Source organism: Ylistrum balloti, unplaced genomic scaffold (genome assembly GCF_031769215.1).
Source record: "Ylistrum balloti isolate Yb309-2 unplaced genomic scaffold, AGI_CSIRO_Ybal_v1 Utg369998, whole genome shotgun sequence".
NCBI lineage: Eukaryota > Metazoa > Mollusca > Bivalvia > Pectinida > Pectinidae > Ylistrum > Ylistrum balloti.
The window spans coordinates 182,763-326,941 of NW_026782077.1; the positions used below are offsets into that span (position 1 = coordinate 182,763).

The 144,179-nt window shown below is 36.9% G+C and overlaps 2 protein-coding genes across 3 annotated transcripts; one reads left to right on the plus strand and one right to left on the minus strand.

Moving 5' to 3' along the window:
* Positions 1–29,055: 29,055 nt before the first annotated feature.
* LOC132548029 (uncharacterized) lies at positions 29,056–107,632 on the plus strand. 2 transcript variants are annotated; one of them, XM_060211849.1, is made up of 7 exons: positions 29,056–29,559; positions 77,995–78,100; positions 97,978–98,143; positions 98,702–98,847; positions 101,263–101,425; positions 101,861–102,886; positions 104,314–107,632. In XM_060211849.1, the coding sequence occupies exons 2-6, from the start codon at positions 78,079–78,081 to the stop codon at positions 102,075–102,077; spliced, it is 714 nt and encodes a 237-aa protein (XP_060067832.1). In that variant the 5' UTR covers positions 29,056–29,559; positions 77,995–78,078; the 3' UTR covers positions 102,078–102,886; positions 104,314–107,632. The 2 variants fall into 2 exon arrangements, with proteins under 2 accessions (XP_060067832.1, XP_060067833.1); XM_060211850.1 differs by lacking the exon at positions 29,056–29,559 and adding an exon at positions 47,127–47,198.
* A 16,057-nt stretch (positions 107,633–123,689) lies between these two features.
* LOC132548030 (uncharacterized) lies at positions 123,690–131,105 on the minus strand. The gene is made up of 4 exons (XM_060211851.1): positions 130,966–131,105; positions 128,508–128,650; positions 124,257–124,368; positions 123,690–123,921 (listed from the first exon to the last, which is right to left on the minus strand). Exons 1-4 carry the CDS (start codon positions 131,103–131,105, stop codon positions 123,690–123,692), a joined length of 627 nt encoding a protein of 208 aa, XP_060067834.1.
* Positions 131,106–144,179: the final 13,074 nt, after the last annotated feature.

Genomic DNA, 144,179 nt, shown 5'->3' on the forward strand with positions numbered 1-144,179 from the left:
GCTTTAAATTCAGATGATATCATGATAAAATCGTAAAAGTTAATTCTGAATTTAGTTATGGCTCATTTGCCATCTGAAGGGATTAAATTTAGTTTTGAACCCTGCGTTAGATAGCAGTAATTATAAGTGTGTTTACAACCCTAAAGCAAAAGATAAAGTTATTGAAATAACGAATGAAGTGGAGCCTATCAATATATTTATAAGTAACAACATCCAGAAAGTACAATATATACATGGATGTGACCAAGGAACGTAAAACAAGCGATATTAGATGAGATTTTATGTTTCTGAGAACCTTGTAAACAGAAATTAAACATTGACCCTGGTTATTGATCTGACCCTTCCATAGCACGTGTAACAATTATATGTATCGAAGTTAAGAAATACAAAGGTCTTTGGAAGTTTAAAGTCCTTTACTTCCTGATTTAGATGATTTTAAATCAATAGATATATTATATATGTTAAAACTCTATATGTTGTTCCTATATATAACCCTTAATACAATGTAAACTTAGATGATATTTATCAGTGAGGAAATTCGGTTCACAATCATTGATCCTTTTTTGGCTTGTTTGTTTTGTTTGTTTTTGTTTTTGTTTTGTTTTCTGTTTGTTTTATAGAAACTAGAAAAATCAGAGAAATAGTGAAGAATACTAGCGAAGGATAAGCATCAAAGAATTGGAAGATCAGGATGGTATAAATCTAAAAGAAATATATAAAGAATTGAATCTATCAGAAACCACAAGCTTAAAGTAACTATTTCACGGTCAAAAACGAAATGGATGGAAGAGGGTGAAAAGGCTTTCAAATATTTATCAAATGTAGTAAATAGGAACTTTGTTATAAAAATTATATCACTTATAGAAAAGGAAGATGGGATAATGATTGAAAAAAAAATCGAGGAAATTTTAAATGAAGTGGAAGTTTTATGGAAAATTGTATTCAGAAGATGTTAGATTACAAAATATTTATCTTAATGAATATCTTGGTTACGGCAATATACCAAAATCTGAATCTAATAGAATCGAGTAATTTACAGGGTATCATTACTTTTAATGAAATATATCGTTCTTGAGCATAATGAAAAAATAACAAGTGTCCAGACTCGGACGGCTTTAGAGTAGAATTTTAAAAATATTTTTTGAAATAATAAGACATCCGTAGACGGGATACGTGTCCAGAAATGTACAGACCGGATTACATCTGAACATATACCAGTCTAGATGTTGTCACAGCAAAGCCATACCAGTACAGGAAAAAAAACGAAAAATAATGCATTGCTCTGTAAACCTAGATGACTGGTCACTGTTTGATATGTAGCTTATGAATATGACAAGAAAGTCATCATCGATATTATCTGTCCCTGTGGCAACGAAAGGCAGAGTCACGTGTTCTAAACTGATGCCATTCGGTAGCTGACAATTGCATAACCAAAGTTTTGGAAAGAGACAAGAACATCCAACTACAGCACATTCTCGCACATCAGACTCGAACTGACCTCGGCATCACCTTCCGGCGTCCACTAGAAATGAACACTACACGAGCAAACAGTTACACGGACAGCTGACCACGAATGAAACCTGAACATGAATGATTTACCGTCTGTGATCATTAGTAGAAGGTGTATTTCTCCTTCTCCGACCTACGATAAATGACCACCACTGACCGGTAAAATCTCACTAGGATGTAACCAATAGTCTGACCACCCCCATAGTACCACTGTCTCAGAGACATGATACTGTTGTGGCTACAATCATAGGTCTGGTCTGTGTGCTAATCATAACGATTGTAGGTTAATAATCAGTTATGTGGCTTTTGTTGAGGTCGATAACTGGTTTCATGAACAAAGAAATATTAACATAAGAAAGCCTTAATATGATACAAGGTCTACACCACACTACACCATACTATACACCTTTTGATAAGTAAAACATAATTTATGTGTATATAAGTACCTGTAGGATAGTATTATTCCACGGAGGGTCACAAAAAGGGGTATCCCGAGGATGGAATGTCACTATTCTACAGTTGTTATAACGCACAAAACACCATATACATCGTGCGAACATCGTGGGTGTATTGTAGCAGACATGTACATCGTGCGCACACACGCACTTTACAAGATCTAGTGTACAACTGTGCGATAGGATCGTACACATGTGCTGCTGGGTCAAAATGCTTGGCTAACAGTACGGATAGAAAATTAAACGGAAATTTTGTGTAATTATATTTAGTGATGTATAACGATCACAAGTGTATTAAAATTGATCGGTGATTATAAAAGTAATTATTAATTCGACAGTTTTCGAAATAATATTGGTCTCTGTACCAGCAACAGCCCAGCAATGAGAAGAGTCAGTGGGAACGGAAAAAAATCACATCATTGTCATCATCATCATTGCCGTCGTCGTCGTCGTACCAGATATGTATGTCACTCAATGGCGTTGGTCTTTTGACTAATGTTAAGCGAAGAACTGACAAGAAAGGCTGATCACAATTTAACTATTTCGCTTCATATCACGAGTTAATGTGATACTTATAGACACACGGTAGATAAAATTACAAAATCCTTACCAAAATAGGGAACAATAATGATAACTACGACTCTCTGCTCATAACTTAGATTGTTTGTCAACGTTTCGTAGATTTAAGGAAAAAGTACTTTTAAGAAATATTATTGATATAAACCTTTAGATTTTAAAGTCTTTAGATTTCTGGCTTCACACCATTTAAAAAGAATTGAATTTGTTCTGTAGAGACCTACAAATCATATTATTGTACTATCGAGCTGCCCTCATATATTGTCTGCGTTTCTAGCTGTATTCTGTTTGGCTCTCTGTCTGATTGTCTCTAATTTAGTCCATCAATCATCTTGACAGGTATACTCTAAGCATCATAACATTACGTCAATACCAGCTGAATATTTCATGCAGCCTTATATTGTATTATATATACTCATTTTCTCTGCAGTGTGGATCAGTGTATATTTTACAGATTAATACTACATATATGAAATATTATAGATTGTCCTAACTTTGCCACATTTAAGTTGAGTAAGAATTAAACTTCCTATAAAATCAGGCGATCGTCCGTGCATTATGTTTTCAATGTTTATGTATCTAAGCTTACTTGGAACACATAATGTAAATAATGTCAGATTTGTCTGTAATTTACGTTTCTACTTACTAAGTCGTATATGTACTGTACATGTATTTATGTACTGATGGGCTGTAGGGTCTAAAGTCAATAAAATGAATGAATGAATAGATGGATGGATGGATCAATGAACGAACGAACGAACGGACGGACGACCGAACGAACGCCTAAACGGCGAAACGAACGAACGGACTGACGAACGAAAGATTGAATGAATGAATGAACGAATGAATGAATTGAAAAGGTCTCCCGTATAACAAACACAACACCTAAGTCTTACATGAGTATATATATTTTTGTTCACAAAAAGATAGAAGAAATGAGAATAATACAAAATTAATGAAAATAAAATTTCCTTTCTGACGAAATGAGAGAGAAGGGTTATTTCCGGTATACATGAACGTAATATGTATTCAGTAAACAAGAGTGTATTGCCATAGAAAGACCAATATTACACAAAATTATTTGAAGTAATTAGACGGATGGTACATGTGTACAACATTACTTACAATAGAGGAGTTGTACAATGATCGGTGTAATAAGCACGTGCTTCTATACATGACGTAATATGGAGATTTAAGACTTTATTTTAGTATTTAATTTATTGATGGATCCTGGTTCCATGTCGAATTATTACCAAAACACTTAACCGAGAAATAACGACCGATAAAAGATGTTAAGAGTGTTCTTAAAATAATTATTGTTGATGATCGCGCGCGGGCGTAAACAATAGCATACATATAAACAGAGATGGACCCGTGTTCGTGTTATGTCATAAAATTCTGGAATGAGGCAAATTAAGAAAATGATTTTTATTAACATTGTTTTAAATGAATTTCGTTGGTTCTTACGTATGAACTGTTTTGAATTCAAATCGAAACATAGAACAATTTTGTAGCTTTTCAAATATCGATCCTTAGCCTTTGATTATAATATATATGATCACTGGGTACTATTCTCTGTATTACCTCGTCATAACTGACTTCGATATGAAACACCAATTTTAAACAATAGTACCTATAGATTTATGTGCCCACATTTATCTACGAAATTCAAATATATCACAACAATAAAATACAAACATTTCAATATAGTAATCCAAGCTAGGACAAAATATGAATAAAAGAAACATTTACGCGGAGACTCATGAAAAAGTACAAGGAGGATAAAACCAAGTGTTTCAGAAGAGTAAGTGTCTTCCGCTTCATCGACAACACCCGCCATGTAAACCTTGGTCCTTCTAAGTACGTAATGTCACCTTCTCAAATGAGAACAAGGTATAAAACAAGGAAACAGAGGAGTATCAAACACGTTCAAACTAATTTCAAAAACAAATAAACAAGTAAAGTAAACAATAAATAAAAATGACAGACTACACGTCATTGTACCTTATTATCGATTTACCCTTCATCGTTGTTTCCTGTTAGATAAAAGTCACATGACAGCGGGAAACATGACCTCCGATTGGTCAACGACCAAATTACTCTTCTTGGATGATCATCATTGCGTCAACACGAAAAGAATGTCTTTAAACGTTAGGAGGTGCAAGTATCCCAAGGATTAATTTAGAACTCACAGGTAATTTCAGAAATGCAATATTTTATTCAAACAAATTAAAAAAAATAATTTAAATCATATATAAATTTGGTGGGCCAAAATCTTTTCTACTTTCCTCGGATAAAATTTAACGAATTTGATTTTTATGAAATGTTAATGACATCACACACGGAAGAAGGACGTTTCAATTTGTCAAAGAGAATGAAGGACAGAGAACCATATGGTTCCGTTATCAGCGCTGGTGCGTTTAACCTTCAAACAAAATAAGCACTCGGTGATTATGGAAAGCTCCCCACCAATTTGATGCCAGCAATTTGTAATTAAAATCACAGAGTAACACTAACTACCACATTAGAGGAACACATTTTGATTTTTAATTAAATATATTTGACGGATGAAATTAACACGTAACAAAACGTCGTAATCACCTTCACGGACAAGTATTCGCTGAATTGCCATCATCGCCCTAGGGATGAGAGCTGTACTATTATGAGTTACCGTCTTCAATGTTAAATGGAGTCAGCAACTTTGATTACAGTCTTCATCTCGATATTTAGAATCGTTAACCTTGAGTATTTCCCTCAACCCGGGTATTGACGATATCGGACAGTTTCCTCTCTATATCTACATCACGAAAATGGTGATCATAGACCCGTCTTCATTTTAATATCTGTATTTATCATCGAATATCCGTCCTCGCCTGAGACAGATTATTTTCGATCACATGTCTTCATTTCAATTTTAGGTGACAATATCTGCCAGACTTGAAATTGAGTCTTCATTTCAATATTGAGAGTCACCATCCTTAGCCTCGTCTTCATCGCGACAATATCAGTCATCATCTCCGAATTCGTCTCACCGCGACAATATCAGTCATCATCTTCGAGCTTTCGTCTCACCGCGACAATAAGACCCATCGTCTTCATGCACTCGTCTTTACCGCGTCACTTAAAAGAGTAACAATTTTCAAACATCTTTCTTTACCGCGACTCAGAGTCATCAGGATTGGACATTCTTCTTAATTGCGACAATATGGGCGACCATCCTCCAGCATCCGTCTTCATCGCCACAATAAGACAAATATCTTCTATCATCCTATTTCATCCCAATAGTGAAAGCCATCATCTTCAGAAATTCTTCTTAACCAAGACAATAAGAATCACAATCATTCTGCATTCGTATTCATCCCAAAATAAGAGCCACCATCTTTCTGCATTCGTCTTTACTGCGACAATAAGGTTACCATCTTTCTGCATTTGCCTTTACCACGACAATAAGAGTCGCCATCTTTTTGCATTTGTCTTTACCGCGACAATAAGAGTCATCATCTTTCTCCATTCGCCTTTACCCCGAAAATAAGAGTCATCATCTTTCTGCATTCGTCTTTACCCCAACAATCAGAGTCACCATCTTTCTGCATTCTCATTTACCGCGACAATAAGAGTCACCATCTTTCTGCGTTCGCCTTTACCGCGACATTAAGAGTCACCATCTTTCTCCATTCGTCTTTACCCCGACAATAAGAGTCATTATCTTTCTCCATTTGTCTTTACCCCGACAATAAGAGTCAACGTCGTTCTGCATTCGTCTTTACCGCGACAATAAGAGTCACCATTTTTCTGCATTCGCCTTTACCGCGACAATAAGGTTACCATCTTTCTGCATTCGCCTTTACCGCGACAATAAGGTTACCATCTTTCTGCAATCGCCTTTACCGCGACAATAAGAGTCACCATCTTTCTGCATTCGCCTTTACCGCGACAATAAGGTTACCATCTTTCTGCATTCGCCTTTACCGCGAAAATAAGGTTACCATCTTTCTGCAATCGCCTTTACCGCGACAATAAGAGTCACCATCTTTCTGCATTCGCCTTTACCGCGACAATAAGAGTCACCATCTTTCTCCATTCTTCTTTACCGCGACAATAAGAGTCACCATCTTTCTGCATTCGCCTTTACCGCGACAAAAAGAGCCACCATCTTTCTGCACTCGCCTTTACCGCGACAATAAGAGTCACCATCTTTCTGCATTCGTCTTTACTACCGCAATAAGTGTCACCATCTTTCTGCATTCGTCTTCACCGCGACAATAAGAGCCATCATCTTTCTGCATTTGTCTTTACCGCGACAATAAGAGCCACCATCTTTCTGCATTCGCCTTTACCGCGACAATAAGGGTCACCATCTTTCTGCATTCGTCTTCACCGCGAAAATAAGAGCCATCATCTTTCTGCATTTGTCTTTAACGCGACAATAGGAGCCACCATCTTTCTGCATTCGCCTTTACCGCGACAATAAGGGTCATCATCTTTCTGCATTCGTCTTTACAGCGACAATAAGGGTCACCATCATTCTGCGCTCGCCTTTACCGCAACAATAAGAGTCACCATCTTTCTGCATTCGTCTTTACCGCGACAATAAGGTTACCATCTTTCTGCATTTGCCTTTACCGCGACAATAAGAGTCACCATCTTTCTGCATTCGTCTTTACCCCGACAATAAGAGTCATCATCTTTCTGCATTCGTCTTTACCCCAACAATCAGAGTCACCATCTTTCTGCATTCGCCTTTACCGCGACAATAAGAGTCACCATTTTTCTGCGTTTGCTTTTACCGCGACAATAAGAGTCGCCATCTTTTTGCATTCGCCTTTACCGCGACAAAAAGAGCCACCATCTTTCTGTACTCGCCTTTACCGCGACAATAAGAGTCACAATCTTTCTGCATTTGTCTTTACCCCGACAATAATGTTACCATCTTTCTGCATTCGTCTTTACCGCGACAATAAGGTTACCATCTTTCTGCATTCGCCTTTACCGCGACAAAAAGAGCCACCATCTTTCTGCACTCGCCTTTACCGTAACAATAAGAGTCGCCATCTTTCTGCATTCGCCTTTACCGCGGCAATAAGGTTACCATCTTTCTGCACTCCTCTTTACCGCGGCAATAAGAGTCACCATCTTTCTGCATTCGCCTTTACCGCGACAATAAGAGTCACCATCTTTCTGCGTTCGCCTTTACCGCGACAATAAGAGTCACCATCTTTCTGCATTCGCCTTTACCGCGACAATAAGAGTCACCATCTTTCTGCATTTGTCTTTACCGCGACAATAAGAGTCACCATCTTTCTGCATTCGTGTTTACTCCGACAATAAGAGTCAACATCTTTCTGCATTCGTCTTTACCACGACAATAAGTTTACCATCTTTCTGCATTCGTCTTTACCGCGGCAATAAGAATCACCATCTTTCTGCATTTGTCTTTACCGCGACAATAAGGTTACCATCTTTCTGCATTCGTCTTTACCGCGACAATAAGGTTACCATCTTTCTGCATTCGCCTTTACCGCGACAAAAAGAGCCACCATCTTTCTGCACTCGCCTTTACCGCGACAATAAGAGTCACCATCTTTCTGCATTTGTCTTTACCGCGACAATAAGGTTACCATCTTTCTGCATTCGTCTTTACCGCGACAATAAGGTTACCATCTTTCTGCATTCGCCTTTACCGCGACAAAAGGAGCCACCATCTTTCTGCACTCGCCTTTACCGCAACAATAAGAGTCGCCATTTTTCTGCATTCGCCTTTACCGCGGCAATAAGGTTACCATCATTCTGCACTCCTCTTTACCACGACAATAAGTTTACCATCTTTCTGCATTCGTCTTTACCGCGGCAATAAGAATCACCATCTTTCTGCATTTGTCTTTACCGCGAAAATAAGAGTCGCTATCTTTCTGCATTTGTCTTTACCGCGACAATAAGGTTACCATCTTTCTGCATTCGTCTTTACCGCGACAATAAGGTTACCATCTTTCTGCATTCGTCTTTACCGCGACAATAAGGTTACCATCTTTCTGCATTCGCCTTTACCGCGACAAAAGGAGCCACCATCTTTCTGCACTCGCCTTTACCGCAACAATAAGAGTCGCCATCTTTCTGCATTTGTCTTTACCGCGACAATAAGAGTCACCATCATTCGTGTTTCTGCATCTTTCCTCTTTACCGCGACAATAAGTTTACCATCTTTCTGCATTTGTCTTTACCGCGACAATAAGAGTCACCATCTTTCTGCATTTGTCTTTACCGCGACAATAAGAGTCACCATCTTTCTGCATTCGTGTTTACCCCGACAATAAGAGTCAACATCTTTCTGCATTCGTCTTTACCACAACAATAAGGTTACCATCTTTCTGCATTCGTCTTTACCGCGGCAATAAGAATCACCATCTTTCTGCATTTGTCTTTACCGCAACAATAAGAGTCACCACCTTTCTCCATTTGTCTTTACCCCAACAATCAGAGTTACCATCTTTCTGCATTCGCCTTTACCGCGACAGTAAGAGTCACCATTTTTCTGCATTTGTCTTTACCGCAAAAATAAGAGTCGCTATCTTTCTGCATTTGTCTTTACCGCGACAATAAGGTTACCATCTTTCTGCATTCGTCTTTACCGCGACAATAAGTTACCATCTTTCTGCATTCGCCTTTACCGCGACAGTAAGAGTCACCATTTTTCTGCATTTGTCTTTACCGCGAAAATAAGAGTCGCTATCTTTCTGCATTTGTCTTTACCGCGACAATAAGGTTACCATCTTTCTGCATTCGTCTTTACCGCGACAATAAGTTACCATCTTTCTGCATTCGCCTTTACCGCGACAACAAGAGCCACCATCTTTCTGCACTCGCCTTTACCGTGACAATAAGAGTCACCATCTTTCTGCATTTTCTTTACCGCGACAATAAGGTTACCATCTTTCTGCATTCGTCTTTACCGCGACAATAAGGTTACCATCTTTCTGCATTTGCCTTTACCGCGACAAAAAGAGCCACCATCTTTCTGCACTCGCCTTTACCGCGACAATAAGAGTCGCCATCTTTCTGCATTCGCCTTTACCGCGGCAATAAGGTTACCATCTTTCTGCATTCGTCTTTACCGCGACAATAAGGTTACCATCTTTCTGCATTCGCCTTTACCGCGACAAAAAGAGCCACCATCTTTCTGCACTCGCCTTTACCGCAACAATAAGAGTCGCCATCTTTCTGCATTCGCCTTTACCGCGGCAATAAGGTTACCATCTTTCTGCACTCCTCTTTACCGCGGCAATAAGAGTCACCATCTTTCTGCATTCGCCTTTACCGCGACAATAAGAGTCACCATCTTTCTGCGTTCGCCTTTACCGCGACAATAAGAGTCACCATCTTTCTGCATTTGTCTTTACCGCGACAATAAGTTTACCATCTTTCTGCATTTGTCTTTACCACGACAATAAGGTTACCATCTTTCTGCATTCATCTTTACCGCGGCAATAAGAGTCACCATCTTTCTGCATTAGTCTTCAATGCGATAATTAGAATCATCTTCCTCGATCGTCCTTCTTCATCACGACATTTTGAATTTCGGATCATTGCACCGATAATGATTGTTATTTGTCCTGATCATGATAATGAACGTAATTAACTTCGAGAAACACTATTAATTCTTTCTATAAAAACCCTGTTCTTTTTTCGCTACTGTTGGTAACGGGGGAAAAAGAGACTTGATTACAACAATCGTGAAATTGAAGTTAATGAATACGTGTTTTGGCCATTGCCTTTTTTCGTGATAGTATAAACCCTTGACTGAAGTACAAAGCCTTCAGACCAATAATTTCTGAATCTAAAACGAGTCTGGTCCAAGCTACTGCTTTGAAATCGTTACCTTCAGGTTTACGAACCAATTTTCGTTTACATACATAAACTCTGTCTCAAGTGAGTGTTTACGTAAAACAAGGAACTGGACTTAAGACTACAAAGAAAGATTTTTAATCAGTTTAATTAATTTTCTTTATCTTGGAGGAAATATCAATTTGAACTTTTGATTTCAATTCAAATCCTCTCGACAAACTAATATTAGTGATACAACATGCAAACAAATGGTAATTTACTGTATTACAGTCAATCAGATCACAGGGAACTGAGGTAGAGGTTTTGTACTGTAACAATATATAGTTAACTGTAAGATACACTCATAGGTACAACTAAACAATGGGTTTAGTCTAATTACAAACTAATTAATGGAATTCTGTGACTACAAATAAGTTATGTTTACACAGCTTCCTTCATTAACACGAGATATTTTAATAATTATTTGTTTTTACGTAAACAGTCCATAACGATGAGTTTTACAGATCTCTGCGGTGTCAGATTTCTGTTTCATATTAAAAAGCTATGCAACAACATCGCATATCTTTGCTAATATTATGCTTACTGTACATAATATAGCGGTGACACACGATACGTTGTGATACTATATAACCGCAATCGAACGAGATGAAATCAAATCTAGATTAATAACAAGCGAAATTAATTTCCATTTCTTCAGATATCAAACCCTTCCTTCTTGGCTAAGGTCTAATCGTCCGACTTTGTACAAGGTCTTTGTAATAACACATATTTCAAAATCGATACTTAACACTGGAGATGATCGTAGGCATTTCACGTCACGAAAGCCTACCTGACACGAACAGGAAATTGACTTTTATCCAGGTCACACAAACGCTTGTTGCCCCATCTTTTTTTGAAAATAAAAATTACAACGGCGTAACTCAAAGGCAAAAAGGCGCCCCAGTGAATTCTGAAACTAGGGGTGACAGTTTTATTTCACATATCTTATCCTTCTGAACTGGATGGCACGTGACACACGAAACAAGAGACCGATGGAGACTAAGAAATATACACCGACATTACAGTCTTTTTTATGTACAAATAAATATTTAAAATTCAATAAAAAGTCTAGACTCCAGCAGTTTTCAATTATATTGAATGTTTAAATGTAAAGAGTTAAAAGAAAATACAAAATATTGAAGCATTTTTGTCCTTGTCACATACTTAGGAGTCTGGACAGCATCAACATTATGGCTGTCCGTTGTTCAGGGCAACTGAATAGTTTAATTACATTTGAATGATTATAAATTGTGGTAATGTCATTTTTGTCAATGCTTTCAAATTAAGATCATATATATACATCGTAAAAGGTAATCTAATCAATTATATACATTAGCTAAGTCGATAGAGCATTGGACATCTAAATCTCGAATCCTGCTCTGTTTGTGTTTCTCAGGTGAAGAATCGAGATGTGTGGTTCGATCCCTGCTATTAAAGGGTTTGTGTTTCTCATGTGAAGAATCGAGATGTGTGGTTCGATCCCTAATCTTAAAGTGTTTGTTTTTCTCAGGTGAAGAATCGAGATGTGTGGTTCGATCCCTTATCTTAAAGTGTTTGTTTTTCTCAGGTGAAGAATCGAGATGTGTGGTTCGATCCCTAATCTTAAAGTGTTTGTGTTTCTCATGTGAAGAATCGAGATGTGTGGTTCGATCACTAATCTGAAAGTGTTTGTGTTTCTCAGGTGAAGAATCGAGATGTGTGATTCGATCCCTGGTCTTAAAATGTTAATGTTTTTCAGGTAACTAATATCACGGTCGTGTCCCTCGGATAGATATTTTACCCCAAATCGCTTTTGATAGCATCCGCATGCTGTTCAGTGAGGTATCAGTCGTCTACTATAAAGAAACCCCTTGAATTCAAAATATTTATTTATGAACGCTAGACGATTAAGAAAATGGGAGCAAATAATTTGCACTTATCACCACCATCTCCCGACAGTTTATCAGACGAAATGATTGTTGTAACATTTACGTGTAATTGAAATATAATTTTGAATATCGAAATAATTTGGTAAAATTTATAAAAGCGCCAGCAATATTTAAGTATATCTATGTTACTTTATCTACATCATGCAAGTGAAATGACATTCAGAGCAAAGTAGTCGAACGTAGCTACCGCAACAACATGCGTTTTACTTCGTCGTTATTGATAAATTATGTAAAATAATGATTTTCTTAGTCAACTTGTCTTCCTGGAGAAGCGTTTTAATAGAATTCCGATTAAAAATTTAACGATGTCAAATCAATTTAATTGGTAAAAATAGCACCGCAGTGTCGTTTTTCGTGTGACATGCACAGATGCCATAACTTCGTCAGATCTATATTTCTTATGATTTAAAGCATAAATTTCTCATGTTTAATCATACTAACAGACATATGTAGCCGAGGTGTAACAATGATGAGTGACGTTTACACTACGTTTTTAACTAACCGGAAACAGACCTATTGGAACGCTTTAACAGAATCATATTGAAAATGAAAGTATACAGTTGAAGGTCTCACGTAAAAAAAGTTTCATATTTAAAAATGTAAAATGAACAACACTATTATTCTGTTTCTCTATTCCGCGTGGTTAACTTACGATCAATCACTTTGAAGTTGACACTCGGAACTTCTCTGAGTTTAATGGCCGTCGGGCTGATGTAAGGCAGACGAACATTACATAAACACTTAGTGATGTTCCTCTGTGAGGCGTGACGCAGATCGATCTGATTGGTGATCTCCTGGCGCGAGTGCTGGTGACAAGCCTGTTTGGAGACTGCCTCTAATACACTAATCATGTTTTCCTCCGAGCATTAATGCCTTTCCACCGGGAAATTATTTAGCCAAGTTCTACAATTATGCGAGAACGACGGGAGCCTTGCTAATTACACCGGAAGAGAGCTTCTCGCTTCTAACACTACTCAACGTGCAGTATCTAACACCAATGAGAGAGTATCGATCTTTAATGATTAAACTTATACTTGTCTCCAAGTGGAGAGTAAATCAGGAATGTCTTCATTAATCTTAACATGTGTTGTAAGTTCGTGGACTTAATTAATTTTCTCGTCTTAAAAACACGACGCAGAAATTACGTTTAAAACGGGAGATTTGCTGATACCGTAATTGCTCTGATAATGTGATTGAATTGCTGGACGAATATCCATCATTTTTCTCTTTGAACCCCGAACATTAAAATGTATGTATCTAAAGAATAGATCGGTATTCTTTACACTCGTAAAAATGTAAAATTGAAAAAAATGTATGTGAAATCTTTCCAACAAATGACCATTTTCATACGACAAATAATTCTACGCATTTGTGGGGAATGCTTTTACTAATATTTCTAAGAGTGATTGTCAGTGAAAGTGAACGAATGTGACCACTAATTAAAAAAGATACCTTATCGTACCGTACCGGTTTGGAATTTAGCGCACTTATTAAAACAACATACAGCTGTTTCGTCATTCTAGAATTGAGACAGAGGAAGATCGAAAACTGGTCGACATAGACGGTAAAGACAAGATGGCGAGGTGCGCTAAACCCAAAACTCAGTAAGTTTCAGAATTTCACGTATGTGTGTATAAAGTAAAATCTTGCTTGCAGTTTATGGCAAACCTCGGGTACTAGAAGTCCGCCTTAAATCTCTATCACCGTCTATTTCGAAGACTGTCCAATCGATACGCAGTAGAAAAAACACCAATGATAATTAAAGTGTTCTATTTATTTTTTTACTGCCAGCACGGAGTTTCAAGGGATGAAAATTACGGTCGTCATAGTGATTACATCGAGATATATACTACATTTGGGAACGAGGCTTACAAGGATTGTCGGTGAAGTAGGGGTCTGCGTCTAAGTCTTTCTTTTGTTCATATATACACCTATTTCGCTGTAGTTTTATCAAATTTGGTTTTGAATGAAGACTTTCTTTGACATGTCGAATATTGTTTTAAACGAAATAGTTTCTTTCATAATTTATGTGGAATCACGGACTTTGATATATCTATCTTTCTTTCGAACATTAATGCCTTTCCACCGAAAAAGTATTTAGTTATGCGATTTTTTCTCTGCCACGAAGTTATGACACAGAAATCTTAATCAAATAGGATATCCCGCGACTCCGCCGCGGGCTAGACATTTGAAAAGTCACACTAGCAAGGTAGGACATGACCTTTCTTCCTTACTGCCAGTCATTGTCTATATTTCTTTCTAATATTTCACAGATCGTGACATATCAGGCTGTATTGAACATCGCCTATACCCTATTACCATATCGCTGGTCGGACACTATGACTGAACGACAACTTGGACCCTGAGGTCGGCCTACAGCTAGTTCCGGTTTGAAAATTATTGGGATGCAATGAAATCTAAACGTTATCTGTGAGAGATATGGCAGAATGATGAGAGAACATTATATCTTTTATTAATCTATTTAGTATTGTTTAAAATTTTGACATACATATTGAAAAAAAGAAAGAAAGAAAATTTTAAAAATCTACAATTGAATAGAATGTGTCTTACTTTTTTTATTTTTTTTTTTTATTTCGTATACGGTATGTAAACCTTTTGGTCAAGGTAAGCCTGAAGCCGGCCAAGTCTGGGTACAGTTGTTCTTGTACATTGCTGACAGAATTTGAATAGGCCTTCCTGTTATTACTGAAGGTCACGTTTACGATTCTTGGTAGAATCTATGCTTCACTAGAGTGAATCACACTTATGTTCATATTACTGAAAAGTGAAAAGCGCCTTTTTATACGTAAGCTGTTTAAACGTACATTAAATACGGAATTTGACGCATACTGCTCGGTAAACGAGTTTCCTTTTCTCATAACTATCCCCAGACAATTTGGTTTTGTTCTTTATTCAATTTTCTATGTGGCTATCGAATTGAATCAAACTTCTTTCTCAATAACCAAATTAGATGTGGTGACAATTCTGTCGATTCCGAAACGAAAACGGCAAATGTACAAAACATGCTGTATACATGATATACATGTGCAGGGTATCAGCAAATTCACTTGAATTGATCAAATATGGGATCATACATATTACAATCTGAAATTTGAACTTTTGAGAGTATTGAGTTACGTTGCTTTTCGAGACCACAACTCCAAGAGAACCAGAGGGAAAGCTATTTTGGATGCCTCGATTGCTATGTAATATTTTTCCGCTTTGACACTTTAATTAATATGGAATGTTTAGTGCCATTTCTCAATCTATCTTAATGCACGCTTGGTTTCAATAATGTATTATTTATCATTTGAAGATGACTATGGGGTGAAGTTTACAAATGGCAGATGCCTTGTTTGTGGAGAGGTTCTAAAAAGCTGTTGTGAAGGTTCAGAATCCGGAAAACAAAACACATTAGGAAGCTTCAACTGGCACGATGTAGAAAAAAATTGAACAAAATTTTCAGTGGGAAAAAAAATCGAAATGATGTTAAATGTTTCTGCTTTGCCTGGGTAAAATTATTCATACTACACCTGCTCAGATTACAGAGATTGTCGCGTTGCTAATGTAATTTTGAACCGTCACGGGAGTGATATTAAGAATAGACACCCATTATCTGTTAAAACAACTGCTGGCTCAATATCTCACACTCCATTCCATCAGACGAGTTTGACGTTCAGCAATAACCTAAATTTTAGCTCGGTAATCGCCTCTCTGAGCTAACCCTATCTCTTTCTCGCTGTGGAACCTTGCACACGATCCTGCTGCTTCTATGGCCAATGGGATTCTATCGGAATGGACAAGCGTAAAAAATCAATTACGGAGGATTCCACTTGTGAAATCCGTGAGAAATACATAGTTTGTGTATTCATTTTCCGCCTGACTTGCGTTAATTTCGTTTTAGATTCCTGATACAGTCACGAGAGACACACTATTATCGATTTGTCTGGTAGGCAAATGACACAGGCACCAGCAGGCCTACCATGGATGCTAACTGCTTATACTTGTCCGTACTCTCAAGGGATGGGTAGATATATTGTTTGGTTTTGTAGTCAGTGACTTATGGACAAAGGCAAATCTAGAGGAGTAGCGGAAGAAAGACTTCGGAAGTACTTACTCCCAAGTGATGTTGATGGATAAGGCTTCGATGTGAGTCGGAACTACATACAGATAATTTTTTAATCCAGAGGATTGTCAAGACGATAAGGAATCAACGCCAGATGTGATATGGCAGCGATGAGACAAACGGTTATAAAATTATGGAGGATCTAGAAGTGAGAAAGTTTATTCAAATTTGACCTAGCAACCTATACGAAAGGTTAAAATTGAATAAAATTTCAATTTTCTTATCCAATGTTTTAACAATATTACACAATACATACATTACATTTGGGACGGGGAAAGAAGCGTAAAACTAATGTGACCTTCTGCCTAGAACTCTCAAGTACTAACACTTAGAGTACGTTTGGGCAAACCCATTAGAGCATCCTGGCTCCACACATCTATTTACTCAAGGTGTCCAAATCAACCAAGCAAATACAAGCATGTCAACAAAAATCTAATTCAAATTTAAATTCGATGAGTCTAGGAAAAATATGAAGAAAAGAAAAAGATTTACACGGAGACTGGTAAAGTACATGAAGAATACTTAGCCAGAAGTTCATCGACGGCAACCGCCATAGAAATCTTTGTCAATCAAAGTAAGCAATGTCACAATCTTTAAATTAGAAGACGGTTCACAACAACGGAACCAACAGGCAAATTAACGAGCATCAAACACAGCTTCATAACGCACAAAGAAATAGAATAGTTCTCTATAAGGTCACTATGGCGACCGTAAAACTGCTCTATAATTAGATGACTATTTCACGTACACCGTTGACGAATGCTAAACTAGCAAAACATATCAATGTTTGATGTCAGCTTCTTGAAAAAAAAGGAAAATGTCGATTCGTCAAAAGAATATTAATTAAAACTGAAAATCGAAAAATACAAAACGAATAAGGAAAAGTGTTCCGCAAGTGTAAGAGTCTTCTCCTTCATCCATGTAACCCTTGGTCAACCAAAGTAATATATATCACGTTTCCAAATAAGAATAAAGTTAGCATCAACGGAACAATCAGGAGTGCGACATGAAGTGGAATCGCGAGATAAATATTGTTCATGCTAAGAATGCCCAATAAAGAATAACACAGCTTTCAGGGTCTGTGTAATTGTCCGGTGGTATATTTACTATTACAAACACAATGTCATGCTGTATGATATATTGGGATTATTTTGTGCGACTAAGAATGAAAATTAGGAAAATATCCGAAATCTAAAGTCCTTATATAGAGCGTTTTTTCAGTCTTTTTTTCTTGGATTCAGTGATAAAAAAATAGCATGCAAGTAATATGTCGCATGATCTTGACCTTTAAATAATACCGAGAAAATGATCAAATATTCCAATATTTACCAACTCGTCCCATCTTTATTTTGGTTCTATAGGCAAATATTCCAATATTTACCAACTCGCCCCATCTTTATCTCGGTTCTATAGGCAGATATTTCAATATTTACCAACTCGTTCCATCTTTATGTTGGTTCTATAGGCAAATATTTCAATATTTGCTAAATCGTTCCATCTATATTTTGGTTCTATAGGCAAATATTCCAATATCTACCCACTTGTCCTTTCTTTATTTCGGTTTTATAGGCAAATATTTCAATATTTACCAACTCGTCCCATCTTTATTTTGGTTCTATAGGCAAATATTCCAATATCTACCCACTTGTCCTTTCTTTATTTCGGTTTTATAGGCAAATATTTCAATATTTACCAACTCGTCCCATCTTTATTTTGGTTCTATAGGCAAATATTCCAATATCTACCCACTTGTCCTTTCTTTATTTCGGTTTGAAATATTTGCCAACTTGTCCCATCTTTATTTTGGTTCTATAGGCAAATATTTCAATATTTGCCAACTCGTCCCATCTTTATTTTTGTTCTATAGGCAAATTTGGAAGCTTGTTCTCTAGACTAGAGAGAAACACAACGTGTTTCCCATATCACCACAACGCCAAGCTGATAACACTATTATCTTCCTGAAGTTACTTTATATTGATTCAAGATCCCAATAAATAATTGCAAAGCGAGAGAATTTTGGAGTTGATGCTTTTCCAGTGAAAGATGTATTTATCTGAAATCTGATGATAATCCTTTCTGGCGCTTGGATACATTTGTTTTTTACTAATTTATCAGAGTCTTCGGTGCTGGTAAAGCCGTAAATCTGGTCTCTTTTCCGCCCTCGTGTTACACACATCAGTCACAAATATGATACCGGTGCTTAAAATTATCTTGTCAAAAAGTTTCTAGAAAATTTATGACTTAATTTCTAATTTCATAAAATATAAATGGAAGGCATTTACAAGGAAATGCCAATTTGACTGTTTTGTGTGCGACGTAACATGCGTGTACAGTGTATTATTGAACACCTTTTCGTAAATGTCCAATCTAACCTCGATGTGATATTTTGCTTGTTTTCGCGTGATCAGAAATATTAATGTTAGATCCTACAGCGGACAATAAATCTATAATTCTTTTAGCTGCCAGTGACGAATGTTAAAAATGAGAAACATTTTTTTACGTCGGAAAATTTTGCATGTTACTGTTATATTCTGCCCGAGTTTGACAGGGACATCAATACAAGGTGATGGAACTGTAGGAAGTGGCTGGTCTGACGCCTCCAGAAATGTACGGCGATCAAGCCGAAGCTCTGTACCCGAGGTGTGAATCTCGGCTTTTGTCAGGGTCGTATTTCAAATTTAAAGCCACATCAGGACATGTATATAAAGGGGAGCGATAAAGAGAAATGGAAAGGTGTTGATGAGTTTAGAACGATCGTGTCGTGTATCGCACATTGGCTTCGATGTATATACATTTCTTTGCCATCACAAGCAGTGATGTGACACGCACGTGCGCTGATATACTGAGCTTTATTACACATCAACAACATGTAAATGTCATGAAGGACATGTCACTCACAGACAAAAGCTCTCGATAAAGCAGACATCCACGTGTTTCACTGATATAACCAATCATTTTCCAGGTCTCTTATTTCGATAATCTCAGAGCGCCGGGATAGGGCTTAAAAGAAAAAGGGGATATGGGTTATAGAATTTCCTGTAGATAAAATCGCTTCTAGAATGAAATATATGTCATCTGGTGAACTTTCAACTGTCTTGACTAACGACAAAGAGACCACATTCAGATGTTTGCATATATATTTCAGTCGGACTTACACAAATTGTTCACGTTTTCTGTCAATGTAAAATGAAATGCTAATGGGTTTTGATTCAGTAGTTATTGACAAAAGTTGGTAATGAACAAGATCCTGATCACCTGTCAAGGTGAGATATTTCTACATAGATACTTGACAGATTTCTGGAATCGCAGAACATTGGAGTTAGGATCTTGGTATTGGATTGATGAAGGTATTTTTGAAGAGCAAAGCAAAAGACAAACAATACAAGATCGACACGGTAATGTGTTTATCCAACCCAGAAAATTGTTAAAACGAGGACAAATATTCATGAGCAAAAGAAATATGTACAATTAGACCCTTGAACCTAGATCAAGGAGCCGGACATCCTCTAGTTCAAACAGTCTTCTCGGCAGCCATTAGTCTGTCGTCTGCTCGAATACAAGATTCTACTTCGTCATCTACGTAACTCGCCATATTTTTATAGGTCAAACTATTACAAGAATTATAGCAATGTTAAAGAAGTGAGGTTTTAGTTAACAATGTCATTCTATGTGATATTTGACGTGACAACTCCACCGGAATATTTCTAACTGCGCTTAGAGTAGGCTGCTTATTTATGTGATGTTTGACGTGACCACAACAGTTCAGATCGTAAGAGGATATTGTCAACGGGTAATAGAGCTACTGAGGCGCTTTATAGTGTCATCATAGTGAAATGACATGACCCTGACACTCTGTCCGGTCACATTATCATATCATTTAATACTGAGAGACAATTAAGGAGGAACTAGGTGACACAACTCATATTATGTTTTTCTGTGAGTTACAATCCAAATATTTGGCTCCTTCAGTCAATCGCATGCTACTCTGAAAAATACAGCATCGAACCATTGTTCATAACACGATAATACGCGATTAGATAGTCGGGCATTGCAATACATTTTTTTTTTAAATAATTAAGTTTTTTTATTCAGAACATTAATATGCAACGAAAACTTTAAAATAAGGCAGGAACCCACGTTGGTCGATCTTTCTTGTATAAAAAGCTTAATTGAATTGGCGCAGTATGAAGTCCTATTGTCTAAACAGACATGCAGTGGTCTTGCGCTTTCTACAACTACCAGTGTCGGTAGTGTTCGCTTGTAGAAAGTTTGTGTTGTTTATGCAATTAGAGCTACGTCACGCACAACACTGAACTTAAATGCGATACTTGGTGAACAAGCATGATCTCCCAGGTATCATTAAAATAATTCATCAGTAAACGACTCTCGGTTGCTACAATTTTAACACAGTTTAAAGAAAAGAGGATCTCGGGAACCATTGCCGTTACGATGCTTGCTCATTCCACCGTGTTAAGCTTGCTAAACCAAATCACATTCGACACGCCATTTTTTTTTAAACTCAAACAAATTCTGTAACAGAAATATGTCGAGTAACACAAGTAACACTGGAGTAATAAGATTACAACCACATGTAAGACTTTCGTAAGGATTTGTGTTTCCTCTTAATTTGACTTTTAATTTCCGTTTTGGGAACAATCATAGGTAAAAAAAGTACATTGTTTTATTGATGTGGCAGGAACGGAGTGTATGGGAATCGTAATATTGTTATATTCTGCAAATACAAGCAGATTTGCTTAGTGACACTTTGGAGTTTACAGGATATTTAGGGGCATTAAACTGAAGCATTGGATTAATGACATTTACTATAAAAGTATTAACAAAAGTTCACCGTAACACCATCAAGTTTCAATCGGAATTGACAATCTGATTTTAAGTAAAGACGTCTCATTTCATTGTAAACCAGCCAAATGGTTGTAACACATACACATGTCTTAACTACACTCTGTAATAGCGATGCACGACTACCAAACAGGAAAGTATCAACTAGAATGACACAAGTGCTTTACAACATCCGTTAGTTACAAAATACGAAACTATGCAAGCCAATAAATATCAGTAATGAATTACAAAACTATGCCTTGGAGTCAGTAACCGTTCTGAAATACGAAACTATGCCTGTAAGTTACAGGTAGTAACGGAATGAACTATGACCCTACAACTGTATGTAGGTCATGAAATACGAAACTGTGCCTGCTAATTAATATCGGTGATTAACTACGAAACACCACTGTATGCCAGTCGGTTAATAATGACAATGGAGTAAGATATTATACAATCTATTTAATAGCAGTATTGAAATACGAACTATCCTTTAAGTCGATCTATAACGTTAATGAAATTCGAAACTATGCAGCCAGCAAGGAACAAATGAATGTAACGACGGAGCTAAAAAGTCTTCCTTCTGTCCACTCTGCTTCTGAAACATTGTGTGTAACTAAGTGCAAACCTTGAATCTGAACTTTAACCTTTGCGTGGAGACATTTCCTCCTGCGAGGGAGCCATTGAGCTCTATCTTCTTTTGTTCTTAAAATGGTGCTTCATGTTTCCTGCCTGCCTTGGGAAACATGACTGGTCTCTTCAGGTGTCACAAGAGTGTAGTTAGAGAATGTCATTCCAAAATATCACCGACATTTAAGTAAATTGACATTATGAATGACCCTTATGTTAACTCCGTCCAAGTTAGCTCAACTGATCTAAGTGTGTTAGTATCATGTTTCATTTTGTAACCAATAGGCCCACGCTTTGCGTAAAATTGTTTCGTGCAAACTACTTGTAGTTCTTTATTTACGAGGAAGGCTTTGGAGTATTGAGTTAAATAGGTTCGATAGTGCCAAAGCTACAGAGGTAAATTTGATTATTTGATTTCCATTACGTGACAACTAATGCTATAGATGTTAGTCAGTGTGATGTTTCTCGTAAAAGTCGCAGTCTAATTCAAGATGGCGACGTGTTGTCTATACCATATGTCCTCATTGCCACCAATGTTCATGAGCGATTCAGACGTAAGTTTATGATATGGCCTCCTCCCGAAAAATCACACCTTCGTTTTCTGTCCGCGGACTTCCCCATATCATCCAGACTCCACGGCCCTCTCTCCAACCATCGCCATCTCTTAACCAGTATCAACATTTACTGTCACGCGATCCCAACAGGTGTCGCTGCAATCGCTATAAACATGGCGGCTGAAGGTGCTATTTGGCAGACAGGTAATATATGTGCGTGCTGGATTGACTCCCTAAGGTATGCACATTAACAAAAGATGAAGCCCTTAATGAGATAAGGATGCATACAATCGGCTGGATGTCAATATTTTTTTCAGAATGACCAGTTTTAAACTGAGTTTTATTACCGATAAGAATTTAAAAAGAGCCATATTGCTTTGTTTTTGACGTGCATCCTGCCCTGAGGCTAAACCATATATATCTATACAAAATTGTAGTAATGTAATTTGGTTATTCAATATACAGCAATACAGCTCACACCGAATGACGCATTCCAGTGCCAAAGATACGACCACATCGAAGATGTTACGGAATAGCCAAACATTTTAAATATTAACGTATAGGATATTGGGTGAAAATAGAAGTTAACGTATTTATAAACACAATAATTAGATGTTTAAAGTGATGAAGTTGTAATGTATTGCCATCAGTGTCTGACACAAGTTTGTCGCTATGCCAAGGGAATATAAGTGGGACTTTATCAAGGTAATCTATGTGGGAATTTATCACAGAAATATATGTGGGAATGTATTAAGGCAATAAATGTGGGAATGTATTAAGGAAATAAATATGGGAATGTATTAAGGAAATAAATGTGGGGATGTATTAAGGAAATCTATCTGGGAATATATCCAGGAAATATCACGGCAATATATGTGGGATATTACCAATGAAATCTATGTTGGAATTTATCACGGAAATTGACGTGGTCTTGCTTACATTAAAGAACATAAAATATTGCTAGCTTTGGTAGAATTGCGCGAGGGATATTAGCGTGGGAGCAAGCTGGAGTACCCGAGATTAACACTTGTGGACAGGCAGGCGATCCCTATTCCATTTCATGTCCGTTTGGGGAATTGAACCCCGGGCGTCTAGAAAAAAAAGCGAGCTCATTGCTGTCTTATAAATCACAACCTATTGTCCTTCATTGCTTTGTGAACAAGCCGAGTCACTTAAAAGATATGGCATATCCTACCGTTTTTTTGAGTGATTGGAAGTTCTTTTTTAGGACACTGGAACATCTTTCGCGGTTACTGGAACATCTTACTCGGTTACCGGAACACCTTTCTCGGTTACCGGAACATCTACTCGGTTACCGGAACATCTTACTCGGTTACCAGAACATCTTTCCAGATGCTCCTAGATGATGATGCTAAAGACAACCGAATATCTAATTTGAGGATCGAAAAGAGATAAAAAAAAAGGCCTTTTCTTTTGTCGAAATTGAAAGTTTACGGTATGTTGATGAGCTAGAAAAAAGACATTGTGTAATACAGACGTATTGTTGTTTACAGCAATAAGATGTAGCGTGCATGTTCGTCAGTTTCCGAATCAGATCGGTTTAACATTTGTCATTCCGTGGATTTTAGTCAACTGGTCATCTGCAGGTCTCTGGTAAAGTTGTCTAAACACCTGCCATTTTGTTGTTGCCCTGAATGCTTGCCAATTCATCTATTGTCTTGTTGTGTCAGGTTAAAGTATATATATATACCAGTGTTCGTGCTAAAACATCAATAAAACTCTCTGAAACTCGTCAGGAAAGGTCGTTTCCTGTTAGTTCAATTAATTATGCAGGTGAGAAGTTCCAGGCCATTCCGTAATATATATGGAGGTCTCGTTTCCAGATAGCCATAAGACTTCTTTCTGTGGGATTACGAGATCTCGTGGGGCGTGGATGATATTGTATGCATGGCTACCGTCCCATGGCTAATCAGATCGAAACTGTTGGTCTTTCTTATCTCCGTACAACGAATCAATATGGTAACGGGAGTCTGAACACCAGAGAGACCACGAACAGACGAGTTAAACAAAAGAGGTTAATCCCGAGGGGTTGAGGGGTTACGAAGTGTCTGAAAAGTTACAGAATTACAGAGGAAAACGTACTCCCGGATAGCGTGTATTCTGGTATTTTGTTTTCCTTAAAAAGAACTTCTGACATTCACAAAAATGAAATATTGTAATTTATGAAGGGTAGAAATGCCACGAGAAGGTACACAAGTCACTTATTAAATAATGGTACCGCACAATAGGAGTTTGTCGAACAAATTGCTACGCGTTATAAGAGGACAGTGATCTAAATCCGATATCACTTTAAGCGATACCATTTTGCTATAAACAAGTGACATTGATTAAAACCATGATTCACTTAAAACGAAGGACATCAGAATCAGTCGGGTTTTACTGTTAATGAGGGATATTGTTTCAAGTCGGGTTCTTCTTTAAACGAGGGACATTGATTCAAGTCGGGTTATACTATAAACGAGGGACATTGATTCAAGTCGGGTTCTTCTTTAAACGAGGGACATTGATTCAAGTCGGGTTCTTCTTTAAACGAGGGACATTGATTCAAGTCGGGTTCTTCTTTAAACGAGGGACATTGATTCAAGTCGGGTTCTTCTATAAACAAGGGACATTGATTCAAGTCGGGTTCTTCTATAAACAAGGGACATTGATTCAAGTCGGGTTCTTCTATAAACAAGGGACATTGATTCAAGTCGGGTTCTTCTATAAACAAGGGACATTGATTCAAGTCGGGTTCTTCTATAAACAAGGGACATTGATTCAAGTCGGGCTATACTATAAACAAGAGACATTGATTCAAGTCGGGTTATACTATAAACAAGGGACATTGATTCAAGTCGGTTTCTTCTATAAACAAGGGACATTGATTCAAGTCGGGTTCTTCTATAAACAAGGGACATTGATTCAAGTCGGGTTCTTCTATAAACAAGGGACATTGATTCAAGTCGGGTTCTTTAAACGAGGGACATTGATTCGTCAGGTTATACTATAAACAAGAGACATTGATTCAAGTCGGGTTCTTCTATAAACAAGGGACATTGATTCAAGTCGGGTTCTTCTATAAACAAGGGACATTGATTCAAGTCGGGTTCTTCTATAAACAAGGGACATTGATTCAAGTCGGGTTCTTTAAACGAGGGACATTGATTCAAGTCGGGTTATACTATAAACAAGGGACATTGATTCAAGTTGGGTTATACTATAAACGAGGGACATTGATTCAAACCCGTTTTTATCATAAAGATGGGACATTACCTGGAGGTTTTTGTAGAAACAATTGACGTTATATCAAAGTATTTTCTCTAAACTTGAATCGAGGTTTTCCTGAAAATGAAGGACATTATATCAAACTATTTACTATAAATGAGGAACGTTATATCGAGGGTTTTCTATACAGAAGGGACATTGTATCGAATTTTGACTCTTATCGAGGGACATTTAATAGAGGTTTCACAAAAAAACGACGGATATCTTGTTAAGCTTTTACTGTTGGAAACAATCTACAAATATATAATTACAACGAGGCTCTCGCTGTGTAGATAACTTTCTGTGACACGAATAAATGTTTGAAAGTAATTAAAAGGAATACAATAAGAATGAACTAGTGAATCTTATAGGCCATTTTACATGAGCTACATATGACCATTTACGGCCAGGCATGTAGTAATGAAAGGTTAGTTGTTTTTATTAAAAAATAAGCGCATACATGACCGTATTAAAATAATTTGCTCGGCTGATTAATTAGACATTGCCAACGGGAAGTTTTCTTTGTCACTTTGTCTCGCTGATACAGGTTAATGTCCATTTCATCCAGTTATTGCCGTCCACATTGTCCAGTTTGTCCACATTGTCCAGTCTGTCCACATTGTCCAGTTTGTTCACATTGTCCAGTTTGTCCACATTGTCTAGTCTGTCTACATTGTCCAGTCTGTCCACATTGTCCAGTTTGTCCACATTGTCCAGTTTGTCCACATTGTCCAGTCTGTCCACATTGTCCAGTTTGTCCACATTGTCCAGTCTGTCCACATTGTCCAGTTTGTCCACATTGTACAGTCTGTCCACATTGTCCAGTTTGTCCACATTTTCCAGTTTGTCCACATTGTCCGCATTATTGTCCTTTGTATTGACCAGTGGCCAACGTCAACGTCGTAAAGACAACGTCGTAAAGACGAAAGCTGCGTATTTCAGTTCGATAACAAAATTTACGACAGATAATGAAAATGTATGTCTATAACATCGTATTAGTTCAATTCCAAGAAAAAAAATCAGGCCTGAAAATTGAAGATATTCATTATCAAAGAAGTTCACTGTTTATAAATACTATTTCCTCGTTATGACGGGATGAGAAGAAAACAATTTTGTTTCTGCCGATAACACTTGCTGGCTGCTACTGGTGATTCAGAAATCATTATCCAAGGAATGGAGGCAATTATTGAAAATGGCGGTTTGCTAGTCTCGGAAATGGGCAGCACGGATGAGAAGAGCTGGAAATACATTTCATACAGACACTGTGAGATTAATTGTTTCATTCATAAAACAGTATTGAGAAGAGTAGCAGAGTGTGGTATCACCATCTCTACAACAAATAAAAATGGAGGACAATAAGGGATTCAGCGGGTTCATCTACAATGATATTTTCGAGTTAAACGAAACGCAATCTAAACACGAATGAAATTTGAAATGTTAAAAACAAATGAAGAACAAACAATTCCCCCTCTTTTTTTCGTTTTAGATTACTTGTCAAATATGAACAAAATTTTACATTTTACATGAAGATCGTTCAGGTCCTAAGCATCATTGACGTGTCCTTAGAAGGCGAAACATCTGAATAATGTAACATCACTGACGAGTCCTAGGAGGACGAAACAGCTGTATAATGTAACATCACTGACGAGTCCTAGGAGGACAAAACAGCTGTATAATGTAACATCACTGTTGAAGTCCTAGAAGGACGAAACAGCTGTATGATGTAACATCACTGATGAGTCCTAGGAGGAAAAAACAGCTGTATAACGTAACATCACTGACGAGTTTCAGAAGGACGAAACAGCTGTATGATGTAGCATCACTGATGAGTCCTAGGAGGACAAAACATCTGTGTGATGTTACATCACTGAAACAGCTGTATAATGTAACATCACTGACGAGTCCTAGAAGGGACAACTGTATGAACATCACTGTCCTAAAAGGACGAAACAGCTGTATGATGTAACATCACTGATGAGTCCTAGGAGGAAAAAACAGCTGTATAACGTAACATCACTGACGAGTTTCAGAAGGACGAAACAGCTGTATGATGTAGCATCACTGATGAGTCCTAGGAGGACAAAACATCTGTGTGATGTTACATCACTGATGAGTCCTAGGAGGACAAAACATCTGTGTGATGTAACATCACTGATGAGTCCTAGGAGGACGAAACAGCTGTATAATGTAACATCACTGATAATTCTAGGAGGATGAAACAGCTGTATGGCGCTCTTTTGGCTCTACTGTTTCAAACTCTTTCTGATAAAAGATGCTGTTCACTCCTGTTTGTTTTCTGTAAAATCTTCTTATTTTTATACATTGTATGAATAGACTTGGGATGTATAAATGTTGAGATAAATATACTTTCATCCTCATGACACAAAGTAAAAATGTTCGATTAATCAGCATCAATCTGAATCACACATACTTTGCACTGGCAAATAAGACCAGTGCAATGCCAACAAACCAACATCTTCGCCCGTTTCTTTTACGTCTCTCAATGGATTTGAATAATATTCGTCCATAAATTCAGTGTGACGACACTATAAAACAGGTTCGCGTAGTCATGATAATATGAACGGGTTGGCCAGGCTACCGTGGCCTGGTTATGATATTTCAGTGAGAATGTACTATAAAAGATTCGTGTAGTCATTATAATGTGAACGGATTGGCAATACTTTCGTGGCAAGGTGATGATATTTCAGTGTGATGTACTATACAAGTGTGCGTGTAGTCATTACAATGTGAGTGTCATGCTACCGCGATCACGTTATGATATTTCAGTGTGATGGCACTATACAGGTGTCCTTGAATGACTTCTTTATCCGTGGACACCGTCTTCATATTAAGTCCAAACGAAGCGAAATTTAACAGAACAACGGAATTAAAACAGGTTTTCGATGGTTTATATCAAGGCAATCTTAAGACTATAGAAAACTGGAATAAAGAATCATTGAAACCGGAAGATAACGAGAATCACTGTGCCTGTGAGGGAAAATGCGTATGATTGTAAGGTCGAGTATACCGTGTTGTATTTAAGTAAACAGTATATTCCAGAATAACGTCCCGGGCCCCAGGGGAAAAACTCGCTAACACGTGTAATACAAGTTCGGCATACGTGACCCCAACGGACAACATACAATCTAATTATTCAAGTATTGGTTCTACATAGCACGTGCAGTGGTGCTGCCTGGCTCCTGGAATCTCACGCGTACGTCGATAAAAGACCTGATGTTTCGATCAATGCTCTTTGACATACTTGTATGTCATGTATACAGAAATCTAAACATATCATACCAGGTCTGACACTGCTGGTTATATGGACTGTTCCGGACCTACAAACTGGAGAGATACAGCACCATACTATACAACGGCAGGACCAGAAAGCGTGTCGGGAATATAGAGCAGAGAAAAGGGTTATTCATTCTGCCTGATGAGACTCTTATGTTCGAATTACACAAAAGCTGTTTTCAACTGTAACTGACTCGGAGTCTAACTGGTGCCTGTTTTCACTATACCTAAGTCATACACATATGTACAATAGATAGGCATATTCCAGTGCGTACAATAGCTAATTACTGGATTATAAGATTCGTGTGTACCCATGTGACACGCGTTGTGGTTTTTTATGAATGAACGTTCGGGTTTGCTGCACGCGCACTTGTGTTTCGTACGTATCAGTGTGTCTGTGTTGTAGCTACCGTATACACGTACTCATCCATCTGCCATCACAGCCTGGGGTTTACCATTACTGTAACTACTCTGGAGTTTTCTCATGTCACCGTCATAACCAGGTATGTTCCTCGATATTGATATCTCGCCATCTGTTTCCAGGCTTCCCATTGTGTATCTAGTCATCATGCATGTTGACTAGGAAGGAATAAGCCGTTTTAGATAAGAAGCTTTGTCGTTTTACTGTATAAATAGCTTTAATGTCTGTGTTAGTTCAAACACAACAACACCAGTTCGTTTACTTTGACTGATAAGTTGGTTCTTAGGAATACATTAGCGACAGCTGTGTCCTCTGGGCAACAAAACTTTTTTTCTGTCGTTAGATGTCGACATCTGATGGATAACATCTACTACTGACTCGTTCGTGAATATTGTAGATAAAATATATATTTGTTTTCTCTTGTATTGATTCACTGTCTGTATATGTATATATACTAGTATAGTGTACATATAAATGTATATATAAATGTATATATATATATATATATATATATATATATATATAGTATATATATATATAAATGTATATATATATATATATATATATATATATACATATAAATGTATATATAAATGTATATATATATATATATATATATATATAGTATAGTGTACATATAAATGTATATATAAATGTATATATATATATATATATATTAGTATAGTGTACATATAAATGTATATATAAATGTATATATATATATATATATATAGTATAGTGTACATATAAATGTATATATAAATGTATATATATATATATATAGTATAGTGTACATATAAATGTATATATAAATGTATATATATGTATATATATATAAATGTATATATATATATATATAGTATAGTGTACATATAAATGTATATATATATATATATATAAGAATTTGTATCTATATTGGCCAAAACTTTCATCATTTAGATATTACAATATTCAATTTGAAATAAAAAGGTCGTGACATTATTTCGTAAGGAGAGGTTACATGTAGCTAATTGATAACAAATGAGATATACCAACAGTAGGACACCATTAATTAGTAATCACGTGTACGTAGACTGGTTGTCCACAGGGTCGTCTGACGTCACCGTGTGACTCGCCATGCATCTGAATGAGAGTTAAGCACACATTTATCATTTACATATTTTGGCAATTGGTATTGCCATAACAACGTCATTGAAAAGGGGTTGCGATTAAGAAATTTCTTGTTGACAATGGGCAGAATCTGGTTATTTCGCCATGTAACTGTAGAGGGGTTACGAAAATAAATTTGCAACCAGCTGGTGATGTTGATAATAATAATGTAAGTAGCAGTTTTTCAAAAGAGTTCCGAATGATAATTATATTAGCTCTCGATTGTTTTCAATTATTCTCATTAATATCTCCGCTACACATTATCGAGGCTCAGCCAACCTTACACCAATGTATAACGGGAGATATATAACATTACCGCAAAACATTAACACTCACTGTTTCTTCGATCAATAAAGCGCAAACACGCGAGACCATATCTAGCGCCCCCACAAATAACACATCTCCACAATGACCCAAAATCATTTCATAAATTTTATAGATTTTAACACACATACTTGAGAGACTTTCAGAATATCAATACAGACTTTTCTGATAATTTCCGCGACCTACCCCGTCCATCCCCACCCATTCTCGACCAACCTCGTCCCTCCCCACCCATTCTCGACCTACCCCGCGCTTTTCCACCCTACCCGGACCCTACCGACTAACGGTATCAGCTCATCATAATTGATGTAGTTTCTCTATGTCTGGTCATGTAATCTTGTTAACGATTTCCTCGTTCGGCTCAATAGTCAAGTATATATCAATAATTCAGTGTAGCTTGTGGTATAATGTCTCAGGGTTGATAGAGGGTATATGTAAAATGCTTTTTTATTTTTTATCTTTTTACCCTGTAGGCGGGCCTTATCACGTTATATCTTCTGTTGTCGGAGTAAATTGTGTTGTTCCTGAGAAAACTGGTAGTTATTTGAGAAATAAACATTATTTCTGGTCAAGATCAGTGGATCAATTTCCAATGTTTGGGGAAAATTTCTAGTTATCAAAACATTACATTGAAACTGCAAAACACTATATCACTACACACAACCGGCGGTGAAAACATCTACATTGCCTTCATAAGCCTTTACCTGCATGCATTGACAAACTACAACATCAATTTCACTGGAGCGTGACGCGCCGATAAACATGACAACATCACCTATATCTAAACCTCACCCACAATGTAACATTGCCTTCATTGAAACCTCACCCACAATGTAACATTGCCTTCATTGAAACCTTAACCACAATGTAACGTTGCCTTCATTGAAGCCTCACCCACAATGTAACATTGCCTTCATTGAAACCTTAACCACAATGTAACATTGCCTTCATTGAAACCTCACCCACAATGTAACATTGCCTTCATTGAAACCTTAACCACAATGTAACATTGCCTTCACTGAAACCTCACCCACAATGTAACATTGCCTTCATTGAAACCTCACCCACAATGTAACATTGCCTTCATTGAAACCTCACGCACAGTGAAACACTAACATATACATGTTTGTTATATCTTGTCTAAGTTGCATAATTAGATTTGGGTGAAACCATCAGCTGTATGTAGTACACAGTAAATGACCTACGTGTTAGGTACCACGTACATAAAGTATGATGAAATATCATTAACGAGTACATGATGGTCTTTGTATGAGTAACTGGCATATACAATTAAATATGCTGCATTCATGTTTATGAAGGATTTTTTTAAACGCCAGTATACGAAATTGATTGCATCTGTAAGTAAAACAGAATGAAAAAAATAATATGAAAAATGTCAATAAAACGTAAATCTGTTTTCTTATGTATTCTTGTCGTTGAAAAACATTCCTATTCAGTGTTAAAGTGTATTTCTGATTTGGACGCGTTCATGTCTTGAATACCAAACAGTGGCTAGATAAATGGAGGCTGACTGTTAGAAGAATCTTATTCTCGCGAGATTACAAAGTTCGTAGTTGAATGGTTTTGATATCTTTGAATTACATTCTTGGCTAGCGCCCCGTGATCCAGGATCCGTATGTGGTGATCTTGTTGACCCGTTACAATTGGTTAATCGGCGGGAACACGTGCACAAACTTATAGAAATGACGAATCAAAGGAATTCTGTTTTCAAATAATTTTCTGTTTTCTATGTCAAGAAGGCATTCTTTTCTGTGTATAGTGTGTGTTCTGTAGAAAGTAGATCTACTTTTCTGTTAGATGTGTGTTCTGTAGAAAGTAGGTCTACTCTTCTGTAAGATGTGTGTTCTGTAGAAAGCAGATATACTTTTCTGTAATATGTGTGTTCTGTAGAAAGCAGATATACTTTTCTGTAAGATATGTGTTCTGTAGAAAGTAGATCTACTTTTCTGTAAGATATGTGTTCTGTAGAAAGAAGGTCTACTTTTCTGTAAGATGTGTGTTCTGTAGAAAGTAGGTCTACTCTTCTGTAAGATATGTGTTCTGTAGAAAGTAGGTCTACTCTTCTGTAAGATATGTGTTCTGTAGAAAGTAGGTCTACTTTTCTGTTAGATGTGTGTTCTGTAGAAAGTAGATCTATTCTGCTTATCCCAGGGAGTGGGCATATTCTGTCTATACCAGGGAGTGGGCAAATTCTGCTTATACCAGGGAGTGGGCAAATTCTGCTTATACCAGGGAGTAGGCACATTATGCTTATACCAGGGAGTGGGCACATTCTGTCTATACCAGGGAGTGGGCGCATTCTGTCTATACCTGGAAGTGGGCACATTTTGTCTATACCAGGGAGTGGGCACATTCTGTTTATACCAGGGAGTGGGCGCATTCTGTCTATACCTGGAAGTGGGCATATTTTGTCTATACCAGGGAGTGGGCACATTCTGTTAATACCCGGGAGTGGGCCGTTCTGTCTTTACCAGGGAGTGGGCACATTCTGCTTATACCAGGGAATGAGCACATTCTGTCTATACCAGGGAGTGGGCACATTCTGTATATACCAGGGAGTGGGCACATTTTGTCTATACCAGGGAATGGGCACATTCTGCTTATACCAAGGAGTGGGCACATTCTTTTTGTACAAGGGAGAGGGCATATTCTGTTTATACCAGGGAGTGGGCACATTCTGTCTTTACCAGGGAGTGGGCACATTCTGCCTATATCAGGGAATGGGCACATTCTGCTTATACCAAGGAGTGGGCACATTCTTTTTGTACAAGGGAGAGGGCATATTCTGTTTATACCAGGGAGTGGGCACATTCTGTTTATACCAGGGAGAGGGCACATTCCGTCTATACCAGGGAGTGGGCACATTCCGTCTATACCAGGGAGAGGGCACATTCCGTCTATACCAGGGAGAGGGCACATTCCGTCTATACCAGGGAGAGGGCACATTCCGTCTATACCAGAGAGAGGGCACATTCCGTCTAAATCAGGGAGAGGGCACATTCCGTCTATACCAGGGTGTGGGAACATTCCGTCTATACCAGGGAGAGGGCACATTCCGTCTATACCAGGGAGAGGGCGCATTCTGTCTATACCTGGAAGTGGGCACATTTTGTCTATAACAGGGAGTGGGCACATTCCGTCTATACCAGGGAGTGGGCACATTCCGTCTATACCAGGGAGAGGGCACATTCCGTCTATACCAGGGAGAGGGCACATTCCGTCTATACCAGGGAGAGGGCACATTCCGTCTAAACCAGGGAGAGGGCACATTCCGTCTATACCATGGAGTGGGCACATTCCGTCTATACCAGGGAGAGGGCACATTCCGTCTATACCAGGGAGAGGGCGCATTCTGTCTATACCTGGAAGTGGGCACATTTTGTCTATACCAGGGAGTGGGCACATTCTGTTTATACCAGGGAGTGGGCACATTCCGTCTATACCAGGGAGTGGGCACATTCTGTCTATACCAGGGAGAGGGCACCTTCCGTCTATACCAGGGAGAGGGCAGATTCCTGTGTTACAGACATTTTCTTGTTTGTATACAATATGATTCCTTTCCAGAGGAAGAACAAGTATTGTAATGGAACAGAGCATTAGATATTTCAGTTTCATGTATAACTGACATATTCTTATATAAGTTAATATTCGTTACCCGATAATCACTTTATTTGTATCATATTTAAATTTTAATATTACATTTTTGCTCCTACAAAAAGGTTTTAATATTGCTAGCTTGTTTGACTCTTTCACAATTCTGGTTTTCATGTCCGCAGATAAGACCGCTTCTCTCAGATCATAGATACAGTTCTACACAAATATTGTGTATTTGTGTAACACTATATTGTATTATTTTTTCGTAGAAATAATTCGTTTTTATGTCTGTACGTCTCCGTAAACATCAATAGTCTCTTTCTCCTTGGAGTAGTCAAAGGACGCCATTCGGTCAATGTTTAATTTAGACCGAGAAACGATAGTCCTGGGGAACTGTGAGTTAAGGCTTTACATCCTAAATGAACATCAGACATTTGTCTCGTCTGTGTTCTCCTGTACCGTGGAATCCAGGGACTTATCTGGAGGCTTCGGTCCAGATGTGAAAATTGTGATAGAAAAACAAGGTTTTACAAACAAAATAACTGACGTGGATTCCTGAATTCCCGGGAACTCTCCCGCATTTTCGTATCTGTCTTGTCTCGTTTTTAGTCCATGCTGGTACTGTTTCTTCAAGATTTAGACTATCTTTTTACATGGTGAAGCTATATTGTGTTCCAGAAAAAAGAAAGGGTGAAAAATAATCGTTTCTAAAGATTTTCAAATGGCAAAGTATCTCAAAGATCCTGAAATGAACACATCGAAACACTAGAAATGCCCATTTCGACAGAAAATTCTCCATTATTCTGCGAACCATAATCCTGCAAATCTACAATTTCGACCGTTTTTTTCACTATTTTCTGTTGTGTTTATCTGTTCGAAAGGTGACGCTTGTGCTTTAATTGTTCTTAGTGGACGTTCAATTATTTTGTCTGATCAAATTAGCGTCGTATAACCCCCCACAACTGTACGCCTTTGGCGGGAGGTAATAAGTTAACAAAAGTACAAAATGTATTTTACGGAAGTGACGTCAGAGGTTAACGGTCGTGAGTATATAGTGAGAGAGTATAAAGGTAGTTACAAGTTAAGGATGGAATACCAAGCATAGGTAACTACTTCTACTAGTCTGGGGATATGCGGGCAATAAATGAAGTATTGTTAATATAACAAGCGAGGGACATCGAGGTTTTACTGAGTAAAGCGAGGGACATTATATCGAGGTTTTACTGAGTAAAGCGAGGGACATTATATCGAGGTTTTACTGAGTAAAGCGAGGGACATTATATCGAGGATTTACTGTGTAAAGCGAGGGACATTATATCGAGGATTTACTGTGTAAAGCGAGGGACATTATATCGAGGTTTTACTGTGTAAAGCGAGAGACATTATATCGAGATTTTACTGTGTAAAGCGATGGACATTATATCGAGGATTTACTGTGTAAAGCGATGGACATTATATCGAGGTTTTACTGTGTAAAGCGAGAGACATTATATCGAGGTTTTACTGTGTAAAGCGATGGACATTATATCGAGGTTTTACTGTGTAAAGCGAGAGACATTATATCGAGGTTTTACTGTGTAAAGCGATGGACATTATATCGAGGTTTTACTGTGTAAAGCGAGAGACATTATATCGAGGTTTTACTGTGTAAAGCGATGGACATTGTATCAAAGTTTTACTGTTTATAAACGAAGGCCATTAAATAACAGTTTAAAACTTTACATGTAAAACCAGTGCTGTTTAGTTATAAAGAACGTGCTATTTTTCTGATGTGTGAATATATATGCTGTATAACATTGGGTTTTTTGTGTAAATAAGGCCAAACTACATGTATGTCAAAGTCTTGTGGTAAACCAGTATAAGACAGTAAATGGAAACTGAAATGAACATTCTATAAATAGGTGTCTAGATATAATTTGTTTAATGTTATTGAAATAAAGGGTCGGACTATACATATTTGCCTATTTATATTGGTGATATCATCTAATCTAACTTAGTTCAGTCACACCTGTCTATAACGGCCACTCAAGGGAGCGGGAAAAGTGGTCTTTATACACAGGTGGCCTTGGTATAAAGGTTTGTTTAAGGCAGGGTTGACTGTAGATTGGGCATTCCAAAACATCACGTTTCATTTCCAATGATGTAATTTCAGTGCGTGCGGTGGGCGAAACTTGCATGTCTTAATGGTTTGAAACCCAAGGACTTAACAGGTCGGCAATCTGCACAGTATATTTGATTTATTTGGGTCCGTCGATGGTAGCGGAACAGCCACTTCTCAGTGCCGAGTCAGTTCAAGTGTTTCATTATAGGATACACTTGTGACAGTAATTTTGTTAGGAAATTGAAATCCCACGATTTAATTTCGATGGCACATGCATGCACACGAAAACAGATCCTACAAGTTGACTTCAAAAGGTAGATGGTATCAACATTGACATAAACAAAGTATTGTAATGTGTACCTCATTTCCTGCCTCGTCAGGAATAGACATCATCAACACGTAATGTATATGATCCCAGTCGATATTTAATGTGGTGGTTTTTTGTTTTTCACCCAAGTTTGATGTTAAAACAACATTTCTACACAACATATCTAAAATTGAAATTTAAATTGATTAAATTTTCACTTCAAGCAAAAAAAGTATTGTTAATATGTGAAAACGGTATTTTTGCCTGTTATGAATATAAAATATATCATCACAAATAGTCTCCCATATACCGTTTTTATCAGTATATTACATTGAATCTGAAACATTTGCTTTTGTTATCGAATATATGTATATCTATATATATATATATGTTCTGATATTTGTTTGCCTTTTAGTGTGAGACTGTAGGATATTAGTCGTAGATGATTTAAAATTTTCCAGACTTGGCGAGCAACAAGAGATAAATCCCAAACAATGTACATTTGTAAACTCTCATACGAAACTACAATAAAACGAGGGTATTGTTTATCACATAGAAAGATAACATTTTGACAAGTTTGTAGTGAAAATGTGGTGGGAAAAATCGACATAAGTCGACCATTTTAAATTCATGACATGACGCCATTGTTCACTTGAAACTAGGCTGATTAAATGATTAAAACCTCTATTTTCGTTTTCGTTGTTGCCATCGGATCGGAATTATTCGCGTCTTTCCGTCGAAATATCGGAGAAATTGAAGACTACTGACGCACAGGACCAGACTGATATTCTCTAGAGGTTTCGAAACAGTTAGAACTGATACAAAGATCTAGCCGTTCACTATTTTCTCAATATTCAAACGATCTGGAAAAAACACATAAAACCGGTCAACTCAAATTCTTACCAGAATAAATGACACCCGAAATGATAATGTTTCGTGTGACATGATACAACATTTCTACCTTCAAAGAGAAGAGTTTCGACAAATTTTGTGGATTTTGTTATATTGAGGAAACTGTCTGTGATAGAATTATTATCCAACATTTTGCCGTTGTCACTATCCGTGTTTGGGATATTGTTACGCTCTATCATAATTGTAGATCAGTTGAGGTATAACCCCTTCCTTTCAATATCATGGACACTGGTCATCGTAACATTGTCCGTCTCCTCACGTGCTGTAATAGACACATTCGTGTCTCTCGTGTGTGGCTATGTATCACATGAATTAAGACTGTTTGCTATTACGTTTCAACTTTCATCATAGACTCTGTCAATGATAGATAGGCGATCTGTTTTGATTTAGGTGTAAGATAAAACATGTTTGGATACAAAACAATTTATATCTGGACTGAAAGTCGACATCCATTTACTAGGCAAACTGTATACATTTTGTGTAATTGACTTTTCGTAAAGCCCGTGCGAGATGTCGTAAACGTTGTAGTTTCTCGAAGACGAGCCAAGGCTAAAATGATATTTTAACTGTATCGGATACTTGGCTCTACTTTACGTTTAGAATGTATTTGAACATGTCATATTTGATGGATGTTTAACGTTAATCTAGAAAACGAGTCCCGCTCTTGCAGTTTTTACTAACACTAGACTCACGGACACGCGATTGCTTGTGAGTGTCTATTGACCGGATCAGAATTCAGTATACAGTATAATGCCTTTTTAATGTATAATATTTTCCATGGATATTTTTTAAAGTTTTTTAGTATCCTGTGCGACAGTGAAATCTTTTTTGTACACTGTCTGGACTGAAATTTATAACAGATTTTTTAGTCACAACCAGTATACATTGTACTGTACAGACTTTTTGGCTGTTAATCTGTTTCGTTTTATCAAGTATTTTAATATACGTAAAAAGCACGTCGTTAATGATTGCTTTTAATCCTGAAAGACGATTTCTGTGCGAAAACTAAGATAATTGAACATATTCCTTTAAAGCATAGTATAAAAACTTGTATCGCCGTATATGGTAAAGGTAAGATTATTACTCAGATTTGTTGATAATATATATATATATATATATATATATATATATATATATATATATATGTATAGTGTAGTCTGGTTTGATACGAATTCATTTACAAATCCTAAAGTGAACCTTCATTACATAACTAACTCCATATTTCGGTAAAGTCAGATATCTACAGGAGAGGACGTATACAAATTTTGCCTGTTGTCCAATCCCTTTGGTAGTAAAATATTTTGAAATTTGAAAGGATTTTGAGGTCTTCCTATCACCCAAACTTAAGCCATATGTCCATGATGTAATCATATTACTATTCTCATGTATGGGAGGTATATTACTTGAAAAAGCTTTCTGTTTGATTAAGCAATCGCTTGATATGTACGTATTGTTGGCATGAAATACAAGTGATTAAATTAAACATTATTTCACAACAATAGTAAAACAAGTTCTTCCAACTTATATTAATCACTCATCCTGGCCCCGATGAGGGGTCGACCTGTGGAAGGAGACCGCAGTTCATATAATTATCCTTCCAATATTGTTTAAAATATTGCAGAATGATTTATTGTTGTAAACATTGCTTGTTGAACTGTGAAATTGCCATTCAAGGGTAAAATGAAATGCAAACTGGATATTGGCTAATTCATTGAAGCGTCATGTTGAATTTTCCTTATTCCAGTCAATATTTCTAATGCCAATTTCAGTGCTTATATCTATCGTTTTCAATCGGATTTTCTGGGAGGGTTGTCTCATTGTGTCTCCATTACACCATTACATGTACTTGTTATATTCCTATGTCATTGGCAGTTCATGAGTTGATAATACTGACTTTGTTAAGGATATATTGTGGCATTCATGCACTGATGAATACATAATAATCCATTGAACACTCTCTCATGTTCTAGAGCGGTATAACTAGACAAAATAGCCATTAGATTCAAATGAAAGTTGACTGGCCACCGTTGAGTATGAAATGATAACGACTCGTGGCATGTTTCTAGATAAAGATAAAACCCAGACAATACAAAGAAGTAGACTTTCTCTGAGGGAAGTCAAATTGCCAATTTCTTTGAGTTCTTTAATCGGAGATCTTGCCTGGCGTTTTACAGAAGACTTCGAGATCACGCAATGGAAGCGCCAGGGAGTACCACAGGACAAGACACAAATTAAAGTAGATAAATATTTACTGTAAGTTCACATGGACGCGCAATCCTTGTGTACTCTCCCGCATTAGACTCCCTACCCGAAGTCGTCACGGCATCATGGTCTGGTGCCGGCATTCAAAACTATTCGTCAACCAAGGACTCCTTCATGAATTATTCATGAAGATATCCTCCAAATTAATAGTTATTCTAGAAAGCTGTTTTATTGTCAGCAGTGTGGGGAGCTGTTTAAATAGAGCTAAAGATAGCCAATCGATAAATGGAGTGTGTGTATGGAGGTTTCCACTCCAGGTTTGGATTTTATGCAAACATCAAGTTAATGATGTCACTCACCTTTGTGGTAAAGGAATTCCGGATAGTTCAGGGAATTACCAGTCATACATGGCACCGTGATTTACACGAAGGACTGTATATCTTCTGTGTACATTTGTTTCCTTGTGCAAACATTCTAGCAAACGGTTTGTGTAGCTTATGATCAATTTTGCTTAAGATTTTATGTTTGAGTTACAAATGATGCTTTTTTATTAGTTGAAATGAGATTTTTGACGGAAACGACCGACACCCTCTAGATACGGCAATAAGTCTGTATGGCCAATCCTGAAAGAAAATACCAACTTGTCAACATAATTTAACCGGGGCAAGATATGAACAAACGAAAGATTTACACAGAGACTCCTGAAAAAGTACAACGAAAATAAGACCACATGTTCTGGAAGAGCAAGCGTCTTTTACTTCATCGACGACACCCGCCATGTAAACCTTTGTCATTCCACGTAATCAATGTTGCGTTCTCAAATGAGAACAATGTATACAACAACAGAACCAATAGGCAAATTAACAACCATCAAACACGTCCAGCTTAATATCAAGCAAAGAAAAAGAATATTTTCTCCATGAGATCACTATGGCGACCATAACATTTATTTAACACTACTGAATGTAAAGTTCCGCAATGTCCCAATACTTCTCTGTATCATTCAGGCTAAATGGAGAATGTATGTTTAGTGGACTCGTCAAAAGTCCATTAGTAAGAATATCAGCTAGAATTAACACAGCTCTTATTTAAACATGTTTAACAGTGAAATGTATTTGTTTTTTCTAGGAATACACAAACTACTTTTATAACGCGATAATAGTCTCAGTAATTCACGCAAGTCATTTCTTACTCAACCGTCTGTAATATAAGTTGTATTATACACAGGACAAGTCGGGAGAGTGGAATGAGATGAGCGATACAGTGGTTTAGGACTTGAACGACTGTCAAATGCAGTAATCTTATACCGCATGTTGATGTTAAATTCACTGACAAATTCTATAGAATTCCTCAGTTTGAAAATCTGTATCAGAGGCATTTGGTATCATGTACGCAGATCGTTATATAGAGGCTGGCAAATTTGTATGGGTTTTATGTGCGCACATGCATGTAAACAGTGTATCAAACTGCTTCTTTAAACATGAGTTTGCCATCTTCAACATTATTATAGATGGTCTACACATGGATTTCATATTTCAAGACTAAAATTTTCGAGGGAAAAAATGGCATCTATGAACATCAGTAGTAAACGCTTTGAGAAATGTTTCCGCAATCAGCCAGGCAGTGGTTCATTATTTCAAAGGGACGTGCACGCTCATACTAAGCTTTCTTTCATCTCTCTGGTTTACAGTTTCTTTAGATATTATTTCTATAGTATTAATGGATATGTAGGGAGTCGGAAATGATGGCTTGGAACTTCGTTAATTACACTCGGGAGAGAGTGAAATGTACTTGTTAGAACAAGCTATATCATTACCTCTGCGGCACAAAATCCACGCGCGCCAGTTTTTGGCAATTTGAACATCGCTAATTGAAGACAAAATTTGACAAAAAAAAAGCATTAATTGAGTATTAAAGAGACATAAAAGGAAACTTGCTTTCTGATGAAGACGTTAATTAATTCTAACGCAGAAATGTCTTGATAACCAAGTTTTTATGTCCAATATGGTAACTATGGTTACGATAGAATTGCATGAAATCATACTACTGCCCGGTTATAACTCTACATGCTGTGGCTGTGTTTGTTCCAGGGCTTAATATACGTTAGCTGTTAACTTTGATACGTAAACTAATCATTACATGACGTCATCATTTAAGAAAATGATAAAAATTCCATGAAAATCCTAGTGCATGCATAAACAATGGTGATGTTGATAATCTTTTCAGTGCAGTCGTTTTAGAATTAAAAAAAAATAGACATTTCTTCCTTTTTGCAAGCACGATTCCATCATGTTGTAGTGAGCGGGACATTCGAGAAGAATCATCCATCTCTGATGTCCAGATTATTTTGTTTTCTTGTTTCAAAATCGATTTGTGAGATTGCCATTCTTGGATCAATCTGTGTCACAGAATTCTAAACCAAGACAAATGAGGTACGACCGTCAGATGTATGAATGAGATTTCGGTTTACACAATGCCATGCTTAATATAATGACAGAAACTAGGACCAAGACGAACATGAATCAATCTGTCAGTATCATACGTCAGCAAGACGCTTGCCTCTCGTACAATTATAGAGAAGAAATTGGATTTCAAATATTTATTGCCGGAGTTAACAAAGTATGTTTGAGACCTGCTAGAGACACCATTGATTAACACCCATCGTTTCCTCCAATAGCGCCAATGTGTTCACATATAGTAGCTCCACTTCGGGAGCTTCCTCCTATCAATTCTTGACACGGCCCCTTCTGTACCTCTCGTTTTTCATCAACTCGGCTCCCATTTCCGCCCTACAGCAAATTACGTCATGAACAAACTTGACTCCAACACTTGAAGTGTTGAGGATTGGCGTTATAATCTCATGTGAATATGGATTTAATGGCATCTGACGAGCAGGTGTTCGATAATCGATACGATGCGGAAACCGGGCTATCCTGAAGTGTCAAACGTGATCTCGAATAACGGATAACTCGCCATAACGTCTGTTTACTCAGCTAGGAACAAAACTTAATTAAGACCGGGCAGAAAAAGAACCTTGCTGAAAATAGAATAATTGACCAGGAGAAAACAGCACAGGGGAACAAGTCTAAAATGAGCTATGAATTATTTAGAATGTTATTTATTGGGATAATTGTTTTGGTTAGTATATTGGGCGATATTGATTAATCATGCAAGATATGTTCACTTTGAACCACATCAAAACAGACGGATTAATTCATTCGGGTATCTTTATACATTGGAATATTAGTCTAGCATTTCAGGCGTCCCGAACAAAAGTTGATATTGCAGATTACAATCTCTTCGAACATTTGACTGCCTAAACTTTTGTTCCGCTTCCTCATCATCAGACTCTATACTAAATAGGGATTCGACTTACTTAATCCAGCCTTAATTCTATAGTTTCCACACTTCAAAACAAGGATGGGAAATTCGGTAAATTTAAACTTGTAGAAAGACACTGAGGTGAAATAAAAATCTTGAAATTTCTCCTCGATGTCTTTAACGCTTTCTACAAAAGCCCTTGAGACAAGAAACAGTATGACCTTGAAGCGACGTATTTCTTTAAGCGTGTTGTACATTTGTGTATTTAAAGGTCATGGGCGGAAGGTATCAGTATCTAGTCTGTTATATCTATTACAATGTTAATCCATTCACTTCAAAAACATATCTCTACGGTCCGGTATTATCTAGTCCATATCCAAGTGGCCCTGTATAATTGTGCTCTCCATATTAGCTGTATCTGTAGAGTATGTAGCCCTATTTTTCTTGTTGTGATGGATTGTTAGAAATGAAAGTTTATCTATAAGAATATATCGCTTTGTGACAGGACGATAGACGTGTTATGATGTTTTTGCTCTCTTGTGTCAGGAAATCTAAGTTTAAATAAATGAAATTCCAACTTGCATTTTCCTGTTGTGAGATGAATCAAGCTTTATTCCGAACACAATTGTCCCTATTATCGGTCTTGTTTTAATGCAAGAACTGGAACCTATCAAGATGGAGAAGATACATATTATAAACACATAGACTCTCTTCCTTCAATTCTGAAAGACATGCGAGTTTAGATTGAGAAAGTTTACCCCAGCAGGAGACCGGCATGTGTTCTTAAACAGGACGATCTCTGTGTTATTCTGCAACTGTTGGCAGAAAAAATACCGATCTCTGATTTATATGTCCAAATGTTTGTACCAGAAATGAATGACCCGTTGTTTGTGTAAAAAGGGAGGTAAAAAGATACATAGGAAAAAAAACAAATATGCTTTTCTGTCACGTGCCTGCTGTGGTTTACGTAATCATTGAAATGGTCAGCGAAATGACATGTATCTTATTCTCTAAATTGATTTAAAACTTGGTCGTCATGCGTACAGGAAGTTTTGTGGTATCTTTTTGAAACTTGAATTTATTTTTCACATAGTATCGATGCATTTTTTCCTAGTCCGGGAATTTATTCTCCGTACGTTGTTTTATAAATAAGGATATTTATAACAAATATTGCCTGAAACCAGAGCGAGTAAATGTGTGTAGTATTCCAAGGTATGTAAGAGACCATGGGCGATGGAGGTGGATGTGTTGTGCGCAAGCTTTTGGCCTCGATTACCAATGGTTAGTGACAATTTAAAACAAATTAAACCAAATTGAGAACACTTTAAGTGTTAGTGAACAGCTGTAGATGTGTTGAGAAAATATTGTTATGTTTTTGTGTGGTAATTTCGCTTTCTACACTCCTGTTCTTTAAGTGACACAAATTTAATTCTTCACTTACAACTGGTAAACTCTAACTTAAATTTGAGTAACCGGGGCCTGCGTATTACTTTAAAATATAATATACGGATATACGGCGGACAGAATCATAAAAAAGGATCAAGTTTCTGGTTGACAACATCTTTGTCGAGTTTGGTTGGTAAGATGTTCCAACAGACTATTGGCATATACCTATGGAAACAACTGCGCCTCTCTGTTGGCTGACTGAATTTATTGAAGAGCTTATCAAATTAGGTCACAAAGACCTTGCCAAGTCGTTTAATTTCACGTTCAGATATATTGATGATGTCTTGTCTGTAAATAACAAGAAATGTATTGACTACGTCTATCGTATATAGCCACCGAAACTGGAAATCAGCGATACGACATACTTTTCTACAACCAACTGCTTTTCTCGATCTTTTCCTACAGCAAAACTAACATGGACAATTTTCCATCAAGCTGTATGATAAACGTGATGATTTCAGTTTCACTATTATGAATTTGCCATTTCTGGATAGCAATATCCCTGGGTTCTCCAAGCTATGGTATTTATATGTCACAGGTGATTCGATATTCAATGTCCTGTTCCCAATATCACGATTTTCGTGCAAGAAGTAGTCAGACTGACAAACTCGTAACACAAAAGATGTAGGTTGATGAAAATTATGGGGAAGATTTTATGGTCGCCATGGTGATCTCATTGAGAATTATTCTATTTCTTTGTATGATATGAAGCTGGGCGTTTTTGATGCTCGTTAGTTTGCCTGTTGGTTCGGTTGTTGTATACTTGCACTTATTTGATCCCGTGACATTTGATTGACCAAGGCTTACAAGACGGGTGTGGTCGATGAAGCAGAAGATGCTTACTCTTCCGGAACATCTGGTCTTATTCTCTTTGTACTTTTTTCATGAGTCTCCGTTTCTTTTGTTCATATTTTTCCCGAGTTATATGAATTTGAGTTTGAATTATGATTATGTTGCCATGTTGGCATTTTCTTGATGTTTATTACATATTTAGTCTTTAGGTACATGTGTGAACGCTACCAATGTTAGAACAGTTTCAGAAAGCTTTTCATAAATAGTAACACGGAATGCTTGTTATATTACGGGATATACTTGAAAATTGTCAAAATTGACAGTCATTACAATTCGACTTCTGTTGATGTCGGATGCATGTGTTACAAGAATTAATGTGGTGTTCATATGATACACATGACCAGTCTTCAATGGAGCTAAATTAAAGACAGTGTTTTAAAAGGTAAACAAATGTCGTTTAAATGTAATTATTGTTAGATTATCTATCCATGTGTTGCTCTCGTGTATATACAGTGACACATTCAGAAAGAAACCGTTTGATACGCACGAAGCTGACTGGGTCGGGACATCTGGTCAGGGGTGATTAGTTAGGTAAACACCGTACGATCAGGTGGCAGACTAATTGTTTTCGACACAACACTGCGGGTTACTCTGTACTAAAAGTATAGTCTGCACGTACATTACACGTGCTGAGAAACATAAACAGTTCTACAGGGTATCGGGGACTGTTACACGGCCAGAACATACGCTGCACGGTAGACGTACACAAGAGACATATATGTGTACCAGATGCTGATATGCTTCGTTAGGTTCTGCCCAGCCGTGTTATTGTACAATTATGTTTTGTGAGTTTACTCCGTTTTGTTTTATTCAATTTACAAACATTTATACACAAGAGATAGCTATTTTTGCTCCTGCGGTAACGAAGTTACCACTGAATAGAGAATCTCCAGTTGTTGAGACGTGTTCCTTGGTTACTGTCGCTTGAGCTGCCCGTGCCGTCTTATTCCTTAGATCAATTTATTACTATACGTCCATGCACAGCTGGCGGTTTTTACCGGTCAGATCAATAGTTATGATGGCAGACTATTGACTTCTAGAAAACTAAGCCCTTTATCGCTGCTCACTTACATCATATAACGTTAGATTCTAGTCAATATTTCTGAAATCTGTCATAATTACCCCTTTCGTAAGCGGAAAGATTAACATCAGTTCGCGTTCTTCAATGCCGATTTGCCTCGCCAGATTAAGTGACAGTTGTATAAATTGGTCTGGTTGAGCTTGGTGGCAATGAGTTAGGGTAGTGTTTCCAGGTTACAAACCGCGGTCTGTCGTTACCGGAATCTTGCAGCTGCGGGATTTTTTTTGGGGAAAATACAGGTATTTGTTAGTGTGATTACTGGACATATGTCTAGCCCCGGGCATTTTGGAAGATAGAGACATAAGACATTGTTTAGTGTGAACCCTGGACATCTATCAGCTTTTGGACTTTTTGGAGGATCAAGTTATTGGTCCGTGTGATTAGAGCCCTTTGGAAACGATTCCAAGTCAGGTATGGCAACTGTTTGTTGTTTTTTATCATAGGTCTGTGAAAATTTTTCTTATTCATGCCATCTGCTCAACACCCGGAAGTAGAGGAAAAGTATTCTTTTGACCAATGGACATCAATACTGATTAGCAATTGGATTGAGCATCAAAGTTACACATATTCCTCGTTGGGTTCTCCAGTTTTACAAGCTGTCATTGAGTCGATACTAAATATTAAGGAAAAGTTAAAGCCGGATAACTATCAGTGAATATTTCCCGTGAGTATTTGATATATATCTCAGTAGACTTTGCATTTTGAATTGATAAAATGATGGCAACATCTGTCAAAGCTTTATCAGCAAATACCGTTTATCCAAAAAAATGTTATTTAGTACAACATAACTGCAGAAATTGTTTGATCAACATCATAAGGCATATCTATTACAGAATATTTAATAGCAAATGTTAACGCAAAGAGAAAACAAGCATACCAGCTGTTTTTATATTTACAACACGAACACCAACTGTATGTACAGTTACAACACGGACATCAACTGAATGTACAGTAACAACACCAACTGTATGTACAGTTACAACACCAACTGCATGTACAGTTACAACACGGACACCAACTGTATGTACAGTTACAACACGGACACCAACTGTATGTACAGTCACAACACCAACTGTGTGTACAGTTACAACATCAACTGTATGTACAGTTACAACACGGACACCAACTGTATGTACAGTTACAACACGGACACCAACTGTGTGTACAGTTACAACACGGACACCAACTGTGTGTACAATTACAACACGGACACCAACTGTGTGTACAATTACAACACCAACTGTGTGTACAGTTACAACACGGACACCAACTGTATGTACAGTTACAACACGGACACCAACTGTATGTACAGTTAAAACACGGACACCAACTGTATGTACAGTTACAACACGGACACCAACTGTGTGTACAATTACAACACGGACACCAACTGTATGTACAGTTAAAACACGGACACCAACTGTGTGTACAGTTACAACACGGACACCAACTGTGTGTACAATTACAACACGGACACCAACTGTGTGTACAGTTACAACACGAACACCAACTGTATGTACAGTTACAACACGGACATCAACTGAATGTACAGTAACAACACCAACTGTATGTGCAGTTACAACACGGACACCAACTGTATGTACAGTTACAACACGGACACCAACTGTGTGTACAGTTACAACGCGAACACCAACTGTGTGTACAGTTACAACACGGACACCAACTGTGTGTACAGTTACAACACGGACATCAACTGTATGTACAGTTACAACACGGACACCAACTGTATGTACAGTTACAACACGGACACCAACTGTGTGTACAGTTACAACGCGAACACCAACTGTGTGTACAGTTACAACATGGACACCAACGGTATGTACAGCTACAACACGGACACCAACTGTATGTACAGTCACAACACCAACTGTATGTACAGTTACAACACGGACACCAACTGTATGTACAGTTACAACACGGACACCAACTGTGTGTACAGTTACAACACGGACACCAACTGTGTGTACAGTTACAACACGGACACCAACTGTGTGTACAGTTACAACGCGAACACCAACTGTGTGTACAGTTACAACATGGACACCAACGGTATGTACAGTTACAACACGGACACCAACTGTATGTACAGTTACAACACGGACACCAACTGAATGTACAGTTACAACACGGACACCAACTGTATGTACAGTTACAACACGGACACCAACTGTGTGTACAGTTACAACACGGACACCAACTGAATGTACAGTTACAACACACACTGTATGTACAGTTACAACACGGACACCAACTGTGTGTACAATTACAACACGGACACCAACTGTATGTACAGTTACAACACGGACACCAACTGTATGTACAGTTACAACACGGACACCAACTGTATGTACAGTTACAACACGGACACCAACTGTATGTACAGTTACAACACGGACACCAACTGTGTGTACAATTACAACACGGACACCAACTGTATGCACAGTTACAACACGGACACCAACTGTATGTACAGTTACAACACGGACACCAACTGTATGTACAGTTACAACACGGACACCAACTGTGTGTACAATTACAACACGGACACCAACTGTATGTACAGTTACAACACGGACACCAACTGTATGTACAGTTACAACACGGACACCAACTGTATGTACAGTTACAACACGGACACCAACTGTATGTACAGTTACAACACAGACACCAACTGAGTGTACAGTTACAACACGGACACCAACTGTATGTACAGTTACAACACGGACACCAACTGTATGTACAGTTACAACACGGACACCAACTGTATGTACAGTTACAACACGGACACCAACTGTATGTACAGTCACAACACCAACTGTATGCACAGTTACAACACGGACACCAACTGTATGTACAGTTACAACACGGACACCAACTGTATGTACAGTTACAACACGGACACCAACTGTGTGTAAAGTTACAACACGGACACCAACTGTATGTACAGTTACAACACGGACACCAACTGTATGTACAGTCACAACACCAACTGTATGTACAGTTACAACACGGACACCAACTGTGTGTACAGTTACAACACGGACACCAACTGTATGTACAGTTACAACACGGACACCAACTGTATGTACAGTTACAACACGGACACCAACTGTATGTACAGTTACAACACGGACATCAACTGAATGTACAGTAACAACACCAACTGTATGTACAGTTACAACACGGACACCAACTGTATGTACAGTTACAACACGGACACCAACTGTATGTACAGTCACAACACCAACTGTATGTACAGTTACAACACCAACTGTATGTACAGTTACAACACGGACACCAACTGTATGTACAGTTACAACACGGACACCAACTGTATGTACAGTTACAACACGGACACACGGACACCAACTGTATGTACAGTTACAACACGGACACCAACTGAATGTACAGTTACAACACCAACTGTATGTACAGTTACAACACCAACTGTATGTACAGTTACAACACGGACACCAACTGTATGTACAGTTACAACACGGACACCAACTGTATGTACAGTTACAACACGGACATCAACTGTATGTACAGTTACAACACCAACTGTATGTACAGTTACAACACCAACTGTATGTACAGTTACAACACGGACACCAACTGTATGTACAGTTACAACACGGACACCAACTGTGTGTACAATTACAACACGGACACCAACTGTATGTACAGTTACAACACGGACACCAACTGTATGTACAGTTACAACACGGACACCAACTGTATGTACAGTTACAACACGGACACCAACGGACACCAACTGTATGTACAGTTACAACACGGACACCAACTGTATGTACAGTTACAACACGGACATCAACTGAATGTACAGTAACAACACCAACTGTATGTACAGTTACAACACCAACTGTATGTACAGTCACAACGCCAACTGTATGTACAGTTACAACACCAACTGTATGTACAGTTACAACACGGACACCAACTGTATGTACAGTTACAACACGGACACCAACTGTATGTACAGTTACAACACGGACACCAACTGTATGTACAGTTACAACACGGACACCAACTGTGTGTACAATTACAACACGGACACCAACTGTATGCACAGTTACAACACGGACACCAACTGTATGTACAGTTACAACACGGACACCAACTGTGTGTACAGTTACAACACGGACACCAACTGTATGTACAGTTACAACACGGACACCAACTGTATGTACAGTTACAACACGGACACCAACTGTGTGTAAAGTTACAACACGGACACCAACGGTATGTACAGTTACAACACGGACACCAACTGTATGTACAGTTACAACACACACTGTATGTACAGTTACAACACGGACACCAACTGTATGTACAATTACAACACGGACACCAACTGTATGTACAGTTACAACACGGACACCAACTGTATGTACAGTTACAACACGGACACCAACTGTCAACTGTACAGTTACAACACAACACCAACTGTGTGTACCAACTGTGTGTACAATTACAACACGGACACCAACTGTATGCACAGTTACAACACGGACACCAACTGTATGTACAGTTACAACACCAACTGTATGTACAGTTAAAACACGGACACCAACTGTATGTACAGTTACAACACGGACACCAACTGTATGTACAGTTACAACACGGACACCAACTGTATGTACAGTTACAACACGGACACCAACTGTATGTACAGTTACAACACGGACACCAACAGTATGTACAGTTACAACACGGACACCAACTGTGTGTACAGTTACAACACGGACACCAACTGTATGTACAGTTACAACACGGACACCAACTGTATGTACAGTTACAACACGGACACCAACTGTGTGTACAGTTACAACACACACTGTATGTACAGTTACAACACGAACACCAACTGTGTGTACAGTTACAACGCGAACACCAACTGTGTGTACAGTTACAACACGGACACCAACTGTGTGTACAGTTACAACACGGACACCAACTGTGTGTACAGTTACAACGCGAACACCAACTGTGTGTACAGTTACAACACGGACACCAACTGTGTGTACAGTTACAACACGGACACCAACTGTGTGTACAGTTACACACCAACTGTGTGTACAGTTACAACTGACACCAACTGTATGTACAGTTACAACACTGTGTGGACACCAACTGTATGTACAGTTACAACACCAACTGTATGTACAGTTACAACACGGACAGCATCTCAATGTACAGTTACAACACCAACTGTATGTACAGTTACAACACCAACTGTATGTACAGTTACAACACGGACACCAACTGAATGTAGAGTTACAACACCAACTGCATGTACAGTTACAACACACACTGTATGTACAGTTACAACACGGACACCAACTGTATGTACAGTTACAACACAACTGTATGTACAGTTACAACACACACCAACTGTATGTACAGTTACAACACCAACTGTATGTACAGTTACACACACACTGTATGTACAGTTACAACTCGTTCACAAACTGTATGTTCAGTTACCACTCGTTCACCTACTGTATGTACAGTTACAACACGGACACCAACTGTATGTACAGTAACAACACCGACTGGATGTACAGTTACATCACGGACACCAACTCAGTCTACAGTTACACGACGGACACCAACTGTGTGTACAATTACAACACGGACACCAACTGTGTGTACAATTACAACACGGACACCAACTGTATGTACAGTTACAACACGGACACCAACTGTATGTACAGTTACAACACGGACACCAACTGTATGTACAGTTACAACACGGACACCAACTGTGTGTACAGTTACAACACGGACACCAACTGTATGTACAGTTACAACACGGACACCAACTGTATGTACAGTTACAACACGGACACCAACTGTATGTACAGTTACAACACGGACACCAACTGTATGTACAGTTACAACACGGACACCAACTGTATGTACAGTTACAACACGGACACCAACTGTATGTACAGTTACAACACGGACACCAACTGTATGTACAGTTACAACACCAACTGTGTGTACAGTTACAACACGGACATCAACTGTATGTACAGTTACAACACGGACACTAACTGTATGTACAGTTACAACACGGACACCAACGGTATGTACAGTTACAACACGGACACCAATTGTATGTACAGTCACAACACCAAATGTGTGTACAGTTACAACACGGACACCAACTGTGTGTACAGTTACAACACGGACACCAACTGTATGTACAGTTACAACACGGACACCAACTGTATGTACAGTTACAACACGGACACCAACTGTATGTACAGTCACAACACCAACTGTGTGTACAGTTACAACACCAACTGCATGTACAGTTACAACACGGACACCAACTGTATGTACAGTTACAACACGGACACCAACTGTATGTACAGTTACAACACCAACTGTATGTACAGTTACAACACCAACTGTATGTACAGTTACAACACGGACACCAACTGAATGTACAGTTACAACACGGACACCAACTGTATGTACAGTTACAACACGGACACCAACTGTGTGTACAGTTACAACACGGACACCAACTGTATGTACAGTTACAACACCAACTGTATGTACAGTTACAACACGGACACCAACTGTATGTACAGTTACACACACTGTATGTACAGACACCAACTGTATGTACAGTTACAACACACAACTGTATGTACAGTTACAACACGGACACCAACTGTATGTACAGTTACAACACGGACACCAACTGTATGTACTACAACACGGACACCAACTGTATGTACAGTTACAACAACACCAACTGTATGTACAGTTACAACACGGACACCAACTGTATGTACAGTTACACCCCGGACACCAACTCAGTTACAACACCAACTGTGTGTACAGTTACAACACGGACACCAACTGTATGTACAGTTACAACCCGAACACCAACTGTGTGTACAGTTACAACACGGACACCAACTGTGTGTACAGTTACAACACGGACATCAACTGTATGTACTGTTACAACACCAACTGTGTGTACAGTTACAACACCAACTGTATGTACAGTTACAACACCAACTGTATGTACAGTTACAACACGGACACCAACTGTATGTACAGTCACAACACCAACTGTGTGTACAGTTACAACACGGACACCAACTGTATGTACAGTTACAACACGGACACCAACTGTATGTACAGTTACAACACGGACACCAACTGTGTGTATTGTTACACCACGGACACCAACTGTATGTACAGTTACAACACGGACACCAACTGTATGTGTACAACACGGACACCAACTGTGTGTACAGTTACAACACGGACACCAACTGTATGTACAGTTACAACACGGACACCAACTGTATGCACAGTTACAACACGGACACCAACTGTATGTACAGTTACAACACCAACTGTGTGTACAGTTACAACACCAACTGTATGTACAGTTACAACACGGACACCAACTGTATGTACAGTTACAACACCAACTGTATGTACAGTTACAACACGGACACCAACTGTATGTATAGTTACAACACGGACACCAACTGTATGTACAGTTACAACACGGACACCAACTGTATGTACAGTTACAACACGGACACCAACTGTATGCACAGTTACAACACGGACACCAACTGTATGTAAAGTTACAACAACACCAACTGTGTGTACAGTTACAACACGGACACCAACTGTATGTACAGTTACAACACGTGTACAATTACACCAACTGTACTGTGTGTACAGTTACAACACGGACACCAACTGTGTGTACAGTTACAACGCAACACCAACTGTGTGTACAGTTACAACACAACTGCATGTACAGTTACACCAACTGTATGTACAGTTACAACACGGACACCAACTGTATGTACAGATACAACACGAACACCAACTGTGTGTACAATTACAACACGGACACCAACTGTATGCACAGTTACAACACGGACACCAACTGTATGTACAGTTACAACACGGACACCAACTGTGTGTAAAGTTACAACACACACTGTATGTACAGTTACAACACGGACACCAACTGTGTGTACAATTACAACACGGACACCAACTGTATGCACAGTTACAACACGGACACCAACTGTATGTACAGTTACAACACGGACACCAACTGTGTGTAAGTTACAACAGGACACCAACTGTATGTACAGTTACAACAACACCAACTGTATGTACAGTTACAACACGGACAGCAACTGAATGTACAGTAACAACACCAACAGTGATGTACAGTTACAACAACAACTGTATGTACAGATAAAACACGGACACCAACTGTATGTACAGTTAAAACACGGACACCAACTGTATGTACAGTTACAACACGGACACCAACTGTATGTACAGTTACAACACGGACACCAACTGTATGTACAGTTACAACACGGACACCAACTGTATGTACAGTTACAACACGGACACCAACTGTATGTACAGTTACAACACGTACACCAACTGTGTGTACAGTTACAACGCGAACACCAACTGTGTGTACAGTTACAACACGGACACCAACTGTATGTACAGTTAAAACACGGACACCAACTGTATGTACAGTTAAAACACGGACACCAACAGTATGTACAGTTACAACACGGACACCAACTGTGTGTAAAGTTACAACACACACTGTATGTATAGTTACAACACACATTGTATGTACAGTTACAACACGAACACCAACTGTGTGTACAGTTACAACATGGACACCAACGGTATGTACAGCTACAACACGGACACCAACTGTATGTACAGTCACAACACCAACTGTGTGTACAGTTACAACGCGAACACCAACTGTGTGTACAGTTACAACATGGACACCAACGGTATGTACAGCTACAACACGGACACCAACTGTATGTACAGTCACAACACCAACTGTATGTACAGTTACAACACGGACACCAACTGTATGTACAGTTACAACACGGACACCAACTGTATGTACAGTTACAACACGGACACCAACTGTGTGTACAGTTACAACACGGACACCAACTGTATGTACAGTTACAACACGGACACCAACTGTATGTACAGTTACAACACGGACACCAACTGTATGTACAGTTACAACACGGACACCAACTGTATGTACAGTTACAACACGGACACCAACTGTATGTACAGTCACAACACCAACTGTATGTACAGTTACAACACGGACACCAACTGTATGTACAGTTACAACACGGACACCAACTGTATGTACAGTTACAACACGGACACCAACTGTATGTACAGTTACAACACGGACACCAACTGTATGTACAGTTACAACACGGACACCAACTGTGTGTACAGTTACAACACCAACTGTATGTACAGTTACAACACGGACACCAACTGTATGTACAGTTACAACACACACTGTATGTACAGTTACAACACGGACACCAACTGTATGTACAGTTACAACACGGACACCAACTGTATGTACAGTTACAACACGGACACCAACTGTATGTACAGTTACAACACGGACACCAACTGTATGTACAGTTACAACACGGACACCAACTGTATGTACAGTTACAACACCAACTGTATGTACAGTTACAACACGGACACCAACTGTATGTACAGTTACAACACGGACACCAACTGTATGCACAGTTACAACACGGACACCAACTGTATGTACAGTTACAACACGGACACCAACTGTATGTACAGTTACAACACGGACACCAACTGTATGTACAGTTACAACACGGACACCAACTGTATGTACAGTTACAACACGGACACCAACTGTATGTACAGTTACAACACGGACACCAACTGTATGTACAGTTACAACACGGACACCAACTGTATGCACAGTTACAACACGGGCACCAACTGTATGCACAGTTACAACACGGACACCAACTGTATGCACAGTTACAACACGGACACCAACTGTATGTACAGTTACAACACGGACACCAACTGTATGTACAGTTACAACACGGACACCAACTCTAGGTACAGTCACAACACCAACTGTATGTACAGTTACAACACGGACACCAACTGTATGTACAGTTGCAACACGGGCACCAACTGTATGTACAACACGGACACCAACTGTATGTACAGTTACAACACGGACACCAACTGTATGTACAGTTACAACACGGACACCAACTGTATGTACAGTTACAACACGGACACCAACTGTATGTACAGTCACAACACCAACTGTATGTACAGTTACAACACGGACACCAACTGTATGCACAGTTACAACACGGACACCAACTGTATGTACAGTTACAACACGGACACCAACTGTATGTACAGTTACAACACGGACACCAACTGTATGCGTACAACACGGACACCAACTGTACAGTTACAACACGGACACCAACTGTATGTACAGTTACAACACGGACACCAACTGTATGTACAGTTAGAACACGGACACCAACTGTATGTACAGTTACAACACGGACACCAACTGTATGTACAGTTACAACACGGACACCAACTGTATGTACAATTACAACACGGACACCAACTGTGTATACAATTACAACACGGACACCAACTGTATGCACAGTTACAGCACGGACACCAACTGTATGTACAGTTACAACACGGACACCAACTGTATGTACAGTTAAAACAACTGTGTGTACAGTTACAACACGGACACCAACTGTGTGTACAGTTACAACGCGAACACCAACTGTGTGTACAGTTACAACACGGACACCAACTGTGTGTACAGTTACAACACGGACATCAACTGTATGTACTGTTACAACACCAACTGTGTGTACAGTTACAACACCAACTGTATGTACAGTTACAACACGGACACCAACTGTATGTACAGTTACAACACGGACACCAACTGTATGTACAGTTACAACACGGACACCAACTGTATGTACAGTTACAACACCAACTGTATGTACAGTTACAACACGGACACCAACTGTATGTACAGTTACAACACCAACTGTATGTACAGTTACAACACGGACACCAACTGTATGTACAGTTACAACACCAACTGTATGTACAGTTACAACACGGACACCAACTGTATGTGTACAGTTACAACACCAACTGTATGTACAGTTACAACACGGACACCAACTGTATGTACAGTTACAACACGGACACCAACTGTATGTACAGTTACAACACGGACACCAACTGTATGTACAGTTACAACACGGACACCAACTGTATGTACAGTCACAACACCAACTGTGTGTACAGTTACAACACCAACTTATGTACAGTTACAACACCAACTGTATGTACAGTTACAACAGTGACACCAAATGAATGTACAGTTACAACACACACTGTATGTACAGTTACAACACGGACACCAACTGTGTGTACAGTTACAACACGGACACCAACTGTGTGTACAGTTACAACACGGACACCAACTGTATGTACAGTTACAACACGGACACCAACTGTATGTACAGTTACAACACAGTATGTACAGTTACAACACGGACACCAACTGTATGTACAGTTACAACACGCACACAAACTGTGTGTACAGATACAAAACAAACTCCATCGTACAGTTACAACACGGACACCAAATGTATGTACAGTTACAACACGGACACCAACTGTGTGTACAGTTACAACACGGACACCAACTGTGTGTACAGTTACAACACGGACACCAACTGTGTGTACAGTTACAACACGGACACCAACTGTATGTGTATGAACAGTTACAACACGGACACCAACTGTATGTACAGTTACAACACGGACACCAACTGTATGTACAGTTACAACACACACTGTATGTACAGTTACAACACGGACACCAACTGTATGTACAGTTACAACACGGACACCAACTGTATGTACAGTTACAACACGGACACCAACTGTATGTACAGTTACAACACGGACACCAACTGTATGTACAGTTACAACACGGACACCAACTGTGTGTAAAGTTACAACACGGACACCAACGGTATGTACAGTTACAACACGGACACCAACTGTATGTACAGTCACAACACCAACTGTATGTACAGTTACAACACGGACACCAACTGTGTGTACAGTTACAACACGGACACCAACTGTGTGTACAGTTACAACACCAACTGCATGTACAGTTACAACACGGACACCAAATGTATGTACAGTCACAACACCAACTGTATGTACAGTTACAACATCAACTGTATGTACAGTTACAACACGGACACCAACTGAATGTACAGTTACAACACCAACTGCATGTACAGTTACAACACACACTGTATGTACAGTTACAACACGGACACCAACTGTATGTACAGTTATGTACAGTTACAACACGGACATCAACTGTATGTACAGTTACAACACGGACACCAACTGTATGTACAGTTACAACACGGACACCAACTGTATGTACAGTTACAACACGGACACCAACTGTATGTACAGTTACAACACGGACACCAACTGTATGTACAGTTACAACACGGACACCAACTGTATGTACAGTTACAACACGGACACCAACTGTATGTACAGTTACAACAACTGTATGTACAGTTACAACACCAACTGTATGTACAGTTACAACACGGACACCAACTGTATGTACAGTTACAACACGGACACCAACTGTATGTACAGTTACAACAACACCAACTGTACAGTTACAACACACAACTGTACAGTTACAACTGTATGTACAGTTACAACACGGACACCAACTGTATGTACAGTTACAACACGGACACCAACTGTATGTACAGTTACAACACGGACACCAACTGTATGTACAGTTACAACACACACTGTATGTACAGTTACACACACACCAACTGTGTGTACAGTTACAACACGGACACCAACTGTGTGTACAGTTACAACACGGACATCAACTGTATGTACTGTTACAACACCAACTGTGTGTACAGTTATAACGCGAACACCAACTGTGTGTACAGTTACAACACGGACACCAACTGTGTGTACAGTTACAACACGGACATCAACTGTATGTACTGTTACAACACCAACTGTGTGTACAGTTACAACACCAACTGTATGTACAGTTACAACACCAACTGCATGTACAGTTACAACACACACTGTATGTACAGTTACAACACGGACACCAACTGTATGTACAGTTACAACACGGACACCAACTGTGTGTACAGTTACAACACGGACACCAACTGTATGTACAGTTACAACACGGACACCAACTGTATGTACAGTTACAACACCAACTGTATGTACAGTTACAAACTGTATGTACAGTTACAACACTGGACACCAACTGTATGTACAGTTACAACACACACAGTTACAACACGGACACCAACTGTATGTACAGTTACAACAACACTGTATGTACAGACACCAACTGTGTGTACAGTTACAACACGGACACCAACTGTATGTACAGTTACAACACGGACACCAACTGTATGTACAGTTACAACACTGTGTGGACACCAACTGTATGTACAGTTACAACACGGACACCAACTGTGTGTACAACACGGACACCAACTGTATGTACAGTTACAACACGGACACCAACTGTATGTACAGTTACAACACTGTATGTACAGTTACAACACACACCAACTGTATGTACAGTTACAACACGGACACCAACTGTATGTACAGTTACAACACACACAACTGTATGTACAGTTACAACACGGACACCAACTGTATGTACAGTTACAACAACACCAACTGTATGTACAGTTACAACACGGACACCAACTGTATGTACAGTTGCAACACGGACAACAACTGTATGTACAGTTACAACACGGACACCAACTGTATGTACAGTTACAACACGGACACCAACTGTATGTACAGTTACAACACGGACACCAACTGTATGTACAGTTACAACACGGACACCAACTGTATGTACAGTTACAACACGGACACCAACTGTATGTACAGTTACAACACGGACACCAACTGTATGTACAGTTACAACACGGACACCAACTGTATGTACAGTTACAACACGGACACCAACTGTATGTACAGTTACAACACGGACACCAACTGTATGTACAGTTACAACACGGACACCAACTGTATGTACAGTTACAACACGGACACCAACTGTATGTACAGTTACAACACGGACACCAACTGTATGTACAGTTACAACACGGACACCAACTGTATGTACAGTTACAACACGGACACCAACTGTATGTACAGTTACAACACGGACACCAACAGTATGTACAGTTACAACACGGACACCAACTGTATGTACAGTTACAACACGGACACCAACTGTATGTACAGTTAAAACACGGACACCAACTGTATGTACAGTTACAACACGGACACCAACTGTATGTACAGTTACAACACGGACACCAACTGTATGTACAGTTACAACACCAACTGTATGTACAGTTACAACACGGACACCAACTGTATGTACAGTTACAACACGGACACCAACTGTATGTAAAGTTACAACACGGACACCAACTGTATGTACAGTTACAACACGGACACCAACTGTAGGTACAGTCACAACACCAACTGTATGTACAGTTACAACACGGGCACCAACTGTATGTACAGTTACAACACGGACACCAACTGTATGTACAGTTACAACACGGACACCAACTGTATGTAAAGTTACAACACGGACACCAACTGTATGTACAGTTACAACACGGACACCAACTGTAGGTACAGTCACAACACCAACTGTATGTACAGTTACAACACCAACTGTATGTACAGTTACAACACGGACACCAACTGTATGTACAGTTACAACACGGACACCAACTGTATGTAAAGTTACAACACGGACACCAACTGTATGTACAGTTACAACACGGACACCAACTGTATGTACAGTTACAACACGGACACCAACTGTATGTACAGTCACAACACGGACACCAACTGTATGTACAGTTACAACACGGACACCAACTGTATGTACAGTTACAACATCAACTGTATGTACAGTTACAACACGGACACCAACTGTATGTACAGTTACAACACGGACACCAACTGTATGTACAGTTACAACACGGACACCAACTGCATGTACAGTTACAACACCACCAACGTATGTACAGTTACAACACGGACACCAACTGTATGTACAGTTACAACACGGACACCAACTGTATGTACAGTTACAACACGGACACCAACTGTATGTACAGTTACAACACGGACACCAACTGTATGTACAGTTACAACACGGACACCAACTGTATGTACAGTTACAACACGGACACCAACTGTATGTACAGTTACAACACGGACACCAACTGTATGTACAGTTACAACACCAACTGTAGTACGGTACAGTCACAACACCAACTGTATGTACAGTTACAACACGGACACCAACTGTATGTACAGTTAGAACACGGACACCAACTGTATGTACAGTTACAACACGGACACCAACTGTATGTACAGTTACAACACGGACACCAACTGTATGTGTACACTGTGTACAAACACTGTATGTACAGTTACAACAAGGACACAACTGTATGTACAGTTACAACACGGACACCAACTGTATGTACAGTTACAACACGGACACCAACTGTATGTACAGTTACAACACGGACACCAACTGTATGTACAGTTAAAACACGGACACCAACGGACACCAACTGTATGTACAGTTACAACACGGACACCAACTGTATGTACAGTTACAACACGGACACCAACTGTATGTACAGTTACAACACACACTGTATGTACAGTTACAACACGGACACCAACTGTATGTACAGTTACAACACGGACACCAACTGTATGTACAGTTACAACACGGACACCAACTGTGTGTACAATTACAACACGGACACCAACTGTATGTACAGTTACAACACGGACACCAACTGTATGTACAGTTACAACACGGACACCAACTGTATGTACAGTTACAACACGGACACCAACAGTATGTACAGTTACAACACGGACACCAACTGTATGTACAGTTACAACACGGACACCAACTGTATGTACAGTTAAAACACGGACACCAACTGTATGTACAGTTAAAACACGGACACCAACTGTATGTACAGTTACAACACGGACACCAACTGTATGTACAGTTACAACACGGACACCAACTGTATGCACAGTTACAACACGGACACCAACTGTATGTACAGTTACAACACGGACACCAACTGTATGTACAGTTACAACACCAACTGTATGTACAGTTAAAACACGGACACCAACTGTATGTACAGTTAAAACACGGACACCAACTGTATGTACAGTTAAAACACGGACACCAACTGTATGCACAGTTACAACACGGACACCAACTGTATGTACAGTTACAACACGGACACCAACTGTATGTACAGTTACAACACGGACACCAACTGTATGTACAGTTACAACACGGACACCAACTGTATGTACAGTTAAAACACGGACACCAACTGTATGTACAGTTACAACACGGACATCAACTGTATGTACAGTTACAACACGGACACCAACTGTATGTACAGTTACAACACGGACACCAACTGTATGCACAGTTACAACACGGACACCAACTGTATGTACAGTTACAACACGGACACCAACTGTATGTACACTTACAACACCAACTGTAAAAAAAATGTCAAAATATGTCAAAAGCTGAATTCTTTGATACTCACAAGGAACAATAAAGAAAAAACATGATTTTAAGCGTACTGAGACAAGAAACTTCGTCATGAACAAGAAAACACTTAGACGGGCTACCAGCACGTACTTTGTAAAGAATTATTCAGTTGCGTCGTTTGAAATTGAAAATAAGACATTTCCAAGAGAAAAGGTAGTCCTAATTCATGTTAGTTATGTGTAGAGAGTGGCTAGCCCAGAGAACGCTCAGACTTCGGTGTAGACCCCTTTGATGAACATGTTCATGATCGGGATATTCTCAAATGTCCTGAAATCACGTTGCTTCCACAAAGAAGATTACCAGAAAATGGTGTTTTATTTTCTCAGGGCTTGTGTTATTTTAACAGAAGATTTACTAGTTATCTCGGCGTATCGTTAGCGGTATTAGATTAAGTTAATTATCGATGTTGCAGGCGTGTTTGAAAAACATATTATCGTCACAACGAGGCGAAGACGCTAGAAAACTATCATCTTTTTTTTTAAACTTCTTACTAATTATATAACGTTGATTGAAATCCCCCATAGCTTGTACGGGTGATTTAGTATGTTTGTAAATCAACAGCTCATTAACGATATAGGAAATTTAATAAACGTCAAAATCGCAAACTGCGTTCCGACCACAGCATCAATGAACTACATACCAACCCTGTAATGAGAGAACACGAATTGTGACCTAGTTCAGATTTCATATCTGGTGGTGAAAAGATGTTCGTGGTCTCTTGGTATAACTTCTCTACATCCGGGTTTCAAAAAATGCAGATTGATGAAAATGGTTGTCATAGTGATCTCATTGAGAAGAATTCTATTTCTTTGTACGGTAAGAGGTCTGAAGTGTTTGATGCTCTTTAGTTTGCCTGTTGGTTCCGTTGTTGTATACCTTGCTCCCGTTTGAGAACAAAACATTACTTACTTGGATTGACAAATATTTACATGGTGGACGTCGTCGATGACGACGACGCTTATTATTCCGGAACACCTTGTTAAGCACAGAACCAATAGAAGAAGATTCTTAAGGCAGAATTTGAAAATGTCATGCAATATATAATTCTACATTGATCTTCGGCTCTGGAAGGTCATTTGTGTGAGTGATACCAATTTCACCGCAGAATCTTTTCTTATTTAAGGGGAAAATGGTTACTGTTCAAAAGCATTTATGAATAAGGCTGTAATAATAACAACTTTTTTTCACCAGTGTTAAGTTATATCTCCTTGAAGATATACATAAAACACTTATGAAATGTCTGTTAGAATTACCTAGTAGAATAGACAGTATTGGTGTGAGTTTGCATTCTGTACAGTACTCCAGGACGGTAGATATAGACAGTTCTCGGTACGAATGTAGCTATCTCGACCGTGAAATTGGAGTTTGTCTTGATTAACAAGTCTGGACACACATCAAATAGAATTCTTTTCTGATTCAGTAGATCTCGGTATCTTATCTGAAACACGAACAAGAATCAGTTTGCTATCATAGATGTTACATGACGTACAATTAAACGGTCGAGCTTGTAGTTATTGTAACATCACGTCTGTGTCAGATTTAATCAACAGCTAGAGAGCAACATGGCGAGATGGTACAAGTGCTACACAGTATCTGTAAACACAATCTTATCTTAGCTGATTGTAAATATCTGTCCCATAAAAAAGCTTAATGCTGTATAAACGAAAAGCTGCTCGTTCTTGTGCTGTTCTTCTTTCCTTCCACTTTCCCCTTTTTTACACGGAAATGATTGAAACATAGTTTTAAAAAATCGTTGCAGTCGGTGAAATTTAATATTCATCTAGTAAAATTGCACGTAGAAATAATTCACAACGAACGGTTGTCTGTCATTAATTCCATCTCCTTGGTTGTTTTGTTTTTGGTCTTTAGTTTGTTTTTAATTATCATTCTAGGTTCAGTCTATTGCAATTCATAGCACTGTAGCCATCAAAACGTCACACATAATTTTCTAACTAGCTGTGACATGAAAACTTCCTTTCAATATTAAGGTACTTAATTTCCAATGATGTAATTTCCGGTCAACGGATTCGTTAAGTCGCCCATTCAAAATTGTTTACTTTTTCGCTGCTGTCCTAAAATGTGGACAGGAGTGGGCGCATGTTATATTTCAAATTTTGTTATATCCTTTTTTCCAAAAGCTTATTTGGATTTTATTAAATGATAAGGTTGAAGGTTGATTTTTATTGTGTAAAGCAGAAGACGCTTACTCTTCCGGAACACCTGGTTGTATTCTCCTTGTTTTTGTTTCATGAATCTCCGTGTAAATCTTTGGCCGTACTTTTATTGAATTTTAGTTTGGATTATGATAATATATTGCTGTTTTTTTAATCCATATCAAGAGAGAAAAAAATATATATTTTTCAAAAATGAACTGAATAAATTTGAAATATGTTTTTGTGGTTGCATTAGTCCCCTTTGGTCGACAATAAAGGACACGTAGTATCGTCTGTCAGGCAAGGTGAGGTCAGTAACCCGACAATATCGACATAGTGTTTGCAGTCTTACCGTTACCCTGATGCTGCATGAACATGGCCAGTGTTGATAAGTATCAGACAGTGAAATCGTTTTATCGACAGTTATAGACCCGAACAGAGCTACTTGTATGTACATGTGTAATAAATGACACCTTAACTCCTGTTTATTGTACAGGACGGTAGATACAACTTCATCTATCATTTGTATGGTACTAGAGATGATCTCATCAAATTTAGCAGACAAAGACTAATCGATTTTGTCATATGATGGATAGAGTTAAAGAAGTTGAAATATATAATGCTATTGTGTGCTGGGTTTTTTTTTCGTCGCTATAAACGATTAGCGACATAGAGCTAAGATTATAAAATTATTGTCACATTCCCCTGTAACATGTAACGCTCGGTCATGTGGAGGTAGTAAAAAATAACTCTCCTGCTAATATAGAGAATTTTGTCTTTCTGTCCGGAGCCATTATGCAAGACACTGGCAATTTATTTTATTTATCCTGCCACACTGATTAAAACTCAAAATATCGAAACTTCAACAGTTCTGTTGTCCAATCTTCGTTTACCTGACGTTGACGTTACGCTGAATTTTGCCTGACGACGTACGTCAAAATAACTGCTCCGCGCAAAAATATAGTTCCAAATTTCAATGGGTCATACAGCGATTTAAAGAATTTCATCAATAACATTGTTCATTACAGAATATGAAATCGCTTATTTAACAGTTATTCTTATTGCTAAAAAAAATTTTAGGAAGTTGGAACAATCACGATTTTTATTGCGAGTGCCGTATATGAAGCAGAAAACGCTTACCCTCCCAGAACACATGGTATTATTCTCCTTGTTTCTTTTTCAAATATCTGTGTAAATATATTTTTATTCATATGATGTTTTCGTGTGATTTGACTTTTAATTAAGATTTTTGTATGTCTGCATTTTCACGTTTCTTTTGAAGAAGACAAATTCATTCGATGCTTCCTATTTAGGGGGAGGTGAAGAGTCCAAATTAAAAACCTATTGCATCTCAGTTCATATGATCATCGGAGACGGCTAAGAATGGGTCATCTGCAGATTGTACAAACGACACGCGAGTAAACAGCACCTGTAAATATAACTTTAGAATTAGATACTGCACATTCTCCTCGAAGTGATCGAAAGGAAAGAAATGTATAAAATCTATATACAAATGTCACGAGTCCAAAATTTCAAAAAAACATTTCGTAGTTTTCATATATCAGATTATTCCAGCAAAATGTCAAATGAATGTGTCGGTTGACTCATGCATGTATTCGAATAAAGTAAACATGACATGCTTGTTACGGCAAATCTTTGACGGCATATCCACAAGTAGTGTCCAAGAAAATTGTTTTTGTGTCCACTTCTAACAGGTCATTGAAGACGTGAAAATGGACGCTGTTACACTATTTGGTGGAGTCCTGGAATTTTCCTTCATTTTGTGTCTTCTCTTTGAATTTGTGCTTTGTTTTCTGTCATCTGACATTATACTGACTCATTAAGTCCTCTTCTGACAACTGTCTTACTGATGGGTTCAAAATATGCATGCTGATGAAAATAATTGGGGAATGTTAACAACGGTTGTCATAATGATCTCATTGAGAAATATCATATGCGATATGAAGCTGAATGTGGTTTATTTTCGTTAGTTTGCCTTTTGATTCCGTTGTTGTATATCTTGTTCTCCTTTGAGATTAAACAGAAGACGCTTACTCTTCCGGAACATCAGATCTTATTCTTCTTGTCTCCATGTAGATATTTCTTTTGTTCATATCTTGCCCTAGTTTTACTGAATTTGAATTTGGATTATGATTACGTTGATAAATTTGTATTTTCTTGTTTTATTTTTTATTTTTTAAGTGAAGGGAGCGGAGACCTTTACCAGATCAGGAAGTAACTACATAGGGTACCTTCAAATGTGCTGTTTCTTATGGTAAACGATTTAGTAAATTTTCGTGTCAGATTCTGAAAACGAAAAATTGAAAATGTGTTGTTTCAGTTTGTTATAAAATGACCAGAATAAGTCAAAGACATACATCCGAGATGTCTATCATATGTTAATGTGGAGATAGCGTTCTACAGATCTTGGTAAATTTAGAATTAATGATAATTTACAATGTATCAAAGACTTAACGGGATTCGCCTTGTACCGTCGACTAAGATCTGCACTGTTCTTTCTTTGTGTGTGTGTGTGTTTTTTTTTAAATTGAGACAGAATACTACATGATTTTGACATTTGTTCATTTTTAACGTGCCAACAGCTATTAGTTGCACAGCAAAGAGAAAAAAAAAGACAACGACCAACACGTGAATAAACCCGTGCAGGAGCTAACAGCAAACTACATGATCGGTATGTCTAGAATTCGAAAATACATATCTATTTTGAAATCAAGGCGAAAATGAGACATGGTTTTACCTAACGATGTCAATAACATCTAAATTGTGGAGTATTATTGAATATTCGCTCACCATTCCCGAGAACAAAATATGTAGATGCACAAGACATACGAATGAAAAGCCGTATGTAATACAAATGTAGAATTTTAAAATACATCTCACAGCTGTTTCGTTATTCAAGGACTTGTAAGTGATAGAGAGGGGATTAATGTGTTAAAATCTGGCAGACGAATAATGATGTAACAAATGTGGCACGAGCTCGGAAGGAGGTGTGCGAGCACAAATTGAATGATTTAATAAATTTAGAATTCTCATTATTGAATTATTTCAAAATAACGCTAATTGGATGTGTTTAATGAGAATTATGGAACTATATTGATAAAAGTGTGGCATCTCAATATTGTGATCATTTTATATTGAGTATAAAATCGACAATGAAAGCAGAATTCTTATAATACCAGTCCGGGTACATTTTTCACCCAAATTAATTATGTCTCTCAACATGGGTGTGGCCTGCCCATGTAATAAGTACAATATCTGACAGCGCGTATTAAGCTCACAGGCTCTCTTACCTAGATGGTTGTTTAAACCAGACAAATGCAGTTAATGCTCAAACATGCTTTTAATTTAATAAGCGTTTAATAAAGCTATTTCTTTACAGAGATAAAGTTTTTGGGTAGGTATTATGTAACAACGGTGCCATTGTAAATGGAAAACAGATGTTTTGTTAAAAAAAGTCAAACATCAATGGAATAAAGTTTTGCTTGAAGATTGTTACTTGAGTGACTTGTGGCATTATAAAAACTGGTCAAATGAAAAGTTGGCCGTCTTCAAAAAAGAAGATAAAATGTATGCATATTTCAATAATAGTAATTGTTTCCATTTATAAATCTTCATAACTTGTGCCCCGTTCCTTGTTCAAAGGTGGACAGTAAATATGTTAAAATTGATCGCTGTCTGCAAATTTTGCCAAATTTCATATGACTATTTGCTGTCTACATCATGTCTAATTATATAATTCCTCCAAACTATTAAACATTCATTTACAACCTAACGTTGTATGGTCTAGTTCAAGCTCTCCTATTCTCTATGGCGGCTTGTGACTTGTGACGTCACAGCCCCCCCCCCCCCCCCCCCCCCCCCCCCCCCCCCCCTTCAGCACGAGTCACCCTTAGGCTGATTAGTAGTAGGACAGGTGAAAATCGTACACATTACACGTCAATATCTCGGTTTTTTTTTTAAATTTTGGATCATATAGAAATAATTCCGTATTCATTTTTATTTTCACTCAGGATACAGCTTAAATGTAGCTGCGGCACCGTCTTAAAAAATCACACGAAAATGTTTAAGAGGGACTCCGGATGACAATTAAAAACGGAAGTACTTCAATTTAACTGACGTCATTAGTTTAATTGGTGTTTTAATGTACGTGTAGATGTTTAAATTTATAACAGATTCTTTTTAACCAAAGAGTAACGCTGTTGAGTGGAAGATTGAAATTATGGTGGCTGTGAAACAATACATAATTGAGGAAAGGCGAGAAACCTTCAACATAATTAAGAAAATTATTTGATGTCCTCTACAAAGGAATGACAACCAATATAACATACTATGATTTACATGCTAAGCGTGGAAACGTAATTTTTTTTCTTCCGTCTGAAACATTCAGGATTGCACAATTTTACAACAATCGATAAAAAATGAGAATCGTTAATTGCCTGATTTTGTTTCTAAACTTGTCAGGATATATTTGGCTCGGTATTTTATTTATAGTGTGTTATAGATAAGGGGTAGAGAACAGATAATTTCCTAGTTTGAGGGTAGAATGTACATCTCTATCTCGAATGTGTCCGACAGTCTGGCTCTGGGAAAGCCGAACCAAAGTGAATCTCTATCCTACCCCCCAGCTAGGGAAAAATCATATCCAACGACAGATGTCACAAACAGTGGTCTATATACATTATCTATATATATATGTATGACTTGGTTCGGACATATTTGGTCGTTAACACAAAACTTGCCCCGAAAATTCTATCATGAAACACCGACATATTCTAGTCTTACGCCGCTAACATCAGCAGTCAAATCCAATGAAACAGAGTTCTGATCTGACTGATGTTTGGTCTAATGCGATATAAATCTAGTGAGTTCAATTACTACTTATTGTCTGTTATTTTGCCAGGGGATCAATAAGTTGTCAACAGTAAATTGTAAGTGTATTTTGTTGTTTGTGTAGTCAATGACGCCTAAGATGTTAAATATAACGACACAATTTTAGCATTGTTTAAAGTGTTAAAGGCCGACTCGCTTGTAGCCTCATCCAAGGTGCACTCACCTGAAAGCTCACCTGCAAACTCACCCTAACTTGTGCACTCCCTATAATTTACAGTGATTGCTCATTTGTGACGTCCAAATTGCCTGAATCAATAAGATTTGTCAATTATGTTATTATTCCAATTATAGTCACAAAAGTGCTATTGAAGAGAAACGAGAGCGGATTTTGCCTGGTAAATCGATGGCCGAAGCGAGTTCGTACCTAACATGTAATATTGATTTTGGGGCGAGAGTGTTGACACGGCGTACGTTACCTCACCGCGGCGGGGTGCTTGATAAAGCCATTTTATCTCTCTTTCACAAAGATACACACAGAACAAATATTGGCTCCATCGATAAAAACTTGACACAAGAATTGGAAAACAGACGTATTATAGTGTATTGGATCGGGTCACTTTAAGAGAATCAATTGTACTAGAACAGAAACAAGGATCGCTAGTAGATTGGCTATTCCCCTCAACTAGCCTAAGCATGAAGCTCTACCAAGCAGACCATCGATCAGTAAGAAACATCAAAGGCCCTGCTTTCTAGGTGCAGTGTTAGGAGCACATTGGACCATTAGATTGTAGCTTACTTAGGGCCATGTAAATTGATTTGGCCTCCGTCACCACGTGCACGTCGGTCAGTATTGGTCGGAAATTATACTTACTGTTGTAGGTAAGTTTGATTTTAAACTATATCTGTGATTATATATGTTCACCCGAGATGGGCCTTCTAAGCCTTCGGTTGTGGAACAATCTAGTATGTGTCAGTTGTATTTTGTGTCTTCTTACTGCAATTAAGTCTTAAGTCTGTATGTTCGTTGTCTCTCATTTCAAGCCTCTCTATCTCTAACACTAAGTAATGTATGTGGGTGTTTATACCAACCCTAACACTAACTAGTGTATGTAGATGTTTATAACAACCCTAACACTAACTAATGTATGTAGATGTCTGTAGGTGTTTATACCAACCCTAACACTAACTAATGTATGTAGGTGTTTATAACAACCCTAACACTAACTAATGTATGTAGGTGTTTATAACAACCCTAACACTAACTAATGTATGTATAACAACCCTAACACTAACTAATGTATGTAGATGTTTATAACAACCCTAACACTAACTAATGTATGTAGGTGTTTATACCAACCCTAACACTAACTAATGTATGTAGATGTTTATACAACCCTGACACTAACTAATGTATGTAGATGTTTATACAACCCTGACACTAACTAATGTATGTAGATGTTTATACAACCCTAACACTAACTAATGTATGTAGGTGTTTATAACAACCCTAACACTAACTAATGTATGTAGGTGTTTATACCAACCCTAACACTAACTAATGTATGTAGATGTTTATACAACCCTGACACTGACTAATGTATGTAGATGTTTATACAACCCTAACACTAACTAATGTATGTAGGTGTTTATAACAACCCTAACACTAACTAACGTATGTAGATGTTTATACAACCCTAACACTAACTAACGTATGTAGATGTTTATAACAACCCTGACACTAACTAGTGTATGTAGATGTTTATAACAACCCTAACACTAACTAATGTATGTAGGTGTTTATACCAACCCTAACACTAACTAATGTATGTAGGTGTTTATAACAACCCTAACACTAACTAATGTATGTAGATGTTTATAACAACCCTAACACTAACTAATGTATGTAGGTGTTTATACCAACCCTAACACTAACTAATGTATGTAGATGTTTATAACAACCCTAACACTAACTAATGTATGTAGATGTTTATAACAACCCTAACACTAACTAGTGTATGTAGATGTTTGTAGGTGTTTATACCAACCCTAACACTAACTAATGTATGTAGGTGTTTATAACAACCCTAACACTAACTAATGTATGTAGATGTTTATAACAACCCTAACACTAACTAATATATGTAGATGTTTATAACAACCCTAACACTAACTAATGTATGTAGATGTTTATAACAACCCTAACACTAACTAATGTATGTAGATGTTTATAACAACCCTAACACTAACTAATGTATGTAGGTGTTTATAACAACCCTAACACTAACTAATGTATGTAGATGTTTATAACAACCCTAACACTAACTAATGTATGTAGATGTTTATAACAACCCTAACACTAACTAGTGTATGTACATTTTAGGTCGATAGACTGAAAGTTTATAAAGGATTTGAATTTTAGCGTTATGTAAACGGAACGAAAGCCATTCTACCGTGTCCAAATTTTGATATTTCAAAATGACAGCACTATAAAAGTGGTTGTTATGAGTTTTTAGTGAATACCGCACTCGTATGACTTTGGATGTCACGATGTCCTAATATTCTTAAAAAATTCTCTGATCATGATATTGACCGGAACTAGCTGGTAATAATACAGCGTGTTGAGAATAGGACCAGTGTAGATGTTGTACACAGTTACTCTATTGTAAGGCACTCTTTTATCAATGATTGATAAAGTTGATATAATACACAGCTCTCTTTGAATGCGGAATTTAAAAGAAATAAAACATGTAACGAATTTTCTAGCATTCCCTGTAGAAAGAAACGACTTTCAGTAAGAAAGATTGCATTGTCTAATAGTAGTTTGTTACTATCATTGGCATCTGTATATATTATACGTGGGGTTTTTTTTTAAAAGAGAGGTATTTTACTGTGAACGATTTCAGACAGCCTCTGCTCTATACGTGTATGGATGTTTCATTGCCATAGAAACAGGAAATTAAATGCAATATATGTGTTTTTGTCTTTGTAACTCGAAACGTGTTTGGCGGTAGATAACATTGTTCAGAAACACACCTGGCAGTTGTTTATGAACATTGAAACACTAGCATAGGTATCCAACACAGGTAAGATGTACACAGTTCTTCATGTTGGCGTTGTTATGGAAACCTGACTAACTGAATCACTAATTATACTAGTTTCCGGGCCTTTGTCATATGGCTCAGTTATACCCTGTACACAGTTCCGGTAACGGTCGATTGCCACTTTTCTTTCTCCGGGTTTAGTTTATGTCTTCGATTCCGTTAGGACGAAAAGGAAACACCTAGTGAATGGGATAATCCTATTGGAAGGTACCCAGTAGTTTGCAGGATCAGGCGTTATTCCGTGAACGTCGGATTGACTTTCGTCATCTTTAATGCTGTTACAAAGAAAGGACTTAACACCAATAGAGTTTTAAGTGCAATAAGGAATAGAAGTGGGATGGAATTAAGACTGTCTTTATTTCGTGGTGTTCCGTATTCCACTTAACATAATCTTTCAATTACAACCGATTCACGTCGGGCCTGTACAATAACGCCCGTAGTTCACTGCCGGTCTTTTCTTCACATACTATAGCAGTTTACAACTGATGAATAATACATAGAAAAGACACAGTAAATAAAAAAAGTAACCCGATCACAAAATCAATCCTTTTATATATTTCCCCGTCTTAATGTAGAGAGAAACTTTATGAAATTTCGTATAATATACATTTTTGTATAGGTTGTTACAAATTTTATTTGTCAAGAATCATTAACAATGTGAAGCGGAAGATTCAACTAATGGTATTCATTGTATTGACTTCAAGAAAAAAAATCCAATGTAGAATTTCGTTAAGAACAACCCTTTGATTTTTTCTCCTTTTCTGTGTATATCATCGTTTCCCCTTCTATTCTGTTTCTTTCCTTCTTGTGCTTCTGTGCTCATTCTTTTCTTCGCTCTGGTCCGAATTTTGTTGAAGTAACTGTACATTTCACCCCTCCCCCTTCCCATCTACTCCCCTCTATCCCTTTTTGAAACTGCCTTACTGCATCATTTCGTCAAAAGTGTACTTTCTCTCCAGATCATACAAACCTATTCAAAATTACATCTCTCATACTCTACTATAAACCCCCCATTTCTGTACAGCGATATGAAGTAAAACGAATGGTCTGATTTAAAAGTGAATACACACTCAAATAGCTTTTCGTAAATATCAATATCAGACACCTGTTTTGTTTTAATCTAAGACGTACTTGATTTGTCCAGCAACTTTTATTGATATACAATGTATATTCAAATGTTAGATATCCCGGTAATGTCCACCAGCTCCCTGATCGGAACAAGACGTATTCCCATGGTGAGGAGGAAACCTCCTCTGTTGTTTCTGGTTTACGTCGTTCGCGTCCTTCCAACCAGGTTAAAAATTATCTGGTCCTTCTTTGAAAACATAAAGTTAAAACTTGTGTTTAAACGGGTTTTTGGGATATTTGAAGGTCCTGGACAGTGTTCTTAAACGTCTACCCACAATGCATAACCGGATGTGACTCATCACTATGCTTTACTTATCCTTTAAGAGAGTATAACCATCATTTGATGATGTTGTTCCACTGACAGCCTATTTCCTTTATAAAATAATTTGCTACAAGAGGCTGCCAAATATGAATTAATATGAATTAAGTTTGTGACCTTGCCTGGGTTGAAAATAAACAGAGAGTCACCCTACTGGTTTCTCTTTGGTTGTTGGAACCCTAACATTAAAACTAGTTAGCCCTAGATTATAAAAGACCTACATTCCCTTACGACCAAATGGAATGTTGACTTCTAATAAACATGTATGGGTAATTTTTCTCAGTGACATAGGCGTTTACCTATTAATAAGTGGTATTAATTCATATCACTTAGATTTCGCGAGTAATTTATATCGCGAACTTGCCTCCTCAGTTTTTTTCGTGAAAACATGATTTCGCGAACGCTGATCTAGAAATGACTTAAATACCTGAATGATGAGCTATAAGAGGCATGGATTCTTCAAGGCGAATATATTTGTTACCTACTCATCATGGTTGCCATCCAAAGTTATTTTCGTACAAACAATAGAGATTGATTTGAATTCCTGATTGACTCTCCTCGCGAAAATAAATCCCACACGAAATGTAAGTAATTTACAGTATATTCTATCACATATTCACACTCACAGGATTAAACTCGTCTCGTAAAATCACAAATGAAATAAACACATTTAAGATCGTGTATATTTCCAAAGTATTTAGTAGGATGAATTGGATTATCACTCCAGAGAAATAATCTGTATTCTGAGAAGTCAGTGAAATAAGATAAGGGACTTAAAGCATTTTTGAAAACTGTTTTATGATATTTATTCAATGTCAATGCGATTAAACTGAACTGGACATATTCCGTGAAATTATGTCTCAAACATTCTTACAACATGGCCGAATGAGTATGCATGTCAGTGAAGAATCTAGAGGAGTTCAATTAGAAAGACGCACGAAGAATCAAAAGGATTTCAAAATATGATTGGATGTTACGTGGTTGCGGGGACTTAGATGTAGATGTAATTTTAAGTTCCTGTTGATTGAGATGACTTTCTCGTTATGTGGAGATCAGGTGCTGTGATGTAGAGGGATATATGAATGTGGAACTCACTACACTTATCTCTGTCAGTGATAACCCTACCAGATGAAATTATATAAGATCGCACACATGTTGAAGAACGTTTAAAATGGGTTATCTCATTGAATGATTCTACAGAAGTTCCGTTAAGTTGGAAACAGCATGTGTACTGACTAAACTAAACTACTGACATGCGGGTGTGACTTAAAACTACATAAATATACGAGATACATTTTACACCTAAAGGTGGAAGTTGTCAAGTTGTTAGTCAGTATTCACCCGAAGGGTTTTCGTTACCAGAATAAAAGAAACACAGTTAAACGGGTTGTCATAGATACAGGTATATAGATGGTTGTTGTTTGTGTGACGGGTTGTCATAGAGACAGCTATATAGATGGTTGTTGTTTGTGTGACGGGTTGTCATAGAGACAGGTATAGAGATGGTTGTTGTTTGTGTGACGGGTTGTCATAGAGACAGGTATATAGATGGTTGTTGTTTGTGTGACGGGTTGTCATAGAGACAGGTATATAGATGGTTGTTGTTTGTGTGACGGGTTGTCATAGAGACAGGTATATAAATGGTTGTTGTTTGTGTAACGGGTTGTCATAGAGACAGGTATATAAATGGTTGTTTGTGTGACGGGCTGTCATAGATACAGGTATATAGATGGTTGTTGTTTGTGTGACGTGTTGTCATAGAGACAGCTATATAGATGGTTGTTTTTTGTATGACGGGTTGTCATAGAGACAGGTATATAGATGGTTGTTGTTTGTGTGACGGGTTGTCATAGATACAGGTATATAAATGGTTGTTGTTTGTGTGACGGGTTGTCATAGAGACAGGTATATAGATGGTTGTTGTTTGTGTGACGGGTTGTCATAGAGACAGGTATATAGATGGTTGTTGTTTGTGTGACGGGTTGTCATAGAGACAGGTAAAAACAGTTTTATTTCAACTAGTACTGTTGCATATCTTCTCCTCTTTTCTTCAATCGTTGAAGGACTTTAAATCTCTGTTATAAATATTGCTATTCATTACCATTGCTGTTCCTAATGAACAACTCACGATTAATTGTGTCTAGTTAGTAGTAATTGATCAGAATGAGTATAGGAATCTGTTGTTTTGATCAACTACAAATGGTTATGACCTCACTACCTAGACTAAGAACCGAGCCATCAGTAAACCATAATTACAGGCTTCTTATAATCAATGTGTCTGGGAGTTTTTTCATGTTTTCCCCCAAATTCCTTTACCAGATCTGAAGAGACAATCGATTTCATAAAAAGGACCTCTAAATATGATGTTTATATACTCTGTGTGATGATAAAAACATATCTAACCGAGCATTGTCAGATTGTAAATTCTTCCAGATATCCGACATTTTTTCGATAAGTTTGGACCGCTTATACAAGACATAAATTTTGAAGTCCTTTAGAACCAAGAGTAGCATTTAGATATTAATTCCGTGAATTTGTTAAAGAATTCAATTGTCATGTAATTTTCTATTTCAATAGCAACACTAAACACGAACTGACTGCAGTAACATGTGTACAATAAATAAGACATCACGCAGGAACATGTCCACATTTTATCGTTACAGCCAACGAAACATCATCTACCCATCGCGAATAGTTATGTTCCTCTGCTGTCGCGAGATTGTCATACCACAAAGCATTGCTCGTTTGCCTGGCCATATATCATCCAGACTATATGATCATATGCACGTGTACATCTTTATATATTCCAATTAATTATGTTAGTGAGAAAGTGATAAATACAGCGAGACTGGCATTGCACGTGTCAAGTAATGACCTGGAAGCCGAACAACATAGAGTTGTGTACATACTACCCACTAACACCAGTTTCATTCCTTGACAGACCTGGATGGGTGCGGTAGGGAGACGGAACCGTTTTGGATACGAATTGTGATACGATGACCACGAAGCACGCACGCAACTCGCCATGGTGTATTTACCAAATCTAAGTGAGTACATTTATTTGATATGCTTTTGATAGAGTTACATATCTCTATTTATTCAAATCTTTCTTAATGTTCCTCGCCATTTTCCTAGCTAATTATCTAATTGCATTTTCTGACTTCCCTCCTTGGTAGTGTTGTTGGTTTCCTGCGGGTACACCTTTTGCCGTAGTTAGGAAGCCAGAAGAAACCCTTGCTGGCTATGATTTAATTTGCTAATGTAACGTAGTGAGCCCAGTCATCACCTTATTATGGCTACAGTGGCTGGTGATCTACCATCCTATCTAGCTCGTTATATACAGCGTTATTTTGATTTGGCCTGGGAATATGACGGACGTTTCCTCTCTATCATAACTATTGTTAAATTGATCAGAGCTAAAAAAGTCATTCGGAGAACGGCAGCTCTTGGAGACAATAACGACACAGTAAGTGTTTGTGTTAGATATTATCTTTAAAATAGTATCGTCACTGCTGACTGCATTACAATATTTTCAGAAATAAGAATGAACGGGTTTCGTGGCAAGTTTGTATATGTATCAGTGTTGATATATCTTAACGTAAGTTTTGTCGGGATGAAGATATTTACACATTTAAACATTTACTGAGATGCGAGGGTAAACATTTATATTGAGATGTGAGTGTGTGTACACATTTATACTGAGATGTGAGGGTGTGTACACATTTATACTGAGATGTGAGGGTGTGTACACATTTATACTGAGATGTGAGGGTACATAGTTATATTGAGATGTGAGGGTACACAGTTATTATGAGAGTAGGTACACAGTTATATGAGAGTAGGTACACAGTTATACTGAGATGTGAGGATACACAGTTATACTGAGATGTGAGGGTACACAGTTATACTGAGATGTGAGGGTAGATACACAGTTATACTGAGATGTGAGGGTACACAGTTATACTGAGATGTGAGGTTACACAGTTATACTGAGATGTGAGGGTAGATACACAGTTATACTAAGATGTGAGGGTAGGTACACAGTTATACTGAGATGTGAGGGTAGGTACACAGTTATACTGAGATGTGAGGGTAGGTACACAGTTATACTGAGATGTGAGGGTAGGTACACAGTTATACTGAGATGTGAGGGTAGGTACACAGTTATACTGAGATGTGAGGGTACACAGTTATACTGAGATGTGAGGGTACACAGTTATACTGAGATGTGAGGGTACACAGTTATACTGATTTGTGAGGGTAGATACACAGTTACACTGAGATGTGAGGGTACACAGTTATACTGAGATGTATGGGTTGGTACACAGTAATACTGAGATGTGAGGGTAGGTACACAGTTATACTGAGATGTGAGGGTACACAGTTATACTGAGATGTGAGGGTAGATACACAGTTACACTGAGATGTGAGGGTACACAATTATACTGAGATGTGATGGTAGGTACACAGTAATACTGAGATGTGAGGGTAGGTACACAGTTATACTGAGATGTGAGGGTAGATACACAGTAATACTGAGATGTGAGGGTAGGTACACAGTTATACTGAGATGTGAGGATACACAGTTATACTGAGATGTGAGGGTACACAGTCATACTGAGATGTGAGGGTAGGTACACAGTTATACTGAGATGTGAGGGTAGATACACAGTTATATTTAGATGTGAGGGTACACAGTTATACTGAGATGTGAGGGTAGGTACACAGTTATACTGAGATGTGAGGGTAGGTACACAGTACAGATTTGTCTTACAAAGGATGATATTTCCCAGGTATATACATGTCTTACAAAGGATGATATTTCCCAGGTATAGACATGTCTTACAAAGGATGATATTTAGCGGGAACAGACATGTCTTACAAAGGATGATATTTCCCAGGTATAGACATGTCTTACAAAGGATGATATTAGCGGGAACAGACTTGTCCTCAGGATAGATAATATTTTCTATTACCTTTAAAGGGAGAATTTTTCCAAATATTTTCAAAGTGAGTTTGTATAATCTTAGCAGTAAACATGTTTTACGGCACACACTGAAACATCGTTGTTTACACAACTTCAAAAAATATAGGGAATTAAAATGCAATGATTACGACTTCAGATTAAAGAGAGGTGTTACGGTTGTATAGTATCGATGAAAGTTTTAAAATAATCTTTTTTTAAGACCACGAAAGAATGCACTCACTAACAGGGTTGTATTATTTCTTATAGTATAGACTTAGCCCGAACATCCCTAGAAAAAATAGATAAGTTATAACTCTAGAGGGGTATCGGAAATTATATCAAAGATGTTTATATGAATTATCTGACTGCACAAATCCGACATATTAGATAAGATGTTAAATTGGTACTTGGATAAAGATTAAACGAACAAAAAATATTGAATTGAATTTTAATACACTTTGATGACTGTCTTTTCCAACAGATGTACGTTTGCCCTGTTAAATCTATTACTTTCAATTCACTGGAAATAATTCACTGTCTCCGGTTTATTGACAATTTATACAAAAAGTGATCGTTCAAATCCTTACACAAGAGTGCTCATGTACGTTGATTTTTAAGCCGGAAATTGAAGTTGAATTAGTGATTTGAGAATTGTCAGTGCACTCTGGAACTCAGATTTCACCAACTAATGTAGGGAATAAACGAGAACGCTTTCGTGATGTTTTCATTTTTGTCACCTACAGCTTTAACGTGGATAAAAAATCGATAATGTTTCATTTTGATTTTACGCAACACTTCAAAAAATAAAACCAACAATCCAACCATTTTAACAAGAAGTATTACGACGACACCGGAAAATGAAGTAATTACTTGACTAGAATTTGAAACTTGAAAACTGTCTTTTCCACCCCCTGTGTATTTCTCCTTCCGTGCCTCACCGTCTCTGTCCGTTGTTGTACCATGATGTGTTATCAGTTTGTATATACGTGTAACAGTGCCAATTTTTGAATTAATATAAGTACAAAGACCTTGTTTTTGAAACCTTCATTATGATAATGTACATTGTATATAGATATTATTTCATTGTGATATACTCATCTTATGTACTCCTCTGATAAGTGAAAAACTCCAGCAATATTATAATTTTTTTTTCGTTATAATTTTTTGAAAAGCTATATTTTAGAAACTGGTTTTAAAACCCAAAACGCAATATTTTGCAACATTTTTTTCCGATACAGACGTCAGAATGTGTGTAACAGGAAATAATTCATTTTCACTTATCAATCTTAATGTTTTCCTGAATAACAGATATTTTTTGCTATTTTCGCAGCGAACTTTAACTTTAAAAAAAATCGTCATATATAGCAGATTTTTTTTTAGCTTATTAAGTACAACTACTGAAAACGCAGTACAAACATACATTAAAGATTAATTACGTTGGAATTTCATTTAATATTGAATTATCTTCCCCTTGTTTGTAATTTATTGGAAATGGTAATATATTTGTTCCGATTACTGTCTATATCGATTTCCCTAGATCAGGAAAGGTCAAAGGTCACCTGATTTCTTTTATTCGTATCTATGCCGATACCAAAAGTCCAAAAACTGACAGTTGATGGACGGGAACTACTGTGATTTGAGCCTGTGTACTGATAAAATATTGAATTGGCGTTGATTTTATGAAATAATTGAAAAAAAATCATGGAAGATAAAGGTAGGTTGCAATTGTGAGCTTCAGAATTAGATAACTGTGTTCCTTGTGTAACCAGACACATCGGAGGGCAGGCAATCCATGCTAACGATGTCAGTATTACGTTTATAACTGCGTACATACAGATGTGATTCAGGCACAAGTGATTGTGTTAACTCTGTTCACGATAAATGCCAGAGAAAACTTTTATTCAATTTTAGATATGGTTCTCTGCCTTTGAAATCGAAAACCGTTGGCGCGCCCGACCAGCGATTCTTGTGACCAAATTTTGTCTACATTGTGCAATGTTGATATAGAAAATGAGTAAGTCATTTTAATGGATCGCAGAAAACGAGCAACCGGTTTTAAAAGGTTGTAGAAAACAGTAACTAGTTTTGATGGATCGAACAAAACGAGTAACATGCTTTAACGGATTGTAGAAAAAAGGAGTAACCCCATGTAACGGATTGTAGAAAAGGAGTAACCCCATGTAACGGATTGTAGAAGAGGAGTAACCCCATGTAACGGATTGTAGAAAAGGAGTAACCCCATGTAACGGATTGTAGAAAAGGAGTAACCCCATGTAACGGATTGTAGAAAAAGAGTAACCCCATGTAACGGATTGTAGAAAAGGAGTAACCCCATGTAACGGATTGTAGAAAAAGAGTAACCCCATGTAACGGATTGTAGAAAAGGAGTAACCCCATGTGATGGAATGTAGGAAAAGAGTAACCCCATGTAACGGATTGTAGAAAAGGAGTAACCCCATGTGATGGAATGTAGGAAAAGAGTAACCAGTTTTAATGAGTTGGGTATAATATGAACAAGTGTTATGTTGGAGCCAGATATCTTACACGGAGAAGTTTTCTTACATAGTGTCTTTGTGATATGAATCGTACCTATTCAAAGTATCATTAAATTCATCATGGACGAAATGATTGTAGATCAATATTCAGTCCGTGTTCAATGCAGTGTCATTTCTCAATGTTAGCTACGTACTTCAATATGTTACGTGTCTCGGAAGCCAGATTTGGCAGGGCATATCATGCGATGTTTTTGATTTTTTGAATATTACAAATGTATGCTATGTGTTTGATCAAATGTTATTTGAACTGGACTTTTGAATCTCTGGGCGCTTGACAGGGATTACGGTTCACTCGGAATTGCTTTTAATTTTTTTATAAAAGGGAGGCTTATATACTAAAAAGGAGAACATATTGTCGTAGATAGGAATCGACAATGTTTTATCCTAATACATTATATGTATACAGTAAATAACAACATGATCTGGTTGCTAATGTCAATGGCCCAAAAACAGTAATATCACCCAAGATTTTCAATATTTGTCTATCTCTTGTGAGAGTGTTTAGGTCACATGACCGGGTGTAGGGTCATACGCCTTTGAGAGTGTCGCATTTCGCGTTGCTGAGAAAATCGCCATCTTCTCCAACCTATACACATCATATTTCACACGTAATAACCAATTTTACTAACTATTGATAGGTAAAACTCTTTAAATAGATAATTCCATGTCATTGACATCGCTGATTTATCGACTAAACAAATTTGTTCTGTAGATAAAACCGTATAAAACACAGCTACGTGATTAGCATTTTTGATACAATTTTAGACTTGTATACAGTAGAGCCAAACAATGAATTTATATGCTTTTTCGGCCTACTAGGACTCGTCAGTGATGCTAAAAGCCCAAGTTGGTGAAAACTAGGAGGCGACTGAGGAAAATTAGACAATGTGGAAAGGATGGGAGGGAGAGGGCATTTCATCAGTTGTCCTAACTCATGCCGGAACCCGTGTTCTTTTACATGGTAGTGAATTTTATGTTTCAACAAAAATATGTTGTAAGAAGCCCATAATGTGTGATATCGATATGTCACGATTTAAGAAATGAATATTTTAGTATACAATGTTAAGGGATATTCTAAGGTTCGGTTTCATATATAATTCTTTTGAAAAAAAAATACAAAAGGATCGACTTGTGTTCTTATAGAAATTGTACGCCGTGATTAAACATATAAAGGAACAAGTGATATCTAATTTGTGGAAATTATATATAAATCTTGTTAGATTGGTTTAAAAAAAATCGCTCGACCATGAATGGGTGCGACATGATTGCGTTCTATTAGCCAAACAGCTTGAAATATTTTTGTGTATTTTCAAATCGGCAGCAATTAACACAAACGAATCCGAAGAATTAAGACCTCACAAGAAATTATAAACATCATACAGATTTTGTATGTCACCTATACTTTACATAAAATCTATGATCCGGTTTGTCACTGAGTTCCAGATTCCACAGTATGCTACATTTAGAAAGCCTAATTTTAGATTTGCCAGGGGTATTTCCACCAATCTCACGTGTCCAAATTGACCCGAGGAAAGTTATTTTGATGTTGACAATGACTTTAAAATTCATTACAAAGAGTTCTAACAAGTTACAGAACAGCCAGAAATTTTCCAACTTGTGCAGAATATCACCTTTAAGATCCACTAACACACAATGTCATTACATACTCTGCCGATAGTGTTTTATGGTGGTTTGTCATTAATAGCAAAATGTCGTTCACCATCATTACACTGTTTGGTAAAATCGTCGACATTTTGATGGATACGTTATGTAAGAAGCAAACGTTTTGGTGACATTAAGTATTAAATTAATCGAGAAATATTATTTCAGTTGACGAGAGAGAAACTTCAGTCTTGCAAATATTACATTTTAAAAATAAAAGTGTAATTATATCACCGATGATTATCTTAAATTAACGCTAGTACGCATCGCATTGTTAGACACTAATTGTAGTGGCTTTGTGTCCAAATTGATGTCAATGAAAAGTTCATTCCACATTGTCGGCAGAACTTAAATTAGAATAATACTTACAAAATTGAAGGAACGTAGTTTGAATTTATTATGAAATAATTGAGTTATTTTACATTTCTGGGTATTTCAATATACCCGAGGTTGACTTTTTAACGATGGGGGAAGTCTGCCTTAATCAGGGAGCAATAACGATTTGAGTATACGTAGGCGGCAATGATAGACTAATGTACCTAGCCTTGTCGCTCTGATATATTTGTATATGTAATACCCGTGTCCTATATATATATGTATATATTTATATAGAAAAGTCGATACCTGTAGACACACAGGGACTTGCCACGGAAACCCAACTTAATGGACCGTGTATTATACATATGTAGCTGTCATTTAGTGCCAAGCACATGTCGTTTAGTGCCATGTCCCTGTGATTTAGTGCCTAGTCCCTGTGATTTAGTAACAAGTCCCTGTGATTTAGTAACAAGTCCCTGTGATTTAGTGCCAAGTCCCTGTGATTTAGTACCAAGTCCCTGTGATTTAGTGCCAAGTCCCTGTGATTTAGAACCAAGTCCCTGTGATTTAGTGCCATGTCCCTGTGATTTAGTAACAAGTCCCTGTGATTTAGTAACAAGTCCCTGTGATTTAGTAACAAGTCCCTGTGATTTAGTGCCATGTCCCTGTGATTTAGAACCAAGTCCCTGTGATTTAGTAACAAGTCCCTGTGATTTCGAGGCAATCGACTTCATACGGTTGATTATACTCAGGATATGGGAAAAAACGAAAACGTTGTAATAAACCTTCAACATTTTTAAAGCAAAGCATTCGTCATTTTTTGATATATTTTGCAGATGGATGTAACAGTTCTTTTATCTGTACAGAGCTTCCGAAAGGACAATGCCATGTTTTCTTCTGGTTTATCATCAACAATTTAAATACAGACGACATACACTACACTTCTTCCAGCATTTCTGTTCACATATTGATCCGTGTTGTAAAAGCCCGGTTACAGCTAGCTGCATATTGCTTCTAAATGGACAGAAGCAGAATCACTTCTTCACCAACAGTAGTTCTCGGGTATAGTTCTTGTGTACTTCATCAAGAGTACATTTCTATAAGTACGGTTGTACCTGTAAACCAAAGTGCAGTTGTAAATATTCATTGATAATGGACGTTTGCGGATGTGGACATGTGTTTTATCCACGTCCAAAAAAAATATTGACCACTATTTCCACCTCTCCAGTCGTTATCTGTGCAAACACATACATACCGTGATCACGCGAAATGTCTTTATAATGGTAAACATAAAGGTATAGAGTTTTTATCGCTGAACGTTGTGGGATATCGATAAAAAGTCAAATAGGATTGAAAAAAGGAAAATACCTGTGTATAATAACGTGTAAAACAGAATACTGGGACGCGCTTCTATAAATTTTCATTTTAATGGATTTATTTTAAATGATTTTGAATGTACGTCATGGTTATACAGTTAGAGATGCACGAGAACAAAACATTGATCGAGATCATTTTGAGGTCGACATGTTCGTCGAAATTCTTCTCACAATTAGTTTGTGTGTATGTTATGACGATACTATAGAAGTTGCAGAAAAGATCAAATCTATCAACTTTTCTGAAAAAAAGTAAGATAAGGTTGAGTCAACAATACTCGTTGATCTGGTGTGATCTGTAACATGCTTCGGAACTCCTCAGATTATATTCATGGTCTTTGTTAACTGCATCTTGTACACAAGTCCCTGTTTCTCCATGGTTTGAGAGGAAACATAGTATCATACAATTTGTATTCACTCGAACCCACGACCAAGAGGTGAAGGGCGAGTGATAAAGACAGTCAGACTGCCACTTCGCCACCGTCATCCTATTTCTGTCCTATGAATGTACTTAACTATTAATAAGTTAAACTCTGAGCTCTATATACCGACTTTCCGGTTCTCAGTTCCCACCATTTTCCTCCTAAGATAAATGTTGAGACACTTTTGTGCGCTGTTTTGTCGATCTAGTGTTTTATTTACGATTGCGACGAAAGACGGAAAAATAACTTCGTTCCAAATGTAATATTTGTGCAATTAATCACACTGACGTCTTTGAATAAGATATTGTTTAAATGATTTGCGTACATTTGTATGAGGTTTGGGGTATTAGTAGAAGTTATTTAAGGTATTGTTTTTGATGTACCTTGAGATACCGACTGAAAAGTACAATTTGACTAGGAATATTCATCGGATACTGTTTCAGCCTAGTCGGTAGAAAGTTGGTCTATCTCAGATAAATATCCGAGGTCTGTGTCATCGCAGATAAATATCTGGGGTCTGTGACATCTCAGGTGAATATCCGAAGTTTGTAACATCTCAGATAAATATCCGGGGTGTGTGTCATCTCAGATAAATATCCGAGGTCTGTGTCATCGCAGATAAATATCCGGGGTCTGTGTCATCGCAGATAAATATCCGGGGTCTGTGACATCTCAGGTGAATATCCGAGGTTTGTGTCCGAGAAACGTACTGGTTTGTGCCAACGTGGTTAAGTCTTTTAGGCAAGACTCTTTATCCTAGTTGTTTTTGATTACATGCGACGTGTCTCGCGTATGTTGTTCAGGGATGTATTTACCAGCTACTACAAGAAGACCCAAAATATTCCAGACTGTCCTGAGGCGATAAACCCAATAGAATTATTCATTTATAATCTGTTACTCTCACAAATATAGAATTTGCTTGCGGATTCCCGTCAGTGACGTATCGACCCATAGCCATACTGGGCTCTCTCGGGGCTCGAGCAGGTCTGACGATTCCCCTCCACCGACCTGCTGAAGTTTATGACGAGGAAAAGAAACTAACTGATTCTTTACAGCACCCGAGCGATTGGGAATGACTTTTATACTTTGTAAAATAGTCGATGGTTGGAGTAGTCGTTAAAACGTAGTGTTTAACGTGAGTTATTTCAAAGCCTGGAGGACTATTTTCTTTACTGTAAAACAAAGTCACGCGCAAGTGTTTCTGGATACATTGTTCAAAAACTGTTCCGAACGAATTCAAATTTCACTTGTGAGTGTATCGATATTGTAAATAATATTTGAGGTATTAAGAGTTTCACGTGGGGCAACACGTGTATTTTGAAAATGCTTTATCTTTTTGTGAGTGTTCCTTTATGAAGTATTTCCATTATGAAAAGGAACGATTTTTTTTCGGGTTTAGGTCAATTATAACCTAGCATTGTCCTTTGGTCACGTGACACCATTGTTTCTATTTACGAGTATAGTAGTGTTGGCCGACATTTTAGTAACAATGACCTTTGACCTTTTGTGATTTCAGACAAGGTTTTGTGACGGTGTAAGATATGGGTTATGTATCCTTGACATTTTGAACCTGATTTTTTATTGTTGCCGATTGACGTTCACTAAACAAGTGACAGTGTTATTGAATACTCGTCTTTTTAAGCTGTATAAACCACGTGACGTTATTTCTGTCAGGTCGCCTTTCACCCTCGCGGTCTGAACGTTTGTATCGTACTTCGTTTAAAAGATGAAAAATTGAAATGTCGTGTTCCGTTTTAACGACCACATGTCGGGTTTCAATATTGATTGGTGTCATGTTGAAAGTCGTTTTAGGAGATTTTAGAGGACATTGGGAACAAGAAAAAACCCCTAACACCAAACTCGCTTTAGTTCGGTATTATACGTGGATTGTTTTACACTAACATTTTGAAATCGAGAAAAGACAATGGCATATCAAAAGCGCATTTTTCTCTGAGATGAAATATTCATAGCTGTTCAAACACTTTTTTTAGATTTCAAACTCTATCGATAGATCATTTGCCTACGCAAGCCCAGGTAAAGAGCCTTGATCGTAGCGGTTTGTGTTTCTATGGAAGCTTAGCTGTTGTCATCGTGTCCTTGTGACAGTCACTTTACCCTAATTACTCTAGATGTGACGGATCTTCCGGATACTGTTTAGTGAGGTAGTCAACAACAACTACAAGGACACTGTCTCAAAGTGACCATGCTGTTAACGAGAAGATAAAATACAGAAAACAGACAAACTATTAATAGAAACGACACATTTCAGTGCTCCTGACATTTTCTTGTCATAGCATGCAAATCTCGTCTCCACACCGCTATTGTCAGTTTTTGCTCATTAAAACACGTATATAGAAGATTTGTCTTGTAGCTGACGTCCTTACGGGTCTATTTTCGACTTTTATTAGACCATCAGTGATGCTTGACATAAATGAAATGAAAAGTGACTGTAGGATCTCTTGTTTCTTATTCAGGTGTTTGTCGGAAGTCTACCATACCAAACAAAGCGCTGCCAGTCTCATTAAAATATAGGCAATGATTTATTAACGCAGGGCATGTGATTATCGATCTCTGAGTCACACTCCCGATAAATCATGAGCTATCGTTAAAGTCTGTTTTTTTAAATAAAATGTCATGACAGAGAATACGATTTTAATATGAAACACGTACATATCTTATTAGATATGATACATATCTGTTTGTATAAAATATTTATAAAGGCAGGCATAGAAATCGATTTGCAGTGAACCAACAATAGTTTGTGTATATAAACAATTAGCATAGCAATAAACTGTAACGGCAATTTAAATGTGATTTATCTGTTTCAATTACCATGCATTCATTTATCATAATGTTTTTGTTTTTGTTGGTATTTCTTGGTCGAAGAACTGGAGCGTTCTTTCGTTATTCATGAAAAAATCAATGTTCCAAGCTATTTTTCATTGGAAAACAATGTTGTAGCTAAGAAAAATATTTTTACAACTCCAATAAACAAAAGCAAAATAGCAATGGTTACTATAACATGTATCTATGATCCAGATGTTTATTACCACTATAATAATCTGGATATTGTTTACTTTCGTGTAAACTATGTCTTTGTACTAAATGTAGTATGTAGGTAAATCCGGATATGAGAGGTTTCTGTGGTATCCGGATATATGAGGCTTCTCTGGTATCCGGATATGAGAGGTTTCTCTGGTATCCGGATATGAGAGGTTCCTTTCGTATCCGGATATGAGAGGTTTCTCTGGTATCCGGATATGAGAGGTTTCTTTGATATCCGGATATGAGAGGTTTCTCTGGTATCCGGATATGAGTGGTTTCTCAGGTAACCAGATATGAGAGATATCTCTGGTAACCGGATAAGAGGGGTTTCTCTGGTATCCGTATATGAGGGGTTTCTCTTGTATCCGTATATGAGAGGTTTCTTTCGTATCCGGATGTAAGAGGTTTCTCTGGTATCCGTATATGAGAGGTTTCTTTGATATCCGGATATGGGAGGTTTCTCTGGTATCCGGATTTGAGAGGTTTCTCAGGTAACCAGATAAGAGAGGTTTCTCTGGTAACCGGATAAGAGGGGTTTCTCTGGTATCCGGATATGAGAGGTTCCTTCCGTATCCGGATATGAGAGGTTTATCTGGTATCCGGATATGAGAGTATTCTCAGGTTACCAGATATGAAAGGTTTCTCTGGTAACCGGATAAAGAGGTTTCTCTGGTATTCGGATATGAGAGGTTTCTCTGGTATCCGGATATGAGAGGTTTCTTTCCTATCCGGATATGAGAGGTTTCTCTGGTATCCGTATATAAGAGGTTTCTCAGGTAACCGGATATGAGAGGCTTCTCTGGTATCGGATATGAGAGGTTTCTGTGGTAACCGGATAAGAGGGGTTTCTCTGGTATCCGGATATGAGAGGTTTCTGTGGTATCCGGATATGAGAGGTTTCTCTGGTATCCGTATATGAAGGGTTTCTTTCGTATCCGGATATGAGGTCTCCTATGTGTTAAATATAGGGGCCTTCACTAGTATCAGATAAATGTCTCCTATGTTTAAAATATCGGGGTTTTCTGTAGTTTCCTTATCAATATTCGGAAAAAAGTGTTTCTATTATTTCTCCGGAGTAAATGTGTTAACTGCTTTCTAGATTATGAATGTTTAACTTCTCCGATATCCGGGTTAGAATGATTTTGTCAGACTTGCGGAAGGTAGACTTTTCATATTTCTATTGCTTTCGAAATTTTTGCTCGCTTATCGTAAAAGTCAGAGCCTCCTTAGATGTTTAACAGATAGGCATGTCAATTGTGCTTCCGGGTATATACAGTTTACTATATCTCTGTTGCCGTGGAACATCCAAGGCCATTTTGATATTCTTATATTAGCTGGTGAATACATCACTGATCATCATGCGGGTTACGTGTCGCATGACACACAGGACAGTTTGATTAAACAAGGTCAACGATCTAAACTTTATAAAAGAAAACACAAAACCTGCTCAGATTAGGAATCGAACCTAACACCTCGGGTCTTCACACGAAGATGTATTACCGACTCTTCACCACTCATGATATTTTAACAAAAGTAATAAAATCAAAAATTAATGAAATGAATTAATTGTGAATATCTTTATACTTAGACAAATGTGAATATTAAGTAAATGGGGATGATTTTCATGATAAATTCTCGAGACCTGACTGTACCAGCAGAGAGATACAAAATGTTTACATGCTTTTTGGCTATTTCTTTGTTAAGTATGGTAAGGAACAGGAAAGATCTACATGTTTTAAGTTTGAATCATAATAACGTTACAGATTTTTGTGCGAGTAACGGACACTTGTCTGTAAATCAGATTTTAATAAGAACCGTTTACATAACGAACATCAGTGAAGGTTAAACTGATTCCTCTGGATGTCTGGAAATAACGTTAAATCTCTTATCATTTTTTTACCCTCAAACATCTGTAGAAATTCGTACCCATTGCATAACAACAACTGTAAAATAATCAGATTTTAACGCACGTGTTCCGCAGTCACACATTTTTGCTGATTTTAAAACTTCTTTTCAAAAAATAGATTTACAGAGCAGATCTAGCTGTGTTCATTTCAAATGTTATCGTGGCATGTTAAATAAAATGTTGGTTTTAACGGTAACAAATGTGCTTCCTTAGAGTAAAACCTCCAGATCATGTAACGAAACATGCCGGTGAGGTCCCTCCATATCAGTGGCGGCGGACATTTTTTAATCTCTTCTTTCTTTCTGCCTCATGTTTGCAGTTGTATGTTCAGTATCATGCAAACATTCTAAATAGGTGGAATAAAGTTATATATCCGAAAAACTTTTAAAAAACCGTAACTCATAAGAATTCAACATTAAACGCTCTCTTGTAAAATTTTTTTTTTTTTTTTTTTTTTTGCTTTTAAAGTATAAAGATATAAAGTGAGTTTTGTTAACATAAGTCTGAATATGAATCAAGACCGTTTGTCATCGAGGTAAACGGGGGACTTTAAGTAAATCGCAGGTTCGAGATATCAAAATATCCTGACGCTCACCGGACCCAAAATACGTCATCTGCATGATATTTGTGTTCCCAGCGCCGGACTAGAAAGTTTATAATAATTTAGAAGGGGAATCGGTTTCCGTTGTATATTTAACAAGGTGCCTGTTTAAAAGGCAATCATGTTCTTGTAACACTCTCCCGGAAGTTGCCGACCGACACAAACATGTTGTGTGAAGTTGTCCGTTCGAGTTGTAGGTAAACTATCTCTCGGTGAAACTTTAAACAGTCTAATGTCTCTCATAATTGGCTGCCCGTGTCGAAAAGAGTAATAATATTTTTTTACGTTTTAAGTGCACGTCAAATTCTTTACATCGGTAACTATTCACTCGTGCCAAGAGCCTAACTAGATACAACTCCGTCTCTTTAAAGACACGGGTCTGCCGGAGGGGGTAAGTACAAATTATAGAAGTTCCTACTGTGAATTCATTTCATAGTTATTTCACAACGCACGAAACAGCTCCTGAATATTGTTTCAGACCTCAAGCCATTGCACACGCAGTCAGTGAAATGCATTCCCTTAATTTACATGATCCATGTGTTACCCGTCTGTTTCAATTCTCATGATGCATTTCTGTCTTAATCTCTTCTAATTATTTCAAAAATAGAATTCCGGCACATCTCGGTACCTGATGCTAGAAAGGGTGTATTTGTTTCGTCAGAGTTGTAAAAATGGTAAGGAGAGAGCCTAGTTTGCTTCCTAACTTGTCGGTTAAAGCACATATGATATGTTTATCGGTCCATATAGTTTTACTGTCGATGTTGGTATTTTAAATGGTTTTACTTTCTCTTTTCTTTTTTTTCTGGAAAATAAAAACAAAATCGTCAAAAATTACCTTGAACATAAAATTCAAGAAGAAAAAGGTACTCCATTTCAATTCCGCAATGACTACGTCGTCTTTGGCCCTAACTGGTGTATAATGACACGCCCCTGTTGGACCCTGACTGGTGTATAATGACACGCCCCTGTTGAACCCTGACTGGTGTATAATGACACGCCTCTGTTGAACCCTGACTGGTATATAATGACACGCCCCTGTTGGACCCTGACTGGTGTATAATGACACGCCCCTGTTGAACCCTGACTGGTGTATAATGACACGCCCCTGTTGAACCCTGACTGGTGTATAATGACACGCCCCTGTTGAACCCTGACTGGTGTATAATGACACGCCCCTGTTGAACCCTGACTGGTGTATAATGACACGCCCCTGTTGGACCCTGACTTTCGTATAATAACACGACCCAGTTGAACCCTGACTGGTGTATAATGACACGCCCCTGTTGAACCCTGACTGGTGTATAATGACACGCCCATGTTGAACCCTGACTGGTGTATAATGACACGCCCCTGTTGAACCCTGACTGGTGTATAATGACACGCCCCTGTTGGACCCTGCCTTGAGTATAATGACACGCCCCTGTTGAACCTTGACTGGTGTATAATGACACGCCCCTGTTGGACCCTGCCTTGAGTATAATGACACGCCCCTGTTGAACCCTGACTGGTGTATAATGACAAGCCCCTGTTGAACCCTGACTGGTGTATAATGACACGCCCCTGTTGAACCCTGACTGGTGTATAATGACACGCCCCTGTTGGACCCTGCCTTGAGTATAATGACACGCCCCTGTTGAACCCTGACTGTTGGACCCTGCCTTGAGTATAATGACACGCCCCTGTTGAACCCTGACTGGTGTATAATGACACGCCCCTGTTGAACCCTGATTGGTGTATAATGACACGCCCCTGTTGAACACTGACTGGTTTATAATGACACGTCCCTGTTGAACCCTGACGCCCCTGTTGAACACTGACTGGTGTATAATAACACGCCCCTGTTGAACCCTGACGCCCCTGTTGAACACTGACTGGTGTATAATAACACGTCCCTGTTGGACCCTGAATGGTGTATAATGACACGCCCCTGTTGAACCCTGACTGGTGTTTAATGACACGCCCCTGTTGAACCCTGACTGGTGTATAATGACACGCCCATGTTGAACCCTGACTGGTGTGTACGCCCCTTTATGTCTGTTCATAAGTCTATTTATTTGTTTATTTTATGTTGTCTTTGTCGCTTTCTTTGTTTATTTGTTAGGAGTCAGGATGCAGGCTATCAACAGTGCGTTTCTTAAGACAGCTTCTCATAAACCACCCACTGGTGTTTTTATCCTACAATAATACAGCTTTGGTTCCCAATATGATACTGTAATATTTTGTATTTAATTCCACGCAGAACAATGTAATATAGAGTCGAGCCAAACCCAAAACATGTTAATGTCGGATATTAATATAGGGTCTACACTAAAAACGAAGACTGTTGGTTTGAGGAACTTTTATACCATAAAGATCACAGTCAACATGTTACATCCTGTTTGTAGTTATTAGTTAATACATCATCATTCTCTCTATAACAGCTTTTCGCTTGATACATGTGGCAATTTTTTATAATTTGTAATTTTTATTCCGGAAGGTGAACATTTAGCAGACTGTCGTTATATACAGTTTTTCGATACAGATACACAATGTACAGATATAGACCGGTGTTCAGTGTGGAAAGTTTTGATAAATACGATGGGTTGTAGGTACACTTCAATGTTTACTAAGGTCCGCTACAAAGTGCATTACAAAGTACACTACAAAGTGCACTACAAAGTCAACTACAAAGTGCATTACAAAGTGCACTACAAAATCCACTGCAAAGTCCGCTACAAAGTACATTACAAAGTACACTACAAAGTACATTACAAAGTACACTACAAAGTGCACTTCAAAGTTCGCTACAAAGTACATTACAAAGTACACTACAAAGTGCATTACAAAGTGCACTACAAAATCCACTACAAAGTCCGCTACAAAGTACATTACAAAGTACACTACAAAGTACATTACAAAGTACACTACAAAGTGCACTTCAAAGTTCGCTACAAAGTACATTACAAAGTACACTACAAAGTGCATTACAAAGTGCACTACAAAATCCACTACAAAGTCCGCTACAAAGTACATTACAAAGTACACTACAAAGTACATTACAAAGTACATTACAAAGTACACTACAAAGTGCAATTCAAAGTCCGCTACAAAGTACACTACAAAGAACATTACAAAGTGCACAAGCTTTAAAATTAAAAATGAAACGATACAGTCCAAACTCCCGATCTGTCCCTTCAACGAGTGTTAATTATAGGAGACTGGATATGGTGTCTGATCTCTTCTCATTTTTTTATCATCATTCTCCTCTCTGTTGACCTTTTGGATGAGTATCCATCCAAATGAAGAGTATTCAGTTCCTGTTCCCAGACCGGGACAAACCAATCTATGAAGTAGAAACCGACCGCTTGCTTTACGTTCGATAGATTAGCTATAAGGACTGGTAAGCCCGTTGTCAGTATAATGTGACCGAATGGGATATCACGCTGACTTGACCAGGTAACGACTGTTCAGTATGATAACGCTGTAAAACGCAATTTAATGTCTACATCTTATAGAATGAGACGTCACTCAAAATAACTGCCCAATTCAACCCATGAAAGGGACGGAAAATGAAATGCCTGCTACAGTGGACAATCTACAATTTATTTTTTTTTTATTCAGGATTTTATCAATAGTCACATACATCAATCACATCACATGCATAACTACACGTCATACATTGTACTTGTATCTAAAATTAATGCATATGATATAAAATATTACAGTGCATATGAAAATAAAAAAGTACATACTTGTTACACTGTGTTAACAATACGTTGGAATACGATAATTCACTAATTTATTAACTGATTAATAAAGATCCATTTGTTTTGAATAATTTCTTGTTTTCTAAGGCTGTATCTATGTAACCCAATGTCCTCTATTTTTTCATATTGAGAAATATATTTCTTGCATTCAGAAATAGTTACAGTTTTATTTTTTAATTTACACAAAAATATAAAGTATTTCATAAGAAGCATTAAAAAATTGATTTCATATCTGTGTTCTATTTCTACTACACCAAGAACAAAGACTTCTGGATTTCTAGGTAAAGACAATTGGTGTTTGTTTTCTAATAATTCTATTAACCAAAACCAAAGTGTTTTAACATTACATTCCCAAAATAGGTGTATAATCGTTTCTCTTTCATTTGTACAGAATGTGCATCTTTCGGTTTCTGCAAGTTTACATTTCACTAACTTTGTATTTGTATACAATATCCTATGTAATATTTTATACTGGAAAGTTAGAAGTTTTGTATCATCAGTTATCTCCCTTGATATTAAATAAATTAACTCCCAAGTGTCTTCACTAATGTCAGTATTAAAGTTTTCTTGCCATTTTCTTTGACTATTTGTAGGTTTCTCAGAAACAGATTTAATTAAAAACACAATCTACAATTTATTTTCATGAGTCCTTTTCAACTTAATTGCTGAAATGATGAGTCACACAGTATAGACTTTAGATATTTCTAGAAAGTCTATACAAGGCAAACAAATGACCTCACTGCATGTCATAAGAGGCAACTAATTGTGGGACATCTGTTGCAGATTAAGGGTGGTGTTTTCTGGGGACATTGAGGAGCACAGTAATATCAAAACTTCAGATCTTTAATTTTATGCTTTACTTTTCACCCTTGGTGTCCCTCTGTACACCTGTCCCCATTTGGCCCTTGTTGTTGCGAGGACGTCAAACTCGTAAACCCAAAACAAAACAAACAAAAAATAATCAAATTTTGTTGTTGTGACAATTGATTTTGAATCCTGATGCAGTTTTGAACAAATGAGTTATGACGATCCCAAGCAAGTCTTTCACCTCTTGTATATCAGAAATGCTATTTGATATATTTTCAAATTCCGTGCAGTCTTATTCTGATTCTATATGAAGATAACCGAGGTAGGTACTGTAACTGCCTTGCAGAGCTTCCATGCAATTTAAACTCTGGTCTATAAATGAAGAACATGAAAGTTTGAGTGTGTGTAAGTGATATCTATAGAACTCTGTTATTATCACGACTTAATATATCCCTGTGCTTCCGTATAAAATACATATCTACGGTCTCTCTGTGTTTCTGTATAAATGACGTCACTACGGTCTCTCTGTGTTTCCGTATGAAAGACGTCACTACGGTCTCTCTGAGCTTCCGTATGAAAAACGTCGCTGTGATCTCTTTGTTCTTCCGTTTAACCGACATGACTATGGTCTCTCTGTGCTTCCGTAAATGCTAAACTGATGTAGGTATCTCCTCACTGGCACGATTGGAGCCGCTGAAAAGTAAAACCCTTTGATAAATTTAACTTTTAACAACCATCATAAACAAAGTTACAGTTGTCAGCGCCAATCAGCTACACCGTGGTATTCTCATGATAGAGTTTAAAAGTTTGAACCCTAGATATACACATGAAACATGTATTTTGAGTGGAGTTTGGTTCCTTGATTCAAACATTTATACAGGAAAAAAACCTGTTTATGAAAGTGTCGCTTTGTGTTTACTGTATATAGAAGAACTCACCTGCAACTTTCGATAAAAAAAAATCTACACACTGTGTATATTGTATCAGGCATTGATTTCCGATGCAATAAAATGCGGATAGACATTTATTTGTCTACCTTTCATTCATCCCGTGCTCTAAATTAAAAAGCAGATGCAGACTGATTTATCCGGCCTTCTGTTTAAACTAATAATCCCAGAGAGACCCCAACTACAAATAGCCTTTAACCGGAAATGAGTTTGAATAGTTAATCAATTTCCCAGCTGACCAGGATTTGTTCTTATATGTATCAACATTTGTATAATGACCATTGTGTAGCGTTGCTAGCGTGAAATATATTACCAGCTCATGGACTACCAATGGCTGATATTGCAAGTAATATACACAGATTGGGGTTGAAAATTAAAATGGCCAATTAAACTGCATTACGCTGTGTCTTGTATTTACCGGCTGGATAAAGTCAATTAATTGAATACACTATTGTACTGTTAGTTTTCACATGCCTAAGAATACCAACTAAGCGCTGTTCAATACTTATATATAAACGTTAATGAAATGGTATGAGATTGAAGAGAACTTGAAAAACACCTGTTTTGATATTTCAGACACAATGGTGACTGCAATCCTTTGGGTGGTGAACTTGACCCTCGGCTACTGTCCAGATGACCTACTTAGCGAGGTGTTTACCTGCCTACATAATCTCACATACGGAAACGGAGACAGCATGCTCATCACAGGCGCAGACGCAGACCGCATGCAACGTCACTGCCGGTATGTCAACAAATAATCCTTGTCACAATTTCAGGATTCGTAAATGATCTTCTATGACTTACTAATGCGTCATCATAACTCCTCTAACGTAATACCTAACTATTATCTGTATTACGCCATTTCCGGTGAATTTTTTTTCGAAGGAACTTTCTCCCATCAATGGATACAGTGTTTCTAGAACACATTATTACTACTTCGTTTGTCAGAGTGCCATATAAAATCGAAGCGTGTTTCGAATAGAATTCAGTCCTGCTGTAAATAGGAAGTCATGCTGTTTCTTCATCTCTGAGACATATATACCGCCTATCTACAGGTGTATGATGGAAGTCTCACAATTTATCCATATGTAACTCATTTCAAATATCTCAAAATCTTCTCTGCGATATCCCAGGATTGGACATTCGAAATTTCGGTACTTGAATTTTAGTTGTTGACATCTTAAGAGAGCGAACTTAGATCAGAGAACAGAAAATGGCGAATGTAGCCTTATTCGATAGGTGTTCATTTGCTTGTATTGATTCTTTGTACAACTGATCGCAAGTAAAACTTCCTCTTCAGACACGGCGACCTAGACGATTCAGTTGATTGCCTTAATAAAATATACAGTCAATGTACCAGCCCTAGAGACTTTGAAAGGTTACGCAAATTTGCCGACCCGGACGCTTGGAGGTCGGGATTCCAACGATTTTGCAGCAATACAGATTGTAAGTTTACATTAAAAAGAATTCAAAATTATACACTTCACATCAATTTCTAAACAATTCTTTCAACTATGTCAATCGCCCTTATAAGCCCAGAGGAATCTCACAAGGAGGTCTGAATGCAGGACGAAACTGGAGTACCCGTAGAAAACCTTCGTGATCCGTCAGGTGACCTGCTGTGTCTTGGGCATCCGTCCGTGGAATCGAACCTGTCTTTGTTTGTGGTATCGACTGCTCCAGTCAACCACCCGAATCAAGATACCCGGGGTAGACACAGTTGTTTTCCTTGCCTAAAGAAAATAATCCGTCCCTCCCTCCATTTGTGAAGGCGTTAGGATGCGATGTTTTGCCAACATCGAGTTAAATGTACTACATAGTACATTATATCTATACTTTGTACTTGCCGCGGTCTATATAACCATGAAATTTATCTCATCAAATTTCACATTTATCCAGATATTTTGACATGAACTGCTGCAATACAAGTTTGGGGGACAACTGCGATTGCGATAGTTGTGCAACTGCGTCATGTACTAGACAGCGACACTTTTAAACATTAAAATGACATTTTTATAAACAAATGTGTCGGTACAGTTTCTGTAAAAATATTTTCCAGTCGCGTGGTGTCTACTCAAGTGTCAGTGTTAATGTGACGTTTGGAAGGTGGTCACATTAGGTAGTCATGACAACAAACAAATCATGTATTTAGTCACATGCATCGTGGAGATTTCTACCTTGATGTGGTATTGCACGAAGATAAGATAGCCACACTTCTCCGATTGCTTACGAAGTCAAAGAAGGCAATCTGACAGCATGTATCATTGTTACCTCGTTATAATCTCGTTCTAATCTCGTTTGTCTGTTGACATTCCTGCTCACACTCTGCACATTCTGTAGGACGCCAGGACCCACGCAGTGTAACGATAGACAACACAAAACCCACGCCCTGTAATATGTTAACACCACGTTGTGTCACACAAATCACACACCTCCCAACACGTCAGGCAAATGATCTCCAAGTTATCTAGCGCTCGTTACAACCAAATGTATCCCGGGAAGACGCACGTGTTCCCGTTGCGACTACTGAATTTCTCGGCAGTGAATTTATGGCGAAAAATATTGCCACTTATCCAAAACAATCGTACGTAGATCCTATAAAGCACGCGCAGTTATTTCATACACGTGCATAACGCGTCTTACGTCCCAATCACCACGTAGTCCTATTATTCCAGCGTCACAAGGGGCTTAGTGCTGTCAGTTATAATAAGAATCTACATGCAGATTTCTGTGCGTTAATCACGTTATCATGTAATAAAACTTTATCAGACGGCAGATTCGAGCTCATCGTAAACATCAAGCACTATCACACGTTCCTGATATCAACAAAGTACCAGCCACATTGCTTAAATCTGCTTTTGTAGCTATGTAATTAGTTTTGTTCATGCATGTGTAATTAGCAGAATCATTAAAGAAACCTTTCCTTGGTATTACTACTTATATTTTCATAAGATATAGAGGATCAAGCACCATTTTCTATCCATATGAGATTTATGAACCAAGTCTAAGATTTTGTAATTCTATCAGGCCTTTGGCGAGGTAAGTTAAATAAATGGCGACGACCTTTATAAAATAGGAAACAGAAACGAATGTCCAAATAATTCATATAGTTTTGAAAAAAAATACGGAAAACAATATTTATTAGACACTTACAAAATTGGCGATATCCCTACTCTATATTCCGTTCTCTGGTGACGTCACAATGGGTATGACGTCATGACGTTATGACATCACAATGGGCATGACGCCATGACGTTATGACGTCACAATTAAAACTCTTAAAACCTTAAGCCGATCATAGCCTCGGCCCGTAAGGTCATATTACACATTTTTTGTTGTTATTTATTTATTTATTGTAACAACAAAAACTAAATAATCAGTTTTGTTATACTGATAAATTGGTATGTATTTAATCATCAGTTATATATGATATAAAATGCTATGTCTTCGTTCATTCTATACCAACATACTGTGTTGATGTATCCTGTAATAACCATACGGACCTCATCAGTCACAAAACGCTGTTATGGTCTCCACAACACAAACCTCACATTGGAAGATATCAATTTACCAATTAATAATATATCATTGTCATACCATCATTATTTCGGAAATATTCGATACTTTGGTTTTACTCTAAAAGCACTCGATACGAAACCAGGCAGTTTGTTCTGATTTGCTCGAGGCCCATTATATCCCTTACCGAATTCCAGTTGTATGTAACGAGGTTCAGTAAACCTAGATGCAATGGCTTTTGGCGCATTGCTGGGTAATTTTTCTTTTTTTCCTTGTTACATTTGTTCCATTTTGTTTTCATATGGTTAAAAATACAGTTTCATGTAGGTTTTTACTGTGTTACAGTCTATGTGGAGCGTCGGACATGCGTTACAAAATTAGACAAAGAACTTGAAAAATGTATAAAACGACACGAAGAATTCACTATACAATCGTCCGAAAAAATGACCACATACTCCAATGATGAAGTTGAAGAGCGTGAAAATCATAGAATAGAACAGATTTGTCGGTAAGTCGATCTGGTTTGTCAAGTATCCTGTTACCATCCAGCACGTACCGTCACATCCTAATATAATTTTATTTCTTCATATTCAAAAGAAAAGATAATAGTTGAACTGTCATTCTGTATAATTATTATTTTTCGCGGCAAACAGATAAAAGTTGACATGGATTATAGTAGTGGAGTTCGTGGGCGAGGTTTATCCACGAAATCAGGAGTGTTTACGAAAATGTATCTTTTTGAGAAAAAAAAACCCACGAAATTTATGAGCCCCATGATTTTACAGAATCCATGTTTTTGCGATTACACTGAGATCAAACAGTTCCATTGTCTTGTAAAACGGCCTGCAATATATGCTACAATTGTATACAATTTCCTATTTTAAAAAAAACAACAAAAAACAAGACTTCGTTTATCTAACTGTGACTTTTATTTCAATTGTAGGTTTTTCCATGGTGCGAATCAATGCTTGAATTCGGATATTGGGTCCAGATGTGGCCCGGAGATTAGTGCCATCCTGTCGGACTTCGCGGGGGGTATTATGCCACCCGTATGTAGGGGGTTTACATTCGATACATCATCAGCATCGCATACAGAGTTATCTTCCCTTGGAATTTTATTTATTTTTCTGATTTTGATATTTCATAAATTCATGGTATAATTTAGGCGCTTTTGATATTTATACGAGTCTTCATGGTATCATTATTTTTCTATAACACGACCGCCATTGCTCTGCACCAGGAACTTTGAACCTATTGCTCAAAGTCAACTGGGACCATTTAATGGACCTACTACACAGTTTCACCATCATCGCTTCATGTGAGCTTTTGGGTGTAAAACAATACAGCTCTTGTGTTCATATTATGTGAAATGTGATTTTTTCTTATCGTGACACTGAAATCAATTTTCTTTACTCAATTCAAATAGTGTTGTGTTGTGGAAAAGTTGAAGAAAAAATCTCGTTTGGAATTTTCTTTAGTGTGGAAGGATATGAATGGATCCCTCGCTTTTAAATGGATAAGAATATTGTTCATAATCTTATAAATGACACGAGACAAACGGAGTACTGTTGAACCGTCGAGTTAAGCGGGAACTACCACTGTGTGAGAATGTGATGACTGAATCTAAATATCTCTGTATCCATGTGTGTTGAACGAAATTTGTATCGATCTAGATCGGCTGTGTTCGTGTGTAGGTCAAATAATCGTTATAAAAACGATTACTACAAAAACACGGCACGACATATCCGTTTAAAGACATCAAAAGAAATACAAAACTTCTGCAGTAAAATGCAAATTCTGAAGATTCACATATCACGTGACTATTATTTTACCACGGAAACAGTCAAATTTCTACATCGTCGTTGTCTGGAAATTGGAAACAAAATGTTTGAAATGGAGTTTCAAATCCGGACTAAATAGATAGAGCTGGACCGCGAAAGAACTGGTTGTATGCTGGTCGAGCTCAATGGTATGTCTTGATCTGGTAGATAATACTATTTACTCAGTATAAGGTTTTGCTGTTAGTAGAGATAGAAGATTATCAGTTATGGATTTTAAATGATTAAATCTTACATTACTTAGGAATTTTTTTCTCTGCAATCTTGGGCCGGACATTTCGACAAATCGACATTTAAAAACAACCCCCAAGAGTGTGGCATTTTAGAAAATATTTGTTTTATATAAAATAATCAACATAGCCAGCCATGTTTTCAAAACATCCATAAATATTATGATGGAAAAGGGCCCAGCGTTAGGTTCCAACTGACAACAGATTTTCAGCTGTGTACGGATCAGCTGTAGAAAACATTACTACCCCTGGGGTGACATGTACTATTGTAAACATTTCTCAGGTACACATACGTACGTATGTGATTAAATGTTACAGCTGATTAAAAATGTTGTGTTGTTAAGTAAATACCGGCAAAATCAATCAACTGAATGTGTTTACGGAACATTCCTACACGATGCTGTTTAACGGTTTATGATTTAAGACAGGATGCCCCAGTCATCATAATTATTACCCGCCATTTATCTTAACTTTCTTATTCATACGCCAGAATAAACAATTTTCAAAATTTCGCCAAGCTTAATGAGTATACGTATTTTAATTGATAGCTTTAAACTTTTAATACTATATAACATCTAACTGATTACCAAAGTATGTATGTTTTACACGATTTTGAACTTTGTAAAAAAAAATGTAAATGTTTCACGTGATGAAAAATACACAATCAGTTGAACCAAGCTTACAGTACCTGATGCAAGCTTCGTTCCTCCCACACTGAATTCTCATTAACGCTAAACTATTATCGCCAGTTTTCTCTGTAGGCTCACGTGCACTATAGTCCTACATAGAAACAGACAAGATATTTGTTGGTTTCACTTTTTAAACTATTTTTTCTATCTTTGTAATGATGTACGTCCCTGTGTACTCTTAAACAGTGTTCTGGTGTGGCCGACTGACATTAATCAGCCATTTTTTCGTGTAAGGATTTCTGTCAAGGCCACTCTAAAGATCTTACATTTTTCAATTAACGGTCATCGGATCATGTCACGTAACTGCATTCATTGATCCATACGATTGACCAAGGCAAAATTTGCTCGTTAGATCTCGTGTTTGTAAACATCCCGATACATGTAGGACTTTCAGATGGTATGGAATGATTCTTTTAAATCGTCGACATTACATACATGTAGATGTTTTTTAAAACAAGTTTTAAATTCCATCTCCCGTTACACTACCGATGCATTTTTCTCTATTCAAACATAACTACATATAGTATTATGATGTTGTATAATTGTAAGCACTAGAGAGTTTGATCAACATTGATTTCATTTGTAGTTTTGTACCAAATTTTGATGAAATATTTCTTATTTTGTTTTGTTTTTTTCCAGGATGAAAAATACAGCACTGCTCTCGGCTGCTGTTCGGTATTGTAGAATCCCTGTGTTGGAGTTGACGAAAGCCTTCCCTGTGGGCAATGTAACCTAGATGGGACACGCGAAACTCCCCTGTACGAGCTGTGATGTCAATATACTTGTCTATCAGAGAATTTCTGGAGCGTACACGGTCTCGAAATCAAAGCCTGCCGATCTTCCCCTTCGAGAGTGACCACCTCCTGCTATTTATAAACTTAAGTTAATCACTCTTGCTCGGCCAAAGTGAGACATCCATTCATTATCACAATGGGTAGATACTGACAAAAAGTCGATTTGGAAATATATTCCCAATGATATTTATGAAAACAGAAATATAAAAACTGAGTTACCCCGTTTTTTCCAAACATCAATTTTCCGAGGGTTATTTTTCACCGAAAAATTCCTCTTAATTAATATTTAATTCAAGGACAGCTTTTCATATGCTATTTCCTGAACACTTCATGTTTTTTAATATCTTAAATTAAAGTGATTAAAAATTCATTTATTTTTATCATTAGGAATGGTTTCAATGATTCTGTAAGGATTTTTAGTGTATAGATATATAATACCAGGCTGTTCCGCTGATAATTGTACTGGACGCGTGAGCTTAGCAATGTTACAGACAAGAGAATATCTACATATGATTAAAAGTCATCTTATTTTAATTTGACCTTAAAGATCAAAGTTCAGACTTGTATCTAGTGAACTCACGAGATGTAAAATTGATATTTTTGTTTTTGTTTTTATGTATTTCTTTTCCTTCAGTTTTTTTCGTACTGGGTTGCATTATAAAGAAGACTCGGCACATGATAGCATGTGCACAGCGCCAGTTGTACGACTGGTGGGCCGTGAAATGTGTTAAATCTAGTCTTGTATTGTCACATGTTAAACACGTGTTTCCCAGTCAGGGCACGTGTTTCCTAGTCAGGACACGTGTTGAAACATTCTCTATCTACAGGTTGTTGTTTTCGGATTTTAATTGCTGTTTTATATGAGGGAATGGCTTGGTGAAATAAGGTGATGTTTTACCATATAACTGGCCTGTTATTTTATGTGGCCATATCATAAATGTCGTAAAACCTGTGTAATAACACTGTTGTGACGTCATACATAAGTCATGTCAAAATGACGTCACATGACTGTCTCATTAGTAAACCATTGTATTGTCCGAGTCGAAAATAAGCCTGTTGTATAGGAAAATTGATTTGAGAGTTTTCGCTTATTTTGCAGAAATACTGGTTATATGATAAATAGAATCTCACATTCGTGTCGACGTATTATGGAATTTATTCAAATTTTCACATAATTTTATATGTCACGAGTCTAATTATTGAAGACGTTGGATGGTTTTCATCACCACTTGTTTGTGTAAGATCCTCTATCAGCACCAATATCGAATAAAAAACGACCCGTGATACACAGCAAATAAATCGAGGACCTTTAAACCGGAAATATTATAAAATTTTCTAGGAAATCTAAGACATGTTTACTGAACAATTTAGATATTATAATCAAATTAAATCACTATAACGATTGTAGTCTTTCAACCACAAATAAATAAATAAATAAATAAATAAATAAATAAGCACGTGTAACTCGCATAGAATTCATATTGACAATGAATACAAATTGACAGCCGGTCCATGACTATTTATTTACATGTATGTGATTATAAAGTGCGAATATTTTGGAAATAATGACGAAACAATGAATAATTTTGGAAATTTCAAATTGTTGCACATTTCCCCTGTAAATAATGTTGTATAATCATTTTTAAACTGATGGCAGGTTCCGTAAGTGAGACCCGTGGATTGTGTAGATTTGATAAACTTTTGACCACTGTTGGACATCCACCCATCCAAAAGGATATTCACTATAAAGGTACTACTGTACAATCGAGCATACAATGACACATGTTTATAAAACATTCTCTCTCGTTTTCTCTTTGGTTAACATTCCAGATATATACACCTATGACTGTCGAACTCTAGATGATATCTAACACAAAATCATTGAGGTTGTCTGACGTAACTTTTCTTATGCTACATGAGTCGTTATTCGTCTGATCTAACTTTAAGTACCCGTGAAGTATATAGAGATATTATTTAAGTCTCTGAGCTTACATACAAGACGATGCACTAATACTCTACTAACTACTGACAGATAAGACTGTTCCAAGTGACAGGAAATAGGTAAAATCAGGAGCAATCAAAGATCTGATCGTCGGGCAAATTCAAACGAAATGAAGTGAATGTAATTACCTGTAAAATAAAGAAACAGACATTGGATCAGAAGAGTAAGTCAAACTACGAAAGTAATGACACATCTGATTACTTAACTGTGTACAACACGAATGATAGCACGTTTGTTGGTAAATATGTTCTCAGGAGCACACAGCACTATTTTACTAATTTCACGGCCTACTTTCTTAGTTATCTATCCTAAAATCTTTTTTACAATAAACACGTATAGTATTTGGTGTTCCCTGGAAAATAAAAAAAACCAATATGTAATATTTCATCAGTCAATTCCAGTTAAAATTCAATAATACTGTTTTCAGAGATTTATAAGTTGAAATAAATCTTATTTTGCAGTAGTCACATTTTATAATTTACCAAAATATAAATAATTTGGATTTTTTTTCTCGTCACAGAGGAAAAAATGATATTAACCGTTATATAAGACGGTAGTTAGACTGACGCACGTTATGTAGGACGGTAATTACACTGACGTACGTTATATAGGACGGTAATTACATTGACGTACGTTATATAAGACGGTAATTACATTGACGCACGTTATATAGGACGGTAATTACACTGACGCACGTTATATAGGACGGTAATTACACTGACGCACGTTATATAGGACGGTAATTACATTGACGCACGTTATATAAGACGGTAATTACATTGACGCACGTTATATAAGACGGTAATTACATTGACGCACGTTATATAGGACGGTAATTAAATTGACGTACGTTATATAGGACGGTAATTACATTGACGTACGTTATATAGGACGGTAATTACATTGACGTACGTTATATAAGACGGTAATTACATTGATAAACGTTATATAGGACGGTAATTACATTGACGTACGTTATATAAGACGGTAATTACATTGATAAACGTTATATAAGACGGTAATTACATTGATAAACGTTATATAGGACGGTAATTACATTGACGTACGTTATATAAGACGGTAATTACATTGATAAACGTTATGTAGGACGGTAATTACACTGACGTACGTTATATAAGACGGTAATTACATTGATAAACGTTATATATATAAGACGGTAATTACATTGATAAACGTTATATAGGACGGTAATTACATTGACGTAAGACGGTAATTACATTGATAAACGTTATATAAGACGGTAATTACATTGATAAACGTTATATAGGACGGTAATTACATTGACGTACGTTATATAAGACGGTAATTACATTGACGTACGTTATATAAGACGGTAATTACAATGACGTACGTTATATAAGACGGTAATTACACTGACATACGTTATATAAGACGGTAATTACACTGACGTACGTTATATAAGACGGTAATTACATTGATAAACGTTATATAAGACGGTAATTACATTGACGTACGTTATGTAAGACTGTAATTACATTGACGTACGTTATATAAGAAGGTAATTACATTGACGTACGTTATATAAGACGGTAATTACATGGACGCACGTTATATAAGACGGTAATTACACTGACGCACTTTAGATAAGACGGTAATTACATTGACGCACGTTATATAAAACTTTAATCACACTGACGTTAGTTAACATTAAACTTCTGGTTGATGAACAACTCCTTTGTTGATCTTCTGCCAAGGAAATTTGGTAAATAGTTGTGTTTCTGAAATGTTAATTTGTTTTAAAAACGTTCCCAACGTTGGTTTCGGAATGTATCAAGTGTATTTATGATAAAGTAGAGCCATTTCCTAACCCTCCCCCCACCCTACTTAACCGTGTAATTTAAATCTACCCAAGAATAGAATTACATGCTGACGACGATACAGATGCTGTCATTTTGACTCTAATATGAGTCCTTTCTTTACGTCTTTGTCTGTTACTGTGTATTTTTATTAGTCAACATAAACAATGTTTCACATGGAATTTTTGTTCTGAAAATATGTTTCACAACAGAATATGTTAGAAAAAGAATGAATGCAGAAAAGATGGAAATGGAGAGAAAGAAAAAGGGAAGATGATGTGTGAAATTTGTGATATTTTTGAATGAAAGGAAGTTTAAATTACATTCAAAATAAAGTAAAATATTTGCATTTTCGTGTTCTGTATTTCTTTTGACGTATAGAAAATAAACGCGTTGCAAATACTTCGTGTTATAGCTGCGGATGATTTTCGATTTACCTGGGAAATTCAAGATCTATTGTAGAAGATAATATTTGTTTGTCTAGGTTATGCATGACAGACATCTGTTGTCTAGGTTACGTATGACAGGTTACTGTAATATAGGTTACGTATGACAGACATCTGTTGTCTAGGTTATGTATGAAAAACATCTGTTGTCTAGGTTACGTATGACAGACATATGTTGCCTAGGTAACGTATGACAGACATCTGTTGTCTAGGTTACGTATGACAGGTTACTGTTATATAGGTTATGTATGACATATATCTCTTGTCTAGGTTACGTATGACAGATGTCTGTTGTCTAGGTTACGTATGCCAGATAGCTGTTGTCTAGGTTATGTATGACAGATATCTCTTGTCTGGGTTACGTATGACATATATCTCTTGTCTAGGTCACGTATGACAGATGTCTGTTGTCTAGGTTACGTATGGCAGACATCTGTTGTCTAGGTTACGTATGAAAAGTATCTGTTGTCTAGGTTACGTATGACAGATATCTGTTTTCTAGGTTACGTATGACATATATCTGTTGTCCAGGTTACGTATGACAGACATCTGTTGTCTAGGTTACATAAGACATATATCTGTTGTCTAGGTTACGTATGGCAGACATCTGTTGTCTAGGTTACTTATGAAAAGTATCTGTTGTCTAGGTTACGTATGACAGACATCTGTTGTCTAGGTTACATAAGACATATATCTGTTGTCTAGGTTACGTATGGCAGACATCTGTTGTCTAGGTTACTTATGAAAAGTATCTGTTGTCTAGGTTACGTATGACAGACATATGTTGTCTAGGTTATGTATGAAAGACATCTGTTGTCTAGGTTACGTATGACAGACATCTGTTGTCTAGGTTACGTATGACAGATATCTGTTGCCTAGGTTACGTATAACAGACATCTGTTGTCTAGGTTACGTATAACAGACATCTGTTGTCTAGGTTACGTATGACAGACATCTGTTGTCTAGGTTATGTATGAAAAACATCTGTTGTCTAGGTTACGTATGACAGACATGTGTTGTCTAGGTTACGTATGAAAAGTATCTGTTGTCTAGGTTACGTATGACAGACATATGTTGCCTAGGTAACGTATGACAGACATCTGTTGTCTAGGTTACGTATGACAGACATCTGTTGTCTAGGTTACGTATAACAGATATCTGTTGTCTAGGTTACGTATGAAAAGTATCTGTTGTCTAGGTTACGTATGACAGGTATCTGTTGTCTAGGTTATGTATGACAGACATCTGTTGTCTAGGTTACGTATGACAGATATCTGTTTTCTAGGTTACGTATGACATATATCTGTTGTCTAGGTTACATAAGACATATATCTGTTGTCTAGGTTACGTATGACAGACATCTGTTGTCTAGGTTACGTATGACATATATCTGTTGTCTAGGTTACATAAGACATATATCTGTTGTCTAGGTTACGTATGACAGACATCTGTTGTCTAGGTTACGTATGAAAAGTATCTGTTGTCTAGGTTACGTATGACAGACATCTGTTGTCTAGGTTACGTATGACAGATATATGTTGCCTAGGTTACGTATAACAGATATCTGTTGTCTAGGTTACGTATGACAGACATCTGTTGTCTAGGTTATGTATGAAAGACATCTGTTGTCTAGGTTACGTATGACAGACATCTGTTGTCTAGGTTACGTATGACAGATATCTGTTGCCTAGGTTACGTATGACAGACATCTGTTGTCTAGGTTACGTATAACAGATATCTGTTGTCTAGGTTACGTATGACAGACATCTGTTGTCTAGGTTACGTATGACAGGTATCTGTTGCCTAGGTTACGTATGACAGTCATCTGTTGTCTAGGTTACGTATGACAGGCATCTGTTGTCTAGGTTACGTATGACAGACATATGTTGTCTAGGTTACGTATGACAGACATCTGTTGTCTAGGTATACAGTATCTGTTGACAGATATCTGTTGTCTAGGTTACGTATGACAGACATCTGTTGTCTAGGTTACGTATAACAGATATCTGTTGTCTAGGTTAGGTTACGTATATCTGACAGACATCTGTTGTCTAGGTTACGTATTACAGATATCTGTTGTCTAGGTTACGTATGACAGACATCTGTTGTCTAGGTTATGTATGACAGGTTACTGTTATCTCGGTTATGTATGACATATATCTCTTGTCTAGGTTACGTATGACAGGTATCTGTTGTCTAGGTTATGCATGACAGACATCTGTTGTCTAGGTTACGTATGAAAGACATCTGTTGTCTAGGTAACGTATGACAGACATCTGTTGTCTAGGTTACGTATGACAGACATCTGTTGTCTAGGTTACGTATGACAGACATGTTGTCTAGGTTACGTATAACAGACATCTGTTGTCTAGGTTACGTATAACAGATATCTGTTGTCTAGGTTACGTATGACAGACATCTGTTGTCTAGGTTACTTATGAAAAGTATCTGTTGTCTAGGTTACGTATAACAGACATCTGTTGTCTAGGTTACGTATGACAGACATCTGTTGTCTAGGTTACGTATGACAGACATCTGTTGTCTAGGTTACGTATAACAGATATCTGTTGTCTAGGTTACGTATGACAGACATCTGTTGTCTAGGTTATGTATGACAGACATCTGTTGTCTAGGTATGACAGACATCTGTTGTCTAGGTTACGTATGACAGACATCTGTTGTCTAGGTTACGTATGACAGATATCTGTTGCCTAGGTTACGTATGACAGACATCTGTTGTCTAGGTTACGTATAACAGACATCTGTTGTCTAGGTTACGTATGAAAAGTATCTGTTGTCTAGGTTACGTATGACAGACATCTGTTGTCTAGGTTACGTATGACAGACATCTGTTGTCTAGGTTACGTATGACAGACATCTGTTGTCTAGGTTACGTATGACAGACATCTGTTGTCTAGGTTACGTATAACAGATATCTGTTGTCTAGGTTACGTATGACAGACATCTGTTGTCTAGGTTATGTATGAAAGACATCTGTTGTCTAGGTTACGTATGACAGACATCTGTTGTCTAGGTTACGTATGACAGATATATGTTGCCTAGGTTACGTATAACAGACATCTGTTGTCTAGATTACGTATAACAGATATCTGTTGTCTAGGTTACGTATGACAGACATCTGATGTCTAGGTTACGTATGACAGATATATGTTGCCTAGTTTACGTATAACTGACATGTGTTGTCTAGGTTACGTATGACAGACATCTGTTGTCTAGGTTACGTATGACAGATATTTGTTGTCTAGGTTACGTATGGCAGACATACTATGTCCGGAGGAAAGAGTAGGAAAGGGTTGAATTCATAGCCACACTAGTGCCGACTGTCCTGTTGTAGCAGAATCCCTCGACAGATGATTTGCGTACCTGCTTCATTAGCCCCACTGACTGTGGTTCTATTAAGTAGGTAGTAGATGAGAATCACTCTTTTACTGTCCCATCAAGAGGCCGTTAGGGCCTGTATCGCTTACCTGGCTGTGCTCGGCTGAAATTACATTATCAAAACTAAAGGAAAAAGAATTATTCAAACACATAATATACTATATCTATTTTCCTACTGCACGCCAACCTCTTGTCCCTATAGGCTCAGTCAAACCATTCATACTTCAAACCTTATTGAGATAGAATCCTGCCATTCCTACAGGGGAAAAATGATTTTAAAGAATTTGTTCTCGTTCCTATAATGAATCCTGACCCTTCCACCCCGTATTCTCCTTTATCTAAGAAAGCTACAGACCAAATTTGGGCAAATTAATTAATATAAGAGGGAAAACTCTATCACATTCAAGCTATAAAAAGAAACAACAAAATATAGAAGAAAGTGAACTTAAAGAAGCTATTGAAGAATTAGAAAATCAAGATGTAATTAATGAATTACAAATAGGTTGGAAAAAGAAGGAGTTGGAAGAGATTCGAATAAGAAAAATAAATGGAAGCATAGTTAGACTTGAGAATAGAAACTTTACTTAAAAATAATTCCAAAGTTACAACTTAAAGATGGTACATTCGTTACAAAACAAGAAGAGATATTAGTTGAAATCAGAAATTTCTATGAAAAGTTTTATGACTTCAACATTAATTTAAAAGATATAACTCTTGAAACTTTTCTTGATTTTGAAAATGTTCCCAAACTCAACTACGATGATTCTAGAAAACTAGAAGGGCTTATATCCATTGAGGAGGCAGGTAAAACTTTAAAAAAAAAGTCCGGGTTCAGAGGGCTATACAGTTGAATTTTTTAAACACTTCTGGAAACAACATGGTAATTTTATTGTTCGGTCGTTAAAGTTTGGATACACAAAAGGGGAACTGTCAATTACACAGCGTCATGGCATTATTACTTGTACTCCCCAAAAAGATAAATCACGTCACTTAATAAAGAACTGGAGGACTATAACTTTGTTAAATATTGTTTACAAAATAGCATCTGGGGTAATAGCTAATAGGATTAAATATGTGCTTGACAAAATAAAAAGTAAGGATCAGATTGGGTTTCTAGCAGGTAGGTGTATAAGTGAAAATATAAGACATTTATTCGATGTTATGAGTTATACAAAAGAAAATAATATTCCAGGTATGATATTAATGGTAGACTTTGAAAAAGCGTTTGATTCAGTCTCATGGAAATTTATAGAAAAGGTATTGATTATCTTTGGCTTTGGTAATGATATTTTAGATTGGGTGAAGCTTTTTCAAATGTAGGTGCATCTGTAAGTCAAGGGGGCAATCTGTCTTCGTTTCTTGTCGACAAAGGGATACAATAGCACCATATATTTTTATTCTATGTGCAGAAGTTCTTGCAATTAGATTCAGAAATAACAAAATTATAAAAGGAATAGAGGTTGATGGTGAAATGATTTTACTATCCCAATATGTAGATGACACTTATTTGACATGAGATGGTACTGAACAGTCTTTAAGAGAATCAATAGATGAGCTTCATACTTTTGAAAATATCTCAGGCTTAAAGATGAATATTGATAAAACAGAAATCATATGGATTGGGAGTAAAAAATGTAGCCAAGTCAAATTCCTACCAGATATAAATTTACAGTGGGGAAAAGAACAATTTTCTTTATTAGGAACTGAGTTTAGTATAAATCTCCATGAAATAGTAAAGCTTAATTTTGATGAAAAATAGTTAAACTAAAAAGTCTTATTAATACATGAAGCAGAAGAAAATTAACACCTATTGGGAAAGTTCATTTGATAAAGTCATTAATGATCTCACAGTTTAACCACTTCTTTATATCGCTACCAAATCCAAACCACAAAACATTGAAGACAATTAATACAATTCTGTATGAATTTTTGCGGAACAGTAAGATTGATAAAGTGAAAAGAGAGATTATAACCCAAGATTATGATTTTGGTGGCATACAAATGCTCATTATCAGCAATTTGATTGATTCTCTAAAATGAAGTTGGGTGAGTAGACTATATCTGTCTAGAAGTAGGTGGAAAACTCTTTTGAAGAAATCATTAAATCTGAGAAGACTAATGTGTTTTGGTGGTAGTTATATAAAAGTAAGCCAAGAAAATTGTACAGATATGTTTTGGAAAGATATCTTTCAGGCATGGTCCAGACTAGAGAGCTACAAATATGTTTAGGAAAGATATCTTTCAGGCATGGTCCAGACTAGAGAGCTGTGAAAATATGAAAAAAATAAAGGGGAAGACACTTTTGTTAGTACCAGTTTTGCACAATAATGATATAACTATTGGTGGTAAAGCAGTTTTTTATCCACACTGGCATGAAAAGGGCATTTATGTTATTGGTGACTTTGTCAAAGATGCAAGTACAAAATCTCTATATACTTATAATTAATTTATTCATGAATATAATATCAATGTTAACTTTTTGCAGTATAATGGGTTAGTTTCAGCAATTAGAAGATGTTTATCAAACCATGAGTTACATGGTTTGATAAACATCAACTAGCCAGGCCTGTTTTACCAGTGAATATTTCTTTATTTATAAAAGAAATTAAAGGGTCAAAACAATTTTATGACTTGTTAAACGGTAAAACCACTCTTGAAGCAAAGGGCAAAGAAAAGTGGGATGGTCTGTTCAACATAAGTAAAGATGAATGGATCTGTATTTATTCACTTCCTTATCTTGTCACTAAAAGCTCAAAACTACAGTGGTTGCAATTTAGAATCTTGCACAACATATTAACTACAAACTCTTTTTTATTTAAAGCAAGATTAGTAAATAATCCTTTTTGTTCCTTCTGTAATTCTGATCGAGAAACTATTGTGCATCTGTTTTGGGAATGTGATGAAGTTCAAAACTTATTTCAAAATCTAGACAGGGTTTTGGAGGCTTTATTTATACCCTTTACAGTAAATAAGCAAACAATACTTTTTGGCAAGATAAGTAATAACAATAATGCTGTATACAAAGCAGACAATCAAGTCATTTTGGTGATAAAACAATATATATACAGCACTAGGTGTCTGCACACGTCCCTAAATATAAGTGCACTTTTTTATTCAATATTTGACCGCTATAAGGTCCAGAAATATATCATTCATAGTAAGGACTGTTAAAGAATTTTTTTTAATGGTTGCAAAAAATAGGAAAAATTAATTAAAATTTTAGATTGATTTTTTTACGCATGTAGGAATTTCAGAAATCGCCAGTCTCTGACAAAGTTCCATGTATAGTTTTTTGGTCTCTTATTATCACACACTATATACAACTTAACAGTAACTACCATCCTTTCCCTTCCTCTATTTTCTTACCTATCCTCTCAAATCCCTTTTCTATCTGTCTTTCTATTTATCTGTCTGTGTGTGTGTCTGTGTGTGTGTCTGTGTGTCTGTCTGTTGTATCTTATTCATTTCCTTTTTAATGGATCAGTACAGTGAAATATATTTGCGTGAGGTATAAAAGTGTAAGAGTGGGAGTGAGGTGTAAGTGTGTACAAGTGAGATGTAAGAGTGTATGAATGAGGTGTAAAAGAGTATGAGTTAAATGTAAGGGGGTATGAGTGAAATGTAAGGGTGTATGAGTTAAATGTAAGGGGGTATGAGTGAAATGTAAGGGTGTATGAGTTAAATGTAAGGGGGTATGAGTGAAATGTAAGGGTGTATGAGTTAAATGTAAGGGGGTATGAGTGAAATGTAAGGGTGTATGAGTGAAATGTAAGGGTGTATGAGTGAAATGTAAGGGTGTATGAGTGAGCATAAAAGGTAAATTGTATTATATGTGTACAATTTATACCGAAAGTTCCTGTGGATGTGTCATGTTGTGAAAGTATATGGTGTCTAAGTGTTAGAATAAAAAATTGATGATGATGATGATGTTGTTGTCATCATCCTCATGACTTAAGTGTGTGTGTGTGTGGGTGTGTGTGTGTGTGTTTGTCTCCTGTGTTATGTACATGTACTGAAAAATCTTGGAAAAATAAAAAAATACAAAAATAAATAAACAAATAAGTCAAAAAGTCAAAAAAAAAAAAAAAAAAAAAGCAGTATCAATCTTACAGGAGGAGCAGAATTTTAAGAACTTGCAAAAAATCCTGTTTCGGAGCCCGTCCCTCAGGTCCCTGGAGACAAGAACCAACAGTTGATGCCAAATTTGTTCTGCTTCCTCACAGATGCTTCAGACCAAATTTGGTCAAAATCCGTTCAGTTGTTCATCACTGGTAACAATTTAGAGAAAATGTTGACGGACGGACGATGCGAGTGGTATGGCTTAAGCTGACCAGTCCTTCAGACCAGGTGAGCTAAAATATCGTCATAACCTTCTTATTAGACATGGCAGCTTTGGATTGCTTTCTCTTCGGAGTTATGGCGTGTTTCTAATCCAAGTCAGATAGGTCATTTTACATATACGGATTACACACAATATTTAGATAAAATACATCACCTTAAAATGCACATCCCGCCACTCTGGAAAGAGGTATGAGAGATTATTTAAAAAAGTCATATATCTGTTATATAACACTAATATTAAATCCAGGTCATATTGGTAAAATACACACCTAGTATCGTAGTATTTCTTGATTCCTTTTTTAACTACTTCAACAAAATATTCTTTATTACAAGATATAAAAACAGATTTTGGGTAAAAACAATGAACGGTGGCAAAGGCTTTCTATCAAGCAGATTCGATCATGGGAGCTTTGCAATCGAGAGCGGGAAAAATCGAATTACGTCTTATACACGCTAAATAGTATACATTATACAAATCTGATATCTTATTAGGGAAACAAAGTATGTATTCGTTGTATTTTTTTCTTAAAGATAATCCATATTACAGTAAAAACGACGCTTTCAGCATGTGTTTACATTTTCCATGACTTATGTATAATTGTTACAAAACTCATCCTAGATCTAAGTATTTCTTACTGTCTGGTCACGTATTATTAAATGAAATATAAACAATTGATTTTATCATTAGACTGCGTTTTGGTTTAATAGAAAATTAACAGGTAATAAGTAAATCTGCAGTTCTTATAATCCAATCACTCGCAAATTAAAAACTAACCTTTCTAGTAATTGTTAATCACATTTTTTTTTTATAATATGTAGCATTTGATTTAGCGTAGACCGGAAATATCAGGTAAAATCCAATTTGCATATTTAGATATGAAGAGTTTTTCTTTCATTAAATCATTTATATGAGTGTTGTGTCATAAGCATACCTGGTACTATCTCACTTCAAATTTAATGCAACGAATAAAACCAACATATCGAAAGGTATTCAAGTTAAAAATGACCAACTACGTAGCAATATTTCCATAACAAAATAAGAGGAAAAAAAACCCTGAAATATGGTGAGATTTTGAAGCTAATGGGTTCTGGTGTAGCGGATCTGTTTTACGTAAGTTCAATATACGTTACTTATCTCGTGATACACAACGATATCATCTAAAATTAATCAAACGTAATTAGTTAAACGAGTGTGGAAACCGAATTTGATTATCACAATTTACAAAATGGAATACCCGACATCATTTCTCCATCTGATTTCGTTGGTATTCTGAACTTTTGTATTTTGAAATGAATGAATTTGACACACCGTGTTTAAGATTTATTATTATTATACATATGGAATATGAAAGAATGTCTTCAACACGTCTTATTAAAAAGGCCAAGTTTGATTTTCCTTTCAAGCCTGGGTGGTCACATGAAACAGCTCCGGAGCTCTATGTATCCCTATGTACCTAATCGTTGTTAAGAATGCTCACGCGTTATGTCGTTTTGGTCTGTTGAGTTTCGATAGTCTTGCGATTTCTGGCATAAGTATGTTAATCGTGTCTTTATCCTATGGTATTTATTAATTTATATCCATCGTTTTCTGTGCAGTCTCTAATCCGTTTATTGAACTTTCACTTAGTCTAAATTGCATACTGTCGATATGTAGTAAGATCTAGGGACACAAAGTATGAATGTCAGGGTTATGTCATTCACATTGGTTTATATAGACATATTTGATAAAACGTCTAGAAATACATTAGCTTTTCAGAATCATTAAAATCCATAATTTTGGATGTAATTCAGAAATTTTAACAAACAAGTATTTCCTTCGGTCATTATATAGCTCACACTTCAAGAAACCGTGTTCTCACCGAATAAACCTCTACTGATAGCCCTTCATACCGACCAGTCCACGGGAGGCAACTCCACAACGAAATTTAGCCACAGCACTTCGATGGTGTAATCTGACAAGCATACTTTTCTATCCCATAGTTCACTTTAAATTCTCTTCAAGTGCACAATTTACTCTCTTCCGAGTTATAGTAAGGTAAGCTTCTAGTTAACTGTGATTACCATTCATATATATACTTTCTAAAACTAATCTCTGCAACGGTGTTAATGAGAAATTTAGAAGAAACACTTGATGACTTATTTATAAATGTTCTCATCCAAATCATTCATATACTTACTTACATAGAAAATCATCCATCTTGCACATGTTTTGGACATAGTTTGTCATGAAGTATACCGTATATAGGTCTGTTGTTTCCTCTACAGTGTAACCAATCAAGCGGTTTTACATCTCAATGCGTCAACATTTCCCAACTTGTATTGGTATAGATGGCGGCCATCTTTCAGACACTGCCATGATGTAACCCAGAATTTGTAAGGTGCAGACAGCTACTTACTCTTTCACCTTGTCGGATGCTTGACTCTCCGGACTAGAGACTTGACCGTGCTCTATATTCAGTTTTTCTCCCTTTTACAACCAGTTTAGGGGAATGTCTCTCCAACAGTGTTCTGAGTAAATAATAGGCGCCATCAATATGACTCTACGAAACAAGAAGGTGTAGGTGTGGTGAATTTTATCGTCACGTAGGAAAAATACATAAGACAGAAAACTTGTTTGGATGTAATTAAACGTACGGACTTAACGGCAAGATCGGTAATTTATAACGTACAGAGATGTTTGAATAGCGGATCACGTGACTGGACAAAGACAGAAAATATTCCGACAACTGATTTGAATAACTTGACATGTCGATATTTTCTTGCTTTTGAACCTTTCTATTATTGCGATGGTGTTTTGTAATAAAACTGTAAAGAATTATGTTGGGATTATCTAAATTCTGAACACGACATACAAGTATAGGTTGACCAATCTTTGACTGTGAAGGGTGACGGTATTTAACATAAAACATCCCCTGTCCTGTCACTCCATGATACGATGACTGACCACCAATACAGCAAAGGTAGTGAATCAAGTGTTAATATGTAAAAAGGCAAATAATCTTAAAAGAGCGCAGCATTTGCTAAATTTACGACGTGAATCAGGGACTCGTTTTCTGTTTGACAATACCACCGAAGTATACAGCTGTCGACTGCTTTATATGCCATCGATCAGCATAAAGCAACCTTCCTTTTCGCTTTTTGAGAGGTTATGTGCCAATATTGTAGCCAAATCATCACCAGTTTTCACTGACATCACAATATATCAACAAGTATCTCAACAACACTACGGTAGCTAAAAAGTGAAAGTACAAAATGTAAACACGACGGTTGGTGACTGTTTACTCAGTTAATCTTCCGCAAAATAAACCTTAACGTTCATAACCATAAAAAAATAATGTAGTCCTTGAACGAAAATCAGTTTTCAAAAAAATAACACAAATAACAAAACAGACCAAAATATATTGAATTGCTTTATCATTTGTCACAAATACGTTTTTCAAGATTGGTATGGCAGAAGCCGTGTACAGAGGTTTTATTTGGGTACCGCAATGCACTATGGGAAAGATTGACATGGGTATTCTGCACTTTTGTTAAACATGTACAATACTTCAAACATTTCAGCCCTTTAGATATCACCAAATAAGGTAATGTCGGGGAAATATGAAAAGGATAAAGTTATTTTCCAATAGGCTGATAAAATAATGAAATTTCCTGCAGTTTAACACTGGTACAAGGACATTTGATCTTACACAATATATTTATTGAAAACAAACTATAAATCATAAACAATGATTATGTAACTGACAAAAAGAGGATATCATACGAGATATATGTTATAAACATTTACAAAGCGAGTCTAAGAATTTTCAATTTTACCGAGGCGAGATATTGTAAAATGTGTGACAACTTTCATAAATCTTATATTAATTGAAATAATTGTGAAATTGCGATTAACAGCTAACTTGAATATCTTTGTCAACATTTAAGAAAACGATTTATTAGACTCCTATAAAGTCTTAATGAATACACGTATTATTTACACTCCCTAGTTCTCCTCGATGACGTCAACATCCATATGACGACATGATGAACCATCAAGATATGGTATCGAGATGTACAGGGGAATCAATTTGAGCATTCATGCATTCTGGCTATAGAGTGATAGAACAGTTTGTGAAATGGGTGTTATTAAACTGATAACAGGATGACATTTTCATTATGTATGTAAAATACCTAAATTTGGAAATATGATACTTATATAACGATGCAATGACGTTGGCTTTTCTACGTGCAGCGTCATTCGGCTAACCTCGGCTAATTCCGGCATCTTTCACCAATACACGGAATCAGCCGAAATGTAACGACGAGATATTGAAAGATTTTTTTAATTCAAAAAAACTTTTCTTGATTTTCCCCGAAAATTTTCTTTTTTATCGCTACCAATGGATGATGACAGTCTAGGTCGAAATCTCCAACATTTTGTAGCCGACACATCAAAATGGAGAAAATATTATTGTTATTCTTGTACTACATAACAGGCACGCGTGGTCTAAAGAATATCTCTTACATCTAAGTATTTCTTATACAACAAAATTCATCTTACCATAGGATAGTGCGAGTTACCTCCCCTCGGCACATTCGTATAGGAATGCTAGTTAATTTCTACGTTCATTTCTTTGAGCTAAAATTGCGACAAACTATGAAAAAGAAAGAAACTGTCGTATAGACAGTTATGGCAGAGGTTACTAGGACAAAGCAGAGACTTATATGTAGGTCTCTGGCCAAAGGTACAGTGAAACTAGGCAAAACGTAGCCTACAAACTCACACCAAAATCAACATAGACAATTGTCAGCTAGTAAAAGAAGGCGTTGTAACAATATTTTATCAAAGTCTTCCATTTATCACTCTATTCATCTGTTACCTAGATTGCATTCATATTGACAATAAATGTAATTTGACAAACATTCAGTTGTTAAATGATCATCAACGTAAATTTTACATCCGATTTAACGGTGGGTGATTTTATAACGTCATAACAATATATTGGGGATCTCTGAACGGATTTCGACCTACTCAAATTCCCAACTTATGGATGTATTAAGGTCTGGTCGCCTAAAAGTTTTAAAATTTACAATTATTTTGGAAAGGGTGTTTTCTGTACAGAGTATTCATAAAGAGAAATATTAATTTTTGTTTTGTTTCTCGTTAACAACTTGCATCCTGTGATATTTTTTAGGAAAAATTAATCTGAAAATGATCTTGCTATATGATTTTAATGGCTCAAAACTCAATAACAATCTAAACATATCAATTTTGAAAGAAAACAATGCTTTAATCTTACATTTGACAATGTTCTAAAAATTGAATAATCTCTTTATTAAAAATATACGTTGATAGAAAGATATATGTATGTAGGAATTATTTTCATAATTAAAAAAGAGATGATCGATGTGCTTGGTTTTTCGGAACATTACAAAAATATCCACGTCTCAAATATCAAGAGACAAAACAGAATTATGTTATGTTTTTCCTTTTTTGTTTGTTTTGTTTTAACCATATCTGTGATTTGTGACGATAATTCATGCATTAAAAAGCAAATCTACACAAGGCCTGTAGACCTATGATCAAGAAAAGTTCCTTAGCAACAGAAAAAACGTTGAAATTGTCTACTCTAAAAACCCAATCACAACATTAACTACACCGTCACTAAATAAGGTTCACGAGCACAGACCTACAACACGTTGTATGTAGCGCTAAAATTGTCTGTTATAGGTCAAACTGTAAATAGCAAATTATATACAAACTCAAAAGTATAAGATAATACGTTGGTATTCATTTTATATTGAATCATGTCCTACTTCCGGTCAAATTTGAATTTCTTACAAATTTCAGGAGGGATGCACTGTTTAGTCTTATGCCCTACTTCCGGTCAAACTTGATTTTCATACAGACTTAAAGCCCCAATATACGTAACATTCACCAAAAATTTAGTGTAGAATCACACATAGTTATTGAGATATTCTCTAAGATGTAATAAAATTAAGTTATTCAAACAATAGTTACCATGATTTTGTGCATAAAGTATTGATATATGAACAGTTGAAACTCGCTATTTGTAAACACACCTCCATTTTAAACACGCCGCCATCGAAATTACGATTGTTGTCGAACCACGTCGGAAAGTTCATGACCTGATCTCGCGAGAGTTGAGGTTTCTACTTATAGAGGAAGCATATGCAGATATGTCTACGGTAAGTTTTTGTTTACAAACATTTTTTGCAAAGTCTTGTCGAAGACTTGAGGTATTCCTGTGATAAACATTCAGTTTTTGGGATATTATTAGAAGGAATAATTAGTTTAGAAACGATACGACGCACAATTATAACGTAAGAATTCAGAACTGGCCTGATGTATGATTGAAAAAAAAGGAAGCGACTGGTGAACGTCTGTACTGTGTCTGCCATGTTTACACACGCGGAATATGCGCATGCGCAATGTCATCGCTACGAGCGGTAATGTATGAATTATTGTGGGTTCCACATTGTTTATTTTCCGTTTTTTCAATTTTTATTTAAATTGAAAACAGTCAGTTTTATTTTCTTTAATTAAAGGAAAGTATTTGTTTTGTTGCATATATTACGGGGAAAATAAGATAAAGTTTGTTTTTTTATAGTGATTTTTACGTATATTGGGGCTTTAAGGAGGAATGCACTCTTTAGTCTTATGTCCTACTTCCGGTCAAACTTGATTCTCAGACAGACTTAAGGAGGGATGCACCGTTTACTCTATGACGTCTATATATTAGTGTCATCGTGTCACTTTGACAATGGTGTATACACAATGTTTTGAGATAACAAAAGACATGCTGGACTTTGTCCAATTAAAGATGTGAATTAACTATATGTTAACAATTTTTTGACGCATTTACGTTATTACATACATGTGTATGTTCCAAAGATGGTCTGCTTATACAGCTACTTCTGATGGTATTTTGACTCCGATATTACGTAAGATCAACTCTGTTTGTTTTTGGGATTGATAAACATCGAATTCGCGTAATTACAATATAATCTTGTAGTATGAATCTCACAAATTATTAGTAGGAAAATAGAATTCAATACATAAATACTGGCTTATATATATTTTCGTAATTCAACCTGGTTGAGTAATGTCAGACAACTAGTCTACATCACGCCTTCTGAACATTATACTGATCCTGTCCCGCCGTAGTTTCATACTTTAATGTCCATTTTGTCATCTCTTTGTTAATGAGTGTACAAATAAGAATGACAGGATGACGCCGACCACCAGATGACTGTAACATGCACTGCTGACATGCGCGGTGGACTCGGTGTCTCTGTGAAGGTAGCCTTGACATATAGGGGGCGTAATTCCTTGAAGAAAGATGCCGATGACTTCACCTGTCTGTCGTCCGCACGCTCTTGTCACTGGGCCAGTTCTGCACTCGTGCCAAGTCTTGAAATGTCTACAACAGAATTTACTTTTACATATGCATCGTACATTATATTTGTATTTTTTGAGTTTAACAAGAACGGTTTCAATAGGTAAGTCTAGTGAAAAATAAAAGTGATAGAGAGGGGCCGTCTATAATACCAAACCTGATCTTAAACTATAATTTTGAAGACGACTTCATGGTCTTATTATTCTGTCTTCACTCCATGAAGCTTTTTTCCACAATCCCTGATGAATTGCACGAGAAATTGTTCCGAGAAGATACCTATATTCTTTACTACAGGTGTAACATTCACTATACAAACTTTAGGTATAAGTCAGAGGGATGTCGAAAGGTGCAACACTTACCTACAAAATCTATGCATAGGTCCGAGGGGTACCCATGGTCTCTTGGAGTCCTCAATGCAAGAGTGAACACTCTGTTCCTGACTGGAAATGCATCCGCTGTTGGAACTATATACTGTGAAAAGAACACACAAATTGTGTCATACACAGGGAAAAGACCTACCTTCTTTGACTGCATTATAAAATAGCGATGTACCATTAACAAAAAATAACTGAAACGAGCTTCTGTCGAAATAATTAACCTATTTATTGAACCCGTTTGACCTACAATCGTATAAATTTTAAACTAACTTACTACAATGTATGTAGGTAAAAGCTTTTTCTAAAAATAAAAAAACCCCATTAATTTGTAACAATTTCGTAACAATGATGGCAAAACATGATATATATGTTGTGGGATATATGTATATGTTGGAGTGTGCGTGTAGGAAATAAAAATAATTGAAAAAACACCTTTGTTACCCAGCCTCTCAACTCTCTACGATTAGGGAGGCCCAATAAAGGGTAACATTTTGCTTCATGTATAGTTTACCATGTCAAATTTGCTGTTGATCTACGAGATAAGATATGCTCCTTAAAATGACGTCGAGAGACCTTCATGTCTATAATTTACAAAGATTTTATATAATGTTGATTGTAAGCCCATTTGCATCGTAAAAACCTTTAAGCATAAGGTAATTACTCCCGTGACCATCGCTTTCACTTCTGTGACCTTTGTTAAGCTTCACTTATGTGACCTTTGCCAAGCTTCACTTATGTGACCTTTGCCCAGCTTCACTTATGTGGCCTTTGCCCAGCTTCACTTATGTGACCTTTGCCCAGCTTCACTTATGTGACCTTTGCCCAGTTTCATTTGTGTGACCTTTGCCCAGTTTCATTTGTGTGATCTTTTCATAACAAAACTTCAGTGACCTTTGTCAAGGTACAATTCTGTGACCCTTTCTAAAATCTATATTTTACACTTTCAACGATTTTCTTCGCAACTGAAGGATATTTTCATGTAGATGGTTTTGTATTGCTCAATGTCACAGACTATAATTGTTTACACGTGGTCTCCTATACACTAGAAGTGAGAGTAGGCTAGCTAACGCTAGTGTTTGCATTTGTTTAAGACTATGTATTTGTGTAAGGCTACTTAAAATACTGTATATCTAATGCTAGTATTGTGTTATCACACTGAAATGACGCCCCACCTGTTCACATTGTACTGACAACGTATGAACTAGTCGTTACATCACAACTATGCTGAGCTTTAAACAAAGATCAATAACTACCATTCTGAAAGATCCTACGACGTGTATATGTCTGTCAGAAGATAGAACTAAAATTTTTCTTCACGTGTGTGATTGCTCGACTTCAGAGATACTTCAGGAATAAACAGTTGTTAAGAAAGAAGAGGGGGATAGCGTTAACATGAGATAGAACACTGCCTGCCTACACCTCTTTTGAGAAATACCGCAGTTGATGGCTGATTAATCGCAACCCAGACATATGAAATTCAGAAAAAAAACATTTTTAGAAGTTTTACTTTATGTTGATAATGTAAACAAGAGATGATTTGTCTCACACGTATCTTTGAGAGAAGGACACATTTTAAACAAAATTTCTTTGTATATTACGATCCATTATAACTATGTAGAATACTTAATGTTGCCTTCCCTTTAAACCGGAAATTTGCCGAGGGTTGTTTAAAGGAAGACAGAAACGTATCTTCCTTCTCATATTTGTTTTTAAAATTTAACTTTTAGCTCTTTTTTTTAACCATTTTGATTTTATCTCAAACAGCCATGAATAGATAAAAATATTAAGACTACAAGATTGCGACATGTTTGAACTCAGTTACAGGTTTTAAGTACGAATTTAAGTTGACTAATGATAAAATGTAATATTGAGAACGCGTCACTAGATGGTAAAATGGTTTACGACGAAGCCTTGTGAAAGAGGAAAAAAAAACGAAATGGAGAAAGGGAAGAACACTTTTGCTTATCATTTAAAATGTCTGTAGTTTGTAAATTCTAATAGGTTTGTTTTGCGTTCATTGTAGCACAATTTATGGACCAGACTGTTACATAATAATTTGCTTGCAGGAAAAAAGGTACTATTTTCATAATCTATAATTTTTAGTGATAAATAGTAGAATTGTCATAAATATTAACTATCATTTCTATTAGAAAGATACAGAAAGTGGTAAATTTAACTAATATTTCCACCAGTGATACAGAAAGTGGTAAATTTAACTAATATTTCCACCAGTTATACAGGAAGTGGTAAATTTAACTAATATTTCCACCAGTGATACAGAAAGTGGTAAATTTAACTAATATTTCCACCAGTGATACAGAAAGTGGTAAATTTAACTAATATTTCCACCAGTGATACAGAAAGTGGTAAATTTAACTAATATTTCCACCAGTGATACAGAAAGTGGTAAATTTAACTAATATTTCCACCAGTGATACAGAAAGTGGTAAATTTAACTAATATTTCCACCAGTGATACAGAAAGTGGTAAATTTAACTAATATTTCCACCAGTGATACAGAAAGTGGTAAATTTAACTAATATTTCCACCAGTGATACAGAAAGTGGTATATTTAACTAATATTTCCACCAGTTATACAGGAAGTGGTAAATTTAACTAATATTTCCACCAGTTATACAGGAAGTGGTAAATTTAACTAATATTTCCACCAGTGATACAGAAAGTGGTAAATTTAACTAATATTTCCACCAGTGATACAGAAAGTGGTAAATTTAACTAATATTTCCACCAGTGATACAGAAAGTGGTAAATTTAACTAATATTTCCACCAGTGATACAGAAAGTGGTAAATTTAACTAATATTTCCACCAGTTATACAGGAAGTGGTAAATTTAACTAATATTTCCACCAGTTATACAGGAAGTGGTAAATTTAACTAATATTTCCACCAGTGATACAGAAAGTGGTAAATTTAACTAATATTTCCACCAGTTATACAGGAAGTGGTAAATTTAACTAATATTTCCACCAGTGATACAGAAAGTGGTATATTTAACTAATATTTCCACCAGTTATACAGGAAGTGGTAAATTTAACTAATATTTCCACCAGTTATACAGGAAGTGGTAAATTTAACTAATATTTCCACCAGTGATACAGAAAGTGGTAAATTTAACTAATATTTCCACCAGTGATACAGAAAGTGGTAAATTTAACTAATATTTCCACCAGTGATACAGAAAGTGGTAAATTTAACTAATATTTCCACCAGTGATACAGAAAGTGGTAAATTTAACTAATATTTCCACCAGTGATACAGAAAGTGGTAAATTTAACTAATATTTCCACCAGTTATACAGGAAGTTGTAAATGTTAAGTGATGTTTCTAATAGGAATACCGGAAGTTGTAAATGTTAAGTGATGTTTTTAATAGGAACACCGGAAGTCGTATATATCAACTACTAATTGTATTCAGGTTACAAGTCGTACATATTAACTATCATTTCTATTAGGGATACAGGACGTTGTAAATATTAAGTGTTATATTTATAAGGATCACTACAATAAACCTGATTCCACTGTATTATTTTGGCTACCAATACGTAACATGTATCAACGATACCTAACGTTACCACGGTCAACATTACGTTGAATAGAACCACGACATGCTATTTGAATCACGCTGCCTTTTGTTTCGGTTGGAAACAATGCAATAATTCATCTTGATTCTATTAAAAGCCTAAGCTCACATTGCAGCAATTTAATTTTAAAAGCATTCGTGTATTCTGTTCTTCTGAGTATTAATGCATCGTCGTCATTCAAATTTGGAACTCTTTTTGCGAGAAATAAGAGAAATCATCGATCATTGTCAGTGGGATGTTTTGCAAAAATGGCTGACGCAAGAAAACGTTCTGATAACGCCGGCGTTGGCGTATTTTCGTTTTAGAGTTTGGACGAATGTTTGGATTCATATTAACGATAGATAATGTCAAATGGTATCATGGTATGTAGAAGTATGGAAATGAATCATACGTTACACCCCTAGGGTATAGCATATAGACTATTTAAGGCATGATGGACATCTGTTTTTTTATTTTATTTATTTTAGTCTTCGTACGTAGTAGCATAGCGATGCTTTGTTAAAAGTCGTAAAATGAACACAAAAAGTGAAAATATTTCTGCATTTTGATTTGTTAAGAAACAATATCCACTATTAAGTCCGTCTTTATCACATTAAAAACGTAGGAAAAATATTGTAATGATATACTTTACCATCAAAATTTTCACAGAAGCGTATAAATGTGGAATTAAGCCTCTGACGGTCAGCGAACCTGACAAGGATTTGTCTGTCCTCTGCCTTTGTACAGTTATCAAATAGAACAGTAATGCAGTCCAACATGGCTGTCGAACCTCCACTAAAAATGAAAGAAATGGAAAAATTTGAGTTAAATGATATGATGAAATATGCCAGAACTTTTTTTTCAAATACAAGAGAAACGCTATTGGACACTGTGGACATCTCATAAACAATTTGATTCTCGGAACTTTTCATAAGTTATTTGATACACGGAACAACGTTTTGGTAAAGGTGAAGATGATTCAAATATGGAAGACCTTTCGTGGTAGAGAAAATATTTCTAACAGAACTGTATTGAACGCCACCATCAACGATAAAGATATATTGATACATGTAGTAACGATGACAATTGTATATAAGCTATTTTTAGAGACGTGTCTTCCGATATCTACATAAAACATTTGTACTTCACACAACCGGTTTAAGAGTTGTGTGGAAAAGTAATTCTTTTCGTGAATCTTGGTCCAAATTGTACAAATTTTCTGAACTTGTTTAAATAACATTTGTTCACTGAAAAGGATAAAATGAATTTTCCTAAAATTTGAGACATTGGAACCTGTTCAATGAGTCCGTTTTCTTGTGCTAAGAAATATTTGTGAAAATGACGTCTGGATGAGTTTTTTTTTTTTTTTTTTATTAATATAATTATTATTAAATATATAAAAAATAGTTCCGACAAGTGACGCAGGCCAATAGGAATTCATTGCATTCATCACTATATGTAATATCGAGGATGTTGTTATTTTTCTGCTATTTCAAAGCATGGAATAGAACCAGGAAAATATCTACCTTGGTCTCATGATTACAGAGGTGATACAGAAATCTTTTAAGAGGTCACGAATTCACCAAGATATACTTCTTTCTTTGATAAAACTATTTGGTAAAATCACAAAAAATCTAAATCATCAAAAAACAGACGTTACAGTCATACAGGAAACCATTCGCTGCGTGATAGACTTTATCTGGGGATGTGTGTGTCTGTAGGTGCATGCGTGGGTGGTAGGGGGCGTAGATAAAAGTCAGGTACAAATGATGACAAAACATTATCGTAATTTAAAATGAATATATAATAGTGACTTGACGGTAAGCAAGATCAAATAATGTGGCAGAAGATTTAACACAAGTGTTGTCTTGATATTTAGAAAACGATAACTGATTTTAAAAAAAGTTGAACTGAATAATGAGAAATTGTACACGAAAATTTATCAAAGGGAGATAACTCGTGATAAAAAATCTAACGAGTGTCTGTGATCATGAGACCCTCGTAGTAAAGAACAGATTTCCGTGACAAACATGGTTCAACAGAACAGTACAGCTGTTCAACTACTCAGATTTTGCGATTACATAATTTCGCGAACGCTGATCCAGGAATTACTTTAAATTCGCGAATGGTGAAAAAAAACTGATATCGGTTACCAACTCATTAAGGAGAGTGCTCAGGCTTATTTCTGTACAATTAATTGCGAGGAATTTAAATCCGCGATTGACTCTTCTCGCGTATTGCCGCGAAAATATATCCCACGCGAAACATAAGTGATTTACAGTATACTTTTTAAGGTGACAGTTGTTAACTGAAAATAGAATATTAAAACTTGACAGAAAATTTCCTAAAAGAATAAAAAAACATTTAAACTTGTGTATACACAGACCACAAGACGGAGGATAAAATCAAAATAGCACATCAGTTCTAGAGGAAACATTTTCTCAGTAACATCTGATAGCTGTTTTGAAAGCAATAAAAACGAACAACACATCCATCCTCGAGGACATTTTATAACGGTAATTTATGTTTTAACGTGTGGAAGCATTGTTATCGGGTTTTCTTTTTTCTCGAAATACTGATTATAGCAAAGATGAATTAATTCCTTTCATTTGTAAATATGGAAACGAAAACACCCTCAAAAAGAATGCACACCAATTTTGAATTAGACTCAATGGCGCTTCCGGCACCATGACTTCTAAGCTGCATTGTTACTTATGAATGTAAATCTTTGTTCTGGAAAGTTTTTTTACAATTATTTCTACCGTGCGTATTCAAGAAATGAGTTACCTGATAACACATGTTTTTATATGCATGTTGGAACAATGCATGGAACAGTTACTGAGTAAATCAAATATAGAGCATTAGTCTATTAGTCTTGAAATTATAACCAAGATGATTGGAGCATGAACAGAGCCCAAGGGTGGATGCATTAAAACGAAGTCCTCTTCTTAATTGGCCGGATATAGGAAATCAACCACCGCGTGCCTCAATGGACACGGTTAATTGTTTTGTCATGTCAATTCGAGGAGAAGTGTCGATGGGTATATAACTAGGTCACGGACATTCAGAGAACGGGGATCATCCTCATTAAGTATTCATATTCTACGTACCGACAGTACTTTTCCATCTCTCGGACATCCATTTCTGATAATAGGGCTGAGCTGGAGTTCTCATGCTCTCCGGTCAGGCTGGTCAGACAGGCGATAACCCTTCCGATTTTGTCCTCCGGACAGCTACTGACCAGGCCCATAAGGAACGTTCCCACTAGTCCTGACAATGACAACTGAATGGTAAAATTTACTCAGTGTAACGGTTACGGTGCTATGATCAATAAACATAATGTCCAGACATAAATCTCGTAATTGTTATCCCAACCACAGACACCAAAACAAACGTACTGTAGAATTAATTACAGTTTTCTGTACAACAATATCAGTGCTGACAGTAATTTTCACTGATACCTCAACTGACTACATATACAGATTGCAGGGTTTTTTTTTTACAGGGGGAGTGGGAATGGGGGTGGGGGGTTCAACGTATCGGAGCTGTATTAAACGAACGAGTGACATTGAGTCGTCGGTATGTATTTTTAGATAAGAATTAGACAGATTTTTTTTGGTAAGAAGTTATGGTTCTCCGGTTCGGTACAGGCTTGCAGACTTATCCAATAACACGCGGTAGTCTACATTTATTTATATCGTGATAATATAGAAGTTAATTATTCTTTAACAATTTCGATACGTAATTTTATTATCGACCTTGATGATTCAATGCGAGGAACAGTCGTGGCTCCTTACGTTGTCTTTGAAACTAATGCAATACAAAGAAAAATACAAAGAAAAATGTTCATTGGGTATCATTGAGCGTCACTATATCGAGGTTTCACTGCTGTATAAACGAGCGTCACTATATCGAGGTTTCACTGCTGTATAAACGAGCGTCACTATATCGAGGCTTCACTGCTGTATAAACGAGCGTCACTATATCGAGGTTTCACTGCTGTATATACGAGCGTCACTATATCGAGGTTTCACTGCTGTATAAACGAGCGTCACTATATCGAGGTTTCACTGCTGTATAAACGAGCGTCACTATATCGAGGTTTCACTGCTGTATAAACGAGCGTCACTATATCGAGGCTTCACTGCTGTATAAACGAGCGTCACTATATCAGGTTTCACTGCTGTATATACGAGCGTCACTATATCGAGGTTTTACTGCTGTATAAACGAGCGTCACTATATCGAGGTTTCACTGCTGTGTAAACGAGCGTCACTATATGAGTTCTGTGCGATGTGTGAACGATAACGAGCTGGTCGGATTGTATCGTGCGCACAGCATATGTGCACGATGGATGATAGAAACGAATTCTGTGCAATAATCGTGGTTGATATATATATAAGAATTGTTTATCAATAAGCTCAAGTCATGTGGAACGAAATAGCTCTTAGAAACAGTGCCGATTTCATACACAATCCTTGATATCTACAAATTTAAAAGACAACGATAATGAAATAAAACCTGTTGATTGATAAGGAAAGGTTATATCAATATCGTTATTTCACGGTGTTCTACATTTCTCGTGCTGGTTAGTTGTAGACAATTAAGTATTCTGTCTGCTATGTGAGTATAAGTGTTACCCCGTGTATTAGAGAGATGACGACTGTTAACAGCAATCCCCTAAAACACCCCAAACAAATTCGAAATTCATCAGAGTTTGGTTAATTGTATATATATATATATCTGGATCCTTTTTGACACTTTTTATTTTATTTTGAATAAGAAAGTACTTGTTTTATTTCCTTATATACTGTATATCGGCTAGGTGTATCACTTTTAGCAAACCGGACTATTGTTTTTCTATTTAAAGTAAAAATAATTGAAAAAAAAACAAACCTTTAAGTAGATACGCGTATTTTGCAAGGAGTGGAATAATTCTATTTGTATCTACAGGTAAGAATACCTGGATGTTATGTATATCTAAATTTTATTTCACCTGGATCCCTGTGCTAATTAAAACAAAGTGATTAGCTTGGCATTCACAGTGATATGAACCACGTTTTCATAAATAGTTACTCCCGTCTCTGATATATGTTGTTCTATAGTTTTCAATTAGTATCGCTTTGTAACCAATAGGAGAAATTAACCGCGCTTGGAATTGAAATGAAATAGAACAGCGTTCAACTAAAAACGCGAAAGTTAATAGAACGCTGTCAAATTATAAGAACACTACTTGATTCCATACACACCTTTATCCAAAAAACAATATTGCTAGGAATGATATCATTACAACACACTGAATATTACAGACGGATTTTCTTAATCTTTGGTTTGTTAAATGAAGTTGAAGAATTTCATTGCTGTAGGATATTGGCCTCTGTATATATTTATGATCGTTATTTCGCTGAGGAATGACGAACCTTCATTTATAAGCTGTCAGCGCTTCCACTGGTAATGTTTCGGAAGGATATTGGATCTTGGTTTTGTAAACTACTAGTTCTTATATATGTATTGAAAATGTTGTAGAGGAATGTCAGACCTTGATTTTTTAAAATATCAATGCTTATATTGGAAACGAGAGATATCAGATTTTGGTTTGTAACCCGTCAATGTTTGTAATGGTATTCGCGGAGGGATATTGGACTTTGCTTTTTGAACTGTCAGTGCTTAATTGTTTGAAGTGGAAATGTCGCGGAGGGTTATTGGACCTTGGTTTGTAACCCGTCAATATTTGTATTGGTAATGTCGCGGAAGGATATTGGACCTTGGTTTGTAACCCGTCAGTGTTTGTAATGGTTATGTCGTGGAAGGATATTGGACCTTGGTTTGTAACCCGTCAGTGTTTATAATGGTAATGTCGCGGAGGGATATTGACCTTGGTTTGTAACCCGTCAGTGTTTGTAATGGTAATGTCGCGGAGGGATATTGACCTTGGTTTGTAACCCGTCAGTGTTTGTAATGGTTATGTCGCGGAAGGATATTGGACCTTGGTTTGTAACCCGTCAGTGTTTGCAATGGTAATGTCGCGGAGGGATAATTTGTATTGGTTTGTAATGCGTCAATGCTTCAATCCACATAAAAATCGAGGGAGACTTGCCATCGTTCCTTCTTGCTTTCCATAAATTCCGTGCGATACAGCAATATGTACATGAACAAAGGGCATATTGTAATTTGATCTTTATTACTACGAATTAATTTCAACCTGAAAATGTTAAAGTACCAACAGAGGTTTTGTTTGTAGTGATACTGATTGTGTCACAGGAACCAACCTCCTACACACCTACATCATCCGTGTTAATGTTTTTACCAAGAAATAATCTGCCATTTTATGTTATACTTTACGTTTGCATATTTCAGAGAGAAAACAGTTCCTAAGCTTTGTGTCGACGAAAGAGACGAACTATTCCGAAACCGATGTAAACTTTAAAGAAAGAATGGGTTTCAGTGCTTACATATGTCAAAGTGCCATTGTTTACCGATCAGCTAGTCATATATTTTGTCCCATTGGCCCGTAACTGCCATAAAAAAACCTTAAAAAAGAGAGTTTCACATTGAACCTCTTTTTCATCAATCCATTAATCTGAAAATTGCCAAATACAAATCTGTATGACTATCATTCCTTTACATTTTTAAATTTTTAATTCCAATCTCACGTGCGGATAGAAAAAATCTTTCGTTATGTAAAACATTGGATCATATAAATGTTAATAAATAATTTCGAGTTTAACAGATCTGACGAAAGAATTATTTAAATTTGCCATATTGACTCCGCCACCCGGCACGTCTTTCGGAACAAGTTGACTTACGTATGATGTTTTAACATTATGCATTTTTCGTCCTTTTAATAAGGAAAAGCGAAAAATCATCCGCTTACGTGATTTTTCCTTCAACGAAAACCAATGGGTATACATGTCCTTCACGCTGCATGATACGTGTGGTAATTTCAATTTCTGTGATGTGAATGTTTCATTTCTGAATAGCAGTTGATTCGATATTCAAGGGGTTGTTCCCAATATAATGATTTCAGTGCAAGGTCGACGACTGACATATATCCACAACTCAGGTTTCCAGATAGCTCTCAATGCCAAAACGTGATCAACTCTAAGTTGTTGTATTTAGAGGGAACCTCAAGATAAGACCTTCGAAGCAATCAAAAAAGAATTGAGTTCAACATAGCTTTGTATCTTTGTATGACTTTAGAGTTGAAATTGAGGTTTCATCTGATGTACCAGTCTTTGGATTAGAAGCAGATCTCGTACAGACCACCGAAAACGCAAGAAATGAATTCTGGAAGCAAGCTGAGTATGCGTCGCTCCAAACATAGGCCCGATTTCTCATCACTATGAGCCGCTCCAAACTAAGGCCCGATTTCTCATCACTATGAGCCGTTCCAAACTGAGGCCCGACTTCTCATCGCGCTGTAAGCCACTCCAAACTAAGGCACGATTTCTCATCACTATGAGCCGCTCCAAACTGAGGCCCGATTTCTCATCACTATGAGCCGCTCCAAACTGAGGCCCGACTTCTCATCGCGCTGTGAGCCACTCCAAACTAAGGCACAATTTCTCATCACTATGAGCCGCTCCAAACTGAGGCCCGATTTCTCATCACTATGAGCCGCTCCAAACTGAGGCCCGATTTCTCATCACTATGAGCCGCTCCAAACTGAGGCCCGATTTCTCATCACTATGAGCCGCTCCAAACTGAGGCCCGACTTCTCATCGCGCTGTGAGCCACTCCAAACTAAGGCACGATTTATCATCACTATGAGCCGCTCCACACTGAGACCCGATTTCTCATCACTATGAGCCGCTCTAAACTGAGGCCCGATTTCTCATCACTATGAGCCGCTCCAAACTGAGGCCCGATTTCTCATCACTATGAGCCGCTCCAAACTGAGGCCCGATTTCTCATCACTATGAGCCGCTCCAAACTGAGGCCCGATTTCTCATCACTATGAGCCGCTCCAAACTGAGGCCCGATTTCTCATCACTATGAGCCGCTCCAAACTGAGGCCCGACTTCTCATCACGCTGTGAGCCACTCCAAACTAAGGCACGATTTCTCATCACTATGAGCCGCTCCAAACTGAGGCCCGATTTCTCATCACTATGAGCCGCTCCAAACTGAGGCCCGACTTCTCATCACTATGAGCCGCTCCAAACTGAGGCCCGACTTCTCATCGCGCTGTGAGCCACTCCAAACTGAGGCACGATTTTTCATCACTATGAGCCGCTCCAAACTGAGGCCCGATTTATCATCACTATGAGCCGCTCTAAACTGAGGCCCGATTTCTCATCACTATGAGCCGCTCCAAACTGAGGCCCGATTTCTCATCACTATGAGCCGCTTCAAACTGAGGACCGATTTCTCATCACTTTGAGCCGCTCCAAACTGAGGACCGATTTCTCATCACTTTGAGCCGCTCCAAACTGAGAACCGATTTCTTATCACTTTGAGCCGCTCCAAACTGAGGACCGACTTCTCATCGCGCTGTGAGCCACTCCAAAGTAACCAAAATAAATGTTTACGTGTAGATGGGGAGGTTCACTAAGCCCCATAATTCTGTAAATCTTGTGAATTCCATCTATCTAATTACTTTAGAAGAATAAGTTCCTGTGTATATTCTGAACCGTGTCAATATTCGAATGAAGTAAAACGTGACATGAAGGTTGCGCAAACCTCGAAGACTTAAAGTTCACATGCAGTGTTCACTACCACACCAGCAATCTCGAACATTAAGCAAAGGACACGCAAATTAATAGCTCCATTTAATATCAATAATTCAGATACGATAGCGCAGAACCAAACAATGAATTAATTGATAATAAGAAATGAAATCTACCGAGACCGGATAGCTAAATCCGACAGCCATGATTTTATGCAATAAAAATAATGACGTAATATATTGAAAGTGTCACAGTTGTCTTTTCATCAACACGAGATATATCAAATATCATATTTATAGCTTTAAAAGGGAGTGCTTCATACCAAACCCAAACACGCAATATTTTTATGATTACGGGAAATAAAAACATGGGGATGTGTGGGCTGATAGTGGTAATCACCGCCATTAGCTCAAACGATACCTGCCTGTTGTGGAGAGACGAAGCGATATGTAGCGACAGTTGGCTCCTCGCTGCGAATCTTACGTCATCGTCGATCAATCAAGGCTGTTGATAATGTAATCGATTATCGATATCTTGTTACTGTCAAGAAATTAACCCTGACTGTTGATCCTGATGAACATTATTGGCAATTCTGTCATCACCAAAAGTATACCGGGTATTCGGAGACAACTTCAAAAGCAATTACAGATTAACTTTCACCAATCAAAGTAATCTGAAGCTTTCTTTATTTTTGAAAAATGATCTATTTATCTGTTTTCCCTGTACAAGTAATATCTTTATTACCGAGCAGATAGCCTTTTCAACGCCATAGCTAATGTTGTGTAGCAGTACGTGTTTACTTCTGTAGATCATTTGAATATACTGACACGAACATTGTGTATTTAACAAATTGTCGCCGTGGTATTGGCAGCCATCTTTCTGGTCGTTATTGGCAATCTGAGCGAGGCGACTCTATGTCTAGAGCATGGCAGAGCATGAATTGGAAATTGGTTATATAATGATAGAGATAGGTGAATGTTCTCAGATGAGAGATACCGGCAATAGCTGAATGTCATTTGATATTGCCTTGTTATATTAATTTTCATTCACTGTAAGTTTGGTCAAACAAACAAACAACACCAATGACAGGAGAGAAAAAAACAAAACAAAACAAAAACTGATGATGTTGGTAGAGGTCTGTTTGAGCTAAATAAGTTTCAGTCTTAGAACGAATATCGAAACGATAGGTAATTGAAGTTAGAGTAAAGACTGACTGTTGTTGGTGCTCAGTTTGGTTAAATGATAAGTACATGACTAGTCAGTTTACTGTTCGTTTGCTCTAGGCTAGTATATATTATCGGAATATTATCGAGATTACAGATCTACTGCTGGTATGTCTATAACCACTAAATCTATCCTACATCTACAGCATTCTGAAAGCACACATGGAAGTATGAAGACTATCATTCATGGCGTCTATGATAAATTGTAAAACAAATTACTGATTCATCTTTATTCCCATTCAAATGTATTTTTTTACTTAATTTGGGAACAAAACATATTTCTGTTTATCTTGGTATCTTTTTGTCCTTCTTTAAATTACTTCGACGTAACAAATTTATTGACATTAACCTCTGGTTACATTTAATTTCGTCGAAAATAACTAAAACTAAAAGCTAAAACATACTGTAAAGCATGTTATTTTCGCGGGGATGATATTTTCGCTATTTCGCGATACAATCAGCTGATCGCAAAAAATAAGCACGTAAAATAATGGGACACGTGTGTATAAGATGCCCTTTTACATATAGAGCGAGAAAGTTTGATATTTTAAAATATGATTCGATCGTTTTAAACGGAAGTCGCGAAAATTTTGACCAGTGAAAAATATCAGCTATGTGGTACTAGTAAAGGAATCAACGATGAACCAGATCTTAGAATACCTTGAAGTATGTGTCACAGAACATCACTTAATTTTTCAGATACACCCAAAAAAGACCTTTTCCCTTTAAACAAGCTGCAACGAAGCGACTAGCATATTTGGGGCGAAACTGTAAACTGAAACTATGAAAATAGCTTATGATATAAAGAAAGAGAAACATGACGACCTCTGACTTTACATTGAAAGCCAAACACTTGTCTCTTCAGCATATTTGTGATTTATGCTGATGGTTCTTATAAGCAGACCAAAATACTAAACGGTATTTCCATAGAATTCGGATATATTTATTTTCTTCGTAAAATACATTTATTCTTCTTCATAAATGGCATTTCTTTGTAAAATAAACTTAATTTTCCTCGTCAAGGATATTTTTGTCTTCTTCAGGCACAATATTGCTTGATCAAATATACTTATTCTTCTCTGACAAATATACTTATTCTTCTCTGACAAATACACTTATTCTTCTCTGACAAATATACTTATTCTTCTTTGACAAATATGCTTATTCTTCTCTGAAAAATACACTTATTCTTCTCTGACAAAATATATTCTTCTCTGAAAAATATACTTATTCTTCTCTGAAAAATATACTTATTCTTCTCTGAAAAATACACTTATTCTTCTTTGACAAATATGCTTATTCTTCTCTGAAAAATACACTTATTCTTCTCTGACAAATATACTTATTCTTCTCTGAAAAATATACTTATTCTTCTCTGAAAAATATACTTATTCTTCTCTGACAAATATACTTATTCTTCTCTGAAAAATACACTTATTCTTCTCTGACAAATATACTTATTCTTCTCTGAAAAATATACTTATTCTTCTCTGAAAAATATACTTATTCTTTGACAAATATACTTATTCTTCTCTGAAAAATACACTTATTCTTCTCTGACAAATACACTTATTCTTCTCTGACAAATACACTTATTCTTCTCTGACAAATACACTTATTCTTCTCTGACAAATACACTTATTCTTCTCTGACAAATACACTTATTCTTCTCTGACAAATATACTTATTCTTCTCTGACAAATATACTTATTCTTCTCTGACAAATATACTTATTCTTCTCTGAAAAATATACTTATTCTTCTCTGAAAAATATACTTATTCTTCTCTGAAAAATATACTTATTCTTCTCTGACAAATACACTTATTCTTCTCTGAAAAATACACTTATTCTTCTTTGACAAATATGCTTATTCTTCTCTGACAAATACACTTATTCTTCTCTGACAAATACACTTATTCTTCTCTGACAAATACACTTATTCTTCTCTGACAAATACACTTATTCTTCTCTGACAAATATGCTTATTCTTCTCTGACAAATATACTTATTCTTCTCTGACAAATACACTTATTCTTCTCTGAAAAATACACTTATTCTTCTTTGACAAATATGCTTATTCTTCTCTGACAAATACACTTATTCTTCTCTGACAAATACACTTATTCTTCTCTGACAAATACACTTATTCTTCTCTGACAAATACACTTATTCTTCTTTGACAAATATGCTTATTCTTCTCTGACAAATATACTTATTCTTCTCTGACAAATACACTTATTCTTCTCTGACAAATACACTTATTCTTCTCTGAAAAATACACTTATTCTTCTTTGACAAATATGCTTATTCTTCTCTGACAAATACACTTATTCTTCTCTGACAAATACACTTATTCTTCTCTGACAAATACACTTATTCTTCTCTGAAAAATACACTTATTCTTCTTTGACAATACACTTATTCTTCTCTGACAAAATATATTCTTCTCTGAAAAATATACTTATTCTTCTCTGACAAATACACTTATTCTTCTTTGTCAAATACCTCGCTATTTATCCGTAAAATACACTTGTTATTCTTTCTCTAATCACATATTCCACGATGTATGAGAGGAATTAAATGATTCACTAATTTATAACCCAAACGTATCAGTTAGAAACTGCTCTACTTCATGAGATCGTTAATTAAAGTCACTTTCAAAATCCAGTCGAAATATCATATACCTATCAGGTGCATCCGTGTTGCTATTCTCAATATAAATGCTTTATTTTGTATATTTCGAGTGTTTCGTTAGTCTGATAATGTCTATTGGTAAATCTATTTGTTTATTCTGTATATCATCTGTTTCGTATGTCATGTTATCAATCAACTGTTTAATTCTTACTGAAGAACATGTCTTTCATAAACTCTTTTATCTCATTACATATCTACAAAATGACATAATAATGATAACAATAATAATAAAAATATATTAATTTGAGAACCGTTTTGAATGCGACGCGTGCAATAGTGTTTTGCTCAGGTCAGTTAATCTATCACGACATACACATACACATTGCTATCTGTATACTTAAAATGAATCCTGAATTTTTGTAGTCTGAAATATCATATTCCTTTTCATAAGCATCCAAGTTTATTTGTCTGGTAAAATGCATCTTGTCAGTCGTTATCTTTGTCGACACGTTGTTTACAAAATATTACAAGTTTATGCTATTCTGTGGTAGAGGAAGACAGTCTTGATATCTACAACCATAGATCGATGTAACTTGATTCCCAAGTCATCAATCTATAGGCCCATCTTTTGTTTAAACAAAGAATTTAAATCACACGTGGATCAACTCTAAAATCGTTTTGATTGGCTGTTCCGTCAAACTTTGTCTATAGTGCGGAGTCCTCATCCGTGAGGAGTTTTGAATTCATTTCCACCTCTGTTAAGTGAATCGATTAGTGGCGGAACTTTTAACATGAACAACAAAACCAGCCATACTTCTTCCTCCAGCTACGAGTTATTCACTCCAGTGACAGTGATAATGAATGGCTGACGCGTCAAGTATGAACGGACATTTAGCGTTAAGGGCACTTCAAGAAAGCACTGCAATTAAAACTCACAAAAATATCGAGGTCATGTCTCAATATAATGTACAGATATAATATCGGGGTCAGCTCTCTATATAATGTACCAGTTATAATATCGGGGACAGCTCTCTATATAATGTACCAGTTATAATATAGGGGTCAGCTCTCTATATAATGTACCAGTTATAATATCGAGGTCATGTCTCTATATAATGTACCAGTAATAATATCGGGGTCAGCTCTCTATATAATGTACCAGTAATAATATCGGGGTCAGCTCTCTATATAATGTACCAGTTAAAATATCGAGGTCAGCTCTCTATATAATGTACCAGTTATAATATCGGGCTCAGCTCTCTATATAATGTACCAGTTAAAATATCGAGGTCAGCTCTCTATATAATGTACCAGTTATAATATCGAGGTCATGTCTCTATATAATGTACCAGTTATAATATCGAGGTCATGTCTCTATATAATGTACCAGTTATAATATCGAGGTCATGTCTCTATATAATGTACCAGTAATAATATCGGGGTCAGCTCTCTATATAATGTACCAGTAATAATATCGGGGTCAGCTCTCTATATAATGTACCAGTTAAAATATCGAGGTCAGCTCTCTATATAATGTACCAGTTATAATATCGGGGTCAGCTCTCTATATAATGTACCAGTTAAAATATCGAGATCAGCTCTCTGTATAATGTACCAGTTATAATATCGAGGTCATGACTCTATATAATGTACCAGTTATAATATCGAGGTCATGTCTCTATATAATGTACCAGTTATAATATCGAGGTCATGTCTCTATATAATGTACCAGTAATAATATCGGGGTCAGCTCTCTATATAATGTACCAGTTAAAATATCGAGATCAGCTCTCTATATAATGTACCAGTTATAATATCGAGGTCATGTCTTTATATAATGTACCAGTTATAATATCGAGGTCATGTCTCTATATAACGTGTGTTATAATATCGAGGTCATGTCTCTATATAACGTGTGTTATTATATCGAGGTCATGTCTCTATATAATGTACCAGTTATAATATCGAGGTCATGTCTCTATATAATGTACCAGTTATAATATCGAGGTCATGTCTCTATATAATGTACCAGTTATAATATCGAGGTCATGTCTCTATATAATGTACCAGTTATAATATCGGGGTCAGCTCTCTATATAATGTACCAGTTATAATATCGGGGTCAGCTCTCTATATAATGTACCAGTTAAAATATCAAGGTCAGCTCTGTATATAATGTACCAGTTATAATATCGAGGTCATATCTCTATATAATGTACCAGTTATAATATCGAGGTCATATCTCTATATAATGTACCAGTTATAATATCGAGGTCATGTCTCTATATAACGTGTGTGTTATTATATCAAATTCATTTTCCCGTATTATTTTTCTGTCAATCAAGAATAATATTCCATTTCTATGTATTTTCATGTTTTATGGAGATATGATCATCCTTTTAAAGAGCTACATACCAGATAGAGGTCACCGGGCCGTAAATACACCGAGGATAAGATGAGGTTTCCGTTAAACGATCAGTATCTATACCCAATCGCTCTTTAGTATAATGTACCATGCGATCGAACCCCACGTCCGTGTCTTATTAGCTTCACCGGTGGTGCTGGAAATGGCTATCGGGTGTATGAACAGCTGAGTAACGATATGACAAACTAGCATCTTTAACTTGTGAGGGAGATGCCTGATGATATCTGTTATGGTCATATGTAGCCTTGGGGTAGGTGTTCGAGTAATGAATATCGACAAATAGCCACACGCAACACTGATTTTGTTCAAATATATAGATATATTTTTTTCATTACAAATCAGAACAGGATAACTCTGCGTTAAATAAATAAAACATTTTATCTCGGAAGATTATCATATCAGATAGTTACAATGTAATAAACACAAAATCAGCTGTTCCTCGGGCGGAGTTTCTTTGTCCGTCAGATCAGTATGGATTTACAAAATATATGAAAATATGAATGAAATAATAAAACACATGAACAATATATCAAATTTTGATACAAACAATGATATTGATCCTTTCTTTTGAAAGTGGACGAATATTATTGGAAAGGTTAGATCAAATTAATATCTTATCGTTAGACATCGGTCCATAGTTAAATATAGATCAATATTAATAAGGTTGAATTGATGCTGTCGTAATATGGATAATTATCATAAAATGTCCAGCTCACTGCAGCTATGTAATGATATTCAAATTACCATGAATACCATAAATCCTACAGCATACATGCTCTGTATTATACCGAAGCCATTCGGAACTCCCTCCCTTGATACTAAATGTACATTTGCACCAAAGGAGTGCCTATGGTAACTAGGCAACGTAAACAATGTAACTTCAAATTTTAGAGTGCGCTTTAATATGCATATCCTTGCCGATCAATCACAACTGAGTGCACTACGATATGTTCTCATACAACATACCATTTAAGAACACACATCTTAATTTTGCAATAAAGGTTCTAATATGAAGTGTACCAGGTCGAAAATTAAAAAGTTTTAAACAGATAGCGTGTGTACACATGTATGTGGAGATACAAGGTGTAAACGAAATCGAGGACCAATGAATGATCAACGACAACGAATTCTGAATATCAGCAAATCTTTGATACAGGGGTGCATGTAAGAAAAAATGTATCACAGAAATACAGTTGTTAACAGGCAGAGTAAAATCGTCAATCAAGTTGTGTCATACCGTTGTGTTGTCCGTAGCAATAGACTGAATAAAGACATCACATAAAGGTCCTGTATTAGACACACAGTAGACTGAATAAACACATCACATAAAGGACCTGTATTAGACACACAGCAGACTGAATAAACACATCACA

Coding starts and splice junctions, on each gene's coding strand:
- LOC132548029 (XM_060211849.1), top strand. CDS start 78,079: ATGGTGTATTTACCAAATCTAA. Junction 78,101..97,977: donor GGTGTATTTACCAAATCTAA/GTGAGTACATTT, acceptor TTGATATTTCAG/ACACAATGGTGACTGCAATC. Junction 101,426..101,860: donor AGAATAGAACAGATTTGTCG/GTAAGTCGATCT, acceptor TTTCAATTGTAG/GTTTTTCCATGGTGCGAATC.
- LOC132548030 (XM_060211851.1), bottom strand. CDS start 131,105: ATGGGCCTGGTCAGTAGCTGTCCGGAGGACAAAATCGGAAGGGTTATC. Junction 128,651..130,965: donor GAGATGGAAAAGTACTGTCG/GTACGTAGAATA, acceptor TTTCATTTTTAG/TGGAGGTTCGACAGCCATGT. Junction 123,922..124,256: donor CCTATGCATAGATTTTGTAG/GTAAGTGTTGCA, acceptor ATTCTGTTGTAG/ACATTTCAAGACTTGGCACG.